General features: G+C 36.2%; 5 protein-coding genes, 1 long non-coding RNA gene and 1 other non-coding gene across 9 annotated transcripts; 3 read left to right on the plus strand and 4 right to left on the minus strand.

Annotated features, from left to right (window-relative positions):
- The first annotated feature begins 18,754 nt into the window (after positions 1 to 18,754).
- On the plus strand, positions 18,755 to 23,028 carry LOC132267131 (vesicle transport v-SNARE 12-like). Of its 3 annotated transcripts, none has more exons than XM_059768195.1 (6): positions 18,755 to 18,896; positions 19,290 to 19,391; positions 20,227 to 20,285; positions 20,379 to 20,567; positions 21,544 to 21,714; positions 22,681 to 23,028. In XM_059768195.1, the coding sequence occupies exons 2-6, from the start codon at positions 19,295 to 19,297 to the stop codon at positions 22,828 to 22,830; spliced, it is 666 nt and encodes a 221-aa protein (XP_059624178.1). In that variant the 5' UTR covers positions 18,755 to 18,896; positions 19,290 to 19,294; the 3' UTR covers positions 22,831 to 23,028. The 3 variants fall into 3 exon arrangements, with proteins under 3 accessions (XP_059624178.1, XP_059624177.1, XP_059624179.1); XM_059768194.1 differs by having other exon boundaries at positions 18,767 to 18,944; XM_059768196.1 differs by having other exon boundaries at positions 18,772 to 18,841.
- Positions 23,029 to 24,079: 1,051 nt separating this feature from the next.
- On the minus strand, positions 24,080 to 28,513 carry LOC132267133 (protein CURVATURE THYLAKOID 1D, chloroplastic). The gene is made up of 5 exons (XM_059768197.1): positions 28,324 to 28,513; positions 27,415 to 27,611; positions 24,614 to 24,718; positions 24,428 to 24,499; positions 24,080 to 24,340 (listed from the first exon to the last, which is right to left on the minus strand). The coding sequence occupies exons 1-5, from the start codon at positions 28,454 to 28,456 to the stop codon at positions 24,269 to 24,271; spliced, it is 579 nt and encodes a 192-aa protein (XP_059624180.1). The 5' UTR covers positions 28,457 to 28,513; the 3' UTR covers positions 24,080 to 24,268.
- Positions 26,850 to 26,938, minus strand: LOC132268059 (small nucleolar RNA snoR128). Its single transcript, XR_009469200.1, has one exon. It is a non-coding gene; the product is annotated as a small nucleolar RNA snoR128 (small nucleolar RNA).
- Positions 28,514 to 37,125: 8,612 nt separating the features above from the next.
- On the minus strand, positions 37,126 to 67,478 carry LOC132267134 (mannosyl-oligosaccharide glucosidase GCS1-like). Its single transcript, XM_059768198.1, has 22 exons — positions 67,076 to 67,478; positions 66,901 to 66,974; positions 61,598 to 61,849; positions 58,074 to 58,248; positions 57,247 to 57,333; positions 56,978 to 57,046; positions 56,747 to 56,843; positions 56,275 to 56,357; positions 54,332 to 54,439; positions 52,776 to 52,897; positions 52,456 to 52,563; positions 52,280 to 52,353; positions 49,512 to 49,640; positions 44,319 to 44,386; positions 40,087 to 40,236; positions 39,956 to 40,006; positions 39,628 to 39,684; positions 38,308 to 38,457; positions 38,022 to 38,113; positions 37,747 to 37,856; positions 37,612 to 37,675; positions 37,126 to 37,513 (listed from the first exon to the last, which is right to left on the minus strand). The coding sequence occupies exons 1-22, from the start codon at positions 67,364 to 67,366 to the stop codon at positions 37,372 to 37,374; spliced, it is 2,553 nt and encodes an 850-aa protein (XP_059624181.1). The 5' UTR covers positions 67,367 to 67,478; the 3' UTR covers positions 37,126 to 37,371.
- A 3,363-nt stretch (positions 67,479 to 70,841) lies between these two features.
- Positions 70,842 to 88,919, plus strand: LOC132267135 (14-3-3-like protein G-BOX factor 14 kappa). Its single transcript, XM_059768199.1, has 4 exons — positions 70,842 to 71,430; positions 86,734 to 86,856; positions 87,759 to 87,875; positions 88,688 to 88,919. Exons 1-4 carry the CDS (start codon positions 70,930 to 70,932, stop codon positions 88,706 to 88,708), a joined length of 762 nt encoding a protein of 253 aa, XP_059624182.1. The 5' UTR covers positions 70,842 to 70,929; the 3' UTR covers positions 88,709 to 88,919.
- Positions 88,920 to 90,847: 1,928 nt separating this feature from the next.
- LOC132267659 (uncharacterized) lies at positions 90,848 to 91,694 on the minus strand. The gene is made up of 2 exons (XR_009469041.1): positions 91,276 to 91,694; positions 90,848 to 91,140 (listed from the first exon to the last, which is right to left on the minus strand). It is a non-coding gene; the product is annotated as an uncharacterized LOC132267659 (long non-coding RNA).
- A 28,076-nt stretch (positions 91,695 to 119,770) lies between these two features.
- On the plus strand, positions 119,771 to 120,352 carry LOC132316662 (uncharacterized). Its single transcript, XM_059815134.1, has one exon. It carries the CDS (start codon positions 119,771 to 119,773, stop codon positions 120,350 to 120,352), a length of 582 nt encoding a protein of 193 aa, XP_059671117.1.
- Positions 120,353 to 144,179: the final 23,827 nt, after the last annotated feature.

The raw sequence follows: 144,179 nt of genomic DNA on the forward strand, positions 1-144,179 counted from the left end.
TCCCATTTTCATTTCAAGACAAATTCTCCCATTTCATGCATCCCAATGACATGTGCATGGATGTATATATGTTCCATACATTCAATGTCATGGCATTTAAAATTCTACACCATAAAATTAAACATTCAACATGTTCAACATCTCCCAAGTAATTATTAACACATTAAGATACAACAAAATACATTTAAGCATGCTTTACACATAAAACAACTCACATTCATACACATGAATTTCTCTAGACAACATTTAAAATAATCATTGATACAATTAACTTCTAATTAAGCATGCTTGGCATAACAAAGGAGTATAACTCACAATGGAACAAGAAGGTAGTGGATTAAGGTGTCCCTACCTCAAAATGAGCAAAATCCCTAGAAATGGGTTCTTAAATTCGAGCTCCCAAAGAGGACCAAAAGCTGGAATTTCTGGTACTAGCACGTAGAGCTCGTCATGCTCGTCGTTTTGCCTCCAACGGCACCTAAATCCGCCAAGAATTGAGAGAGAAATCAAGGATTGAAGTTGAAAAAGAAAAAAAGAAAAGGAAAAGACAGAAGCAGCGAGAGAGAGAGACTTAAGCTGTCCGAGAGAGAAAGCAAATTGGAAACTAAATGGGTCTGTAATGACCCTTATATCACAGGTGGGCCCCACAGTGGAAAAGTCATTGTTTACTAATAATATATATAGATAAAGTCAAAAACTTTACACAGTATTGCTTACAGATTCACAAAAGAGGCACACATGACAGACTGCTATAACAGCCTCTTTATAGTGTCCTCATTGCAACCCTACTATGGATAAGACCTTGTCACCTTTTGCCAATGAATTGTGAATATAGTACTCTCTATGAAGGACCACAGTACACATGTCAGAGGTATAATCATGCCGCACATTTGTACACAAACTTCCACAAATACCCCTTTAGCCGACACTTGTTGCACACCAGAAAATGCTAACCTTTATCATACAAACCTAGACCATTTGATACAATGCACCTTCTGTAGAGTGCTTCACATTGTCTCAGAAATATAGATTGACCAAGATATCCTCGAGAATATGGGCATGCTAACTGAAATACCCTTCAATGGTACACATGTCACACACATCAGCAAACTGTCTGTACCAACATATATGTGACTGAATGAAACTGAAACATGAGTGTTGAACCAACAACTTGAGCTTCATTAGCCCGTGGTTAACCTTGGCAGCACAATATGTCCTCTGAATTGATAATGCTGAGAATGTAGTGTACTTGAACTAAAATGGCATGGTGAGGTAATGACTGTAATACCCTTAAGTCTGACATACAACATATGACATTTAAAGTGCAAAACACCTTGATCAAACATGGGATCAACAGTACCAGAATGATCAATTGACACACCATTCTCACGAGATTCAATAAGATGCTTTTGATGGGAAGTTCCACTTAGTTTCCATTCCAAACATTGCAGCATTCTAAAAGTGTCCAAAGAAAGTTCAGCAAACTTGACCTGAAATGACAATGCAAAAGCAAGAGAGTTTTTTTGCAAGTCATTTTTTGAATCAAGTACCAAACAGTGTCATACCGATAGCCAGTCATTAAAACTAATTACCTATCCCTGGTGATAGCTTTGTCAGCATGTAGCGCGAAATTTTAGAACCTTCTTTGCATTGAAACGAGTCACGTATGGGAGAAAAGATGGATATATAAGAATCATACACAGGACAATGCCGCAAAGGCTGAATATTCATTGAGGATATATCAGCTTTCATAAACCGGACGATTTCTTGCAGCAGTTGTTGCCACTATTTGAAGTTGGTTTTCTAAGAAGAAATCATTCAAATATCAAGCAGGCAATATAAAATCTGGATACAGAGTTCTCTTCTGACAAGAGGTGGTGAATAACACTGTTAAGAAGCTCAGTACATTTTGCAACTAACTTACTGCATCAATATCAGAAAACGTGAGGCCAACCAACCGGTAAAATGCCTGATACTGCATCAATATCAGAAAACGTGAGGCCAACCAACCGGTAAAATGCCTGAAGAGTGATTCCAGAGAGCGAAGATGTCTCATTTCTCAAGGGAAATGTCACAGAAAAACTGATTTTCAAAAGCAAATACTACAAAGCTGTTTTTGCAACGCAACACAAATGGTACTTACTCACCTTCCGAAATAGAAGGGAAAAAAAATATAATATATATATAGTTCTAGATGATTCTCTCCAAGTAAACCTGCAATATATCCTATAACAATAGTGGCTTTGCAACTCATTCTTCCTTGTATTGATCTGAGATACCTCATTTGGGAAAGGAACGCTACATCTATACTCAGCATGAATTATGAACATAATGGAAGCGCCCTTGGAAAAAGTTTGGTAGAACATGAAAAATCCCTTTAACAACATTTAAAATGTACAAAATAAAAATATTCTGAGTCCTTAAATTTTTTTTTTTTTTTCCCCCTGAATTCTGAGATCTTAGTCAGTATTAACATTATAACTTATCAATTAAATGTGAAAATACGGAGGAAAGAAAAAGAGAAAAGGGAAGTATAAATGTGACTTTCTATTTTTCTATCCGTTAAGTTCCACACTCAAAATTTTATGAATTTCCTGGTTACTTCCCCTTTCAGGGACAAATTTTTTTTCCAAAGTCAATCATGTAGCATAGACATGGAAGGAATTATATTATCATTTCATGTGCCCAAATCAATAACATGGGTTAGAAACTTATAATTTATTGTTCTACTTCTATGAGTCTATCTTCGAATTAATGAGAAGTAGTGCATCAACTGGCAAGTCATGCAAAATTTTTGACAAACCGTTGGTCATTTAGATTTTCATTTCTAAGGTTAATTCATCAATAAAATACTTTGGTCATTTAGATTTTCCATTGAGCTGCATGGAGCTCCCATCAGTTCATACACCGTTTGACATGTTACATTGTCCGGGATGCTGAGAGCTAATGCGTTGTACTGTCATGTGAATTGTTCGTGGGGAGTTTAAGCTCATTAATCTAATTGATTTCTGACAGTAGGAGATTTTGGAGGGATTAATATGAAATCCGGAGTGCAACTCTCATTTCATAGTGAAATCTCTACATATTGGGAAGATAATGGATGCCACAACATGAAGAGTGCAGCTCTTACTTTCCTTGAGAAATTTATTGACTCTGATTTCCTAATTGTATTCCAGTCTTGTCATTGTGATTCGAAAAATAGTATTGCAAGGAAGCCACAACTGTTGGTTTTCTAAAATATTTACGAAATCACAAGGTTCATTTTCTAAATAATTATATAAATTGCCATCCCCATTGTACTTCTGAATCTGCTTTCATTTTGTTATTTGAAGTCTTGATTAGTTGAGATTGGTAATCACCTGCTACCCTTCCCCAAACCCTAGGCATCCCAAGTAATTTCTGAACCCAAATTAATCCTAACTCTGATTTTTTTTTTTTTTTTTTTTTTCAGTTATAATTTTGCAATTTTCTTGATATCTAATATAGTTTCCTAAAGAATATATTGTAAAAGTTACCTGAGAATAAGCCGCCATAAAAATGGATCAGATAAAATCTGGGTCCAAACTAGGTGCAGGCTGGTTGAGCTACAAATTATTACTTCTCACTCTGAGAATCCAGTGGAGAGCATGTTGTCAGCATCACTCTAAACATCCTCACAGCAGAGCCTCATGAATGAATAAGATCATCTAGGCTAGTATGACACCATCAAGAAGCTCAGTAAATTTTGCAACTCACTCACCGCATCAATATCAGAAGACGCAAGGCCAACCAAGAGGCAAAATGCCTGAAGAAGACTAGTCAAGAACATAGTAAACTGACTTCCATTTTGTTTCGGATCACTGAAAGTTGGACTCTTGAATGCTGCCCTCAAAGGGGAAAAGAAGTAGCGCGGCTGTTTCCTCCCTTTATTCACCATGTAGAACCTGCAAAGCGATTCACATATAAACAATATGCAGAGAGAGAAGATTTTCACAGAAAAACTGACTTTCAAAAGCAAATACTAGAACATGAAAAATCCCTTTAAAAACAACATTTTCTATGTACGACATCCCTTGGGAAATTTTTTCATAGAACAAGAAAAATCCCTTTAAAAACAACATTTTCTGTGTATAAAATAAAATATAGAAGAGACATTAATATTTATTCAGATAGTTGAATTATTTATATCAATAAGCAACAGTAAGTAGTAATGTTGTAACTTATCAAATAAATATGACAGTAAGGAGGAAAGAAACTTATAAAATAAAAGTGTAAATAATGTATGTCACTTTTAATTATTCTATCTGATACGTTCCACTCTCAAAATTTTATGAATTTCCTGGCGACTTCCGACCTTTTCAGGGACAAAACTTACTCCAAAGTCGATCAATCATGTAGCATAGACATGGAAGGAATTATATTAGAATTTCATGTGCCCAAAGCAATGACATGGTTAGAATCTATTGTTTTACTTCTATGACTCTATCTCAGAATTAATGAGAATTGGTGTCGATTGGCAAGTCATGCAAAAGTTTTGACAAACCTGCCTTGAATGCATGGCTATCATCACTTAAAAAAAAAAAAAAGAAAAAAAAAAAGAAGAAGAAGCGGTCTTCTGGTAAAACGAATTATATCACCAGGGTAGAGGTTATTTGAGCCTGAAAATTCGAAAGAAGTACTTTTAAGGGTGCATAAAATGATAATATGAAGGGCTTAGCATAGGGGTATTTCATCCTCCTCCCAGAGGTTGAGGGTTCAAGTCCTAATAGGCGCATTAGTGGGTATGTGAATGTGCTAGGTGCGTGTGCTTTTACCTATAAAAAGAAAAGAAAAAATGATATTATAATGACCCTTCCGACTAAACACCGGACACAGGTTGAGTCAAATATTGGTTGCTTACCTCCATTTCTACTAGGACCTAGACACAAATAATTCTCAATCTGTGACTAGAGTCTCCATTGTCATTAGCATGATTTTCAGGCACGAAGCCGTTCTGTGCATGAGAAGGGTGCGAAACAAATTTGATTTTTGAAGATTTCCTTCCAGCAACAAAACATTACTTTGACCAGGCTTCCTGCATTTAGATCACTGGTGTAAGTTATCCAAGATTGTAAGGCGATGATCAGTTCACTTTTAAGATAACAATAAAAACAAAAGCAAATGCACAGACCGGCAGAATATAAATCTGGAGAGACATTAAATAAGAACATTTTTCAATCAGTTGGACACTATAAAAAAACATTTAAATTAGAGTTGTCTTCATGCTACATAATTCATCAATAAACTACTTTGGTCATTTAGATTTTCCATTGAACCGCATGGAGCTCCCATCAGATCATACACCAATTGAAATGTTACATTGTGTCATTGTCCCGGATGCAGGGAGCTAGTTTGTCGTACTGTCATGTGAATTGTTCGTGGGGAGTTTGAGCTAATTAATCTAATTGATTTTGGACAGGAGGATATTTTGGAGGGATTAATATTAAAGCCAGAGTGCGACTCTCATTTCCTAATGAAATCTCTACATATTGGGAATATAATGGACTAATATGAAGAGTGTAGTTCTTACTTTCCTCAGAGCTCTCTCGACAAAAGAATGAAGGTGTCAACACACCAAATACAGTTTACTTAAGCTGTTACACAATATAAGAATGGATACACAGCTCTAAGTACACAATAGAAGAAACCCTAGTTCTCACTTCTCTGCAATCAATAGAATAGACCTGACCACACACAATGCAGCTTCACTTGATGATCAAACTGGGTTCCCACAGCCTTGTTTCAGCCTGATACACTTGCTTGAATGAAGTACTCAATTAGATAAGTAAGGTAACACAAGAACAGCTCTCAATAGGCTTAAACCCTAACTTCAAGGGTAAAAGAGTCACTTCACAATGCAGCCTCAAGAATGACCTGCAATAGCCTTCCACAGCACTATATAGCTAAGATACACTTGCTTAAGAGATGAACTCAGTGAAACCAGCAAGGTAACTCAATATAACCACACAAAAGGCTGAACCTTAATAAACCCTAGCCTTCAAGCTATTGCTTGTTTAATTGTGTGAAATATCTTGTAAATTATTTATTAGTTTTAAATAATTAATTGTTTAATTTTAATTTTAATTTTAAAAAAGAGTTGGATTTGGATAGTAATAATGGACTACCCAATGGGACACATGGAGTACTTGGATAAAAGGCTAAATGGGTATCGATAATTACCCATTGATGGTTGTGTGTGTGTGTGTGTGTGTGTGTATATATATGAGTGTATATATACAAGGATAGTTTAATTATTATTATTAGTGTTTATTTTTTACTAATAGTAAAATTATGATAGTTAGTGAAATATATATATATATATATATATATAGTTATGATTATATATTGTATATGCATATACAATATATTTATCAGACTTGTTATAGTAAATCTGTAATGTAGTCTCAGGGACAACCCAAACTTCACTCCCCCAGTCTTCAATAGGTAAGATACACTTGCTCACATATCTATCACATTAAATATGGCAAGGTATAACATTGCAGATACACACCAGCCTTGAAAACAGCCACAACCAAAGTTTTAGGCTCAGAAGGGTAAAACTATAAATCCACTAGAATGTTGAACACAACAGGATTCCCACAGACATAATCAAGCTAACCAATCTTGCTCAGATGATGTTTTACAGTAGAACAGCAAGGTATCAACATTGGATGCACACAACAGCAACTTTAGGGTTAAATCTTAAAACCCTAGTTTTCAGCATATGCCAAACACAGCCTTAAGATAATTCAAATTCTCATCAACCAAAGGCTCACTCAGATTGACATTGATGGATTACACTTGGTCTGAAGCTTGGACAAGGTACACCAACAAGGACTCAACAATGTAGCTCATAAAGCATCAAAATAATAGCTCACAGCTGGTGTATTTTGCTGCTACTGTAACATTCTGGTTTAAGGGTCAGTTCTGTAAATCCATGACTGGACCTCCTTGAATTTAGTTCTCACAACTTTCTTTCATCATATTACACTCAATCAAACCACTACTTCTCAGTCTATAGAAAGATAATTTCAATTTGCCACTCAATATCAGCCACAAAACAGTTTTCTGCAATAGTGCTGTTCTTAGGGACAGAAATGTAATTCTGCAGCATCACAACTCAGTTCATGCTTCTCCCATTCTTATATGATCAAGGCGAATCTTTGGAGGTAAAATTTGTTTCCTAGCCTGAGAAAGAGTTTAATAGGGATGAAATCTACAACAGTTTTCCGTTTGGCCGTTCAATGTGCTTAGACTAATTTGGTTTTTTTGTGTCTTGCAATTCTATTAATTACTCGTGAATTTTTCCTTACAATAACCTCTAAAAACTTCTAAAATAGCCTACTAATTTCTCCTTCTTGCAGTAAGAAAGCAGTATAATTTGCGAAGTTTAATAAAACCTCAATATACTCTTGATTAATACTGTGAAACTAGCAACCTGACTCATAATTCTTAGGTAATAATGATGTGCTGCTCTTGTCGATTTTCCACATGAAAGCATCAAAATGGACTATTAAATAAAATGCCTACTGAGATTTAGGGAAAGCATTGAACAGCAAAGATAGAACAGATGATGGAGATAAGCCTGTTGAAGCTATGATGTGTTTGCTAGTTTCTCAGTATTAACTGGATTACAAAGTCTGAATGCAGGGGTGCCCCCACTTTGGTCACTGGCAGTCTTTCACAGAGTCAAAATGCATCAGTGACTCAAGGAGAGTTGGTGGTCTCTCACACAGTCCAGAAAGCACACTCTTCACTCAACCATATTTTCTTCGCAGATGACTTATTGATATCTTGCAGGGCTTCTACCTCCAAAGCTAGAATGCTTTTCTGTTCACTCAAGCACTTTGAAGACATAACTGGATTATAAATTAACAGACAGAAAAGCTGCATTGTCTTTTCGAGAGCTGTAAGGAGGAAACATGCAATCCTTCAAATCATCCAATGTAAGGAAGAGAAGATGCCCCTCAAATACCTTGGCCTTCCTCTTTGTCCTAATGGCCTAAAAAGAACAAACTGGACTGGCCTAGTTGACCAATAACTTTCTATCTGTGGCTGGGAAGGTGGAGCTTCTGAAACCAGTGATTACCCTGTGATTCTGTACTAGTGTAATATCTTCCATTTACCTGTATCAGTCATCAACCACATTCAAAAGCTATGCAGAGACTTTCTATGGGGCAGCAAGGAAAATGCCAAGAAGCTGCACTTACTCAGATGGGATCTCATTACTAAAACCAAAGCTGAAGGTTAGGGACTGTGCTCAACAAAATGTCACTTTATCTTATAGGTAATGGACAGCAAATCAACTTATTCCTTGATCCTTGCTGTAATGGCCAAACTGTAGCCCAGAAATTTGGCCATAGGGTAGCACGGAAAATATATCTACCTAAAGATGCAAAGCTACAAAACCTCTTGACAGAAGGTTCATGGAACATCCACATGCTGCTCGATGATTCCCTTGCTACTTTTAGAAACTTTGTGCTTAGCTGCCCTATCAAAGCTGGTAATAACAGAATGAGATGGGATGGTGATAACTTCTCCTTCAAGAAGCCTTGGAACTCATGTAGAACTACCTATGAGAGGGTGGATTGGCATGACATGTGCTGGGGTAAGAGTTGGCCAAGGTGGTCTGTAAATGCTACCCTAGGAAGCACGGACACTCCAAAATGGGCGAAGAATCCATGTCCGACACGTGTCGGACACGGACACGCGTCGGACACACCCCGACACGTGTCGGACACGCCAAAAAACGTATCTGGAATTTTTTTATTTTTTTTATTTTCGGACACGGCTCGGACATGGCACGGACACGGCTCAGACAGCTCGGACACGGCTCAGACACGGCTAGGACACACTTTTCTGGAATTTTTTTTTTTTTTTAAATTTTTAATGCTGATATGTTAATTTTTAAAAAAAAATTTTTTTTTTTTAATGCTGATATGTTCTATTTTTTGTTTTGTACTACCCTAAAGATGCTAATATATATATATACTAACCTAAAGATGCCACAATTCGCCGTGTCCATGTCCTAAAGATGCTGACATATATATATACTAACATATCAGTGATATATATATATATTCCAACCTAAACATATCAGTGTTTTTTTTTAAAAATTATTAATGCTGATATATATATATATATATAATATTCGCCGTGTCCGTGTCCTAATTTTTTTGGATTTGCCGTGTCGCCGTGTCCGTGTCGTGTCGTATCCGTGTCCCGTATCCGTGTCCGTGCTTCTTAGATGCTACCTTTGTGATGTTGGATAGGCTCCCAACCATGGTGAATTTGCAAAAAAGAAATGTTATACTTGCAGCCAGATGTTCTTTATGTCTTCATGAGAGGATACTACAGACCATATTTTCTTCTCTTGTCCATTTGCTCAACAAGTGTGGCATTGGGTTACCTCCTTGCTGAACTTGGAAATGTCCACTTTTGAAGGAGGAACTCAATTAGGAGAATGGTACTCCTGGTTTCGACAGCAACATCAATCCAAGATATTTCGTAGCTATTTTGTGGATATGCTATGGGTATATGGCAAGAGAGAAATGCAAGACTACATGGGACTGCTGTTTCATCCCCAGAAGTGGTGGCACGAAATATGTTGTTCGAAGTTTTAGATGTTCATCACATATCTCTACATAATTTCCTGGTCTAGACAGCTCTTGTTTGCATGTTCTTACTGGAAGTGGGCTTTCTCAATATGTTCTGTTTGACTGGGGGAATGCCCCCTGTGCACCTGTACTGCTTTGTTTTGTTAATACACCACCATTTAAGAAGAAAAAAAAGTAGTCCTAGATGATGTTCTCCAAGTAAATCACTACAATATATTCTAGATCACTAGTGGCATTGCAGCTCATTCTTCCTTGAATTAACCTCGGAAACCTCCTTTGGGAAAGGTATGCTACATCTATACTCAGTACAAACTATGAACATACTGGAAGACATCCCTAAGAAAATTTTTGGTAGAACATGAAAAATCCCTATAACATTCTATGTACAAAATAAAATGTGAAATAAGCAATGCCTTAATATTTATTCAGATAGTTGTGTCATTTAATATCAATATGAAACAGTCAGTATTAACATTACAACTTATCAATTAAATGTGAAAGTAAGGAGGAAAGAAAAAGAGAAAAGAATACCGTATATATGTGACTTTTTATTTTTCTATCTGATAAGTTCCACAAAGTTATCAACTAAAATTTTCATGAATTTCCTGGTCACTTCCCCTTTCAAGGACAAAACTTTCTCCATAGTCATCATGTAGCATAGACATGAAAGGGTTTACATTAGCATTTCATGTGGCCAAAGCAAAACCATGGGTTAGAATCTATTGTTCTACTTCTATGAGTCTATCTTAGAATTAATGAGAAGTATTGTAGAAACTGGCAAGCTAGTCATTCAAAAGTTTTGACAAACCTGCCTTGAATGCACGTCTATTGTCACTATCAATGATCAAGAAAAGCGGTCTTCGGGTAAAAGGAATTACATCACAGGGGTAAAGGTTATTTGAACCTGAAAATTCAAAAGAAGTACTTTCAAGGGTGCATAAAATGGAATTATAATACGAAAGGCTCAGCCTAGTAGTATTTCATCCTCCTCCCAGACGTTGAGGGTTCAAGTCCACATTGCAGCATTAGTGGGTGTGTGAATGTGTGTGGTGCATGAGCTTTTACCTATCAATAGAAAAAAAAAAAAAAAAAAAAAAATGAGGAGAGATTATAATGACTGAACCCTGCAGAATAAGCACCATACCGGACACAGGATAAGTCAAATATTGGTTGCTTAACTCCATTTCTGCTAGGACCTAGACAAATAATTTTCAAAACAGTGAGTTGAGTCTCCTTTGTTATTAGCATGATTTTCAGGCATGAAGCCGTTCTGCGCATGAGAAGTGTGAGAAACAATTTTGATCTCTGAAGATTTCCTTGAACCTCTGAAGCCTTCCAACAGCAAAACATTACTTTGACCCTGCTTCCCTGCATTTTAAATCACCGGTTTAAGTTATCCAGGATTCTAAGGCAATGATCAGTTCACATTTAAGATAACAATAAAAATGAAAGTGACCTGAGGCTGATATATATTAGCACTACACTTCGTGGAGGGAGCTCCTCACAGATTGTAGCAATAACCAGGCCATAGAAGAGCAACGAAACATATTGCATATAAGTTAGATATCCAAAAAAGAAAGTGTTCATGCTCTCAAGAGTAAATCTGTAATGTAGCCTCAGGGACAACCCAAACTTCACTCCCCCAGTCTTCAATAGGTAAGATACACTTGCTCACATATCTATCACATTAAACATGGCAAGGTATAATATTGCAGATACACACCAGCCTTGAAAACAGCCACAACTAAAGTTTTAGGTTCAGAAGGGTAAAACTGTAAATCCACTAGAATCTTGAACACAACAGGATTCCCATAGACATAATACAGCTAACCAATCTTGCTCAGATGATGGTTTACATTAGAACAGAAAGGTATCAACATTGGATGCACACAACAGCAACTTTAGGGTTAAGACCCTAGTTTTCAGCATATGCCAAACATAGCCTTAAGATAATTCAAATTCTCATCAACCAAAGGCTCCCTCAGCTTGAAATTAATGGATTACACTTGGTCCAAAGATTGGAAAAGGTACACCAACAAGGACTCAACAATGTAGCTCATAAAGCATCAAAATAATAGCTCACAGCATGTGTATTTTGCTGCTACTGTAACATTCTGGTTTAAGGGGCAGTTCTGTAAATCTGTGACTGGAGCTCCTTGAATTTAGTTCTCACAACTTTCTTTCATCATGTTACACTCAATCAAACCACCACTTCTCAGTATATAGCAAGATAATTTCAATTTGCCACTCAATATCAGCCACAAAACAGTTTTCTGCAATAGCTCTGTTCTTAGGGACAGAAATGTAATTCTGTAGCAGCACAGCTCAGTTCATGCTTCTCCCATTCATATATGGTCAATTTACATATGCTCATATGAAAGTCACAGCAATATCTTGGTGGTATTGTACTCACAGTACACATAGCATGCTGGTAAACATTAGTAAACCCTAACTAATGAGGTGTACCATACCAAAAACTGAAATGGTCATTTTCTTGACCTTGTCTCCACTTAATTAGCTTTAAATCACCAAATTAAACATGCTCAGAAGATTGAAAATCAATGAATAGCTCAAGTCTAACAAGTTAAGCTCAGATTTAAAGTACTTAAACCAGAAAATCAATTCATACTAGAGGTTTGAGATATGAAAATTCATACCAGCCTCAATGTGTTGTTTTAGGCACCTTATGCAGTTGTAAACCAGCTAGATATACATGCTCAAACCTTGTTCTAGCTCCAGAAGTGAATCCGCAGCATTGGTCCTCCTCAACCTCCCTTTTCACCAGAAAATCAGCACCAAAGAACCTTCTTGATCTTCAACACTTTTGTGCTCTCTTTTAGTGGAATTTTGAGATCCATTGTAGCTCAAATCATCAAGCAAACTTTTGTAAAACCTTCTTCATTTTTCAGCCCTTGAGCAGCTCATTGTAAACATCCTGAAAGCAATTCTGCTAGAAGCTCGTGAATGAATATAATCAATGTTGTCAGCATCATTGTAAACATCCTGAAAGCAGAGCCTCGTGAATGAATATAATCAATATGCTAGAAGCTCAGTACATTTTGCAACTAACTCACAGCATCAATATCTGAAGACGTGAGACCAACCAACCGGCAAAATGCCTGAAGAGGATTAGTCAAGAACATTTGGTAAAACTGACTACCATTTTGTTTTGGTTCAGTGCACGTTGGTCTCTTGAATGCTGGCCTAAAAGGGGAAAGAAGTAGCGCGTCTATTTCCCCCCTTTTCTTCACCATGTAGAACCTGAAAAGCAATTCCAGAGAGAGAAGATTTCTCATTTCTCAAGGGAAATGTCATAGAAAAACCTACTTTCAAAAGCAAATGCTACAAAGCTATTTTTGCAACGCAACACAAATGGTACTTACTCACCTTCCGAAATAGAAGGGAAAAAAAATTATATACTTATAGTTCTAGGTGATGTTCTCCAAGTAAACCTGCAATATATCCTAGAACATTAGTGGCATTGCAACTCATTCTTCCTTGAATTGATCTGAGATACCTCATTTGGGAAAGGTACACTACATCTATACTTAGTATGAACTATGAACATAATGGAAGCATCCCTTGGAAAAATTTTGGTTGAACATGAAAAATCCCTTTAACAACATTTAAAATGTACAATATAAAAAGATTCCGAGATTTTAAATTTTTTTTTTTTTTCCTGAATTCTAAGACCTCAGTCGGTATTAACATTATAACTTATCAATTAAATGTGAAATTAAGGAGGAAAGAAAAAGAGAAAAGGGAAGTATAAATGTGACTTTTTATTTTTCTATCCAATAAGTTCTACACTTAAACATTTTATGAATTTCCTGGCTACTTCCCCTTTTAGGGACAAAACTTACTCCAAAGTCAATCATGTAGCATAGACATGGAAAGAATTATATTAGCATTTCATTTGCCCAAATCAATAACACGGGTTAGAAACTTAGAATTTATTGTTCTACTTCTATGAGTCTATCCTAGAATTAATGAGAAGTAGTGCATCAACTGGCAAGTCATGCAAAAATTTTGACAAACCTTTGGTCATTTTGATTTTTATTTCTAACGTTAATTTATCAATAAAATGCTGTCATATTACATTGTTAGTAGATTTTTAGAGCTCTTGAATGCGGCAGTTTCCTCCCTTTCTTCACCATGTAGAACTTGAAAAGCGATTCACATATAAACAATATACAGAGAGAGAAGATTTTCACAGAAAAAAACTGACTTTCAAAAGCAAAAACTAGAAAGGTGTTTTTGGAATGTAATACAATGTCCGAGTGGATTCTCATTATACTTTGAGAGACATTTACAATAGTAAGTTAATAAACGCCGCCTCTAGAGTTAATACAACAAAACATTACTAGTTTCCAAACAGGAAGAAGCGGCAACAAACGGACGCCCGTTCTTTCCCTTTTTGTCCATTGATCTTCACTTTTCTCCACTGCGCAAAGAATCGATGAAGAAGAAGAAGATGGTGTTGAGCGACATACGCCTTGAAGATGTAGTTGAGATCAATCCCAGTTGGAGTCCATTCGATTGCTTGATGGAAGTTTGCAGAATTGCCAGGGACAAATATGGCACAGAAAACCATCGCCTCTCTCTGCTTCTCCCATGGCCAGTCAAGAAACAGAGATCACCATCTCTCAAGAAGCCCGTGAATCATCATCAGATTCAGACACCCACTAATCATTTTTCAACTCCCAAGAAGCCCATCAAGAAACTGCCCCTCCGATCACCCATGAAGAAACAGAGAAAGAAACCCATCATCAATAATCTGTTTCTTGACAATTTGGCCACTGATCATCAATGGTGAGAAGAAGAAGACGAAGAAGTATAATGGACCCAACCAATCACCGGACATGCCTATATGGATGAGCAATCGAATCGGCCAGATTGGCGGTTCTAACATCCAGCTGCTGATACAGAAGGCCTTGTTTGCTACTGATCTTAGCATTGATCACAACCGGTTGTCCATGCCGGTGAACGATGTGAGAAGCCAATTTCTGACCGATGATGAAAAGGGACGGTTGAAGATGACAGTAGGAAAGAAACGGGTGGGAATAGACGCTTTACTGATTGATCCAGGATTGAATGAATTTAGGACACAGTTGAAAATGTGGGAAATGAATAGCCAGTATGCCCTTGGTTAAGCCTTGGAAATTAATTGCCAAAGCCAATCAGTTTGTTGAAGATGACATTCTTCAAGTTTGGTCATTCCTAACGCCCGAATCGCAACTTTGCTTTGCACTTGTTAAACTCCCAACTCAGGCAGAGGATGCTGCCAATTAAAGAGATGGCTTCTCATCTTCAACAATAGGATTAATGTAATTCAAATTAATGATTTTTTTCTGCATATATATATTTTTTCCACAAAATATTTGTATTGCTCCTAACTTCTGTAACTTTAATTGAATAGAAAATAGCAATGTTTTGAAGCTAGCAATGAAAAAAACAATTAACACACCTTGTTCCTCTTCAATTGCTCTGATCTTTGATGTCATGATCTCCTCTGTTGTTAGGAAGGTTTTTAGTTTTCACCTGGCATCAAAAACTTGACTGTGCTGTATTAGTAGACTCATTCAACATAGCAAACCAGATTTGGTAAACAAGAAAAGCCAAAAGATCAAAACCCATTTGAATCTGTAGTCTTGGTCCTTTCCTCAGTACAGCAATATTGCAACTCGATCAAAATCATTACAGTCCAATATAAGCAGTGTGGAGTGAATCAAATTAACAACAGATATTTTGACGATAGTATACCAACAAGAGCAAGATATATATATGTATAAAATTAAGGTTTCAAAGCCCACTGACACCTGCAGAGAGAGACTCCTCTAGTGGGCATTTTATCAAATAATTACCATGCTACTACCACCATAAACCTTTCTTCGCCCAATTTTTCTCTGAAACTCTTGGAAACCCTAACAATAAACCCTACCCACCTTAATAGAGCAACAAACAAAAGGGAAAGTTAAAATCACTAACTAAACGATGGATAGAGTTAATAATTACCAGCACCATTAAACCCTAATATGATCACTCGGTGTTCTTCAGCTTGAATTTGCTTGTACTCTGAGAGAGAGAACTTTTGTTCTTCGTAGCTCTAACGGCTAGTTTTTTTAATTTTCAGTTCATTTGTTTTGTCGGTTGGTAGCAGCTTTTTTATTCCAATAAAAACACGAGTATGTTATGATAAATGAACTGCATTCTACATATGAATATAAATAATTATTATTTAAAATACAAAATAAAAAGAATTTGATAACTAAAATCGAGTCCTCCTTAGTTTGTTCTAATTTAAATATGAATATAAATAATAATAATTATTATTATTAATAATTCATCATTTTACTATTTATTTGTTAAAAATTAATATAAATAATTAAGTATAAAGATGATTCATCTAACACAAAATTAATTTATTTTTAAGTATTTGAAATCATGAGGGTAGTTTTGGTAAGTAAATCATTTTCTTTTCTTTTTCATGCTATCCAAACTAGCAAAATAATATTTTCCAACAACTTTCAAGAAATTTTTTTCTACGAACCAAATGTATGCTGGAAACTTGATTTTTCTTTTTTTCACTTCACTTTCTTTCACTTTCACTTCCCATCATACATTTCTGTCTAACCAAACGGACCCGGAAGGAAAAAATAAATAAGGAAAGGAAAGGAAAAGAAAGAAACCCCTACTAGCTGAACTACCAAACAAAATGAAATGTTGTCAGCATTGCTTTTTTTTTCCCCTTATTATTATTAGTATTATTATTTCTAGTTTCAGTGACTTAAAAAACACAAACGAAATCATAGAAGTAAATCAAGGAGTGGTATTATTTGTTGGTAATGTACTTATTAGTTGTATTATAACCTGGTACTTCAAAATTTATCAGAGGCACTAATCCACTGGGCTATCGAAACATTTGCATTAGTTGTTTTATTTAGTAGTTTAAACTTCCAACAATAACTAGCGTAAAAGTAAAAAATTGGACAAAAAGGAGAGAAAATTGATGGAGGAGAGAGATATTCCCATGGAAATGATGGTATCATTTCTTTATTTGTTTGATTGGGTGGAAGATAGTAGAAAGAGATAACACCTTATTTTGTTTGTTAAAGGCTTATTTGGTACACGTTTTGTTTTTGACGTTTTATTTTAACTTGATAACTTAAAACAAAACAAGTATTTTGTTACAAAGTTTTTTGAATAGTAATCAAAAGAATATTTGACAACGTTTATTTGTTACAAGATTTTTAAAAATAAAAATATAAAAACATGTTTAGTAAAAAAATATTGTAAGTTTGAAAATGGTTGATTTAAAAATGTCATTTAAGAGTTTTTTTTTTAAAAAAAATTATTGGTCATTGCTACAGTACCAAACGTTTCAGTGCGAACACACATAAAATCACCAAATTGGTGTTTTAATTTTTGGCCACTATTCAAGAAATGTTTCTGCACTGTGCAAAATAAAATAGTTTTTACCTATTTTTTATTATCCACTGTCACAACAGGACCAAAAAAAAAAAAAAACAATTTGAACAAAACACATATATTCTTTTCTCTTCCCTCCTTATCTTCTATTTACCAAACGATTTTTTTTTTTTAGTAGGCAAACATAGGATTAGTCTACAAAATCAACTACAATCATTATTCCTACTCTTCCTTGGTCCAAAATTTCCTCATACAATCTACACACAAGCACACAACATATTTTTTTGTCAAACATGTTGTCAAATGGTTTTTTACTGAGTTTATTTATTTTATTTTGAAAAAAAAAAAACTTGGGTTCGGTTTCAAGCCTCGGTGGTTTCAATTCCAATTCTAATTTCTTTGAAATCCTCGGAATTAATTCATTATGATTTAACCTGAAATCCTATCAAACTTGATCATTTGCATCATTACTCATCTTATTTGTCTATTTTAAATGAAGGGTAAAGTACAGCCACCTCTTTGAGGTTTGTCAAAAGGATACATAGATGAAACTTACCAGTATTTTGGACAAAATCACCCCTTATACTTTTTCTTTTTTTTTTTTTTTTTTTTGTCATTGCAGGCTGTGTTTTGGTTAATTGTTTCGAAATTAATCAGGGAAGAGCAGAGGGCAATGGCCGTGGCCGTTGTCCAGACCATCACCACCACCGTCTGGTCCATTGAGAGAGAGAAGGTATTAGGTATTAGGTATTAAGGAAGAAGAGAATGCTTCTTTTTTTTTTTTTAATGCATAAATTGTTCATGAGGGTAAATTGGTCCAATTTATTAAATTGTAAAGTTATAAATGCTTCCTAAATGATCAAATGGTAATTTGGTTAATTTCTCATGTCAATGGGGTGTCTTTATCCATTTTGTAAACTTCAATAAGTGTCTTTATCTAAAAAAATAAGTAAGTTTTACCTGTGTGATCTTTTGACAAACTTAAAAAGTGTTATTGTACTTTATCCTTAAATAAAATAACATGGAATAAGTATTGTTCAAAAGTGGGATTTGATAATAATTAAATATCCATGGAATAAATGAGTTGGGTCCTCACTAATTGTCTTAATTTGTTTGGTTGAGTTTTGTGGTCACATTTGATTATGTCTATTGAATGATTCAGATTCTCATATTAAAATATAAATTTAATTTTTTTTTTTTAATTCACTTTATTTTAATTTTTTATAGATTGGAGTCCACATGTGTCCCGGAGTAAAGCCTGTGCCCAATTATAAAATATAGTTTTATTTTTATATTATTTGTACATTTATAAGAAAAAATCTATATAATGTCCTCATAAAAATTTTAAAATCTAAAATTATCTCTTTTTTTTTTTTTTCCTCTTTTATTAATTTCTTTGATTTCCTTTTAAAAAAAAAGTTAATTTCTTTTTCTTCAATTAAAGTCTATTTTTTTTAACTTTTAGATTCTCAATTTTGTTTCCTTTTCCTCCTCCTTTTTTTTTTTTTTTTCTCTGTCTACTTCTTAAAATTCTTCTTTTTACACTTACAAATAATGTGTATAATATAATTTTCCTTCATGTATTACTATAATTTATGAAGTAAAATAATAAAAAAAGAGTGAATTGTTAAAAAGATTTTTAAAAGAAAAAAAATGCGTGCGAAATAGTGAAATTAATAAAAGAAAATCTAGGCGTCCGACACATCCGCCTATTCCAAAGTTTCCGAAATTACAATACGTTACGGTTGACATCTCCACCTTCCGAGCAATTTCTCAGGGTTTGTCTATATCGACATATATATATATATATATAGATATACAAATTGTCAAATTGTAAGTCCATAGATTCATCTCTGATCATCATCACTGCTTTGCTTTCTGGTACCGTATTTGCTCCGTTTAACTTCATTTCCTTAACGAATCTGTATCTAATATCTATATAGAATCGAATGCTGTGCTATGTCCGTATATATGTGCGTTTCTTTTGTCAGATCATTCAATTGTTAACAAATCTTTGATTTCTTGGAGCTTAACATGTAGTAGAAACAATTATTGGGCAGTCTCTTTTCTGGTTCTGATTGGGATCGATCAAGAACTAGGGTTTTGCAATTTGATGATTTATAGTGTTTAATGATATGGGTTTATGAAAATTCTGTAGATTAATTCCTAAAATTGTATTGAATTGATATAACCCTTTAACTTATTGATCAACAATGAGATTTGTAGGAGAAATGAGTGAGGTCTACGAAGGGTACGAGCGGCAGTACTGCGAGCTTTCTGCCAATTTATCCAGAAAGTGCAGTTCAGCTGGGCTTCTTCCTGATGGAGGTATGAAGAGAACCTTTCATTGCTGTTTACAAGTTCAATTGTTTCAAATGCACTTTACTACTTCACTTCTGTGTATTTTGGAAAAAATTTCGAGCTCATTTCGTTACGCTTTAGCATTTAATGGTAGTAAGTAGGTCATTTTTGTATAGCATATGCACTGGCTTAATGATTTATCTACTGAAGTTTTCTTGGAAATTTGGAATAAGTAGCATATCATTTGACTTCCATTATGTAATGAAGTAGGATATTAAACTAAAATATGTGAACTTTGATAGGTTATGGTAGGAAACACTCATTTTTGTGGTTACAGAATTTTTAACTTTGCAATCGATTCAGAATTATAATTAAAAATATATCTTTGGAAATTGCTCTTGAAAAAGGGTATACTTTATGTAGGATGTAAATCTTTTGTTTATGGGGTCACCTACAGACTGGTGTTTTGGTGAGAATTCGGCTGTGTTTTGCCTAAACATGGTATCCTGTTGAGGGCTACATGGAATGTGCTAATGACATTTCATTTACCAAAAGAGAACATAGCGCAGTGGACATGTTGATTGCACATACAAGCTCTACAGCTGAGTTTATTCATCCGTTCAGCTTTAGTAATCACTTCTAGTGTCTTATGGCAATATCATGAGACATTTGTGTAAATCCATTTGTAAGAACTTCCTTTTAATTCTTTTAAAAGGAAATATATGTGATGTGTTTATGCTGGGTGTTTATAAAGGTGTTTCTTGCTTCAGTAATGGTTTGGGCTTTGTGTGTGTGTGCATGATCATTTCACAGTCTTAATAATCTTGTGGACTGTGATTCATGTTGGAATTGTATTTTGCAGAGGACAAGAAGCAAAAGCTTTCTGAAATAAAAGTGGGACTGGATGATGCCGATGTTTTGGTATGTATTCCGTGGGATTTTTGTTTTCTTTTTTCATTGCTAAAATTTTTCTTAGTTCCACTTTGTTTTGAAATTCTGTCCCTGTTTTGCTAGATACGAAAAATGGACCTTGAGGCAAGAAGTTTGCAGCCAAGTTTAAAGGCCATGCTGCTTGCCAAGTTAAGGGAATACAAATCTGATCTGAATAAGTTGAAAAGGGAAGTTAAAAAGATTGGATCAGCTAACGTGAATCAGGCTGCCCACGAAGAGTTGTTGGAGTCTGGAATGGCAAATGCCCATGCGGTATGTCTGGATTGTACAATTTGGACATTTCCTTTTTATAAAATGTCAATGATATATGATGTGACTTCAAGAGAATTAGTATTGGAGGTCACATTTCATTCTGCTGAGTTAAAAAATTGGATTCAGTCCACTGATTTTTTTTATTTCTGTCATCATGTAGTGTCCAATGATTTGAGTTTGTTTCATGTTATTCCGAGAGGGACCTAGATTTGGAACCTTGTGCCTTTGTTGGTCTGGATTACTGATCTGAAGAGAACATTTGGAATAAAAATTGTTTCTTTGGCTCTTTGACGGGCATTCTCACATTTGCATGATCTATCCTATTTACTGATATCATATTTTATGTGTTTGACATTTTATTAAAAATTTTCTCCCAGAATTAGTCATTGGTTAAGTTCCTTGTGGTCAAACTTGATCGCTAACACCCAATGTTTTTCTGAGGTTAAGAGCCTTGTGGGAAAGAACATAATAACTTCCCTTAACAGGGCAGTTTAACAGTAGATTGCATATTCATCTGTCCTTTTTGTGATTGCTGCAAACAACTTTATGGTTTCGTATCCCGAACATTTCAGATCAGATACTGTGATTTTACTTCTCCATTCAAATATTGTTTATCTATGGCCATATCTTTAGGTATTTCATAACCAACATTCCTTTTTTCACTGCCTCTGTATGTAGTGTTGCCTTCCTTTTATTTTAATTGATATTGCATTTTCTTTTGATATTGCCGTGGTTAAAAATTCTAATGATTTGTCAAGCAGCCTATCTCCTGTCACATGGCTGCTTTATATGTGAAGCAGGTTTCAAGATTGAGCAGGTGTTTCTTTTTTGTAGAAGATAAACAGGAATTCTCTCTCTTTATGCCCGACCCTCTCACAGCGAATAATCCATGTTTTGTATTTGGTGCAGTGCGGATGGTTATACATTATATAATTGGCTGAGGAATACATTTTGTAACTGATGAATCATTCTACAGGCTTCTGCAGATCAAAGAGGAAGATTGACAATGCACACTGAGAGGCTAAACCAGTCAAGTGAAAGAATCAACGAGAGTAGAAGAGCTGCACTAGAGACGGAAGATCTTGGAGTCTCAATCCTTCAGGATTTGCATCAACAACGTGAAACTCTCCTGCATTCCCATAAAAAGGTATATCATGGATCCTATTATGTTTCTGTTTCATTTATCAGCATTTTATCTTGAGTTAATTATATTTCCATTGTTCCTAATCTTACGACCCTATGATTTTACGATCCAAAGGTATTGAATTGATCCCGATACCAATCCCACAAAAAATCCCATTACAGTATAACTCTTATGGAATCCCTATAGGATCTCAAGAATGTGGGATCCCTGTTTGACTCCTGATTCTACCAATCCTGTAATATGGCCATAGAATGCTACTCTTTTATTCCTTTTGCTAAAGCCTAAAGTTAGGAAGTTTGGACCCAATATCCGAAAACTATTAGGAAACAAATGTGAAGCTCAACTTAAATGTACGTAGTATAATAATTATGTCAATTTTTTTTCTTTATAAACAATACATGAAGTCATTGAGTTTGAGCTCTCTCTCTCTAAATCTCAATCTTTACTCCTTATTTGTATCTTTTTTCTCTTTGTCAAGACATTCTTATAGTATATCCTTGGACAAGTAACTCGATTATTAGATTATTTTGATATATTAACAAATTTCCATTCTATATTTTATTGTAAATACTATCATAGTTAGTTCCATATGAATTAAACATTTTTTTATTACTATTGATTTTTTATTATTACTCAAGAGGCTCAGAGCTGTGTTTCACATGCTTGTCTTAATTCTTGTATAGGTTTTTTCATGAGTTTTAGATATTTTGTGTGTATTTTTAAGAACTATTAATGCACAAATATTATTAGTTATTACCTTTCTCAACTCATTTTGTAAAATCCTATCCAACCCTACGATTTGATCCTGAAAACTTCAAACCGATCCAATTTAGGATCTCAAGTTTTATAACTTCGCTTCCATTTCTAACCAGTTCAATACTTGGTGAGCCACGCTTCAAAACTAATTACGTGCTCATATACGAGCAGTGGCTATTTTATGTTGATTGGCGATTTTTCTTCCTTTTGCAGCTTCATGGGATAGATGATGCCATTGACAAGAGTAAAAAGGTCTTAACATCCATGTCCCGCAGGTTTAGCAGGAACAAATGGATCATAGGCTCCGTTATAGCAGCTCTTGTCGTCGCAATCCTCTTTATCCTCTATTTTAAGCTTAGATAATTCATGTCATCATTAAGTGCCATGTGTCACGGAATGTCCTTGCCATGCAGACTATCCAATTCATGTCGGGGCGTGCCGCGACACACGGCTCCATTAGTGACTCTCTCTCTCTCTCTCTCTCTCTCGTTTGCATTTGTTAATGTTCTTGTATCGAATTACAGACTTGGCATGTATGTATATTACTATTTCAGTTGTACAGTTGGTGTATTTTTTACAGTCGGTCACAATCACAAAAGCTCATTTCCCTCAACTTTTCATATGAAAAAGAGGAGGAAATACCACTAAAGTTGGACCTTTAATATATATGTATATGTGTGTGTAATTTATGTGTGTGTTACTGCTAGAGTTATGTGAGTTACGTATATCCGTTATTTGTAAAACTCTAGCTGAAGTCTTGTCTACGTTTAGATATGTTTCAAGTATGTTTTAAATGGAAGCTAGGGTGTAGCTTTCTAATTTGTTAATTTAATTCTGTCAATCTTCAAATCAATCTGTATATAATATCAAATATAAACAACTAGAAATGTGCACAACTGGGATGAAATTACTATACTAAGAAATGGTTAACAAATTCTTGTTATCTCATCACACAACCCTCGGGCTCAATGGTTAGGTTGGACCTTGATCTCGTCGGACAATCAATGAAAGGGTGACATTCAATTACGAGGAAAATATTTTTAAATTTTTTTCTTTTATTATTATTATTATTATTATTTTTAGATAGATAATCGATTTTATATTGTCATCTGTTCCATGTATTTGGTTGATTAATGCTTTCTTTGATTGGAGGGATAAAAAAATGGATGATAGGAGAGATGAAATTAATGCTCCATTTGGTTGAAGGGATAAAAATATAAATGGAAAGGAGAGGAATAATCGGGAAGTATTTCCCTCACTTTTTGTTTTAGTAAAATTAATGGATAAGGTAACATTTTTTTATTGTTAAGTTGACAGAAAGAGAATGAGAGTTTTTATATATTTTTTTACTAATATAACCTTATTAGATACAATTATAAAAATCAGATATTTATTTCAAATTTATAGAAAGATTAAAAATAAGAATAACTTGATAATTGTTAGTTATCCCTTTTTTTTTTCTTCTTTCAATTAAACAAAATACGCATCCCTCTTTTCCTCCCTCTCTTGCCTTCCCTCCAACCAAACACGAAAACATTCTTCTATCTACCGTCATCCTTCCCTCAACAAGGTCCATTTGGGGTGGTCTTAAAGAAACAAGTTAGAGAACATATTTAAGTAAATATATATCATCGTCATGACTTTCATTTCTAAATGCAAAACAATAAAGCACTTCGCCTCTAAATTCTATTTATTCACAGATTGGCATGAAAACCTGCCAACAGCTCAACTAGAATAACATTTTATGATTTTGCATGGCTAACATCATATAGCCCAGATGGTAGTTCCATGAGTCCCGGCATCAATCGCCACTTGAACCAAGAACCTGCAGCTTAATCTCTTCAATCTTGGCAGCCAATTCCTCCCGATTCTCCTGCAAAGTTCAGACGAATAAATTTGTATTGTCCCGACATTAACGAGGAGTAATTGATCACAAAGCCACACACTATTAATAAACTACCTTGAAGATGAGATAGCGCGAGGTGAACCAGAGTGTGTAAGCAAGACCCACGACTTCCATCAACTTAGGGAACTGTTTTTATGGAGAGTAAACAGCAGCAAACAGTCAGTAAAGAAGACCATATACAAATTTCAAAACTCTTAAGAAACTTGTTCTCCTTAAACAAAAAAGAGCATTAGCGCGCACCACGGGTATAGAATCTATGGCACCAACAACGGCTGTCACTAACCACAGAGAAGCTAAGGCACCACCACCAAGTATTATATATGAATATGAATCTTTGGAGTCCAGCTGCAATTGATCAAGGAGTATGTCATCAAAATATGGCCAAGTAGTTGATAAATGTCAATCTATTACTCTTAGTGTGTCATCAGGCTGTGAACCACCCATGATCCATTATTTCGGATGCTATAAAATATATACCCAAGCTTAAGATCAATCATAAAAAGGTAGTATGCTACAAAAGAGAACCATCTTTTTGGATCTGACATTAAAAAAAAAAATTGTATCTACTTCACATAAAGTGCAAACAGTGTCATACCATTGCTATAAAGCTGCAAAGCTCAGACAGGCTTTTCAACACCAGATGCTACTAATCCGTTACATTCTCAGTTAGCAGGGGGAAAAAAGACCTATTCCTATATTGTCAACAAACTTCTTATTCTTCAATTATCAATTTGGCAGATTTGAATTTTTTTCCTTAGCGGGGGCCAAGTATGGATCAGCCCACATTGCCAAACATGCGCTAAATTCAGCTTGAAGCCGTCTCAGTGAAATTTTTATGTAATTGATCACCATCATTATAGTGAACTCAATGCTACCTACCAGGCAACTGACAATTTAGTTGTGATGGTATACGGCAGTGTAAATTATCATTCTTGCTTACAATACTATTCCCTAAGCAGCAGAAATCTGAAGATACCGAGGCTTTAGCTCAAGAGGTATCAAACTCCTCCCACATGGAAGGTTGAAAATTCAGGTCTCTAATGGGTTAACAGTGTGTGTGAGTTGGATCTGTGCAAGCAGTTACCTACCCAAAAGTGGAAAAATAATATCTGAAACTCGCGTATCAAAATAGGAAGAGAGGGGGGGGGGGGGGGGGGGGGGGGGGGGGGGGGGTTGGGGTGTTGAATAAATGCAAATTTATGTCCTAACAAAGGTGGTAGCAGTAGTAGCGAAGTTCAGATCCTTCTAAATAGCAACACAGGCATAAAGATTATGTTTTAAATTGTAAGTTATCACCACACAATTGAACACTCAAACCAGACTCTAATAATACATAAATTTGAAGGAAGCATCAAGCAAGAATATTTGAAACTAAATTATGAAAATGGCATTAACAGTAAACACCAAGAAGATACAACAAAAGCACATTAGAGTAATGCACTTCTTAAGGTCTAAGAATTCTTAAAACTTCTGACCAAATAAAAAAAAATACTTAATAGAGTGAGAATAAAAAGCAAACCAGAAATGAAAACTGACATCAAACATCAATAATGAGAATTTTCTTATAACTAAAAGGAAATGACAAAGTTCAACAATTTAATATGGAAAAATTCTGTAAAATATAAAATAAGAACAAAGTAAACAGAGTGAAACAAAAGCAAATTGTTTAAAAAACCAAAAGCAAATAAAAAAATTGATATGTATAACGCCTACTTGTTAACATGTCATCAAGCATTCAGAAAGATGCTTTCACTAACTTTCTCACAGCGGCGTATGTTCTGTATCAGCTATATACTTATTTATATTATGGAATAATAAAAAGAAAGAAAAAGTAAAAAGAATGAAAGAAGGGAAAAAAGTTCTTTACGTACAGTTCAATCATAGGTAAATTTCAATAAATAAACAAGATATCCAATAATTCAATAATAAATGAACTTCCAATAAAATGGTCGTTAACTTAACAGTTAACACACCCAATAACAAAAGAGAACCAAGAGAAAACAACACAGCCACTTAAAGAGAACATAATCCAAGTGGACTACCTAATCTAACTATCTAATCTAATATATAAAAATTGAATACACATCCACCCAAAAAAAAAAAAAAAAAAAAACGAAAAAAAACCGCACACACACAAATTTATAACAAGTGAGGTTTATAGTATTATATAATCCTTAGTTCCATAAGTAAGAAACTAGAGATTTGAAGTATCTAATTACCAATCAACAATACAGAAGCTAATGATCCTGTGAACTAGTTATTAAATCAACTAGACAATTTTATATCCTGAAGTATAGAAAACACAGAATGATTAAGAAAAGCATTCAGTTACATGAAAATATAAATTATTTAAAAAATGTCAAACCAATATAATTAGGTAATATAGACTAATCACTAAGCCTTTATACATATATATATATATTATATGGAGAGAGAGAGAGAGAGAGACTATCAACACAGGTAAAAAAAGATAAGGTTGCTCAGGTAACCGCTCAGGATCGACATGATTGTCGACATTTCATCAGGCATTAAGCTTTCAATAAGTTTTAGCATTCATCACAGCAACCAATTGGATTACATAAAGTATCAAGAAGTAAAATTATGAAGCTGCATGTTGTTTGCAGTAATGAACCAGTAGCACATCTAAAATCATTCAAAATCAATAAAGAAGAAATGAATTGAAAAATCATTGAAGCACCCAAGAATCAATAAAATAGATCAAAACAAACAATAACAATAACAATAATTGAAAGCCCCATTGAAGTCCGACTTCACAGCAAACTCAATCAAGCATGATCCATATCCGGACCCTTTATTACACAAGATTCAGAACGCAACCATTTAACTGAGCTCCAGAAAATTTATATTTTGACCATTTAATGGAGCTCCAGATAATTTATATTTTGTCGTAAAACACTCTTCCATGCTTAAATTACATGTCTACAATAAAGTTGATTTCTTCATGTATGCAAGTGAAGATAAATTCACACCAGCAGTAGAGTCTACCATGAAATGCAAGTTTTAGAGATACAAAAACAAACCTTTATATCAAGCTTATCTAAGAAGTCAAAGCTCAACGTTTGCCCATCCATGGGATAATCTTCTTTAGGTGCTTCCTTTTTCATTTCATCATATGCATTATTCTCAGTTGGTTCTATTTCAACATACTGGCTTGCTTCAGTTGATGTTTCTTCAGATGTTGTTGGTTTTAGAGATGACTTGGTATAATAAATCAATCCTGAACCCAGAACCAAAAAGAATTCACATGTATCATTTCTATGGTTCACATGTATACACACGTGTGAAACAAATACATAACCCATATATAAATGTATTCATTTATGTATTTAAGCATGGAACCAGTTACTAAACCCCTAATTATCCACTACCAGTTCAAATTTTAACACTTGCACTCCTTTCTCTGGTTCATATGTACACACACACACATAAATATATATTCATTTATGTATTTAAGCATGGAAATAGTTAATAAACATGCTCCACTACTAGTTCAAATTTTAACACTCTCTCTCCTCTAGTTCACATGTTCACACAAACATACGCGCTCACGCTCACGCGCACACTCATTTAAGTATTTAAGCATGGAAACAGTTGATAAATCCCTAATTGTCCACTACAAGTTCAAATATTTAACACTGACTCTAATTTCTCTGGTTCATACACACAGAAATGAATAAATATATATCATTTCAGCCCTACTTTTCCACTACTAGTTCAAATTTTAACACTTACATCTGGTTCGCATGTATACAAACACACACATAAATATATATATATATATATGTATTCATTTCTGTATTTAAGCATGGAAACAATTACTAAATCCCTACTTTTCCACTACTAGTTCAAAATTGAACACTTACTCCGAAACCTAACCAGTCTAAACTCTAGGGTTCTGTGAAAATGATGAAGAAAATACGAGTACAAACCTCGATTGATGGGAGGGATTGACGAATTCTTGTTGATAGGGAGAGAGGTTTTCCATCGGAGGCGAGTTTGGTTTGCAGAGAAGAGTGTGTGGCGTGGAAGATTCGAGAAGGTTCGAGCAGTACAGAGCTCCATTTTCGGGTACTACGCCGCAACTCTCGACAAGCTCAAGCTACGTCTCTCCTGTTTTCAGGGTCATTTATCGAAGAGGTATCGGGTCATCTAGGGCTCAACATCTCATGGGTGGATCCGATGTTGTCAAAATGGGGCACCCGACCCAGCCCGACTGTTCCCTGGGGTTGGGGGTTGAATGTGGAATTAAAATTCTCTAAAATAATGGTCCGGTTCTACCAAGTTTGGGAAGCATCTTACCAAAAAAAAATATATATATATAGTGATTTTTAATCAATTTCACAAACATATTTTTTTTGTAGAATAGGAATTGGAGAGGATTTTGTTTCAGGTGAATGTGTTTAGACGATTAATCTGATTTTAACTTATTAAAATGAAACTTTTCTGTCTGTGTGTAAAATTCAAGTTTAAACCAGATTTTTAGTCCATTTTTTAAAATCTCAGTTTGAGTTTAAAATTTTAAGCATTAATATAATTTGAGTTAAATATGACAACTCTTAAATGAGTGTGGATTGGATTGACTCTCAACTGTTGATTTGATCTCTAAATCGATTTGGATCAACTACACTTAGTCCATAACAGTCAAATCATGACAGTTGTTTTTATTATTTTCATTTGACATAGAAACTAATTTTTATACATTTTTAAGTCTTTTTCCTTTTTTTTAATTGCAAAATCTGTCAAAGATTTAAGAAAATGTAAACGCAGAGAGAAGCATATAGAGCCACATTCTCACTCAAATTGTTTTTCATCCAAAATGACATTGTTTCGGGGATTTCATGTGCATTTAATAAAGAAAGCGTGTTTGTGATTAGGGTAGTCAAAAAAGTTAGGTGTTTAGTAATAATATTTTTTAAAACATTCACATTGTTTTTGAAAAATATTTACCTAAAATATACAACTTCTACTAAAAAAAAATTCAGTGCCACACATCACTCACACACCTACTTTACCCCGTTTAACTTGAATTATCTACCTTCTACTTTGAAAGGTGAAGAAGTACTATTGGTTACAATGCCAATTTTAAAAGTTCAAAATTTTAGATTCTCAAAAACTCTACTAAACTAAATTTGATAACTATTAAAAATGCTTTTAATTATTACCAAAAAAAATCTATTTTTTTTTTATTAAAATAAAGGAAAAACTACATATAAGTAGACTTAGTACCTTTAAATAACAAAATAGTCTAAATTTAAAGTTTATTTTTTAATTTGATTAAATTAAACAAAACAATTACAAATACATCAACAATTATTGTTAAAGTCTAAAATACCCTTCAAACTCTTATTCTGAAATACTAAAATATCCGTATAATTTTATAAGAATTTGGGAGCCTATTTTGATCGCATGGACGCACTTACCTTCTTCTTCTTTTTTTCTTTCCAAAACGACGTTTCTTTCTCTCTTCAATTAGATTGGGTTCCCTCTCGTTTGGTTTTGATAACTTTTCTGAACAACCATGTTGATGAGGGAGACCGCCATGACCAGAGGATTATTATACAAACTTTAATTGGCTTGTCTTTCTCGTCTTCCTTAGATCTCTTGTACAGTGACTTAAAGTTTCATCTTTTTTATCTACAATGATTTCTTACCAAAAAAAACTAAAGGATAAACTAAAAATTTTGGTTCTTGGGTCAATTAATCTATACCCAGTATGATCACATATATAACTCAGAAAAATAAAAAAATTCAGAAAAATTTGAAATAAGACGGATCTAATTGAACAGAGAGAAAGTCTCATTGAATAGTGAAAATCTATCTGAAAATTAAGAACAAGTATCACAACTTGATCCCTAAACATCTATAGTTGATCCCAAATTTATCTGAAAATAGTGTTTTGTGTCTTCAAAAAAATGTTTTATTTCTTCAATTGAGTATTTAATCAAACAATTCATTTGCAACCTTCTACAATTTCTCCAGACATACGACAAATACATCTTAAAATATCATATTTATAAACAAAGCGTCTTTCTTACTTCAGAACAAGCAAATATTATTCCACCTATAAAAGGAAATTCAAAAGTATATGTATAAACATGTAAATAGTACATATAAAGAGGGAGAAAATGTCGTGTAAAATAAATTTGGATTTGTAAGATACTCCTTAAATCATTTGTCATGCTTGTTGCAATGGATTTGATTTTCTTCACTCAGGCTCCTTCCAAACACAGGATCCACAGTCAAGATTCGAAAGTTTCTTAATTGACTTTTGGTATTTGAAATTATATAACTCTAAGGATATTTTGGTATTTTAGAATAAGAGTTTGGAGGGTGTTTTGGACCTTAACAATACTTATTGATGTATTTGTAATTATTTTGTTTAATTCAATTAAATTGAAAAATGAACTTTAAAATTAGACTATTTTGTTATTTAAGGGCACTAAGTCTACTTATATGTTGTTTTCCCTAAAATAAAAGTATTTTTACAATGCTTAAAGGCAATTCCAAAAGAGCTCTTACTATATTTCTAAATTGGGAGACATGTTTTTTTGACACATCAATATCAATGATGTTTTGAAAGAGAGTTTGTACCCTAAAATTTAATTGGGGATCTAAAAAAAAATTCCGACACTCTCCTATCCATGATAGATGTGATGCTATAATTAACCTAACGACAAAAACTCTTACCTCACATCTTGAAAGTCATTAGTTCGAATTCCCTTCGAGCCACTTCAGATAATTTTCTTGTTAATTGCTTAATGCATGTAGGACGGGAGACAACATATGGCCCCATCTTGGAAGTCGACAGTTCAAATTCCCGTAGAGCTACTCCTAGAGAATTTTGTTAGTCGTTACCTAGTGCATGTGAGACGGGGAAAAACATGTACCCGGTGATAAATTATTAAGTGCTCTAAGAAGCCTGATACCATGATCGTGAACCAAAAAAATAAATAATATAAATAGGGTAAAGTGCAAGAAACCCCTATGAACTATTAGGGTATTGCAAGAAACCCTCCCGAATTACAAAAAACCTCCTTGAACTATATTTTTTTGCATTTTACCCAGCCAGCTCACCTTCCGGTACCAGAAAATTCAAAAGACCATGGTGCCCTTATAAAAAACGACACAGTTTCAAGGGTTTATAGACTGAACTTGCTGATTTGTAAAGTAAAATCTCAAAGGCCAATAAAATCGTGACAACTCAGTAGTAAAGATAAGGTTGTCTCTCTCCATATATACATACAATATACAAACAGCAGAATTTTTTTTTTTTTGTTTTTTTCCTCTCAAGTTAATGGATGGTAGTCCTCAAAAGCCACTATCATTGAACCACCACAATCCCTCTCAAAGCCCAACAATGAAACTGATCACTTATAGTTCCTATATTCACCTGTGCAATTCGTCCTAACCTTTTTGTTCTGTTTTCTTATAACAAAAAGGATTTTTGTGTTTTGAGAAGGATGTAACCAGAATATAAATTTAATCACAAAAACTGATTTTGGCATTGAACAATGTTTTCCTCTTACACAGTTACATGCTTGATTTGAACATGGGGCATGAAGAATGCTGGATGATATAGAGTGGCGGAAATTGGGTTAAGCTAAGTTTCATAGTTAATGTGTGTGTGTATATACAAATAGTGAGAGAGAGGTTCAGTGAGGACTGAGGAGATACGATATATATATGTGTGTGTGTGTGTGTGTAGATAAACAGTGAGAGTGTGAGAGACGACAAAGAGAAGAGACGTGGTGTTTGGTGTGTGGGTAGGTTACAAGGTGTTTGGATTGATCAGCATCAAGAATTTTGTATTAGGGAAATCCACTCTTCAGACGACATCCACCACTCCGATCCCAACAACAGATTCCTCTGCTTCATCATCGCTTCATCGTCCCTTTCAGTCAATCAATTCGCGCGGCCACAAGAGCTCCTATTCTTGCAACCCAAAACTTGAATGCCCTGTAATTGGACTCAATTAGAGTAATTGAATTTTATCATCGCTCGATCTCTCCGTTCTCTTTCTTCGATTGTTTGATTATTCCTCAGCAATCACAAGTATGTCCTATAAATATATATATATATATAGACAGGGAGAATGAGAGAGATGAGTGAGATGGATATATATATATATATATCTATTTACCCTATAAAAGTGTGTTGTATTTTTAATTTTTATATACACTTTTTTATAAGTATCGTCTCGGTTTTCACATTTTTTATTTTTTATTTTTAATGCGTTCGTTTCTATTTTCACACTTTCTATTTTAATTTTTAAAGTGTTGTTTCTATTTTATTTTTAACTTTTATATACACTTTTTTCAATATTTTATAAATATCGTATACACAGTTTTCCTCACATTACATACTTAGACATTGAGTCTATCTCTATTTTATAAGACTTCTTATTTAACAAAAATTCTTCTTGGACTTTATATTACTTGACTACTGATATTTATTCTTGTAACTCATGTAGAATTTATTCAAAGAGTCAGACTCTTACTCAAAATACTCTTTAAATATTTAATTGACCTCTTCTTTTTATAACATGTCTCTCCACTCCAATTGTATTATTTGTTTCCACCTTCCTTAACTCTAAACTAATAAATCTTTAAAAGTTATCTTCTAATGAATAATTGTGATTTTTTTTTTTTGTAAAATACTTATCATTTACTAATTATTTAATTTTAAATTAAAAAAGAATGTTCCTAACTGTTGCAACTTGTACCCAACAATATGCCGTTTGGAAAGACGATGTACTCATTTGCTGGTTGCGAAGAAGTTTGTGCTCTTAAAAAAATTGTAAATGGTAATATAATTATTTAGAAAAAATATATATTAAAGATAAATATATTTATTTTATACCATCAGTTTTAAATTTAGAATTTTAAAAAAACAAAACAGTTTTCCTTTACACTTTTTGGTAATAATAATAATATATACTTGATTTCAATATTTTATAAGCGTTGTTTCCATTTTAAAAAACGTATATGTTGTTTTCGATTTTTACAGTTTTCTTCGTACGTACGTTGCTTAAGACATTCTTTAAAAAAACAATAATAATAAATATTCCTTTTTTTCAATTGTTCAAACCGACACGTCTTCTTCTTTCATGTTTACTCGGCAGTTTTTTGTTTTTTCATCCCCTTCTTCTTTGAAAAAAAATTAAAAAAAATTCTTTTTTTTCCATTGTTTCGAAACAATATCAATCAAACTGACACGTCTTCTTCTTTCACGTCTACTCGGTTGTTAATTTATGAAGAACCTTATATATAATCAGCGGATTGGATCTTGCCTCTGTCATTCTACCTTTCTCGCTTCTTCTACCTATCTCTTCTTTCAACATTTTCTATCTAACTCTACTTCAAAAGTCAGTATTTGGTTGAAGCACATAACTCAAGGCCTATTTTGGCTTAAGGTATGTTTCAATCTGTATTTTGTGTTATTTATATTTTTGTTTTTGAGGATACAACGTTTGAATTTTATTTTCCTATTATGTTTCTTAATTATGTGAAGTTTGTTGACCATAATTCAGAATTATTCATGATGTTCTCATTCTTTTGGTTCATGTACATCAGATTACAACTCAAAACCCTTAATTTTTTTTTTTTTTTTTTAAAGGTATGTTTAAATTTGAAGTAAAAGAACAATTTATATATTTTATCTTTCTATCTAAATGATCACATGCCGACAGCTGCTCAACCTTACTATTTATTTATTTATTATTTATTTTTCCTGTGACTAAATGAATTTCAAAACGTTATGTTTTGTATTCTTTGAATTCTTCAACTGTTTTTGTTGGGCACATTTTTGACACTAGAAAGGTGTGCATTCATGGTTAGTGGTTAGCTTTGTGAAATTTGTGGCACTAATGGTACTGTCATGATGCTGTCACTGACATTTGTCGTACATTGAAGTACATTTTATATGTGATGCGTAAGTTACCTAACAAAGATGTTCCTGGGCTGAAAATTCATTTTCAGAGGAATAATATTTCATGCAAAGTTAGTGTTCAATGGATTTTGAGAGCAAACTACAAATCTTAAAGTTTGCATCTTGTCTAAACTACATTTTGATTCATCCTTTTCACATTGGTTCACTCACCACCATCCTAGCCACCACGTAACCATTGTGCTGCCACCAATATTCTTTTGTTGCAATTGCCGCCACAATCACCTTCCCCCATAGTCTCCGCCTGTAAGAGTTGCTGCTTCCAGTAACACAATGTTTTCACCAATGCCAATACTATCAACACTGCCATGTTACCGACACGTCTTCTTCTTTCATGTTTACTCAGTATTTTATTTTATTTATTTTATTTTTATCCCCTTCTTCTTTGAAAAAAAATTAAAAAAATTCCTTTTTTTTTCCATTGTTTCGAAACAATATCAATGAAATCGACACATCTTCTTCTTTCATGTCTACTCGGTTGTTGGTGTCTGAAGAACCTTATATATAATCGGCGGATTAGATCTTGCCTCTCTCATTCTACCTTTCTCGCTTCTTCTACCCCTCTTGCTTCTTCTACCTATCTCTTCTTTCAACATTTACTATCTAACTCTACTTCAAAAGTCAGTATTTGGTTGAAGCGCATAAGTCAAGGCCAATTTTGGCTTAAGGTATGTTTCAATCTGTATTTTGTGTTATTTATATTTTTGTTTTTGAGGATACAATGTTTGAATTTTATTTTCCTATTATGTTTCTTAATTATGTGAAGTTTGTTGACCATAATTCAGAATTATTCATGATGTTCTCATTCTTTTGGTTTATGTACATCAGATTACAACTCAAAACCCTTAAAAAAAATTTTTTAAAGGTATGTTTAAATTTGAATTAAAGAACAATTTATATATTTTGTCTTTCTATGTAATCATATATATATATTTATATTGTTTCATACATAATTATTACATGAGGAGTTATTATATTTTATAAATAAAATAAAAAAAAACTCTTTCATTTTATGTTCTTCTCTACAAAAACTTTTTCTCCAACATTGTAAGTGCACTACAAATAAATAAGTGCATCTTATACCTTTTATGAATTTAGAAACACTTTTAATAGCAAACACTTTTACAGAAACGAGACGGTTGACAGTTATAGATTCTATGTACGAATAAATCGTAATACTTAGTCTATATAATATCTTTCATTTATTTTTAACCTTTCATTTATCTTTCATATATTCTTTCTTTTTACATAAATCTACTACCCTCTTACATACGTACTCTCGATGAATTTTAATGGTTTGCAAAAATAAATTTCAACTTTGTTTGAACAACTATATAGGTCTCTATATACATAATATGTTATCATGTATATTGTATTTTATTCAGTCATATATGAAAAAAAAACAAAATAGATATACGACATATAGGTATAATTATTAAATTTTTATTGCAAGTAATGTTTGGTCATGATGTAGTGTTTTTAAACGTTATTGTTATATTCAAATACATCATATGATTTTATATAATAAATTTCTTGTAGAGTTGATTCAATAGTTTTTTTCATTGCTTTGCGAAATAAAATTATATTCTTTAATTGTTCGATAATAAATACCGCAAGAATATTGGGGTTTGTATAAAATTTTGCATAAAGAGATTTTGAAGATGATGAAAAGTATGAAGAGGATTGAATTAGTGAGTTTTAAATCCTTATTTATCTTTGAGATTAATAATCACATATTACTCGAACGAATGATTCAATGATAACTTAAAATTTTGAATAAACCAAATTAATTTACTACTTTTATTGAATTATTTTAATCCCATTATAGACTTTTCTACTATTTTACTATATCTCAAAATATGATTAAGTTATAATCATGTGCATCGCACGTGGTTCTATCTATATATACACATATATGGGTTCAGTTTGGCCAACAAGGTTAAATTTGACTGTAGCAAGATTTTATTTTATTTTATTTTATATTTATTTATTTATTTATTTTCTAATTTATATCAGGAAGATGATGAACAACATATATATATATATATATATATATATATATATATATATATATATATATCCCTCTCTCTCTCTCTATATATATATAGATGGAAGGATAAGGTTGTGCTTGGATGTAACAAAGTTAAAGAGAGGTTTGAGTGTTGTGGTGGGGGTAATAGAGTCTTTTCGTCTTCATAAGGGTATTATAGTCATAGTATATTGTGTGTCACCTAAAATTTTAACAATGAGATTCAACCGGTTTTTTCCCGGATGGGGCTACCTGCACAAAAATGTATAGTTTAGGGGGTTTCTTGTAACTTTTGTAATTCGGGGGATTTGTTGTATATTAGCCAATAATTCAGAAAGATTTTTTGCCTTTTACCCTAATAAATAAATAAAAGATGGAAACCATTGCGGATTCCGATTCAAGAATTGGATGTCTAATCAAATCAATTCAACATGCATTCTTTTCTATATAACCGGTCTGCACAATCCACTTCAATTGGTCGTAAACCCATAACATGAAATGAAAAACATAAATGGTTCTCCAAATTATTTTATTTTTAATAAAAATAAATAAATTTGACCTTGTTATGTTAGAGTGAGTGTATATGAATCAACTATAAAGATTTATCCGCTTGTTTAAATGGCAATTTAGTGATGTTAAATATGTTGTATATGAATTAACTATAATTAAATGGCTTTTCTTCTCACCGTTCTTCAGGAAAACAGAATGGGAGTGACCGAGTGAGAATTCAATCCTCTGCAAAATAACTAGCAGAAAATTAACAAAGTCATGCATGCCCCATCCCTTTTCTTATGAACCATCATAAGTACATTTCGGAGATTGTTTACGTCCCGTACCGGGGTGCTGTTCCTGCTTTTATTCTCTTTACAAATTTTCATAATCCCCGAATAAATCCGAAAAATGGGGGAACCCCAGCTACACCAATAACATGAATTTGACAAATAAATGATACAGCATTCCTATTGAGGTAGGTAAATACAAAATTCACATGCCCTCCGAGCACTCATTCACTATAAGCTTCGGCCATGATTAACAACACAAGCGATGTCCAACCGGTAAATGAGCGCGTACCTTTTCCTTTCCCCCTTTTCTGATCATACTGTTCCCAGAAAAACCCGGTTTGATTATAGTTACGAACCACGTTTCTGCCACAATAGAATTGTTTGAGTTTACTTGAGAGTTCCGTGTGAGAGTTAGGCACTATTTGATCAGCTATAATTGTAAACAGATACATGAATAATACCTTATCAAATTACTCCTCAGATCATTGTAGATGATCCTGGCTTTATCTTTATATGGTCCCTCTTCTGCAGGAATTGACGCGGGTTTAAACATCATATAAAGCATGGTATTCTCCAGGAGATATCTGTCAACGTACCTTTAGAGTAATGGTGGAGTGAAGAGAGAATCATGTAATTCATGTTCATCCATATTGGACCTCTCCAATATGGTGCGTCATGCTCTGTGTTGTGCTTCATGTATATTGAGCTGCAGTGTACAATAATACATTATACATACGATTACTTGCAGAATAAACCACCACACACACACACACACACACACACACACACACACACACACACACACACACATGGAGTATGCATAAGTATAATTGAGCAACTGTATTATATGCAAGAAAAGTACTTTCATCACCTTGATTTGGAAAGGGAGCGGATCCCATAGTCAGTCCATAAAATGCTCCGGTTCGAAATCAGATTAAGCTGTTTTTCTAGAATCCAAGATTCCTACATGTAAATTAACAAATGTTAAGGATCTGATATGAACTGTGACAAGTTGAAAATAACTTGAAAAGGGGAGGCGGTGAGAATTAGAAAAGGAACTTTATACAACCATGGTGTGAGGGTTACAAACACAAAAGCACAGATGAATAAATAAAAAAAAGATTCCTTCAATAATAAGGATCTTAAATGCAACTTACAGGTGGAATGATCTTTCCCATAAATGGGAAAAGGCTAACATATCCAATATGAGGAACCAGCCTCAGCTTTGGCTTTTCTAGAACTTCTCGAACAAGCTCTCTACTTGGATAATTGTTGTTTCCCTTTACTGCTTGCCAACTCAAACGAACCTGAGAGGATTAAATAATTTTTTTGAATACTAATATTACAAGCAAATGCAAGAAGACTGTTCCTTAATGCTTGACAGACATCTAATGTTTTGGGCAATCAAGCAAAATGTGAATGCTCTCTATGGACTCATCTGAATACCACTACCTAGAGAAATCGCAGTACAGGTTCTAGATGACCAAAAAGAATGAAAACTAAAATAACGGTGAACAGATAAAACTGCAAACAATAAAGAGTCCCAAAGCAGCAGCAGACACCCATGAACTTATATAATTTGCGATAGAACTACCTAACTAGGAGTGATAATGACATTTGTTCGATCATTATTTCTAAAATTCTCAAGATTAGTTCGAATATGTAGTCATTGAAGAACACAATCATTTCATTCATCAAACCGAGGTCAATAATGTTCATTGAGCTCTATCCGGAGAATATTAGGTGACAACCAAGACATTCTTCTCCGTATCCTAGCTGTTAATCTTCCTAAACACTGAAATGACCTTTTTGACCACCCTCCCGTCTTCACTTTACAATGGACTCACCTTTTCTTAATTTCCGTACCCATTCATCCTACTATAATAAAAATGTGATGAGAACATGATAATTTTTGTGGTACATATATATATAATATATATTTTTTATAATTTCTTTCTTTTGGCAATAGCATGCTTTTCATTTATTTATTATTATTATTATTTTTAAAAATCTAATCCTAATGAAAAGCTTCTATGAATCATTAGAGGAAAGTGAAGCACGAAGTATATTTCCACAAATTCAGGGGAAAAAAGTGAAGCATGAAGTCTTACAATGACCTCTAAACGAAATGTAATCCCTCTAAGCTGAATATTACAAAAATAAAACACGCTGGACTGTTAGCTTGGGATTCAAACTCTCCTTAATATATCAGCAATCTACAAAGTTGCTTCTCAAAAGTTCAATAAGTACATGATCTTTGGCAATATCGGAACATACAGATGAGCCTGGTTTAAACTCTCACCAAATATATGAGCTAAATAAATTTTCAGTTCGGAATAAAAGTTATGATAGTATCAATTCCTTGAAATGGTAACAATGTACATCATAGGACAAGCATAAAGAAGATTTTGCTCAAATATACCGAGGAATTGTTTGTGCAATTTGTGTGGAGTACATCATAGGACAAGCAGTATTACCTTTTCTGTGTGATTTCCAAAATCAAAATAAGCTCCATACGAATCATCAAAGTGCATCTGGAGAAAAAATTAAGCACATCTGAGATAATATAGAACTACTTCATAGAAATGACTACCCGAGTGCTTAGTTGAACTTACAGAAACCTCAATCATATTTCCATATTGATATTACTTTTTCTGTTCTTTAATTTCTTTAGTTTTGGGAATGAAAAGTCATATAGCAGTGATGGCACTGGAGAATCATTCATATAATAACAAGCTACCAAAATATTACTAATCACAAAATAGAAACAATGAAAAGTTGAAACCATAATAATCTTGCACAAACCTGATTTAGAATTTCAAAATCCGATAGTTGCTTAGCTGTCAAACTGTACTCCTGCATTGGTTCAATTTCCAGGTATATTATTGAAATCGATTAGTCCTGATATGCAGAGATATCTTTTCTTAGTATCATACCTTCCCCACTTCATTTTCCTTCTTAAAAAGCTTTGAAATAGAATGCATGCAATCTGCTGCAAGAAGCATCCAACATCTAAGATCCAAGTGACGTTCTTCATCACTAGGGTGAGATGCACGTGGATAATCATCCAACCCGGAGGACAGTGTCTGGAAATCCCAATAACAATTTAAACAAAACAGCACAATCATTAGTTTGTTTGATGAATATATATTTTCCTAATCATAACATTGACAATGAGGGTGGGCCTTGGTGCAACAGTAAGGTTGCTCCATTGTGACCTAGAAGTCACATGTTCGAAACCGGAAACAACCTCCATGTGGAGGTACGGCTGCATACATATGACCCTCCCCAGACTGCAATGGCAGGAGCCTCATACACTGGGCTAGCCCTAGCCCTTTAACATTGACAATGGCAGTAAAAGAAAAATTGCAAAAACAAGTCAAAGTGTGTAAAAGGTGAAAAGTGAAAGAAAAAAAATGCTTCAGTTGCCTATCCCTTAATTTAATACATTAAATGATTAGGGGCTAACACGGAGCATACATGACAAGTTTTGAGTCGAGTTGAGCCTTATTTTACAATTTCTTTAGCATCATGCATGCCTTTCTCGAAATGGATGGGGTTGTCCAAATTAATTTTCATTCGAGTTTATTCTATTATACACCATGTCTCCTTTAATATTTAATTATTTTGAAGTCAGTTTTATTTACTTCATTCTATGTTAGTTTTTGAAGTCTCCTACCATCGATGCAATCTTCCCTTTCTTATGAGTGCATCAACGGGTCTACGTTCTCTATGTCCATACTGAATTTTTATGAGACACAATTTACGTCAATGGTATAAATTGCTGCTACATGTACCTCAACAAGAACCACGATAACAAACTCTTCGATTGGGAAAGGGAGTAGCGTATGAGGCTGCTTCACAGGTGTTGAAGTAGTTAAATAGTAAAGTTACTCCCTCTCCACATCTTAAGCTTTTAGAGTAGATGGTTGTTAACATGGTATCAGAGAAGGTAAGGTCCTAAGTTCAAAACTCACTGTCACCCTAATAATTAAAAAGTTAAACCCTCTCTAATAATGTAAGCTTTTAGAGTAGATGGTGGTTAACAGCAAGATTTGGTGAAGCTCCTCTTGTAATCTGCAAGAATTTCCTAGAAGACTTGGTTCGTTCAAGCGATAATTAATTTCCTATACAAATTATGAGAATTTATTAAGCTTTACAATTTACATAGTATTTGAACATATTACCTAAATAAATCCATTGGGAGACTCAATAGTATTCAGCTATAACAACCAAAATTGATTGGACCTGATATCTGAAATTGCTACGACAAACGCAGAGAACCTAAGCAACAATCATGAACCACGCCAGAAAGTAAACACACCACACACAAAGATTTAGCGTGGTTCCGCAAAACCTACATCCACGGTGAAGATCTGGCAAAAATTTTCACTATGTAAAAATCTAAAGATTACAAGTTTCAACTAGGGGTGGCAATTTATGCCCACACCCATTAAACTGCCCAAGCCCGCCCACTAAAATTAAATCATTTGGGCTCCCAAATTTAAGTGAGTGGGTCAGTAATGGGTAAAAAGAAAGTGGGTATACAATTCAAGGGTCAATGGCGGGTTAAGAGTGATATGCAACTGAAGCAAGTTCTTGCTAATGGTAAAAGGGGGGATTTGAATGTTGGGGCTATTCTAATTTTACCTGAGGGGTTTGAACTAGCGCCTCCCGATCATATTTCTCCTGAGATGAAAGAAAAGATAGGCAATCTATCTTTTCAGAGCTATCGCCCCAATAAAAAAAATATTCTTGTGATAGGCCCCATTCCTGGTCAGAAATATAGTGAAATCAGCTTTCCTATTCTTTCCCTAGACCCCGCTATGAAGAAAGATGCTCACTTTTTAAAATATCCTATATACGTAGGTGGAAACAGGGGCCCTTTCGGGATTTTATTTATTTATTTATTTATTTTATTTATTTATTTATTTTTCATCCCAATGATAACTCTCTTTGCCTCACTCTTCAACTTTCTATATATATAAATTTATATAAAAAATAAGGCACAGATACGGCAATGATACAACAATAATATAATTTTATTATATATATATATATATGAACATGTGCCATCCTCCACTCGTACGACCAGAATCTAGTGCTTGGCCTGTTAACAACTACTGAGGGCCAAACCCGGTTGAGATCCCCGCCCAAACTTTGAAACTGGGGATACATACATACACACACACACACACACACACACACATGGAAAAGTACTACTGGAGTTAGTTTTTTTTTTTTTTTTTTTTTTTTTTTTTCTGATAAGTAAAATAATTGGAATAAACTACTGGAGTTAGTTAGTTAGTTAAAAATAAGAAAAAAAAATAGAAAAGACAAACAAAACAAAACAAAACATTTCAGTAATATTGACATGACTCGTACATTTGAAGGTAAAAACTTACCACATTGATGCACAAGCTGAAAATGATCATAGAAAGAAACAATGATTTGAGAGAGAGAATGATTTGATATTTTATGCAACGAATGAAAATGTCTTTTTTTTAATTATTATTTCCTTTGGGCATGCTGGTGTGTGTGTTTTATTTATTTACTTTTTATTTTTATTTTTTTATATTTCAATTATTAATTGAGAAGTTAAAATTATGGCACAACTTTTTCATGTACATACATAGAAATTGAGGACACAATCATTCAATGCAATCTTTTTTAACATTTGACACAGACAAAACCGTACCCCTTTTTTCATTTCCATGGTAATGAGTTTTTAAAACCATTTATCGAATTAAGTTAATCTTTGTCTTTTTCAATTTAATATGGTAGTCAAAGAAACTTTGTTTGAGGATTAATAAAAACAGAAAGAAGTTTTGTTTGTCATTTTAAATTTGTTGACAGTTGAAGTCAATAGCAGAAGCTTGCCATCACAAAAGATCCAGTTTGCAGGAAAAACAAAAAAAAACAAAAAAACCGGGTTGACCCGTTTCTGACCCACCCATTTATGACCCACCATTGGCGGTTTGAGAATGGGTTACTGACCCATTCATACCCAACCCATTCAAAACCCGACCAAACCCACCCAATTGCCACCCCTAGTTTCAACGCCTAAACCCTAACTCTCGTTCCCACTCTCTTTTCTGCGATTTTCAATCTCTCAATATCCACTCCAAACCCTAAACGCTCTTATATATCGCGCTACGGGCTACAAGAGAAAACTAATTAGGATCCACGACTCACAAGCAAAAACGGGTCAAAACTTTTCCTCGGGGTAAGCCCCCGAAACCCCTGAGCATTGGTGGGCTTGGGTCCACACAAAGCTCATTCATTGTGACCCGGCTCCAAATTTGGGCAACATCACAGAAACCCCACATGCATTCATTACAAAAAAGTATGAAGGATTTGTTTAGAATGACTAATCTAAACAAAATAAAAAAGAAACATTATTCTTACAATTTTTCTTCAAGTTCATATCTTATTAGATGCCCCTGGTCCCAGTTCATTTTCCTTTAAAAACATTATCTAAGTGATGTACTAATTATGTGGTTGCACATTTCCATTGTGTACTTTCCATGGGAGCTGTTTTTCGCTTAATTTGCAAGATTTCACTATTGGGCAGGTCACAATTACCGACAATCCATCCTATCTTTATTGGCATCATACCCCATTGGACCTTCAATCCTTGAAACTAAGGATTTACAAATTACAGAAATATAAAACAAGCAAATTAAGCAATTAATTACAGCATATCAATCCAACCAACCATGCATAACTAAGCTCTGCTTGAACAGTCAAGTTATGGAGTTACTGGATTCTCATTCAGACCATTAAGGATGAGCTAAACTCTTAAACAGCCAAGCAGCAGTGGAAAACTGAAGTAACCTATATGAGATTCATCTCCATGTGGTATAGTACAGCACGATAAATTCTGAAGGCAAGCATATATTGACAGTCAAAGAAGGACATTTTAAACTTTATATCAAGAATAAAGACATGAATGCATCAGCGACACACTCAAAGCTTACAGTGTGTCTTGACTCTCGGTGCACAACTACCTAGCGTTTTGACTATATGACACTGCTTTGAAATTCATATTACACATGATGCCCAATATTAAAAATTACACCTTGCCTCTGCGGAAGCCTATCGTATAGGAATAAAGTAAAAAAATCCTTTTTAGTTTCAGGAAATTATTTCAGATGTGAAAAAGAACCTTTGGATTTAGTTCACGATTTGTTGTGTTGTCACGTCCATGCCAAAAATAGCTGCTAATATCCTTGCCTGTGAATCAAAACACTAAATTATTTGTAATACTCAATCAAAATCAGCATGTCAGCATATTAAAATACTCGAGCTTCTCCAAACTTTTAAAAAATAGGTTTTTAACTAGAAAATGCAATGCGAGTTACAGAATTTGTAAAAAGGTAATCCTATTTTGGCAACAGCTTTAGCGTTCCCTATAAAAAGGCTGACTCAACAAAGCCATCTTATCACTTCAACATGAATTTTAGCAAGTTTACTCGCATATTTGATATTCATGTTTACAGAAGACTGACTCAACAGTTTGTGTTAGCTGTCTACAATGTGCAATCAGATATACACGAGGTTTATCCAAGTTACAAAAAGGCTGGATAAGAGAAATAGCCGCCAAGAAACTTTTACTGGAATACTTGATTTTTCAACTATAATTTAGTAATGTTATAAAATTATTGGCATAACAAGACAGTGAAAGTATGCTGGAACAGAACCAGGCCTAGAATTAATTTCACTACTTTTATTGTCCTGCATAATAAGCACCCCTCTTTTGTTAATTTTCAGAAGAGAGGTTTGTCTACTGCAGCAGCATGTCATAACTGCTTCCAAAATGATGAAAGCAATCAACACCTGTTCTTTGAATGTATGCATGCTATTACTATTTGGAAGTGGTTTGATTCTTGCTATGGGTGGAATATGAATTGTCAAACATTTGATGAGTTTATTCAGTGGAGTATTCAGAAGGCATATTCATAGTTGTTGGTAATAATGTCACTAACCTTATGAATTCGACATGTAGATATGTTAAAAAAATATTGTCCATGAAAGTATTTCTTATACTCAGCTTACAATGCAACAGAGACTACTCATATTCCATTTTCTTTATTATAATCTGATTGATTTTCAGGTTATGCTTGCAATTTTTTTAGAACTAATATCCCTCTTATATTTGTGTTATTTTCTGAATTCTTCTAGGTTTCAGACTATCTTATATCAGGGTCAACAGTACTGGTTTTTATCTGCATTTAAAGAAGAGTGCAAGCAGATGATTCTACAAATACTTCATTGATGAACATTCAATCACCTTGCCAAGGTCCATGATCATTTGCATGTTAGCTAATGGTTTTTTTTGGTCCCCAGTGTTCTGAAGGAGTCTTCAAGAAGGGAGCAGGATATGGTGGATCATTTGCTGGAAGTCTAGAACCATGGTTAGACAAACTTGTGAAAAAAATTAGCTTGGTATCCTCAAGATCCAGTTTTTATCCATAGAATTAAACCAAATTGTGGACTGTACCCTAACACCTGATCCAATTGTGGAAATTTTGGTTTTTATCCATACATTATATATTGCTTAATCTAATTGTGATTTTTTCTGAGCACTTCCAAACACTGTTAGAGAGTTTCTTATATTGACAGAGGAAGAGTCTCCAAAGGTTGGTCTGCAGAAACTTGTTGAACTATGTCCTGCCTAAGGTTTGCTATATATTTTTTTTCCTAGTTGGTATTCACACACACGTCTCTTTTGAGACTTGAACCTCTCACCTCCCTTTGGGAAGTAAGAGGCTGATACCGCTAGGGGACTGGCCCGTTGGTTAGGTTTGCTATTTTAATGTCAAATCAACAGAAATTCAATTTTGACTGAATTAACCAGTGCTGAAATTTCAAATTCTTCTGTACTACTCTTACAGCCCTCAAAGGGCATATTTGTCCTTTTGCAGCATGTCAGGAGAATAATCGCCAACAGGAATTCTTCAAGAAAAATCATTGTCATCATTCTAAAAGTCCAGTTTGCCCTTGCAGCTTCTGCTTTAATTTTAAATTTATAAGGGCAGTCTAGTACAAGGGGCGGTTCTGTCATTTATGCTCTAATAGCTACTTTATATCTAACAGTTCATTGTACGTAATTGTACCATATAGGACACCACCTGGCATATTCTCTCTAACAGCGATATTCTCCTGAGACATCTTGTCTATATATGCTGTCATAAGCATTATGTGTGCAAATTCTACTGATGTGAGTTAAATCCAAGAGACAAAAGGCTGTATCAAAATCCGAGAGTGAGCTAAACTTCATTTTGAAATTATGCTGAGATTAATCCATTCGTATGAGCATAATCCATTCTAGCCTCACTTTCTGGTTCAAGCAGATATAGTGATCTGTTTGTGCAAGCAGCAGCCTACTAATATATTCCTACCAGCTACCTTGAAGCTTCATTGGTGTGTTCTGGAGCTGAAAAGAAGTTTCATTTGCTACACACTATCCAGAAAGAGCAGAATTAAGCACTTATTGAGCCTACTGCACAAACTGATTCTTGAAATTCAACTGCTGCTGTTTGCAGAACCAAGAAACTGCTCTACTGTTTCAAATTCTGTACACTCTAAGCATAATTCCTATACTTGTGTATTTTTTGTTTTGAATCCTATTGCATTCTTGTGAGTTGAGTGTTTGTGTTGTAATGGAAAGAAACTGTAATGAACAGGGAGAGGTTCACAATAAAGTGTGGTGAGTGCAGAGCGCGAGACACTGCTGAGACGTGCATTGTACTGATTTTTCAACATAGTGGATTGTTGATCGGGCTTAACAGCCTCGTGGATGCTTCCCCAGTTTCTTTGGGGTTTTACCACGGACATCCTGGTGTATGATCTTTGTGCATGTTGTACAAACATTTTGCTGTTTATTTAGTTTATCAAGTGTGTGACAGACTGAAAAAACAGTAAACAAGAACCAATTCACCCCTCCCCTCTTGGTTCTTCAAAACTCTCATTGGGTCTGTCTGGATGGAAAAATTCAAGTAGAAATTTGACTGTAAGGAGTCTAAAATGGTCATGGTTGCTAGGACAGTGGTTTCTTTCATTATTTCTTCAGCCTAGACAAGAAGTATTTTGGTGGACTTCGCATGGTATTCTGCACCATGATAACACCTGGTTCATGTCAGGGTGGTAGCATACATATTGTAGCAAAGACTAACTATATCTTGCACATCCTTACATAAATTTGAAATGCTCTTCTTCATCCACCAAATTGAGAGAAAAGTTGAAACCCAAAAAATCATAACGAATTATTTACTCTTATATAGGCTGGATGATCACATTGTTATGATGAGAATAATTACGACCTTGCCCAAGAAATTGGGATAGGACAAGCATAAGTAAAGAAGTGCTACCATAATGCTGTGTGATTGTTGATTACTAAAGATCAATGAATAAAAAGGATCAGCATCCGGGAAGTCTAATAAATACAAGAATATTCATGGAAGGGAAATAAAGAGAGAATGGAGAGTTAGTGTTAGGTCATTAGCACTTAATATTGGTGAATTTTTAAACAGAAGATGGAATTTGTACTGTTAGTTTTATTCTATTTATTTTTGAAATGTTATGTTAAGGTAGTTGTTACCACACCATCCAACGATTTTGACGATGAAAGTTTGTTGATCATAGTAAGAGTAAAAAGGTAAACTCTCAAATACCCAATCATGGTAAGAGTAAAAAGGCAACTCTCAAATACCCAACTAACTAATTAGGGTTGTATTTTAAGCATCCATATTTTTCATCATAACCAAATGATAATAAACAGTTTTTAAGATAAAAATTTTGTTTTTTGAAGGATCAAGGCCTCTGATCCTGATCCATCAATCATCCCATTCTATGTGAATTTAATCGATCGAACCTTGCGAAAAACAGTTTCCTACTTTGTTTTAAACATGTAAATGGTAAACCCTTATTGTTTCTGATCAAAAGCATAAATTAATACCATTAGGGGTCAAAAACAATATAGTAGAGAATACTACCATCCATATAGAGTCCATAGAGAGCATATCTGTAGTTTTTACTTCTCTCTGTGTGTATGTGTGTGTGTGATGTGAGTATTATTCATCAAACATAAAGAGCTATGAAGAAGATACACCAAAATCGCACAAACAAAGATCAAGGTTGTTGGACAGCTAAAAAAGGGAGATCAATCACAGAAGAAGCAGATCGTATGGGAAATGGATTCATAAATCGACATAAACAGAATATCTTTGTCTTTTGTGCGTGATTGTCATCGAAATGTGGAGTATTGTTTGTAGGTGTTCTAGGATGGTACATACACGATGCTCTGGAAGACTGAAGAAAATTGTAGTTGGTGGAGGAGAAGAGATAGTAGTACATATGCAAGTCCACATGTATGGCCTAGACACATGTGGGAAGCTCGAATAGAATCAGGACATGAGTACATTGCATTGTACTTCCAGTATCTGATAGAAGAGGCATGTTTCCAGCAATCTCTTTACCTGTCTCCTCAAAATCCACTACTTAGGAGTTAGAGCCAATAATGTCCACGGCAGTTCTATTATTTTATATTAGCATTGTTTTGCATGCTTTACTCTAACCAGCTGAAGCAGTCAGTCCCATGTCATCACTCTATAACCAGCACAATCTCTTGGTTCACCATATGACATCATTCTTAAGGCCCCTGGTTAGACAAGTCATGACACCGCATGGCATCTAAGAAAAGTCCATTTGTTGTTTAAGAAAAGTAATATATATAGGCAAGATCCATAACATGCGGAATAATATGCGAACAAGTCCAATACATTTTTCTTCCACAGAAGATAGTGATGTACCATGATCTCTTCAGCTCTATCTTCTTGGAACGTGGACCTACTAGCTAGGGACTAGAGCCAATAAAGTTCAAGAAGGTACTGTTGCTGATAATTGTCTTGTTTTGCATGTTTTACTGTGGTTAGCTAGAAACCCATCGCCTGATAACAACACTTCCCTCTTGAACCACCAAACATCAACTTCCTTGAAGCCACTTGGCATGACAAGTAATGACAGGTCGTGTGTCCGTCCACATGGTGCGTTTGTTGAACATTTCTATTTCCAATTATGTAGTAGGAACATGCGGGTTAATTGTCCATAAACACACTTGGAAATCAAATAAATACACGGGAATTCAGGGAAAGGAAAGATAAAGAAGACTCAAAACAACCTCTTTGGCCCTAATTGGATATAAGGTGTCCAAGAGAAACCAAATTGGAATTAACTAAATTTAAATTGCGAGTGCTGAAAATTAAGTTCATCAATACCATAACAACAAAAATCGGTGAGGCAAAACTGCAAACAAGCATCGGTGACTATATAAGTATACAACAATAAAATCCAAAATTACCTGATTGCGTAGTATTAAACCACTGAAACCACGCTTCAAGGCGACCAAAAGCCCGTTCTAAGAAGGAAGAGATCTCATTGCTTTCATCGGCTGCAAATGTGTTTCTTATTGTTACACTGTCAACAATATCTGGAAAAAAGAAAATTCTCACACTTCAATGCAAAAAAATACCAGTATACAGAACAAGAAAAAAATTTAACCAAAAACAGAAACGAAAAGAAGAAGAAGAAACTAAATATCACAAGATTTTTAACTCCGGCAATCATGCATACCAGAATATGAGAAAAGTAAACAAGGAATTTGGAAAGATAAAATTAACTCAACTCGCCAATCGGATTAAAAAGAAAAAACAAAAAAGCATTGGTAATAGAGATTATTTTCTGTAGGCGAGCTCTGTACACACTGTGTATACTTAGGTTACAGGCCTTTCTTTGGCCCTTCTAAATCGAAATTTACTTTATACATAAGAGGAGCTACCATTATTTTTGCATGCATAAACTTTGAAGGGATGTTTATGTCCCACTTGATTACAAAAAAAAGAAAAAGAAAAAAAAATGAAAAATGAAAAAAAGAAAAAAACCTAGTTAAATTGGAAGATGCTGTTAAATTGGTGTCGAAATCAACAACCTAGTTTCTTGCATATAGTATCTTCCTGCCCTCTCATTTAAATAGTCACTAAATTCCCAAGAGTTAAGATTTGATTCACCAGATGATTGTACCTTTATCCCAATAACACAAATCCTAATTTTAAAGCCTAATCAGGGGAATTCTATGATTTATAAACACAGAATGTCGCCTGAGTAACAACATGAAATACAACTTCATTTTTTGAAGGTTCTGTGAAAAATGGAGCCATGTGGAACTTTAGCCACCACTATGGCTGGTAAAAGCAAACCACTGTAGGATTGACAGTTAAAACTTTTGAGCATACTGATAATGAGATGTGCTACAGCCTAGTGGTACAGTAAAGAACTTGGTACTTTCTCAAAGATGTCGATAATGTAGGGCTCTACCAGAGACCTAGCGAAAAGAGGAGTCCAGCGATTCAGAGATACGCCCATTTCCAATCATACGATGCATATAAAAGGAGAGACTGCCACATATTTGACAATGAGGGATTTTGGTTGTATAGAATTTTAAAACAATATTCTTTGGCTATCATTCTTTTAGAGTTTCATGCTATAACTTATTTTCAGTGTCTTTCATCTTGGTCCCCATTAATATTTTATCTTAAGCTGAGTTGATTCACATGCATCTTTCTTTCTACTTTCCTTTTGAAATCTTTTATAAAAACACAACATATAATTACAAAATAAAAATTCTCTGCCTTTACATTAACCAAAGAGAATGACAAAATCACATTTGATAAAAAAAAAAAAGTAATTGTGATAAAAGAAAAAACACATCCACAAACCATCAACTTTACTTTGCAGGAAATCTCTCCAAATCATTATTTACCATATGGGAGTATGAAACCTTGTATTAAGCCAAAACCTTTTATTTTTTCAGACAGACTTTGACACATCCTAATATCATAGGCTTTTATCACGTATTTCTCAGTAGTCTTGTTTGGCATGGGCCAACAAGAATACATTATGGCAGCAGGTATATTTTAGTTTTAAGATTTATTCAGAATATTTTTTTAAGAAATATTGCTCTATTTTTATTTTATTTTTTAGATTTTCATAAGGTTAGAATTTGGGTTTGTAGTGCTTCCATATTGGGCAGAGTTAATTTAAAAATAATAATAATATGTTAATAGGATTCTTGAGGCCTATAAATAGACCTCTTATAGGGGAAAAAAAAAAAAACAAGATGCCCTTTGAGATGAATGAATATTTTGGTGGTCTTCAAAGATTCATCAATATTGTTGAACTTGAAGTAAATACCTTGCCAATCTTAAGAATCAAAATTCAAAATCAAGTTTTCTCCAACTAGATGCTTTGATTGTTTCTCTCTCTAAAAGCTTGTCTTATATGAGCCAATAAGAAAAAAATATGTTGACAGATATGCTAATTAGACTCTCGTTAGGAGACTTTTTAAGAAGATTTTGTCTATATTTGATTTTGTCTATATTTACATTCTTTGTTCTCTCTTCAATTATGTGAAGTGGAGCTTTTGTTCTTCTTCATATGATTTAATTACTTTTCTGGATTCTTTGGGGCCTTAGCTCCGGTTCCACTTTTGTAATTGGGACGCATTCTCCTTTTGAACGACTTTTTTAATATTATTTTTACTTATCAAAAAAAAAGATTTTGTCTATATTTGAAAGAATGTGATATATATTTTGCTCCCTCCGTCTCTCTCTCATCCCTCCCTAATCGAAATTGAGAGGCATGGGAGTCGCCTTCATACCTTCCTCACCGTTTCTCTTGTACTCTCATCTCTTCTTCCTCTTTCCTCACCATTTGTCTAGTACTCTCGTCTCTTCTTCCTCGTTCTCCTTTGTCCCCTGTGAACAAGAGGCTTAAGAGATTTGATGCATGCTCCCTTTCCTATCTTCTTTCTTCCATCACTTCAGATAAAAGAAAATCATTATGCTTTGCCACCCACTCCATTTCAACAAAATTCTCATGACAGCCAATACAACACTTGCAAAAATGTAAGCATCACCATCAACTCAATAGAGAAAGGATGCTCCATAGCGTGAAAGAAGCAGGCAAAATCCCTAAAATGCAATGATGAAAAGAGAAGTCTGTGCTTTGGGGGGGAGGGGGAGGGGGAGTCTGCCACACAAACAGCAAATTCTTTCAAGAAAAAATTCTTACCACGTAAAACCAAAAACAAAGTTGGGGGATTTCCATTTGTTGAATGTTGAAGAACAAATTCCTCTGGCACCTTACTGAAAATAAACCAAAATACATGTTACACAATAATCCAATGAAGGAAATCAGAATTCAAACTAACATTTATGGATGCTTGAAAAAAGATAACTCTATATCACCTTAGAGCTTCAGCACCCAAAATTTGTTCACGTGGAATCCAGCCATCAGCATTCATCAGATCTAACCAATGTCCAATGATATCCAAGCAAATATGCATATCCCAGCGCCTATCCAGTATTAAGAGAAAAACATATATAGATGTATGTACCAGCAACTAACAATAATAAATTAGACTCATAAAATTGGCAATTAGCTCCATATCACTCAAGCAGCTGCATACTTATTTTTCTCAAATATGCAAGTAAATAGGTAACTGAAAAATATGCACACAAGATAAATATAACCAGAACATAAATCTAATCTGCAACAGGCAACTAACCAGATCAGTAGTTGATGAAAACCTTCATCCCATAAAAATCCCCTGGGAAAGAAGGGTCGACTAGGAACAGCTGTATAAAGCTCGGCCGGCCAATACAAAATAAAATTATCACCACTTCTAAGCTGCAAGAGAAGATTGCCCACTGTATGACTTTGTCAGATATCCAAATAAATGATGATTAATTCATAAGTGCAAGCATAGCAGTTTTGTTAGTAAAGAGTAAGAAACACATATAGAGTAATCAAATGAAAAAATGGAACATGTGGTTGAACAGCTTAAGGTTTGTAAAGGTTATAAGTGAAGATAAGCAGGTATGAAATGAGAAGGAAAAAAAAGTGAAGCAATCATCGAGTTTCAAAATTCTAGAAAATAATTATGTAGTATAAATCATGTCCTCTTTAAAGGGATTCTTCTGATTTCTTTGCTCTTATTCCAACTCTTCTTACCTTTATAAACATCCAAGCTACAAAGAATATGAAAAACCAAAAGTGAACAGCACAAAGTGAAAGCTAAAACTTCAGCCGTTTATACTCTGTCATTCTTCAGTAAAGATGCCGAACTTATATAATCTCATTAAATTCAAGATGTAGAGTATCCAGTATATAACAAAAACAGAGGAAATCCTTTTCAATTTATGAAACAAAGAAAAACAAGGCATGACACAATTTATAGCAAGTATTTTATTCCTTTACAAAGAAGAAGTCAAAATATGGATTATAGATATTTTAATTATGTAACTGATAAGTTGAAATTCTAAAAAAAAGTAAACTTCTTTTATTTTTATTTTTTATTTTTGACAAGTACTGCAAAAAGTAAACTTCAATATTTAAACATATATGAGTATGTTAAATGTATCTGTATATCTGTCTACTCTGATCAGTATAAAAGCTTTTATGTGTGCACTTATATCTTACAAGCTTATGTTTTCTGTTTCTTAGAATGGGTCATGTGCATAAGTTTGATAAGACTTGAAGAACCGCCTATTTGATTCCATATAGAAGTAAGAACTTAATTCTATCTGTGATTATAACAAGAGAACATTCATTTTTCCATACTCCACTAATTCCATGATACAAGCCATAAACTTTACTTTCCAAAAAAAAAAGCCATAAACTTTTCTCATTTCATGATTTGTCTCAACAACCATAGTAAGACTGCAAAATGAAAATTTAATAGATGATATATCACCTCTATAAATGAATAATGAAGAAGCTTGGCCAATGTCTATGAAACTATTTCCAAGTTTCTTATTTTTGGCAAGTATTATTTCCATGTTTCAAATTTATGAACTGTTATGTATGAAATTATTGATGCACACATGACAAGATTCCACCTGGGAGTTCTTGCAAGTTATTATTCAAGTTGACAAAATAACCAAGTTAACCGATCAAGAATTAATGAATGAAGATGTGCAATTTGGACTGTGTATTAACATTACAAAACCAGGATAACTTGTACAGTACTGAAAGGACATAGCTTATTTTCAAATGAATTCTGATCATAGATGACCAATTTAAATTGATTAAGAACATGAATTCCAAATTTACATAACTCACATTAGAGTTTCCTGGAAGTGAGATTTTTGACTGGCCATAGAAGTAGCCAATGCCTCCCAACAAATTTCCAATAGCAGCCTTACCAACGGCAATGGATTCAGAATCAAGCTGAAAACACCATAAGTTAATGTCAAAAATCTTAAATTACATGCAAAATGAAAGATGAGTGTATTTCTATGTGCTGTAGAATACCACAGAAGTATGCAACTTGGCCAAAGAATGGCAGCTGATGCTCACTAGTATATCTTAAATGCTTTGACGTGGCAGTTGTTTTCTATTTTTAATATTAATTGATCAAAAACATCAGATTGAATTTGTAAACCTTTTATTTTGCAATGTGCAGACACCAACGTAGCACAAAAAATCATAGAATCTTTAATTGTGCTTCTGAAACATAAAGAGTAAATTTGTTCAATATACAGAGTTCGGTATAACAGATGCCAGAATCTTGAAAGAATAGGGGACAATTTTGTTTTATCTGACAAAAACATTAATTTAAGGATCCGATTTGAGGAAAATCAGTAAGGTGAAAACACCAGGATCAGAAAAATACTATTTTCAATATCACTAAGATAAACCTTAATAATTCCTGCTTCAAAAAGTAATAAGATCAAGAGTGACATACAGCCAAATTATATGGTGAGTGGGTCTTATGATCACCAATAGGGCTACATGCTGACTTTAATGCTCTGTTTGTTTGGAAGGAAGGATTGAGGAGGGATGGAAGAGGCTTGCTTTGTTTGGTTGGAAGGAAGGGAAGGGAGGGGGGAAGCAAGGAGGGATGAAGCGTCCCTCCTAACCGCTCCTATCAGCTAATTTCTTATACGCTTGGGCGGACAAGAGGAAGGAAAGAATGAGCGATTAGCCTATAAATTTGTTATACCTACTTTAACCTTCATTTAATTACAAAATGATTTATTTTAACCTTCATCAATTTTGTTTTGTTGTAATTGTGATATTGTACTTCTCGTTATTTGGTTAAGTGCTCTATATTATCTACTGGATAATGCTGCTGCAGATTATTTTTATTCTTGCCTTGAGAATGATTCCATAAAATGATGTGTCAAATCCAACAACTGCGTCCACCCTATTTGACCCATTCATTGGCCATGGACTCGTTTTTTATTCTTGACGCATTTTGGCTAGAAATCATGGACTCATGGTTAAAAGCATGATCAGTCATCAATCAATCTGATTAATGAGGGTCAAAAATACGTGGCACATTCACTTATCGAAAAAAAAAAAAGAAAAAAAGAAAAACGTGGTACATGGACAATGCAAATCAATTTAATTAATGAGGGTACATTGGTAAAAGAATATAAAAACTCTGCTTTCCATCCTTCCAACCGAAAAAAAAAATAAATTTGTCACTCAATCAATCATTTCTGCTACACCATCCCTTCAATTCAACCAAACAGAAAGTGAAGGAGTCACTTTCCCTTCCCTAGGGATGCCTCGTCCATCCCTCCCCCCCTCCCTCCTATCCAAATGTCCATCCCTCCAACCAAACGGAGCATTAGTGGCCATGAGAAGCCATTCTTCCTCCAAAACACACCCTAAGCATTTATTTTTGCTCTCTTCTCAGATAAAATCACACATGTATAGTATAAGCAAAGGACAACATGTGATAAATTTACTCCCCAGTCCATGAAGTCAACAGGGACATATTTTTCACCAAGTTCAAATGAGTTTACGAGTACATTCACTATTTTTGCATAAATCATAACAAGGAGTTCTATTAAACTCCTGCAGTCACCAGTTTGACCAACACTTAAACGTTAAATTACACTGGCTATAGGACAATCAAATGCTCGGCAATTAAAAAAAAAAAAAAAAAAATTTATAACTCAGCATGATTCTACATATCCTCATACATGCATTTTTTTTTTTTTTTCCTCAAAAATGATGAAGCAGAATGGAAGGAAGTTTACATGAATCAATACCTTATCAGTCAAATTAAAGCACCTTTTGAATTTCTCATCAAATTCATTTTGCTTCTCAAATAGTTGACTAGTCAGTAAGGTACCTAAAATGATGAAGGAAATATCGCAAGTAGTTATGAAGGTGAAACAATGAACTTCTATTTAGAAATTAACAAATAAAACATTACACATATTCAGGAAAAGAAGTCAATGTATCTGCATAAAAATTAATATAGAAGTGCCCTGCTTAGGGTGTCGTGAAGGTGAAACACTGAAGAACTGGTTTTGATAACCTAAAAGTGCCCTGCTTTGTTTTGCTTCTTATACACCTACATAAGGAAGTCTCATTAAAAAGAGGATGTCATGACAGCAATTTATGAATCCATGGTGTTCTGAAAACTTATCAACATGAAAAAATATTCGATTTCAAACCCCCCCAGCCCCCAACAAAAAACAAAAAAACAAACACAAAAGCCAACCATACAGAAGATACCTGTGAGGCTTCTGACACGTTCTTTAACTCCTGAACCTTCCAAATCAGTTCCAGATACAAAAGCAAAATCCATCTTGAAAGGAATGCTACCAGAGATCTACATATAATCAGAAGAGCATAGGAGAAGGTATATAAGAATTAAAAACCTGAGATGAATATTATAGTTCTAGTTTAATAAAGAAAGCCTTGCATGTCAAGAAACAGGTAAATGCTGAATCCTTGACCAGATACCTGAAAAACTAAAATGTTTGGAGAATCATCCGATGTGTCTGAGAGCTGCAAGCGGCCAAACTTTGTTGCCTATAATACATATGAGAACACATGCACATTCAAACAACATCAAGGAAAGAACCGCACTGGAAAACAGAATGATGCAACATAAATAAGAATGTAGCATTGAGAAAAATGCAACTGAGTCTATTGACATGAAAATGTCAGAAATATACGGGTAGGTGTAACATGAAACAGATGGACAACAGAAACATAAATATCTTACATACTTGGGATCCAAGATCTTGCTGGACAAGATCAGATAAATTGTGAATGTGAGGTGACTTGAAACCAGAATAATGGACTTCTAGATCATCCTGCAAAGCACTGGGCTGAGATCAAACTCTGAAACAAGAATATAATGTGTGCAACCACATGCATAACAATAAAGACACAGCAATGCATCGGTTAAAAAGTGATAGTCTGGAAGAGGTGAATTCTTAAATATATTATTATTATTATACAACATATAATAATAATCATCAACATCGTACACAAGCAATATCGGTACCATTTGAATCCAGTTTATGCAATTTATTATGGAGTGCATCAAGATGTGCAAATGTTTTAAGCATTACTGCAGAAATAACGGGAAACCTTCAAACAAGTGGAAAAGCTTTAAATGACATGAGTCACATGACAGGGCCATCCAGAAAATAACTTCAAGAGATGATATCTTAAAGCAGTATATCCAGTGATGAATGTAGGAAATGTCCAAATTTATTAAAGATTCCGAAGTTGTATGAAAATATAGTCATCATAAAAATTAAGAAGTTCCTCAGATGATACTTAAGGCACGTGATTTTCCAAATGAAAGCTAGATGACAAACTGTTCTTTGAAATTGGTGACAGATCTTTTCGAAGAAGGAATGTTTAGCATGTCTATTAACTATTTAAGAATATGATTTTAAAATGGAGCACGTAATCAATGTTGATCACAATATTGCTAGAGTGTTGAATATTACTGCAATGATAATCACAATATTACTACATCAAATAGGAAGAAGTTATTTACTTTTTCACTATAAAAATCAGATGTCTATGGTTGATAGCATACCATTGATTCTAAATGTAGATGCCAGCCTCCAATATCTTTTCGTGATCCAAAAGCCAGGAGAGAATTCTCACGAATGTCCAAAGCATCTCTACTCAAGCTTAAAGCATTTGCATCTTCATCAGCAAGATAGAAGAAAAGGTGCCCCATTGTCTGCATTTCCTCATCTAATCTAGATCTGGTAACAAACCACAATAGCAACAATGAATATCCTACAACATGAACAATAATCTATTATAGCCATCCCACTTCCATCAGGTCTCGTGCACAGCACTTTTAAAAGTTGAAGATACAAAATTTATTTAGAGACATTTATTATAAGAAGTAAATATAAATGTAATAACGAATATAGTTAGAGCATGCAAAGTTTATATACTAAACAGTATAAACATCATATGTAATTGAATTTATGTCAGGTTCTATGATGGTCATTTGCTTAATAAGACGACTAATGAAAGATTAGAGAACTTAAAAATACACATATATAATTAATATATACTTTAAAGGCTTAAGAAGGCATATGATAGAGAGTCAAGAGATACAATGACAAAGAATGTTGTTAAAGTTACCAAAAAAGATGTATAGGAACATGAAGACAAGGGTTCGTACTATTTGTGGAGATACTAACGATTTTCCTATAATATAAAATATTTTTTTTTTCTGATAAGAATTGATTGAAGGTTGCCTTAAAGGGGGACGCGGCCCAGAACAACTACACACACAAACTATAGCTTCAATTACACAAACTATAGCCTCAGGTTACCCACAAAAGACAAAAGAATCTCCATAGGTTTACAATTAGAGCCCTGAACCCAAAAGAAGAAGGAACTAAGAACAGAAAATCTAACTACCCCCCAAGAAGATTCCAAACCATCAAAGGATCTCCTATTCCTTTCCTTCCAAAGAGCCCACTAGAAGCATAAGGGGGCAGTCCTCCACACACATCTGACTTGGTGACTTACACGACCACCTCCCCAAGCATCAATTAAGCTCACTGTGAACTTGGGCATGACTCACTGGATCCCAAAAACGGCACAAAGCAAATCCCAGCCATACCTAGCTCTAGGACAATGCAGAAGCAAATCCCAACAATTTTGGATGAAATACTGAACAAAAAGTGATAATCTAAATATACAAATTCAATACGAATGAATACTCAAAAGAACCAAAAATTTGCAATACCACACCCCAAAATGTTTGCAAGCCCACGAATGCTATCAACCTCTCCCACCGGAACAATCTCACTCTTGTCTATTTTTATTTTTGTACCTTGGAAACAAATCAACACATATCTCATAGATCTCAACTGATATTCATTCACATCACATAATACAATAGTATCATCAGCGAATAGGATATGAGGCAGTTCAAAACTGAGTGCCTACAAGACTCCCCACCTCAAACCCCTAAATGTGAATATTAGCAACTGCCCTCCTCACCATTCTACTAAAAAGCCTCCATTACCGTGATAAACAAAAGGGAGACAACAAATCTCCATATCTCATCCCCAAGAACTGCTGAAGAATCCGGTCAGAGATCCCTTCACCAAGTTCACCAACATAACACTTCATCAAAGAAATGCAAAAATATATCCATCTTTTCCACCTGTCTCCAAAGCCCATCCTCAACATCATATAAATCAAAAAAATCCCACCAGACATGATCGTATGCCTTAACAATATCCAATTTACACAGAATCCGTGGCACACCACTACATAATCAAGAATCAACACACTCTGGGAATCAAAACCGTATCCAGAATCTGACAACCTCCCACAAAAGAATTTAGGGACTCCAAAATCACCCTATCAATTTCAAGGCAAGGACTTTGGCGATGATCTTGTACACACTACCCACCAAACTGATACGTCTAAAATCTTTAGCTTCTATAGCTCCACCTTTTTCAGAATCAAGGCTATGAAGGAGGCATTCAAACTTTTCTGAAACTGCACATGCTCATAGAAGTAGTATAATGTCTCCATCACCTACTTCCTGACCACCTCCTGTTTGCATTGGAAAAATGCCATGGTAAAACCATCCGGGCCTAGCGCCTTATCACCATTGCAACTCCTACGCGCCCTTTCCACCTCCTCACCTACAAGCGGGCTTTCCAACCACTCCCCATCCTCCTTAGAAATGGCAGCAAAATCCAAACCATCTAATTGAGGTCTCCATAATACAGCTGCTGATAGAAGACACCAAACCTTTCTGAATATCCTCCTCTGTAAACAACATCTCTCCATCAATGCACATCCCACCGATATGATTACCCCTTCTATGCACATTATCTAGATTTTTGCCTCCATGACACTTCTTCTGAACTGGCAATCTCCCCAACTTTGCTTTAAACTCCTCCCTTCTACTCCTTCCTACATCATATAGGCCACCCTCTCCTTCTATGCGATTGATTTCTCCTCCACTCCAAATTACCAAATATTTGCCAAAACTTAGCTAGGATTTCCTAGGACCCGGTACTCCCTCCACCAACAATGCACCCTATCTCCAAAATCCTCTACACTAAGCCACATATTTTCAAATCTGAAAGGATAGTTCCCCTGCCGCAGCCATCCACAATCCAACAAAATAGGAATATGATCCGATGTTGGTCTAACCATGGCTAATTGCGTAACATCTGAGAATTTCTCTTCCCAACTTCCAGACACCAAATATCTATCCAATTTGGACCAAATGAGCACCTCTCTATCACTAGACCAAATGAAATGAGCACCCTCCATGGGCAAGTCAATCAACTGGTGATCTTCGATGAACTGAAAACTCCTTCCCTAGCTCCCCCACAAAAGGCCCCACCTCCACTTTGGAAATCCACCACTTGTCCTATATCATCAAAATCCCACGCAAGGTACCTACCGACAACCTTCAGATTCTAAGGTATCACTACATTTCAAGCATTCAGTTCTTACATTCAATAAATTGTTTGCAATTGTCAAATTATAATGTAAAGCAACCAAATATACTTTGGCGATCATATCATTTTTCCCTTTGCACATTTAGCCTGGAAATTCTAAAAAAATTATACCAAGAAATATTTGCTAATGTTTAACTTTATCCATCAATACTTCATTCACAATTTTTTTCCCATACAAATTTGTTTCTCGCACCACATATAAATACCAATATAACATGGATATATGACACCAATACAAATACATATTTATCAAGACATGCAAACCCATTTTCCCCAAGATATTGCCATGTATTTCTCTAAAACATTTAACAACTTAACCTGGGGAGGAAAAAAAAAAAAAAAAGAGCTAGAAATTAGAAAGAAAATTCTCAACTCTTTTAAAAATGTCAAATGAGGATTTGGTCGATCTAATTCATACAAAGTACTACACAGATTCATTGTTCGCATTTCCACTATGTTCATCATCTTCCACCACCGATTCACATGAAAATTTCTTATAAAAGGACATCACTTTGAAAATTCATCCAGCTTGGGGTTACACCATGTGAAAAGCAAGCTCAATATTAAAGGCTTTATTAGGATAATAGGTCAAGATATTTACTTTTCACTTTGCATGTCAATTCGAACTGCCCAGTCCCCTCCATAGCCACTTCCATCAGCTTTGGATTTCAAAAAACTTGTTGTCAACATTATATCTTGGTCAACCAGCACCTGGCGTCCATAATCCCGTCCATTATGATGCACCCAACCATATTTCTTGAGCTCATCTGTATTTTGGCAAACATGCCGCATGAAATATCTTCCATCCTTTACACCAATCCACATCAATCCAGCAATCAAAGACCTTGGAGTCCTGCCAATTAAATCTGTTAATAATGGTCATCATTATAAAGGCTCAAGCACAATAAATAATTATACAATATCAACTTATCAACTGATTATAATTCAGCACATAAATCACAACACAGAAATGAAAGTTTTAATCTACATCTTTTTTGTATATCAGTTATAAACAGAACACTGAACTGGAGAAAAAGGTCTTAAACCTTTTCAAAATCACTGCTCATAATGAAGGTGGGGTTTCTGGTAACTAACTTTAATTTTGAGTGTACACTTTCCAATCATAAACGGTAGTTTCTCTTTGTTGTTGAAAATAGTACATTGTCTCAGCAATCTGTAATTTTATATCTAACAAGTACGCTGCTTCTGATGTAAAATTTCCAATATGCTGACACAGTACAATAACAATGTGTCCGTTAATGGCATTTTATATTTCTACTTATCACAAAAAAAAAAATGGCATTTTATATTTCTGAAAGTTTATGAAATTATGCTTTTCTACTGATCTAGATGATAGAGTGCAATTACTAGGAGAATGCATGTTCAAGTCTTACAACAGCCCACTTTGAGCAAAATGATGCACATGTTAAGTTTGTCTCTTGATTTTCCTCTTCCAGGACCCTATCGCATATGCTGGTTAATGACCTGTATTCGAATCTTGAACTCACCCATTGGTACCAAAAATAAACAAAAAGAAAGAAAAAATAAAGGAGAAAAATAATGTATAGGGAATTAATTCTTTTAATAAATTTTATGTTATTGAGTTATTTGTTGGTAAATTTATACTCAATACTTGGAATTTGATGTGTCAAATACCATGAATAGTTTATCTACAATTGAAAAATGGTGGAAATGAAGATCAGCGAAGAACAAACCAAAAATCTCTCACACTCAATCACAAATCTAAGTTAAGGAAAGTTGAGACCATTTATGACCTAGGTATGATATGATCTTTAAAAGGCTCAAATTAAAGTTCTAATATTTTCTTCCAAGATTAGGGTTTTGATCCTAAGAGTTGTCAAAGAATTCAAATGAGTTTTTGAAACAAGCAATGTTTGCAAAAGAGTAAGGTTCAATCGAAGTCTTTATTGATCGACAATTTCCTAAAAGATTTTTATTGAAGTCAAGAATGTCCTGCGCAAAAGTTTTTGACTGAATGCTCGTTGAAGCAAAGCCAGTGAGATTCAAATGGAGGCTCAATCGATCAACAGACCATCGTTCTAGAAACTCTCTCGAAATAAATTTTTAACAGGATTTTGATTCTTATTTTACATGGGACTCCTACATTGACTATAAATATAGGGTTAAAGTCAGTTTGGGGCATTTTTGAATATCTCTACAAGTTTCTAACACAAAGTAAAGATTTTCTATATTTTTAGAGAGAGAGCTTTGAGATTGAACATTTGAACCTAAGATTTTTTATTGATTATCCAATATATGTGATTTAGAGATTGAAATCAAGGAGTACATAAAAAAGAATCAAACTAGAACAATCAACCGAAGATTAAGGATTGATCAACCATGGAGAAGCAGATCATGTTAGGAACAAATATGTTGACAGACAACAACATGAGCTTGAGTGGAGAGTCTATCGCATGTCTGAATTAAGAGGTAACTAGGGGATTCAAGGGGTTAAAAATCGGCCTGGTCGTAAATTTATTTCCCATAGTGAATTTAACATGACTGAACAAGGCCACATAATTTTTTCCTTTCTACTGTTTTTCACGTAAAAACTCTTGTGTCTCTACTCTATTTTATTTATTGTTTTATGAGTTTTTGTGATTAGAATTGAGACATGAATTTTAACTAATAAACTAAATTTTAGATAAGGATTAAATAAAATTTGAAAAGTGAGTTAGTTACAAATTGATATCCATAAGAACTATTCACACCCCTCTAGAGTCTAGGGTAACGCTCCTCAGATCCCTCAAGTGGTATCAGAGCATATCAATTGTAGATTTCTCAATAAATGCTTTTGCAACTGATTTAAGTTTACCTTTAAATTTTGGACTCGGATATGCAAGGCAATAAAACAAGTAGTGAAACTTAAAACAATGAGGCAAACTTGTACAACATGTACTTTCTTTTCTTATATGTAAAACAATTAAACATTAAGCTCATGAATCTATAAAATTTCTAGTACTGTCTTGAACTATTGCTCATGTGTCACTAAGAATTGTCTACTATTGGATGGTGCAAGTCTCACAATGGCATTCACCTCAGTGAAACATGAACAATCTCCCCATAGTGTGTGGATATGTGTCCTTAACATTTCACAAATAATACTTGTATGATACTTTCTTACTAGCCTACAAGGTAATGAGCGCTGACACTGCGGAGCAAGACCAATCATATATCATCTAACTTTATAGGCCAATGGTAAATGTCATTTATCAATGTCAAGGTGGTTGTGATGTTTCAATTCTTTCGTGTTTCTATAGCGGTAGAAATTACATGGAAGGCTTGAGCTGAGTACGACTTCTAATGGGTTTGCCTTAGGTACAATGAACCATGTGTCTTCATAAAAAAGAAAACAACATTAATTCATCTTAAATAAGACATCTCTTTAAGAATACCCACAGTTTACATAATTTTTAATCATAACAATTTTTACTTTTCCAATTAAGAATCAAACCATCCCGACATGATTCAAAATTTTAAATGAAAAGAGGTTTTGGATGATTAAAAAGTTAAAGCTCAATGATACCTACAACTTTTTTCCTTTTACTTTTTTTTTTTTCTTTTATAAGTGAAGTACAATGATACCTATATCAATCTTAGAGTTATACCAAAAGAAACAATTTGACTTGTTTTAGTAATTCTGGTAACTTGTCATGATCCAAAGTAGTTGATTTTAAGGCTTTGTTGAGTTGAGAGTAACTTTAGTAGCTTTAGAACATGAATTTGGGGGACCAAACCACCCAACTACAGAATATGTATGTTTGCAGGTGTGAAGCTCAGCAATTTACGAAATGCTCTACGTTTTGAGTGCCATACATTGTCTATTTGAATTTTATTATTACGGTTCCAAGCAGACACTAGCTGGCCCCAAGTAGTTGGGAAAAAGGCGTGTTGTGGTTGTTGTTGTGTTTCGAGCAAACACCGGTAACTGCCTGTTCAACCAGAGTATGAAGCATATTTCTAAAAGATGCTGATGTTATTTGATTCCTTATTGCCAAAATAATTTCTAAAAGGAAGTAAAATTCAAATCCAGCAATGGTAACATTAAGAAAGAGAGGCAACATCATTGTTAATTGGTGTTGTTTATGCAAAGATGATAGTGAATCCGTGAATCACATTCTTTTGCATTGTCCTGTGGCGTTTGGTTGTTGGAGTTTTATTTTCAGCATATTCGGCATTTTTTGGGTAATGCCTAAGCACTCCTCTCAATTGATTAACGCTTGGAAAAGCTGTCCTGTTAAGAAACAAGCTTGTGCTTATTGGAAGATTGTTCCTCATTGTGTCTAGTGGTGTTTGTGGCGTGAGAGAAATAACAGATCCTTTGAAGGAAAAGAATCGTCCTTAGCTAATTTAAAAATTCATATTCTTCTTTCTTTATTCTTTTATGTTAGAGGAAGTACATGCTCCTCGATTGATGATTTCTTTGATCTCTTGGATTCTATTGGTCCTTAGATCTTTTCTCTTGTATTAGGGATGCGTTCCCCTTTTGAACGTTTTTCTAATATATTTTTACTTATCAAAAAAAAAAAAAAATAACTTAAGCTTACGCAATTGCAATACACATAAAAATTTAGTGAAGGGGAAAAGCACCAGCACATTAATGTAGGATGTAGAATCTGGCATGCCAACCTAATAGATGTAGCTCTAATTAATATTAGGGTAATCACTTATCAAAAAAATAAAATAAAATATTAGGGTAACCAATATTAGGATTTATTACACTTACCTCCCCAGTATTTTGGATAATCACAGTTACCTCCCTTTTAGTTACATGGGTGTGACGAACCGACCCCGCCGTCAGTTTCACTAATGGTCAAAGATGGTCAATGCTAATGTGACAAGTTTTTTACCTTCATATGACAAATTTGCCCTTCAAATTCCTGTGAAGATGTAACTAGAGGGGAGGTAAGTGTAACTTCCCCTTAATATTATTGCATCTTGACTTGTTTAATTGGTAAATTACACTGACCTCCCCTGAGATTTGCGCAAATTACATGTTGGTGGACCGTTAAGTGTTTATTACTTTGACCTCCCCCAAACCTGTTCACCTCGAAAGTTACTTTTGAGTGTGAAAAGTTAGTAATGCCCTCGTATTATACTAATATATTATATTACATATATTTATTAATATGAAAATCCACGTGACCCGCGTGTAATTTATCCAAACCTCCTAGGAGGGCAGTGTAATTTACTCTATTGTCTTTTCATATAAGGGAAGGGCAAATTTGTCATTTTATAAAATTTGGTCAACAATTTTACCAGAAAAAAAAAAAAAAATAAATGATAGGGGTGTCATTAAACACACTTAAAACTCAAAAGAGGTCAAAGTAATAAATACAAAACGATCTACCCATGTATAATTTGCCCATACCTCAAGGGAGGTCATTGGAATTTACCCTGGTTGAAATACTTAAAGTATTCATCATTTCACCAGAAAGATAATCTAAGCCACGTTATTACAAAATTTCTACACCAGAAATTTATTTTGTGCTTCCCAAACAGGAGACGAGAACAATTACCACACTACCAAAACATGGAACTCGTGTAGAATGCGTATTCAAATACTTGATTCATATAATTGTTGATTTTACATGGTAATGCATCTCTAGTCCTCAACCCTCTATCAAACATTTCAATTATAGAATTCTAGATCTTTGTTAAAACTGACATATGTAAAACTATGGAAGTGTTGCCATTAACAGGAGGAATTCAATCAGAATTGTAACAGAAAAATATTAATAAAAACAAAAGTAGAGGAAAATTTTAGATCCTCTTCTTCAACAATGATAACAACCATCAATGCAATTACCATAAAAATGAAAAACGCCATTGTCAATTGTATAACAACAAAAGAGAAAAACTTCCAAGTAGGCAAAGGAGTACCTCGCGCGAATTCCAAAATAAACATGCGGCCGATAAGTTCCCCAGTACAAACTCTCCTTGTGCTCACCTTGAAACTGCAACATTTGATTTATACATATACAGATAAACAATATATATTATACGTGTAAAATACATACATATATATATAAGATTAAACGATATATGTGAGTTTCACCTGAGGAAGATCCATGAGTTTTGGCCCAGGGAAAGGCGTGATCACCCTGGGTTTCTGAGCTTCCTCGGCCGGTTGTATGAGATGATAAATCAGAAATACTGCGATCAAGAATGCGATGACACCAAACCCTAGCAAGGCTTTGAGATTTACATTTAGGATGTTGATAAAACTGTCGTCTCTGCTTCTGTTTCTTCGGAGTTTCGGATTGGGCTGACGGAGGGTACGATCTTCATCGACGCCGGAGGTGGATTTGATTCTGCTTCGAGCACTTGTTCGGCCACTTCCGGCCATTGTCAGATTAGTGTTTATCGGTTCATTCACCAACTCAAATTTACTCTGTCAGTGTGGAGAGAGCTTGAGGATGAGACGAGAAGGCAGAGTCAAGACTCAAGAGTGACAATGGAGACCGAGACTGAAATGAGGATGGCTATATGGTAGGCCTGGGCCGCCGAGGGATTGACCTTGGGCCTGGCCTCGAGTAATGGGCCTTGGGAATGAAGAACCTTGCAATACGATGGTGAGGCGTGCATTCTTATAGTGGAGCTAGAAACCACGGGCACGGATACAGATATAGGGTGTAGATACGAACACGGCGATGGGGTAAATATTAAAAAAAGTGGAATACATGTGATATGGCAAAAAAATATTAATAATAAATATATTTTTATGTAATTTTTTTTTAATATCAATTTTCTTTAATATTATGAATCTAATTATTAATATAACCTAAGAGTTTGTTTCAAAACATATAAAATAAACATTTATAGTCACTACTTAATAAATTTTCTTAACCACTATACTAGTTTATTATTGTTAGAAAAATCACATTTTAATATTCAAAACTTGTTAAAAATGTGTTATGAGGTATCTGAGAAGTATTTGATACGCAATCGAAATATCTAAGGAGTATCGGATTCGCGTTAGAAATTAAAATATATATTTAAAATTATGGATACTTTTAAGAAGTATCGGACACATATTAATGAGTATTTGAAGAGTATCGATATTTGACTTGTATCTGATAGAAGTATGTCGCTCTTATAGAAGTATCCGTAGTGACGGTTAAGACCGAAAGAAGATGACCATTATATATGGTGGACCTGGGCAGCCATGGGATTCAGTTTGGGCCTGGCCTTAATGAGTCGTGGGAATGAAATACCTTGCAATGTGATGGTGGTTGTTTACACATTTTTTTATTTTATTTCTTAGAACACTTGTATTGATCTCATAACACACGCACTATTTTAATAAAAAATATTGTTAAAAAATGAGACGTTAAGAACTTACTCCCTACTAACACTGCAATGCCCATTGAGGCATGTTGGTTGTCTAATTTACTTAGGTGCATTTTTACTGGTTAAATGCATATTATGAGCCTCATCTAGGTTGGGCTTTCTCAAATATTTGGTACACAAACTACAGGTTTGGGCTCAATACATTAAAAGTTCAAATATCTTGACAAGCCGTCAACCAGAACTGACCGGGGACAGCAGTGTGGTCCTAGTGGAATCTGACTCATCCCTCATGCTTCATAACTTCTACCCGCCGATAACTATACACCAATCCACACAAGAAATCTTTCACTCTACTCGCTCGAGTATTCAAATTTTTGTACTCGCCGCTTTTCGTAACTCTATTTGCATTGTTGACATTGGTGTAATTCGTTTATAAACGCGTCCAAATTAGTCTTCACTTCTGTCAAGCGATGATGATGCCGTATCATTATGAGGTGTGGTGGACTATGCATGACTCTTGCTTCATGAATCATGCAAGTCAAAATTTTCATAATGAAGGTAAAAAAGTGAGTTTATGGGTGTTGAAATAATGTGTAATATTATTATTTTGAGAGAGAAAATTCGGAGAAATTGTGTATCATCAAAATTTGAAGAGAAAAAGTTGTCTATGTGACTTTTGAAAAAAATTAATGCGACTAATTTAGAAAATAAAATTAAGGAGAGACTGCTACAAGTAGCCTCGCGGAGTAATATTATACACTTTAACATTGAGTTACTTAAATAGAAGTGGTGTGAGTTGCGGAAATCATTAACATGGATGAATTTGCCCCCTACATGCGTAAGGTTTTTTTAGCTATTATTTTTGTTTGACAAAATCAAGCACGCAGTGCACGTATTTAGATGGGATCTATACCATTTTTTTTTTGTTTTTTTTTTGGATAAGTAGACTGATCCTATATCACTAGCCTAATGCACAAGGAGCGTTACATATAGTCAATTTGACTGCTTGTTTGGTTAATACTTTTGTTTTGTATTTTTTGTTTTTGTTATTATTGTAACGAAGTAAAAATACGAAGTATGTTTAGTAATAGTTGTTATACTTTTGAATAATATTAAAACACTTTTAAAATTGAGATCAAAATTGAAAGCATCAAAATGATGTTTTTGTTTGCTTTTGCACAGTAACAAAACACACTAAAAAAAAAATTAATAATAATTTAAAATAACATTTTTAACTAACCATTCAAATTTTCAAACTTGTAACATTTTTTACCAAACATGCTTTCATGTTTTTATTTTTAAAAATCTTGTAACAAATTTACGTTACCAAATAAGTTTTTAAATAATGTTGAACATATTCTAAAAATATAAACATTGCTTCTGTTTCGGGTTAAAGCACAAAACAACTTTCACCATTAGTAGAAAAACCCCTTGAACTTTTATTTTCTACAAAATGCCCCTTTTATTATTCAAAAAAATAATAATAAAAAAATATAACTGATGCAATAATGACAAAAATATATATATAATTTGTCGTCAAGAGTTCTTTGTCATCTTACATCTATTGTTTTTTCAAATTTTTTTTTTTCCACTTTAATATGTGTAATTTTTAATAAAATGCCAAACCACCCCTCATGTGAATTAAACTTGTTTTTTTGTTTTGGTTTTATAACTCAACAATTCGGTCCCAGTTTCAAAAATTATGTAATCGTTAGGAACAATTTAGTTCATGAATTAGAGGTCTAAAAAATTGAACCAAATTATCCGTAATATCCAATCACATATATTTGGTTTCAAACTTTTTTTTTTTTTTTTTTTTTTGGGTAAATGAGGGCTAAGGTTCAAAAAATGAGTACATAGGAGAAAATAATTTCTTGAATAATATTGAAATTTTTTATTTAGGTTCAAATAGAAGTTGAACAAGGCATGGTTTAGACTAAGAGTGTTAGACTACTATGTATAATTTTTTTGTTTGGCTTGTGTTTTGTTTGTGTTGTTTTTATTTTTGGGTTGCTACATTGTCTATTTTGGCAACAAAAGCATTATTTGGTGCTATTTTATTTTACATACTGCAAAAATTTTGATAACTGTTCATGATCCAAAACTATATTTTACATATTTCTGTTTCCGACATTTACACAGCAAATATCGTTCCCAAACGTGTTTCTAATTTTTTTTCAAAATATTCTTACACCAAAAATACTGTTTCTATTTTAGTCAAAAATAAAACACCTAAAATGTATCTATTTGAATTGGATCTACTCAATTGTTGTGTCAATTTAATTATCTTCTTTAAAATGTATTTTAATTTTAGAAAAATGATAAGTATACATTCAATTTATTACTATTACACCATTATTATTTTATGTATTTGTTTTTAAAAAATAATGTTTGAATTTATCTGAAATTACTAAGCTAGCCTGGCGAGTTGTCAGAGTTTGACACACACTTGCAAGTAGGCATATGACTTTCCAAGACAAGTACTTTAGGACGAAAATATCAAAAAGCCAATAAATACCTCGTAATATAAGCCATTTTCCGAGCTGTTCAAACTTCAATCAAATCTTCTTCCTCTCTCTACTCTGTACTCTCTCTCTCTACACTTTCTCTCTCCTCCAAATGACGTCGGCGGTGCCGGAGAACCTGACCAGAGAGCAGTACGTCTACATGGCGAAGCTCTCCGAACAAGCCGAGCGGTACGAGGAGATGGTGAAGTTCATGGAGAAGCTCGTCGTAGGCACCACCTCCGCCGGCGGCGAGCTCACCGTCGAGGAGCGCAACCTCCTCTCCGTCGCCTACAAGAACGTGATCGGATCCCTCCGCGCGGCGTGGCGGATCGTGTCATCGATCGAGCAGAAGGAGGAGTCCCGCAAGAACGAGGAGCACGTGGTGCTGGTGAAGGACTACAGATCCAAGGTCGAGACGGAGCTCACGGAGGTCTGCGCCGGAATTCTGAGGCTGTTGGATGCGCATCTGATTCCGACGTCGTTGGCGAGCGAGTCCAAGGTGTTCTATTTGAAGATGAAGGGGGATTACCATCGGTACCTTGCCGAATTCAAGGTTGGGGCTGAGAGAAAGGAGGCTGCTGAGGACACTATGCTCGCCTATAAGGCTGCTCAGGTATATCTATATATATATATATACATATCTGGATTTTAAATTTTGAATTACACACATGGAATCGGTCTAGTGTACAAGCGTAAAGGTTTAAATTGTTAATTATTTGATATGACTTCAAAGAATTTAAAAAAAAATAGAAAATTATTTTGAATTATTTTGAAGGCCCTATGTGTTAATTTCTAAATCTTTCTGCAAATTATGGCTATAGACACAAGGGTGGATGAGGAATCTTTTCCGCTATTGGAAATGTTTTATATTTTACTTTAATTAATTATAATACATGAAAAGGAAATAAAACAAAGATTTTGACTTATTAACCATAAAGTGTAAGTTGTGTGGAATACTGTTTAAGAGAGGCAAAAAGTAATGATGTTTCCATGTACTAAGTTGATAAGAGTGAAGAAATAAAATTGTGAAGGAAACCGAATTTACAAACCAAAAGATCCGTGTCGACTGTTACCTGATTTGTTCCTACCCTTGTGGTGGACTAGGAGGCTGGACTAGATATGTACAATAGACATGCTCTATTGCATTATTTTTGCTTGGAGTGCTGCACTCGCATTCAAATCTATGTTTTCACACCTCACCACTGCACCAAACAGTGGGCCCATGCTTACTTGAATAACACTTGATCTATAATTCACACAAATTCTCTTTCCATTATTTAAATGCTCAATGACTACAAATAAAACAACACCATGAAAGTGTAAAGGCTGCGTAAAATCATGAATGATACTCTACAAGAACTAGATGGTAGTCTCTTGATACCAATTTTTCGTTAGAGAAGGAATCTCCAACCAACGTGCATCCAAGAAAACTTTATGCTACCCATTATTGTCCTTGGCATCCAAGAAGACTCTATGCTACACCATAAACTTGATCTCCAAGAATACATTTTTTAGAACCATCTTCTCTAACTTGGGCACTAAATAAACCTATGCAAATGGGTATCTAACATAGCATGGATAACCACCCAAACTGCCGGGAAAAGACCCAAAAAGTTGCTGCACAAGGGCAGTGACTGTTCCGTCCCGTCCGGCAGCGACATGGTCGCTGCATGGTGGTGATCCTTGGGTTTCCTCTGGGTCGACTTGGGCCTCTCCTCCCCCGTTGAGTTGACTCGAACTGGTCTCTCCAACAATCTTTGCATAGATCTTTGAGTCTTCAAACACTCTCAAAGTGGGCCTTCTTCGTTATAGGAGATTGATATACAATTTCCAAAACACAATTACATGGAATGACAATATTCATTCAAAATTATACATCAAAATAAACGATGTAGGCTTAGAGTAAGGGGAATTTGAAGATAATTGCCCTTTACAATTGCCTCACACATGAATAATATACAATAAAAAATACAACAATGAGACTCAATTATTCTAGGTTTGCCACATATCTTGGTCCTCAATCTTTTACAGAAAACTTTTGAGGACCAAGACATGTGGTAAGCCTAGAATATTTGGTTCTCATCCATGCGCATATGCTTTATAATTATTTTTCATGTAAGTGTGATGGATGGTATATATTCATGCATATTGATCCATGAAAAATAAAGTGTTATAATTTACAGTTGATAAACTATGATGAGAGAGATTGTTGGAAATGACATTTCTAACAAGTTTGACTTTCTATCTGAATTGGAGTTCTATTTCTTAATTTTTTCCAAGTAGAGAATTATTATTAAAAGAGTTTCCTAAAAATCTCTTTAAAGAGTTTTAAGCATTTTTTAAATTCTCTATGGATGGAAAAATGGATGTTTTTTTTTTTTGAAAAATCTATCCAAAGGAAATGTAGAAAGTCTTGTGGGTCAAACTTGTCTCTAAATTCAACAATGGATTAAGTCATAACACATGCAGTAATGTATGTGATGCCATAAAACCCTCAAGCTTAAATATCAAGTGGGACAGGGGTTCTCTATGGTATTCATTATCAAACCATAGTAATTTGTTTAGAATAGAAATCTTTCTCTTTTGAAAGTAAATACTCCATCTTTTGTTAGTTAAGAAAAAATCTTTGAGTTTTACAAAGGAATGTTGGAGTCCGAATTTGTGCTATTTTTTTGTTTGTTTGTTTCTTTATTTATTTTTTTTAATTTTTATTTTTTAAATGTAAGCTTATGCCAGAAATTTGCTAATTGGATTTAATTTCTCTCAAATTAATAAAATATATGAAAAAACCTATGGATGAAATACTTTTAAGTGTTTAGAGAATTGATATTCACACATCACAAAGAATCTAGCATTTCACTTTTTTTTTTTTTTTTTTAAAAAAAAAAAAAAAAAAGGAAAAAAGGGGGACATGATAGAGTTGTCTCTCATAAAAGCTTTCAAATTCCACACATTTGACATATACATTTTTAGTTTTTTGAAGTGCTTCAAAATTATAAAAAATTAATATAAAGTAATGATAATTTATTTAATTAATTAATTTTTTTTTTTTAACTTGTCAAAAAAAAATTTATTTATTTAAAAAAATGGTTGTTAAATAATAAACTAAAAATGAAAAATGGGAAATACTAAATAAATTCTAATGAGATCTGAGATGGTTTGATACAAGTTATAATTTAAGCAAAAACTTATAAATAATACATTTATAATAAAGCAAGTTTGAAAAAAAATAAAAACTTTATGTCAAAAGTGCAGAGTTTGAAAACTTGTATGAGAGATAACTGTTTCTTTTTAAAAAATTTTAATCTTTATATATTTTTTAAAACTTACTATATTATATTAATTTTGAGAGGGACTAAATCCTAATGAGTAAATTTCACGTTCAAACTTACATTAAAAAATATGAATTCTACTCCAACATTCTTTTGCAAGGTTATCGGCATTAATAGTAAGTTTTGTGAAACTAAAGGCTTTTCTTAACCAGCAAGAGATGAGCATTTATTGTGGAGAGAGATTCCTTTTTGAATAGCAAATCCTTGTGTAGAAAAAAATGAGAGGTTTGGGCCTCCTATTTGGCCCCAAGCCTTCGGCAAGAGTATCATTATTCTTAGAATATTTCTCCCTCCAAGTTTATTTTAAACACGGAATTACAAGTATGGGTTCTTATGATGAATGAATAAATATATTTTTTCCTCGCCCGACAGATAATATTTTGATTATTTAATCATTCAAGAGAGATAATGGTGTACACTTGAATAAAAAATTAATAATATTTTTCCCGTCCGATGGATAATTCTTAAAAAATGGAATTTTGGAGGTTTACTGGCAAAATGATGGAGTCAAAGTCAAACCTTTTTAAAATGATGGAATTTTATGAAAGTGTCTTGATTCCCAAATTGCTCCTCAACTGTGTTGAGAAATAACCCTATTACCCTCCACCAATTTAACTAATTTACCTACCCTTTCTCTCTCTTTATTTCTCTTTTGGGAAAATAATTACAACCCCTTTGTATCTTGAAATCAAGAAGTAGCAGTGAACTTTGTGGACGGCAAGCAAAGATGTGCTCAGTGTGCACTCACGGTGGTTTTTTCTTTTGACCGGCAAGGATGTGGATGGCGGTGACGAACAAGAATGAACCACACCGACGACACAAGGATGGCGCTAGTGGCGATGCATGATCTCAGCGGCGAGACAGACCAACGGTGAAGAACTGACATAACGGCGAGCAACTGGCAGTGATGATCAAACCCAATAGCGAGCTCCAAGCTACCAGACCGAAGCTTTCTTCCTTATCCAAATGTGACTCAACTGAAGAAGTTACAAACATGGCCAACCAGTCTGCCCAAACAGTTTAGGCGAGCTTCACTCTAGTCCGACCAATCGAACCAAGCTTCAAAACGCCGAACACTGTCCGGTGTAGTTCAGTTTAGAGGATCAATGAGCTCAACTCCAATGGTGACGGTGAAGCTCCAGTAAAACTCCGGTGACCAAAGTAGTGATGAATGCCGGTGAACTCCATAACCAACAGCGGGTTCCACGACCTTCATGCTTAGATGATGGCGAGCGAACTTAGGAGCTATCTTAAACCCACGGTGACTAAACTGTGTCGGGAAACGTGCTAGTTTTAAAAACTTTTCAAGGGATTTAAATTCATAGATCTTGATTCATTACATAGAGACAAGTTTTATGCAAAAATAAAACATGATGTATCATTCAATTAAAAGATTGAATACTTACATCAAGGTTTGAGTAAACCTTAGATCTCTCTTCTAAAGTGAATGTTCTCACTTATTGTAGATCCCTTAGCAAGATGCATTCTCTTGGATTTCCATCTTCTTGTTAATTGTTTTGCCTTTAGGAATCACTCATATGCCTCCATGAATGACCTTGGAAAATTAGGCTTGTGGGAGCCTCCATTAGATGAGAACATAAACCCTAATTTTCTAGAGAGAGAAAATATATTCCTTTTTCCTTCTACTAAAAATCACACCTAAAATATACATTGACCATGTATATTTATAGGCAACATAAAGGTAAAGAAAAGGAAACAACTAATCCTTCTTAATCTCTAATTCACATGTCTCAAATCTAATATGATTCCAATATCAAGTTGGGTTATGAGTGAGAATCCATTGGGCCTATTATTTTATTGGCTACAATGAATTAATAATTGGCCCGGTTCATGGACCCAATTCAATTAATTCATAAATTAATTTTTACTCCACTAAAAGAAATTAATTGAACTCCAATTAAATAATAAATAACCTCTAAGTCAATATTGCACTTTGACCCCTCTATGCATAATTAGTTATCGGATAAATAAAGCCATCAATCCGACTACTTAATTAATATATTTATTTTGGTACCTTTGATTATTTCTAGCTCGATCACAATAAAACATTTGTTTGACAAAAATAATAATTTAAATAAATAAATATATAATAAATCATTTTGTCTAAAAATACACGAAGGCCTTCGAATTTACTTTGTGATCAACCATAATCAATACAAAATAAATACAAGTAGCAATGATGCAAATATTGAAAATATAACCCTCTAACTATTAATTACATAACTACCCAAAAAGTCTGTCTAAGGATCCCGAAGAATCCGCCGAACAAATCAAAGTAATTATTAATTAATAAAAAAGTTTATAATTTTCTCATACTTAAGAGTCAAATGCTATGACGGTGATAGGGAGCAATTACATACGACGGCTCTCGCAATATATCTCAACCTAACGCGAATCCAGTTCAAATCTTAATTAATTATGAGTCCATCCATAATTACCGACTATGAACCATTTATGATTACTATTTATATATCATGCATTGATTGCCATCACAAACATATATATAAATATCTCTTGTAATTAAATGGACACTATCAATTCTATAATGAATCGAAATATAATACATTGAATTCACCAATTGTATCAAACATAAATATTTCATAAACGTCAGGAACATATGTCACTTTAATCCAAACAGGAATTTGCTATGCCAGGGCATATAAATCCCAACATCTCCCACTTGCCCTCATAGCCAATTCAAATTGCACCTAACTCCAATGTTATCCAGATGATGATCAAAATTATTGATCAATAACACCTTTGATAATGGATCAACAAAGTTGTGTTCTAATGTAATGTTCTAGCCATAAGTACATTTTCCTCATAGCCAATTCAAATTGCATCTAACTCCAATGTTATCCAGGTGTTGATCAAAACTATTGATCGACGACACCTTTGTTAATGGATCAACAAAGTTATGTTCCAATGCAATGTTCTAGCCACAAGTACATTTTCTTGCCGGACAATATCATGTAGAACATGATACTTCCTATCAGTGTATTTTGTTCATCTATGGAACCTTGGGTTATTGGTTTGGACTACTTCTGCACTATTATCGCAATATAGCTCGATAGGTAAACTAGTATGTTCCACAACCTCTAAATCAGTGAGATCAAACCAATAGGCTTCTTTTGCCGCCTTTAAGGCTGCAATATATTCCACCTGCAGGTTTGAGTCAGCAGTTGAAATCTGCTTAACAATCTACCAACTGATTTCCCTTCCATTAAGTGAACATATACTAAGTCATGAACCTCATAGTATCTACTTCTGATTGAAAATCAGAACTAGCATACCTGACTAGGACCATATCATCACATCTATAAATGAGTATGATATCATTGATTCTCCTTAGGTACTTAATGATATTTTTCACAACAGACTAGTTGTCAAGTCCAGTATTGGACTGATCTTTACTGACTATCCCTACTATGTAGCGGATGTCTTGTTTGGTATAGACCATGGCATATATGAGACTCTCATATGCCGAAGCATATTGTTCCAGTCTCATTTGCTCAATCTCCTTTGATAGTCTTGAAAAACTACTTACTAGAGAGAGCAATCCATATCAATAAAGCAAGAACTCATTCTTTGATTTATGCATACCAAACCTGGTCAAAACTTTATCAATGTAGGATTATTAAGATAAGCCTATTTTCCTTTTAACCTGATCTTGCAAAAGCTTGATCCTAAGAATATAGCTTACATCTTGAAAATCCTTCATTTAAAAGTAATTGAACAACTACTTTTTTATTGATGACAAAACTTTCACGTCATTATAAATGAGCAGGATGTCATCAATATATAGAATTAAGAAAAATAATGACATTCCCTTGTACACTCATGATTTATTCACTAAGAAATCTTCTGGTATCTTTTTGTAGATTAACTTGCCTTCCATAGGTATCACCCTACTAGAAAGTTCTACAAGATCCCAGAATTTATTAGAATACATAGATTCCAACTCTGATTTCATAGTAACTCGCCAAAACGATCTGTATCCATATCGGTTCACGCTTCCGTGTAGCTTACTGGGTCCAACTCATGTTTAACAGGGATGTCCATAATGGTCTCACCTAAAAATATGATTCTGTCGGTTGGATGATAATCCTCCCACTACATTAAAGTACCGATGCAGGAATTTGTGTACTAAATGATGCTGACGCATCAATAGAGAATTCATATATTATTCTCAATCTCTATAATAAGTGTGTTCACATGTTGTACATCTGGTACTCATACCATATTCTCTAACATTATGTTACTAGGTGTGTGGTTCATAATATGATTCTCCTATAGATAAACAGTGAGTGTAAGCAATCAATTTTTATCTTTGAGATCATAAAATAATCCATCCAAGTGACTTAAGAGTAGCTATCAAATCTAGCATGCCTATGATCTGCTTCCAACTTACTTGTCCATATCAAACGCACATGTGCAAGACTACCCCATACGTGCATGTGATTCAAACTAAGATTTAGTCAAAAACACAGCTCAGCGGTATCCTTGAGACAGACTAAGATGGAATGCAGTTCATAATGCGCATCGATGTCATTAACGCTAAACTCTTAAATGAAAGAGATAATGTGGCATAACTGATCATAGATCTAACCATGTTAAATGGAATTCTGTTATTCCTATTTGACACCTAAATGCATTTAGCGTCAATTGCGGAAAACTGGTACATAATACCCTCATTAACCATGTAGTCTTTGCACTATCCTAAGAAATACTCATATCCTCGATCAGATCGCATTGTCTTGATAAGTTTACCTAATATGTGCTCCACATCAGTCTTAACCTTCTCAGAATATACCAAGAGTTCAAGACTTGTGTTGCATCAGATAAACTTATCCAAAACGTGAGTAATCTTGCTTGGATGTTCATAAGACCACACGTGTCAGTGTGTACCGACTCCAATTGTCCTTTATGTCTATTTCATCTGGCTGATTAAGCCCTAAGAGTTATCTATCCTTCAAAACAGGGTTCACAAGTTTGGTTTAGGCTCCCCTGCCTCACTAGGTAATTAACCTTCTTTGACCAATCTTTGAATCTTATTTTGATTGATAACAACCCAAAAATAGACATTAAAAATACAATGAGTCAGGAATAACAATTTTTCTCTTAACATTCGATCTAGAAGATGCAACATTAGTTTTTACATCCTGCAAATCTTAAGAGTTTGTGATTGTAGTATATTAACCATCTTTCAATGCACCAGAAGCAATAGCATATCTATTCAATTTTATAAAACCAGTTTTACAAAATAACAACACAGTTTTTATAAACCACAAGTGAAACAAAAATTAGATTGCGTCTAACTTCTGTGCATAAAGATAGTTCTCTAATACTAATATCCTCATACTCTCTAATTTCAGATGTAATACTCCCACTGACCTAACTACAACCTTGGCATCAGGTCAAAAGATAAATATATATCCATATCATCAAAGCTTTTGGATTCCTGAAATCCTTACGATGAATTGCAAACATGTTTAGTGGCTCCAGAATCTATCAATCAGGAATTAATAGATGCAACCACATAACATGGCTCAATGATTAAATATATATTTTCCTATGCCACGTCATTGCTTAGACAGTTCGTCCTATAGTGTTTTAGTTAACGGCAAAAGAAACAGTTTCATTCGCCCTCAACATACACTGCCTTATTCCCTTTAACCTTTTAGATACATTTGTTTTGTGCTAGCCTAGTCCTATTATCATCCTTCTTCTTTGCTTTGCCCGTCCACTTGGGCCTAGAAGAAGATGGTATAGACTAGGTTAGATTGATAGGAACGCCCAAACTCTTGATTATCCCTTCATCTGTTACCAATTCTATAAGAATATCAGCGAGTGTGAACTCAAACTGATTCCTTATTTAGTTCACTCTAACAGAGTCGAACGAGTTTGGTAACAAGGCAATAATCATGACAACTTGAAACTTACCACCCAAGTCAGCCCTATTGATCTCCAGCTAATTTTAAATAATAAACAATCATTTTCCAAAATGCGATTTTATACTGGAGTTCCTTAGGCTATCTTGATGCTATTCAAGTCTGATATAGTACTTTAGCATACTCTCTATCTAATCTCACCAAAACATCTTATTGACATTTAACATGATGCTTAAAGAAAATAAAATAATGTAAATGTTAACTTTGGAGCGTATTCGAGGTAAACTCTAGAATATTGCACCAATTCATCTCATTTGCCTTATTTCACTTATTCAAAGTATTAATGTTCTCTTGGGTATTTTAAAGTAAAAGGATTAGGTTTTAGGAGTAGTAAATACATTTGTACCACCACGTGTGAATAAAATATCTAAATTCCTTTTCTAGTCATTATAAATGAAGTCCACATACATTGAAATTAGCAAGCAGATAAAATGGATTAGGCATAATTAGTTTGAATATAAATACATTCATACAATATGCAAGGTGAATTATTAATACTGTCATGCATATTTAAAATTAAAATGAGTTTGTTTACCACATAATATAATAAATCTCAATCGAACAAGAGATCATTATCATTATTGGTGAACAATCCCTTTTAATTAATGTGGGTCCCTCAACTCTGTAGCATAATAAATCAACCAATCAATATGTCAATAACTTATCCTGTTGGAGGAGTTCATTATTACTATTGTAGAGATTCATTTGTTATTAGGTGAGTATTTCCATTAAAATAATATGTGGGTCCCTTAACCACTGCATGAAAAATCGGATAACCAATACACCAATAACTTATTCGGTTGGTGAAGTTCATTATTGTTATTGGCGGGCAAATCCCATCATCTCCATATTTCTTAAGACAATGTCTTGTCTATCTATATGAAATGATTCCCGATTATGTTTAGCCTTTCTAAAATCACCTAGTGTAGACCACTCCGTTGGGGAGCTAACACTATTGATTTTAGATTGAGTGTATAACGTTATTAAATCTCTAATGAAAAATAAAATATTAAATATCTTGTCATTATAATCTAGACTCTTTAAATCATGCGTAGGGCCTTATTTTTAAAGATTTAATTACAATGAACATTTAATATTATTATTTTCATGAGATAACCATTCTTGTAATATTAAGACTCTTCAAATCATGCGTGGGGCCTTATTTTTGAAGATCTAATTACAATGGTGTTAATAACAAAGGCCATGGGGTAATGTATAAAAATCCCCGCTCCCACTTAATTTTTAATCATTCATAATTAGGGTTTTCATTTTATTCATTTACATGATATAATGCATGCAAAACGTCTTAATTTTAATCCAATTAAATTTAGAAAATATTTGGACTTTAAACGATTCACTAATATTTAATTTGAGGCACACTTTAAAAATAATTTACAAAAATAATTTTTCGTTTCTCAATAAGTGCTCTCAAATTAATTAGTAATCAAATCCAATTAATTTTCATAATTTAATTAATATAAATCAAGTCATTTAATTAAATATCATGGATCCAATGCATGAATAATAATAATAAACAATTAATTATTCCATGCATTAGTTAAATAAATAAATAACAGACAGAAGCAATTTAAATGGCCAATGGATTCAGCTTTTAACATTTATATGCTCTAAGTAATGCGCGAGGGTCATCATTAGCCGCGTCACATGGGATTATTTCCCATCAATCCCTTTTGATCTCCGGCCAAAACCTTGCCGCCGACAACTCTCCGGTTGCCGGAAAATTGCCGAAAAATTCCAGAAATTAAATTAGGCCTTAAAAAATTCCGGAAAAATTCCGAAAAATTTCTAAAAAATCCCAGAAAATTCCTGAAGCCTAATTTAACCCTCTTGGACCTTTTTGAAGCTTCATAGCATCCTTTGACGAAGATTACATGGCTTTAAAAATATTTACAATTTGAAATACAATGGAAAAAATTAAATTATATCATTGAACTTTCAAACGGCTAAATCAAAGTCTTAATTACATTCATCCAAAGATAAAATTACATTAATTTAACCTATAAGCTTCATCCATGGCCCAACCATATATCATTATTCATTCACAATTATTCATACATCATCATGTATCAATATATATCAACATATTAAATCATACATCAACATACATCAATAAAAATATATATGAATATAATTTTGGATCTATGAATGATGATTTTCATAAAATCATGTTCTCTAGTAATGAATCAAACCATGCTCTGATACCACTGTCGGGAAACGTGCTAGTTTTAAAAACTTTTCGAGGGATTTAAATTCATAGATCTTGATTCATTACATAGAGACAAGTTTTATGCAAAAATAAAACATGATGTATCATTCAATTAAAAGATTGAATACTTACATCAAGGTTTGAGTAAACCTTAGATCTCTCCTCTAAAGTGAATGTTCTCACTTATTGTAGATCCCTTAGCAAGATGCATTCTCTTGGATTTCCATCTTCTTGTTAATTGTTTTGTCTTTAGGAATCACTCATATGCCTCCATGAATGACTTTGGAAAATTAGGCTTGTGGGAGCCTCCATTAGATGAGAACATAAACCCTAATTTTCTAGAGAGAGAAAATATATTCCTTTTTTCTTCTACTAAAAATCACACCTAAAATATACATAGACCATGTATATTTATAGGCAACATAAAGGTAAAGAAAAGGAAACAACTAATCCTTCTCAATCTCTAATTCACATGTCTCAAATCTAATATGATTCCAATATCAAGTTGGGTTATGAGTGAGAATCCATTGAGCCTATTATTTTATTGGCTACAATGAATTAATAATTGGCCCGGTCCATGGACCCAATTCAATTAATTCATAAATTAATTTTTACTCCACTAAAAGAAATTAATTGAACTCCAATTAAATAATAAATAACCTCTAAGTCAATATTGCACTTTGACCCCTCTATGCATAATTAGTTATCGGATAAATAAAGCCATCAATCCGACTACTTAATTAATATATTTATTTTGGTACCTTTGATTATTTCTAGTTCGATCACAATAAAACATTTGTTTGACAAAAATAATAATTTAAATAAATAAATATATAATAAATCATTTTGTCTAAAAATACACGAAGGCCTTCGAATTTACTTTGTGATCGACCATAATCAATACAAAATAAATACAAGTAGCAATGATGCAAATATTGAAAATATAACCCTCTAATTATTAATTACATAACTACCCAAAAAGTCGGTCTAAGGATCCCGAAGAATCCGCCGAACAAATCAAAGTAATTATTAATTAATAAAAAAGTCTATAATTTTCTCATACTTAAGAGTCAAATGCTATGACGGTGATAGGGAGCAATTGCATACGACGGCTCTCGCAATATATCTCAACCTAACGCGGATCCAATTCAAATCTTAATTAATTATGAGTCCATCCATAATTACCGACTATGAACCATTTATGATTACTATTTATATATCATGCATTGATTGGCATCACAAACATATATATAAATATCTCTTGTAATCAAATGAACACTATCAATTCTATAATGAATCGAAATATAATACATTGAATTCACCAATTGTATAAAACATAAATATTTCATAAACGTCAGGAACATATGTCACTTTAATCCAAACAGGAATTTGCTATGCCAGGGCATATAAATCCCAACAAACTGAACCGAGAGCTCAACTTCGAGCTTTAGCGTTGGCGTGCAACAGTTCCGGTGAGTCTTGGATGACCCATTTTGGGTGTGCTCAAAGCCGAGATGATGGAGTTTTGGAGCTGAGACAGTAAATTTTCAAAGGGGCAGTTTGGGAATCAAAATACAATCTACAGTAGATTTCCATGTTCACTTTTGATAAAACTCCATCACTTTGGAAAGAGTGGACTTTGACTTCATCATTTTGGCATGGCAGTAAACCTTGAAAACTCCATTTTTTAGGAATTATCCCTTATTTATATTTGGCAGTAGATGCCTAGACAATATCAAATAATGGGGTTATCCTGCTAATAGTGATAATATATATTCCCCGCCGGAGTTATATTATCACAGTATTAGTATTCGGATTTGTCATGCTATGTGGTTTGAGGGATCCACGAAGTTTATAAATGCATGAATATATTAATTCACCATGTATGTATGGATGCATTTTTTAGATTCATCATGTTAAATCCATTCAACCCACTTGCAATCATTCTCAAGGAGAATAAATGAACTATACTTGGATTGAAAACGTAACTTGGACATTATACGTACTGCTGAAGGGCACAAGTCAGTGCTTACCATAGACTGTCTTGATGTTCCTGAGTATGGTGCAACTAAAGAGGATGTTGAGTATTACAAGAAGTGGGTTAAATCTGATGAGATGGCTATATGTTATATTTTGGAATCTATGTCAAATGTTCTTCAGCACCAACATCAGTCTTACCCCACTACTTGTGAGATCATGGTTTGTGTTACCTGGACTCTCCGGTTCAGGCGAGGGTGTCCGTGTCGACACGACACAACGCCGACACAGAAACAGGATACGGGTTGGACACTTTGTTTTTGAATCGGACACGGCTGATTAGATGGCGATGAAGCTCTCTGTAGTCTTCGATTTGAAAATAGGATGAAACTCTCTGGTCTTCGATTTCAAAATAGGGTTAAGAAAGGTTGAAGGAGGAGTTGTGGAAAGAAGAGACATTTTTTTGTTTATCGTGCCTTGACTTTTTATTCTTTTAAATATATAGCTGATAGTTTTGCTTGAACAAGCCATGTGAACAATGTGAGAAGCTTTGGCCAGATAGCTGTTGCAAGTGGTCCCCAGTACCCACTTTACCAAAAAGAAAAGGACAAAAAAAGAAAGACGGCTGGTGCATTTGGTTCCTCAAATAAAAAGAAAAGACAGCTGGTGCATGGTGGTTAGCTTTTTGGCTATTAATGAAACCCAATACCAACTTTACCAAAAAGAAATACGTTGGGCTTGGCTTTTACCAAAATAGGCTAGATCATCATTTTAATAATAAAAACCTCATTATAATATTATATGTGAATTACATCACTGACCACACACAAATACGTTGGCTGGGCTTTTATTTGTGGTGTTTGGTTTTTAGTCAACTGTCAAATTTAGTTGTCCTGCCTTTGTGCCTATGTATTGTTTTCTCTCTGACGTTGGGCCTTGGCTTTCAGTCCCAAGCTGAATCCAGTTGTAATTACTTCATACTTCCATATTTATATGAAGTGTCCAAGTGCCCGTGTCTAAGCTTTGGACACTTTTATTCCGTGTCCCCGTGTCTTATAATTTGATACATAGATGGATTCGACCTCTAGACACGTACCCGTGTCCGACACCCGTACCCGAGTCTGGGTAACATAGATCATGGTAAACCTTAAGAAGATATTTGGGGAGATGAGCAGGCCTGCCTGAGAATTAGCCATGAAAAACTTGATGAACACCAAGATGGCTGAATGAACTCTAGTTAGGGAACATGTTTTGAAAATGATATCTTACTTAAATGAACATCATTGGAGCTGATCTGGATTGTGAGTCTCAAGCAGATATCAATCTTCAACCGTTGCCTGACTTGTTCAATTATTTTAAATTGAACTGTAACATAAACAAACTGGATTTTACTTGAGTCTAGCTCAACTCATGAATGAGCTTCGGAGGGTATGATGAAGGCTAAGAGCAGTGCTTAACTGACTCAGGCAGGGTCTTCGAGGACCAAGCCCAAGAGGAGGGCTAGGAAACAGAAGAGGGATCCTAAGGAGCCTGATCCAAACAAAGCGGCCAAGAAAGGTAAGGGAAATCAGGTAGATCGGTTGGGCTGCAAGGGAAAGTGTTACCCTTGTTTGGAGAGGGGGCATTGGAAGAGTAACTGTTCAAAGAATCTGACAAAGGAGAAAGGCAAAGGTATATTTGCCATTGAGGCATGTTTTTACAACACAGGTATCCTAGCATTTCCTAACAACAAACACTGTCGCATGGGATGTACATTTTAGTAGTAGGACTCTAGTACACGAACTGCTTAAGGTGTTTGACCATGGAGTTCTTAAGATTTCTAGACTACCAAAATAATGTGGAAATTAATAAAACTAAATTATGCTTCACCAATTTATTTGTTTTAAAATGAGATTTGACTTGTCAATACAAAAAATATTCTTTATTGTTTTATGTGGTTAATTTAGAAAATTCATGAGCTACTCTAGAAGTTCATGAGTTATACTTGAAGTTTATGGTGCCATGATTGTTTAGTGCATAAAGGTTTGCCATGTAAAAATAAAATTTATAGCCTTTCATTCATTAGGATCCTACAAATCTCACGCATTAGTATAACTTGGACGTGTGAGCACTGATAAGATAAAAACCGAATTTAGTGTAAGTACGAAATTTTTTCAATGCCTGACACCTATTTTTTATTTTTACTATTTTTATATATAGGGGAGCTTTATTCAACTCCATTACTGAAAGTCTCAATATTAAACGCACAGTATCACTGCTTAAAAATAGTTGAGTTTTTCATTTCTACAGCTTTAAACCAATTCATCCCTTATCCCTCTCTCTGTCTCACACGCATGCACAAAAAAAAAAAAAAAAAAAAAAAAAAAACTGATGCTGACAATTATTCTAATTTGCGTATTGGTTTGAAGGATATTGCTGTTGCTGATCTTGCGCCAACACACCCCATAAGGTTGGGACTTGCACTCAACTTCTCAGTGTTCTACTATGAGATCCTTAATGCATCAGAGAAAGCCTGTGCCATGGCAAAACAGGTTCGTTCCAGCATGCTTTAGTTTGTCTTGCCAATTGAGTTTTTATGTACATTGCAACAAAGAGATATTTCAATTATTTGGTGTCATTTATACACTTCATGAGATGCTCGGACATTGGTAACGATTAATGGCTTTGGTACCCATTCCAACAGTGTAATGACGATGTCTTCCTAACAACTCCAATAGTTGTATAACCTGTATACAGGAGGGGTCATTGCATGGGTGTATAGTACTAAAAGTTACTGTCAAGCATAATGAATGGATTTCAAGTCTAAGGCAGCCACTTTGTGTATATGATTGCAATGTTTATGTCTATATCTAGTCTGCCCCTTCAACATACTCAGCTGACATCAGTGGACCTTTAGTTTATGCACAGGGTCATTTTAATCTTTTGGCTATAACCATCCTCGCAGAAATGAGAGATTTTATGTGATCCAACAGTCATCCTTCTGTTATGCACAGAGGACTGGATATTTCTTCTGAGATCATGGAAAATTGAGAAATCATGGATCATTTATTTATGAAATGATGCGGCATTCATCATTCATTTTTTTTTTTTTTTTTGTTATCATTGTCTTATTGACGGTGTAATCCTATATACACATCCAATTTGGACATTAATCGAAATACACGTCAATATCATTGATTCAAAATCATCCATGTATAGCAGTGTCCTTGTCTCTAGATTTTGGGGTGATTTCTTGAACCTGACATTTATTATTACTTGTCAAAATAGAAGTGTATGTTAATGATGGGAGCAGTATATATTGCCATAAGGTTGAACAATAATGGCACATTTTAACTAATCGGGAAAGACATGAAACACAAAGTTGGTGTGGTGCTTGATTTGAAAATATATTACATTTACAATCACTGCATTCTTATATTATTTTTGTGTGCAGGCTTTTGAGGAAGCTATTGCTGAGCTCGACACGCTGGGTGAGGAGTCCTACAAGGACAGCACTCTCATCATGCAACTCCTCAGGGACAATCTCACTCTTTGGACTTCGGATATGCAGGTAAGTGCAGACTATTGGTAGATGACATTTTTTTTTAGTGATAGAAAGTGATCCAAAGGAAATAACCTATATAAAACAAACAAGTCCTGGTCTGACCTGCTCATAGAATCTTCATTTACTGTCCAAAAGTTCTCTCCTGGGAAAAGGTTCCATTTATTTGATTTTTGTTCATGATTATATAATTACCCAAATGACCTGCAACTTTCTTTCGCTTCCATAAATAAGGCAAAATTTACAGGGACCAAAATTTACTTGTTCTAGAAGATTTTTACATGTCAATGGCATTAATAATACTCCGACTATCTCAACATGAATGTCAGCAAACATACTCATTCATATTGGAACATCATATAGCATCAGAAAGCACAAATTCACTCTACTCCGAAATCTTAAAAATAAAATCATTACCCAGGAAGTGAAAATCTGAAGTAACAGGAGCATCACCAAAGGAGTGCAAGGATCGGACATGTCCTTCCCCTAAAATTTAGTAATGCCAATGTTTTGGTCTCGACATAAATGAGTTGAAAATAAAACTAAAGAAAAGAAAAAGAAAAAGAAAAAGAAAAAGATAAAGATAAAATTAAAAGGAAGACTTTCCAAGTACCTGTTTCCGATATGTATGAAGGAATCAAATTGATTCCTACTTCAGTCATTGAATTTCTTGTGTTAATTAAGCTCATTTCATGAACCATTTTACTTAACTGATTATAATATGTCTATGGGGATTCCTCTGGCTTGTGAATACTTTTGACATCGGAGGTTCTAAAATTTCGTTTCTCAAGTCTAAGACGCAATCTGTTTGGTTTATGCAGGAGCAAATAGATGAGGTTTGAGCTGACGACCAATCCGCTCCTTGAGGGGGAGGTGGGCTTGAATGTCATAATTCGTATGTAATCTGCATATATTTACCGAACATGTTTTCATATTTTATAGGCTTGTATCTCTGAACGTATTCTGATTCAAACTTTGACTTGGTTTCCGAATACTGATGATTTCAGTGGCTTCCTTGCGGCCTTCAATTAGTATGCAAAAGTTCTATTCAAATTCTAAGGATTAAAAGGAAAAAAGAAAATAAAAACCTAATGTGTGGAATCAACTTTTAAGAGGAATGACTCTACTAAAGTAGATCATTTCACCACCCCTATGCTCTAATCAACTGGAACAATGGTGAAATTATTTTTAGATTGCTTGTTAATTGTTCAACTATGACGCTAGGGGTGGTAATTTTTTAAATTTTAGTATTATTGTTATTATTTTATCCTTTCATGGTATCTGTGTCCTGACACGAGTATCTTGCAGAGTGGCCTGTGGGTGTTTTGTAATTGTCTTTCTCACACGAGAGACTTAGGTTTGAATGACGGATTTGGATCTTCTCCAGTGGAATAGTGCATCCTGTTCCGTTCAGTTTGGAATGCACGTTACAAAAAGGTTGGGATGTTTGTCCCAATCTTTTTGTAAGATGCATTCTACATTCGACGGAATAGGACGCATGATAAGATTTTTTTTCCAGAATGAGTCTCAATGGTGAATTAATTTTTGTTTATTTATTTATGAGAATTGATGATACAAATTCAATTCAACAAAGAGTTGAACAATTTCAATTTCCGAGTAAGGGATGTTTTTAATGACGTTATAATGACGTCATTATATAGATTTGAATGTTACTCCATGATAATGTAAATTATGTAAATTGATATTGCATGATAATTGACCCCTACACATTTCCAGGTTTACATTTCTAGTGTACGGCTTTATTTCATTTTCTTTGTATTTCACTTCTTTTCCTTTTTCTATTTTCAAGTTTCTAATAGGGGCAGGATGGGTAATCTATTATTTTTATTTTTAAGTCCATAATTTTTTTGTTATAAAAAAAATCAGTAAGTTTTTATATTAATCTCCGGTAAGTTTTCAACTCTTGTCACGAGGGTGCTCTTGTAAGAGTAAATACTTTTTTTTTTGTATGTTAATATTTTGGAGGAAATTAATTTCCTAAAAATTTGTCTCTATTTTTTTGAAACTTGCATTAAGTTTTTAAATTTTTTATTCCTAGAATTAATTTAATCTGAAACTAATAGAAGATTACATTAATTTTAGATGTGAAAATTGGCAATAAGGGCAATCTGAAATAACCCGATTTTAAAAATCGCAAAATCTCAATCCAAGTTCTAAGCCAGAGTAAAAAATTTTAAAAATCATTCGAGTTAGTAGTTAGGATTAGAGGTCAGGTTAGGTTTGGATTAGAGTTCAATATTTTATATGTCGAATTGAACGTGAATTCTACCTCAAACCTGCCTAAGTTGTAACCTTATACAGCACCACTTGCTGGGCCTCTCAAGTGCAATGTGACGCAGCCTTCTTCCCACGCGATGCTGTGGTTGTGAGGCGCCATTCGTCCTGAGAAATAATTTTCGCCAAGTAAAACCAGAATAATAAAATTTTTAGATGTTTAGTTGGTTTGATTAATAATTTTATATATTTGCCATGAAAAATAAATAAATAATAAGACACATTCAACCCCTTCAAGTATACAGAAACATCAGATTACACTAAATTAACTAGCCACTTTCACATGACGCAGCACACAAATTTAACTTGAAAGTGTTTTTTGCTTACAACAGTTTGCAGTTATCAGAATAAAAGTCAGTTGCACTCCTACATTTGAGCTAACTTCAAACTTGAGAATCCCGGAACGAGGAAAACACACGTGTAGCTGAGTTTGTACGTATGCACAACCAAATGGTGGGACCAGGTCTACATCGTAAGGGCATGTTGAGCACAATGGCCATATAACAACAAGGGTAGTGCACTCCCAAATAAGCTGATCCCAGATCATGAATAGTAGAGTCTATCATAAAGTTAGTCCCGAACTACCTCTCAGACTAATCAAATACAGAGTAATATCCATCAATAGTTAGTTAAGTGAAATAAAATAAGATACACTCATCATTCAGATAGTTCAACACAACTAAGTAAAATAAGATATAACTAATGATTCTGAACATAAGAATTACAGTCAATAGTGTTTAAAGCATCCATGGTAGATTACAAAACAAAGCACAATATCAACTGCTGAAAGCATACTGCCTCAGCTACTGTATTTCAGTTTCAGGAAGCAAATTCTTTCCAAAAGCATGAAATTGAATATCCTCCACCATGACTGAAATTGATACGGGCGTACAAAAAAAATCACGAACACTTTGTAGAGTTTATATGTTAGTTATATACCTATGAGGTTTTGAACTCAGTGATTTTACACAATGGTTACCTGCAAGGAAAAATTGATGTATATATGAGTGTGTGTATATCTACACACATATATATTGATTATATTAGACACATATACATGTTAAATTGACAACCCCAAATGCAAAAATAAGCTAGGGTTTGGGAAATCAATCACCTGAAGAAGGAAGAAATCGACTTAGTGAGCACTTGAATACTTCATTTGAGTAAATCACCGGGGGAAGAGCCTATCGGAGAAGATTGCTTCAAAATCTCTTTCCTTCCACTTGCACAAATTACATTGAAGCCATGTTTGCAAGCTGAATATGGCGTTTCCAAACAGAGTTTCCGCACAACTTCCAAACACAGTGGGGGACAATTTGTGTGTGTGAAATCGTTTTAAATATATTTGTCCATAGGTTAAATGATTTAGTGGTGGAAAAGAAAAGAAAAGAAATAAATAACAATAGTTATAAGTGAAAATAAAAGAGAAATAAAGACAGTGAATATCATTTAAGTATGGACAGTTGCTTTCTAATTGGTTAAAAAATTAACCACAAAATTATAAATAATATATCTTTTTTATTTGGGCAAAGTACATAACCCCCAGATTTGTAACTTTTTCCAATAAATCATTCTCGTCTAATTTTTTACCAAACAATCCTCCTCGACTTGTAACCCTTTCCAATAAATCTTCCTTGTCCAATTTTTTTACCAAATAAACCCCCCTTCAAATATCTAAAGGGTGTAAAAAGAGTTGATATTTGGATCAAAATGTCCTTTTATTTAAATCTTAATTTTTCTGAACTTCAAAAATTCATATCTCACAAATTGCACATCCAAATATTGCAAGTAATATATGCACGGAAAGCTTATAACACAAAGATTCTAGGAATATAAGATTTGTTTAACAAAACTTCATAACCAGAGAGAAATAGACAATCTAAAAATCTATTGCAATAATTTTATTTTATTTTATTTTTTATAAAATCCTCGGGTTATTTGAAAGAAAATTTTCAAAATTATTCACTTTCATATGGAGCATAACATATAAAAAAAATTAGCCCCAATAGAGACCGAATATTCATTTTTATATTTTTTTAAATGGCGAGTCTACAAAAGAATGAAAATACTTTGACGCAAAATATGATATCTCATGAAATTGATCTCTGTTGGAGTTAAATTTTTTATTTATTCGGCTCCATATGTAAATGAATAATTCTGAAAATTTTCTTCCAAATATCTCCAGTATTTTATTTATTAAAAATAAAATAAGATTATTGGAGTAGAATTTTAGATTTCCTATTTTTCTCTAGTTATGAAGGTTTGTTGTACAAATCTTATATTTTTGGAATCCTTATTTATAAGCTTTCTGTACATATATTATTTATAATTTTTAAATGTACCGGTTTGTGAGATATGAATTTTTGAAGTTCGGGAGAATTAATATTTAAATAAAAGGGCATTTTGGTCCAATTATCAACTCTTTTACCCCCTTCAGATAGTTGAGGGGGGTTCTTTGGTAAAAAATTAGACAAGGGGGATTTATTGGAAAAAAGATACAAGTTGATGGGGTTCTTTGGTAAAAAAATAGATAAGGGAGGTTTACTGAAAAAGGCTACAAGTCGAAGGGGGGTTTTTTGTACTTTGCCCTTTTTATTTTTATGAGATTTTACAACTTAACTTTTTATGACCAAATTACTCTTGAGTACGATAATATGGTTATAAAAAGTTAAATATATCGGTTTCAAAATATCACAATAGTTTTCAGCGTAGAAATTGATCATAAGGTAACCCGAATTAATGCTATTTTTATCCCGAAATCTTAGTTCGAGTTGCAAACCTAAGTTTAAAAATTTAATGATCTATTGGGTTCGGTTACGTAGTTAGGGTTGGAGGCGGGTTAGGGCTGAATTAAGATTAAACCTTTCATATGTTGAATCGAATCCGAGTTGTACCTCAAACTATCCCGAGTTATAGTTCTGTGCAACGGTACTTGTTGGGTCTCTTAAGTGGAGCAAAATCATCTCCTGTGCTACAAGAGAGCCGGTCCTATCCAGTGAGTTAAAATGATAAAGGTTAAAAATTAAAAAAGCAAGACTTTTGTATGTACATACACACATACATACGGACCAAATCAAAACCAGACCAACTTCTAAATCCTTTTTTCTCTCTCTACACTCCTCTTTACACAAACTTTAAAGAAGAGTGATTTCAGAGTATACTCATCAATCTAAAGCAAAATCAGAGCTCTTCCAACCTTCATGACATACGCAACACAAGTATATTGACAGTAAAGAGTGATGCAACTTACGACGTGAATAGATTATAGATACTTTGGGATGTACGTTAGGAAAATAAAATGTTGGGATAGTAGATATGTTCCAATCGGTGAAGATATTTTAGGATGTACATTAGGAAAATGTTGGAATATACGTTAAGAAAATATTGGGATACATGTTATGAAAATGTTGGGATACTGATGAGGAGAAAGTTGGAATGTACATTAGGAAAATGTTGTGATACAAGGCTAACATCCTAACATTTTCTTAACATGTATTCCAAAAAAGAGAAAGAGATGAATAGTGGACCGTGTTCCAATCGGTGAGATGTTTTGGGATGTATGTTAGGAAAATATTGGGATACACGTTAAGAAAATGTTGGGATGCTGGTAAGGAGAAAGTTGGGATATATGTTAGGAAAATATTATGATGCAAGGCCAACGTCCTAACTTTTTCCTAACATGTATCCCAAACAAGAGAAAGAGATGAATAGTGAATATTGGTACAAACTGATATATATATGTATAAAAGGTTTTGTCATGCACGATAAAATTTTTTTACTTAAGATTTGTCATTTTTGTTCCCAGTGATGTGGTACAAGGAGGAACACATATTCCTCACCTAATGGAACTGTCTCTCCTGTAGCGTAAGAGAAGATTTTGTCCCCTCTTAAGTGCAATGTGGACACTGCTTTCTTCCCACATGATGGTTGGGTTGTGGATAAATTCGTTATGAGAAATAATTGTGGCATTTTGGTTCGAGCAACGATATGTGAACTAGAATATATATTTTTGAGCCGTCCATAGGTTATGTTATATTTAAAGAATCGTTGTACTCCACTTAAAAATTTTAGAAGTGTTTTGCATTTCAGAATGTGATTCTCACATCAAACTTATGTAAGAATTATGAGAGGAATGCTCAAGGAATCTTTTTCTCTCTCTACAATCCTCTTTAAATTAGGAAAATATTGTGATGCAAGGCTAACATCCCAACATTTTCTTAACATGTATCCCAAACAAGAGAAAGAGATGAATAGCGGACCGTGTTCCAGCCGCTGAGATACTTTGGGATACACGTTAGGAAAATGTTGGGATGCTGTTAAGGAGAAAATTGGGATATATGTTAGGAAAATATTGTGATGCAAGGCTAACGTTCCAACTTTTTCCTAACATGTATCTCAAACAAGAGAAAGAGATTAATAGTGAATATTAGTACAAATTGATATATATACATCAATACGTGTTTATGTGTGTGTGTATATATATATATATATATGTATGTATGTATGTATAAAATGTTTTGTCATGCACGGTAAAATTTTTTAACTTAAGATTTGTCATTTTTGTTCCCAGTGATGTGGCACAAGGAGGAACACATGTTCCTCAACTAAAGGAACCGGCTCTCCTGTAGCGCAGGAGAAGATTTTGTCCCTTCTTAAGTGCAATGTGGACACAGCCTTCTTCCCACATGATGGTCAGGTTGTGGATAAATTCGTTATGAGAAATAATTGTGGCATTGTGGTTCGAGCAACGACATGTGAGCCGTCCATAGGTTATGTTATATTTAAAGAATTGTTGTACTCTACTTAAAAGTTTTAGAAGTGTTTTGCATTTCAAAATGTGATTCTCACATCCAACTTATGTAAGAATTGTGAGAGGAATGCTCAAGGAATCTTTTTCTCTCGTTACAATCCTCTTTACATCAGAAAAATGTTGTGATGCAAGGCTAATATCCCAACATTTTCTTAACATGTATCCCAAACAAGAGAAAGAGATGAATAGTGGACCATGTTCCAGCCGGTGGGATACTTGGGAATGTATGTTAGGAAAATATTGGGATACATACTAGGAAAATTTTGGGATTGTGGTAAGGAGAGAGTTGGGATATATGTTAAAGAGATGAAAAGTAAATATTGGTACAAACTGATACATATACATCAATATGTGTTTATGTGTGTGTGTGTGTATATATATATATGTATAAAAGGTTTTGTCATGCACGGTTTTTTTAACTTAAGATTTGTCATTTTTGTTCCCAGTGATGTGGCACAAGGAGGAACACATGTTCCTCACCTAATGGAACCGGCTCTCCTGTAGCGCAAGAGAAGATTTTGTTCCCTCTTAAGTGCAATGTGGACACTGCCTTCTTCCCACATGATTGTCGGGTTGTGGATAAATTCGTTATGAGAAATAATTATGGCATTGTGGTTCGAGCGACGACATGTGAACTGGAATTAATATTTTTGAGCCGTTCATAGGTTATGTTATATCTAAAGAATTGTTGTACCCTGCTTAAAAGCTCTAGAAGTAAATGTGATTCTCACATCAAACTTACGTTAGAATTGTGAGAGGAATGCTCAAGGAATCTATAATTTGCGAAAATAAGATATTATTAATGTTTCCGAACAAAAGAATTACAGACTATAGTGTTTAAAGCATTCATGGCCCTCAATGGAAGATTAGAAAACAAAGCACAATATCAACTGTCGCTCAGCATTTGAGGTTCTGGAAGCAAACTGAAATGCAGAACATAATTTGACCCCCACACTTATTTCAAGCTGGTCATGACATCCTTTGCAAAACTCTTGCGCCTATTGCAATCAAATCAAGTCACCCCAAGTCGGCAAGTCTTCGATCCCTTATGTAGCCCCAACAATGTATTGCAAATCTCTGACTGTTGATCCCTAACGGAATGTATTACGAATCTCTTCAAAACATTAGCATTCTTCAAGCAATACCCTACCATTTTCAGTTCGTCATTCGTCCCATAAAAGTTCCTAATTTCAATTACCTTGAGGTGAAACAACAAACAAGATGGCACAATACTTGGTGTATGCCAGCCAAAATGGTGAAGAAGCATCAAAATAAAGCCGCTGAACTTTGGATATTCCTTCAAGAAGTTTCTCTACATTAACTTTTTTCTACAAATCTATCACTGTCTTCTCTTCCTAACAGCAATTCGATGTCCGCTTTGACCAGAGAATTGAAGTTATACATGGAATACCCTCCTGCTGCTACGTAGTCAACGTATTTCAGATATTGAAGATTTGGCGTATTAAACACAACCTTGTAGTTGCAATGAAGGGTACAATCCTCACCAACATCGCCATCAAAAGTCAAACTCTTGAGTGCAAGAGCAGAAATGTTAAGAACATTAATATTTTCCCAACAACATCCCATTATTGCCAAATCCTCAAGCACAGGGCAGCTTGAAACAAGCCTCTCAGTTGAGTAATAATCTGAAAACTCAATTTGTTTAAGATGGAGGATTTTAAGGCTCGGGAGATGGATCAAACTTGGAACATTGAGACCAAAAACACCACCTAGTTTTAGTACAAGCCCAGAGCTCACGAGGCAGCAGCTAAGGAGTTTAATATCAAATTCATAATTGCAATAGAAACCCGATGCGAATTATCACGTGTTAATACACCTCAGATGGAATTTAAGCATATCTGAAACACTTAGTAGCAGCACTCGATTGAAAAAATTTATGAAACTTTTGACGGGTTGATCACAATTTATGAAACTTTTGACTGACCGATCATCAAAGTAAAAATTAGTGATTGATGCCGAACATGACGCAATATTGCAATAGAAATCCATTGATTAAAATGCGAACTATCACATTTTTTACCACACCTCAGATGGAATTTATGCATATTTGAAACACTTTGTAGCAGCACTCGATAGACAAAATTTATGTAACTTTTGACTGACTGATCACAAGTATTCCTTCTCATTCTAAATACAAATGGATCATCAAAGTAGAAATTAGTGATTGATGTCCAATGATACTTCCATTTGGTTGATACTTCCATTTGGTTGGAAGTAAGGAAAGGATATGCCCAATTAGACAGTTTGGTAAACTGCTAATCCTGTCTTCTTCTTCACTTCTCATAATTTCTGTGATATCAACAAAGTATATGAAATGATAAAATAAATTTGTTCACAATTTGAACAGTCTATATACTAGTTATATAGCTGCAAGGAACATTGATGTATATATGTAACACTGTAATGGGTTTGCTTCTTTAATATAATTCAAAAATAAATAAATGAATAGTGATGTATATAAATGAGTGCTTGTGTGTAAATTACAGATTAAATTAACAGTCCCCAGATGGAGTGAAGGAATAAAACGACTAACTAAATTAATATTGGTGGACATATGAGTGCGTGTACATATAAATATATATATATATATATATTAGACACATAATACATATTAAATTAACAGAGTCCCAAATACAAAAATAAACTAGGGTTTAGGAAATCAGTCACCTGAAGAAGGAAGAATTACTTCAATACTTCATTGGGTTAAATCACCGGACACATAGCAATTTTTGCTTCTTCTCTCTCTATCTTTCCTTGTTCCAGAACGCCATTATATATGGCTATGTCCCGTGTCTTGAGATCTTTTCATTTTGAAACTCTTCAATTTCTCTGTGGTTTTGTGTATTTTCGAATTGCCCATTTCACTGCCCAGGACAATTTAGTGCAATGATAGTATATCGATGCCAGGTTTGGCAAGCTAAAAATGGTGTTTCCATAACAGAGTTTAAGCACAACTTCCAAGGGGCAATGCACTGGTACTAGTAATATAAATACTCATATTGGGTAAATTGCAAAATTAATTCATCAACTTTTCCACTTTTGTTGCTCTAACATTAGAATTTTTTAATTTTTTTTTAATTTTTTGGGTTATTTTATACCTTTAAAAGTATTTCAAAAATCACTCCCCCTACACTTTACCAATCATTACAAAATGGATGGAATTGGTCGACTTTAAATTGTACTACAATTCCTTAAGTTACATAATTCTTCGGTCGCTCTCACGTTCCAATGCGAATTGATGTTGCGAATTGATGTTATAGGAACAAATCCTTCTTCAATTTGCCTATTTAATTTTGTCAATCTTGAAATTCAATCCGTAAATCCTCGAATTCATAAAGACTTCTCATTGGATGAAGTGCAGAAAACACCCCTAATGTATACTCCACATAGCACTTTCACCCCTATTTGAAAAAAAATGTGCAAATGACTCACTTATTCTTTTAACATTGTGCGAAAACACTCTTTAAATAGAAATATGACATAAAGTAATATTATAATGTCCGTTTTACCATTTTACTCTTCCAAAAATGCCTAAAGGAATGTATATGTTAATAATCTTATGGGATTCCCGAGTTGTATTTTATTGGAGTATTTATGGAGTTGTATAAATTATGGAATTTATTTATTAATTAGAATTTCATTCCCACTTATTATTTCTTTTATTATTTATCATTTTGTATTCCGTGCTTGCTTAAATATCAATTGCTTTTGATACCTAGATTTTCGGGTGTGGGCTTGACCAACCTACACGTAAGACTATGTTGTTTAGTTGTACTTACCCAATTCAGCAACACACTGATGGATTTCTAACACATGCCATGCACGTGATAACCCATATTTCTCTAAATAACCATGGAACCCTTATGAAATGTAGAAGACCATAATGACCTTTAAAGACAATTGGACCCAATTAGTATCCAAAACAAACCCTAACTTCTATCTTCCACATCGATATGTGGTCACCTAACTCACTCACTGTCTTTCTTCCTTATCGACTTGTGGCATTCCTCCTTCAATATCATAGTATCACACATGTACTGACGTGTTGTATGATTTGTAGAGAATGAGTTACTCTGTATGTGCCTATATATGTATGCATCGTTTAATGGAACCTGTCTATATATATATAGATCGTGTGCACATTCTCCCCCCCCCCCCCAACCAAAATTTTACTATATGAAATTTGTTTCCTTTAAAATTCTAGTAGTTTACATAAGTGAATTACATATATGCAAGCACTCCTCCTTCTAACATGATTCATGCCATCATACTAGTCCAGGCCTACCTTGTGATGCTGGGCTTTACTTTATGGTGAGTCATCTAGGCCTGTTCTTCATTGGGCTTTGACTTTGGGACTTAATTTTGTGATTCATGGCCTCTTTTATCAATTGGTCCATGTGGCATGTTTGCTAGTGGCTCTTGTATGATGATATGTCACACTCTTATTGGAAGAGGTGACAGGCTTGCAAGAGGTCGCTTCACAAGGTCAATATGAATGTGGTTTTGGAAGCTTTGAAAATCAATTTTACATTTATAAAACCACTACTACTATATAGTATATTGAGTAGGGATCGTCCATAGCGACCAGCGGCTTGATTCAATTTATAATTAGTGAGTAATTGATTCAATAGAAAAGAGAGTTTGTTTAAAATCCTAATTAACAACTAACTAAACTAAAGTAATGTAAATAAAACGAAAAGATAAATGGATAACGGAATGGAGATAGAGATACTTAGGTCATGGACTCCACCTTTAGCCTTGTAATTGTGTCATTGTAATCAAATTAGGGAAAATACTTGTACAATAATAGAATTGTGGCTATAAGCACACACTAATGGTCAAAAGAATATGTAAATTGTATCAACAAGCATAACTCATCAAAGCTAAGAATAAATTGTTTACCTACCTACTTCTATACTAGTGTTGTAGTACAATCCATCAAAACTAAGCATGAACTATCAAGTCAAGCGAAAATACATCAAATAAGCACCACTGTTTAACCATCACCCACACAACTATAAAAAGTGAAGATGTTAAGATCAATTAACCACAATCAATGCATAAGACAATGTAAAGATCATAAAAAGACTAATGGAAGAATTAAGCACACAACAAATCTTGTTACAACCAAGTATAATTCTCAAGGTTAAATAATCTACACAAATAATCTCCAAATTTAAGACAAATAATACAATACTTGGCTTAGGGCTTCATCCAAGCCTTAAGAGAAGAAATAACTAGCCACGAAGATGACGAGGATGAACATTAATGCTCCAGTCTCCATCTCCAAGAATAGCCAAAGATCTTCAATGGTTGAGAAAGGGCTTCTAGAGAGAGAAAGTATTCAAATCTTGGCTTCTCATCAACTCCAATCTGTATCCTCCTCCAAATGAGGTTTCATCCTCTACATATGCTCGAATTTGTAGCTCTAAGATGGTTAGAACTCAGCCTAAGGATCTTATAATTCACGCACCGCCAGAGTTGGTTCGAAAAGAGCTTCAAATCTGATTTTGTATAGCTTCTACAGCGAACTCGATCAATCGAGTTAAATGCTCGATCGATCGAGTTAAAACTTGATCAATCGAGCTCAAATAGTGCTCGATCGATTGAGCTGAACAGTGAACTCTGCACTTCAGCCTTCTTTTGCTCCCACTCCTCGCCAAGACTCTATTTGACCTTCCCAAAGGCTTTAAGGCATTGGATTTATCTCGTTTAAGCCTTATGAATCTGAAATCAGAAATAAAACTAATTAAGACTAAAATGGAAAAATAAAGATAGATCAAGGTTCTAATATATCCAAAGTTAAGGGCTGAAATGTGCATATTTCAGCACTTATCAGGAGAAATTTTCCCTCCACAGTTTGCCCCCAATTCCCTTCTAAATTGGGCAACGATCTCTATTTTGAAGGGAATTTAAGTGAGTTTGGGAGTTCGTGCGGTTTGTTGTGCTATCCGTCTCTTGCCTAGTCCATCCTCTGATTATTGCTACGTTGGAGAATTAATTCATGAGCTAACGAGCTTTAAGTTTGATCATGACGACTTTGGGTAGCCGAGATTGTACCTTTTGATTAACTTTTCCCATTTGGGCTTGCATCTTATTACTATTTTCAATAATTTGTGCCTGTTTGCCATCAATTCTTCGTATAATGGCCACAAACATCTGTGCTAAAGGAACATCAGATGGTAAAGCTGATTCAGCCACAGTTGATCCACTTAGGCCGATCAGATGGTTCTCATCTTCGATATCATCTTCCATTATAATGACAACCTTCTAATTCTATGGCCTGGGAGGCATTACAACTCACTCAACCAGTGGGTCCCACAGGGCGTGCCAAGAATGTTGACTTTAAGATCAGCTGGCAAAGACGATTCAGAAATTTGGTGATGCAGACATGCCAAAACCAACAATTTGATTCAAATGGGTGTAGTCAACCTTAGTCGCTTTGAGAAAATTGACTATCAGGTGATTGGAGAAGAAATAGAACATAAAAATCCCCTGTGAGTTCAATTTGCCTTAGTGAAAGGACTTTAATAATGAATGAATCGTAATGATCGTGACAATAGAATAAGAAAGGAAGGAAAGAGAAAGGTATAAAAGAAAGAGATAGAGAGAGAAAGAAGACAAAAAGAGAGATTGAGAATAAAAAGATTACTAAAGAGAGAAAGTTGAATTAGAGAGGGAGAGCTTGAGAAAACATAATTACATTAAAATAAAGATTCTGAGGGTACTGGACCTTTTACAACACTTTTACTTCATTTATTTATAGGGTCCTAAAATAACTAATTACATATAAAAAGATAGAAAATAATTCCTAAACAAATTCTATTAGATAAGCCATATCATATCTAAGGTGCCATATGACTTTTGAAGAAATTAAACATTCTGATAAAATCTGTAAGGTTCCTGAATTTTGTCATTTTCTAATTTCTGGAATTTTCTAATTTTCAGGGGTATTTTTGTCTTTTTTTCGTTTTGCGTGTCGGACATCGTGGGGTGTGCCGGCTATGTTCGAGAGTTGGATGGGACATTTCCTTGAGTTCAGGACTCTTGGAAATGCACCGGTTGTCATTTCGACTTTTCTCCGTTTTTCGGGTCGGATAGTCTCGGGTGAGACCCGCTATCGGAATCGTTGTGTACGAGAATTTTATTTTGGGTTCATTACATTCCATACGTAATTATTTTGTGCATATTTAATGTGGTTGTGTGCCATTTTGTATAGTTATATGCACATATGTGTGTGTAGTGGGAAATAGAAGGAAAAAGAATAGTCAAAAAGAAAATTTTGTAGTGGGGCCCACTATTAGAGATTTTGTGACCAAGGGACCAACATTGGCCTCATTCTCCTTCTCTCACCCGGCACTAGCTCTCTCTCCCTCTTTCCTCCTCATTTTTCTTTTCTTTTTGGCTTCAAGCTTCAATCTTTAATTATTTTTTCGTCTTTTGGAAATTTTGGGTGCCGTTTGCGGAAAATCGAAGAGCTCGGCGAGATCTTCAAGTTGATGTAAGCAATTGCAACTTTGGTGCATCCTAGGAATTTCAAAAATTAGGGCTTTGATTTGGAGTTTTGAGGGTTTTCATCTCCGTTGAGGTAAGGGTGTTCTAATGCACGATTTCTTGTACTTTTGTGAGTTTATAACTTGAATTGATGTCTAGCATGTTCAATTAGTATAAATTCTTATAAAATTTGCTTAAATGATAGGTATGGACTATATGTGACTAATTTTTAGTAGTTTTATAGTATTTAAACATGCTTACATGAAGTTGAATTCATGTCTTATATGCTTGTTATACAAAGTTGACGTTAAATGAGAACTTTAGTTATGTAGATTAGAAAATTGCTTTATATAGCATGTGTGAGAGTTTTATAGTGGAACTGATGAATTGAAGTATGAAACATTCCATGCATTCATTGGGATAGAAAAAGGGGTAAAATGTCTTTAAAACAACTGAAATTGTTTTGGGAAAAGTTTTCTAAAAGTGTTTGCAAAAATCCGGACGCTTAGGAGGCGCCTAGTGGTCCGTGGTGTTAGTGTAGTCTAGAGGGGAGTATGGTTGAGCTAACCAGGCCAGATGCGACGCCTTGGAGCTGCCTTGTGGTCATGGATGGTTAGCCAATCCTCCTTTCATGACGCCTTGGAGGCGCCTTAGGTCGGATTACACTAACGGTTTGAAAATTGAAACGAAAATGTTTCGGATATGGGGAGCGACATTTGCATGACATTACACTTCATTAGAATATATGGTGTGTATGTGTTTGGGTAACCATTGTTATATACTTGTCACTGTAGTTATTGTCACGTACCCCTATGCTATGATCCCTTTTTCTGTTACCTATTCCTTACGTAGATTCACGGGGTCATAAGAAGTGTGTATTAGACATTTCTTACTGAGCGTTTAGCTCACCCCATTATTTTAATATTTTCAGGTTCAGGAAAAGAAGTGGCGGACGACCATTCACCACAGCTTTAGCTTGGATTAGGAGAACGTATATTTTGCTACCTTTTGTATTAGGCCTCATTTTGTAAGGTGTTGACTCAAATGTACCATTTTGCAGCATGTGAAATATTCAGGTTCATTTTGTATATGGCCATTACACTAAATCATTAGGGAAATGTAACGTGTTGTAAATTATGTTAATATTGTTCTTGTTGTTAATGTATAAGATGTTAAAATGTATTCAAATATGTATGTGGGTATGGTGTGTAGGGTGATTAGTTATCAATGTTGGTGTATCTCAGACAGTGAAATTTTTTGACTTTGGATGACCTAGAACTGGTCGACGTGAAATTCCCACACGTCAACCGGATGACCTGAACCAGTCAACGTGAAATTCCCACATGTCGACTGGTATCTTGGCAGTAGCCTTTTTACTGTACATGTCTTTAACCAGTCGACGTATAGCCTCCCACACGTTAACCGGTATCTTGGTAGTGAGTTTTCCACTGTGCACTTCCCAAACCAGTTGACGTGTGACTCCCCATACATCGACTGGTTCCTGTGTAGTAAACATTGTGACTTATTTTTCCCATTTTGCCCTTGACCACTCACTCAAGTGTATTCTTACACATTATAAGGTCCAGTAAAATACAATAATTATATTTTAACTATAGGAATGACTATATTGCCCCGGACTTTATATTATTTATTATGAGATTCAAGTAAATGACTATTTTGCCTCTTTGAATCTTAGACCATTAGAATTATGATAAATGACCATCTTATCCTCGTTGGAATTTAATATACAAATTTAATGTGAAAGGACTATATTACCCTTGGATGATTTTGGGTCGGGTAAGGACCCGTTTAATGATCCGAATCCAATGAATTTGGGTCGTTACAAAATTTGGTATCAGAGCGATGGTTCGAATACCATTTGGATGACGGGTAGAGGCTTACCTAGGGTTGCATGGGGAGTTAAGTGATTTGTTTACTTACTTAATTGCTTAGGTGATTGCATGCTTATATGCTTATGTGTTAAGGTGTTTAATCGTTTGAAAGGCATGCTTAATTATTTAACTGCTTATGTAATTACGTGTTAAGTGCTTAACGTTGTTGTATATTATTAGCATGGTCACACTTATCATTGGTGGGATTTCTTTTCAGGGAGTATGGAAAGTGTTTAAATGTTGTCATTTTTTGTCGAGTCAATTGTGTGAGGACTCCGTTTTTATACACGTGTAAGTGTCATTGTTTTGATCCATTTTCTCGTTTTATAGCATTATGCCATCAAGAAGGGATCCCGGGGAAAGTTCTAGCTCCAATCCCGTAGAAAGGGATCAGGAGCAAGTTGAAGACGATATATTGTTGCGTGATTTGGTCCCACCAAGAGGGGGACAAGCGAGGGAGACTGATAAGCGCCGAATAATGTATATTCAAGCGCCCTAAATTACATTAACAAAGTCCAGTTATTAATTATTTTATGTAGATTAACTCCAATTCTATGTTTTTATGCATTTTCAGGTTCATTGGCCAAAATGGAACAAGAATAAGGCCTTGTGGAATCTTGAGCAACAAAAGGTGCCAATGCTGAATTCTGGCAGCAGTAGAGCCTGGTCTTTGCTTGCCATTTTGACCTTCCAAACTCGAGAACTGGACTTCCCTCATAACATGAAAGACTTAGAGCTCTGAATCAGCTTTCCAAATCTTCAAGTGGTTCATCATTCGGAGTTCGGAGCAGAGAGTTATGATCTTCACAACAGAGGTGCGCAGAACTGCCTGGCAGCACTGATGTACTGCCTTTCTCCCCATTTTCGACCAACCAGACTTGAGATTTGGGTCTTCATCAAAACATGAAGTTTTTAAAGCACTAAATCAGCTCTCCAAAGCTTCAAACAGATCGTCATTCGGAGTTCGGGGCACAAAGTTATAGCAGTTTTCCCAAAATAGGTCAGCACTGAGCAAGAGGAGCATGTTGCACATTGCACTAAGTTAGAGCGCTCGAAGTCACCAAGCGTGTGCTCGAAAATCAGGCAGAATGCCCTTCGGAAATGGCTCATTTCAGCCCACTTGCACATTGGTTTCCTCAATGCCATCTTCCTTCTTTATGAAGTGGTTGGAGGTGTTCCTTGGAGGAGAGAGGGTATGGTTGGAGCATAAAAGGCTACCCAAAGGCCACATATATCATTAAGCTTTATCTTGAGCAAGAGAAAGGAGAGAGAAGAGAGCAAGGAGAAGGGTGTTCTTGAGTGCTACAGTAGGAGCTCGAAAATGGAGATGAGGATGATGCTTCTTCCTTCTTCTAGCTCACCAATGGGTAACTAAACCTCATCTAGGGAGGTGATGAAACCCCTCCCTTGTAAGCATGTGTTAGTATAGTTTATTTTTGGTGATTACAATGTATTTTTGATAGTCTTTCCATGGTCAAGAGCCTCATTTTTGTTGTAATGAATGTTGAATGTTTTAAATGATTATTGTGAGTTATTCATCTTGTCTTGGATGGTTGCTTTTCTTAATCATATTGCTTGCACTTCCATGGTGACAATGGAAGTTAGATCATGGAATGGTTTTAATGGCATGGAGTTGGAGAACCTAGATAGTTCATGGCTTAGGGTTTCCTTTTGATGGGCTATACTTGATTCTTAGCTTTATGTGCATTCACCATTTAAATTAGGGCTTGATAGTCCTTGGCTTAGTAAGCATGTTCTAAGCTACATTTTAGTTTAGGTAGTTGATCATGTGAACCTTTGATGGTTTATTCTCGCCTTTCTAATTAAATGAACTTCTTAAGGATATTATAGCAACCTAGTATTGTTATGTATCATGACTATCATATATGTTGTTTTCCCCTTAAATTAATCTTAACCTAGCATGTGTATAGGGATGGAGGTGGATTCATTTCCCTAGCCTTCTTTACTTGTACTTCATTTCCTTGAATTCTTGCAATTTATTGTTTTATGCACTTTTAATTTCCTAGCTTAAGTGACATCCAACAAAACCTCTATACACCCTTTATCATTCTAAGAATGATTCTAGACATTTAGGTTGTATTAGACTAGCGTAGTCCCTGTGGTTCGACTTACCCGACCAATAGCCCTATTTTACAATGATTCGTGCTATTGCGAAGGTTGATGTTTAATTGACCAACCGATCAATTTTTGGCGCCGTTGCCGGGGACTTGCATACGGTTTAGCAACCAAAGTCTAGGGTTAAATTTAGTTTGATTGTGAATATTGTGTCTTGTGAATATTCCTTGTGTGTTTTGACCACCTTTGTGTTTTAAGTGTTGTAAGATTCTAGGGACTCGAAGCTCGCCGTGGGAATGCTAGCAAATTGTAAGTCCAGAGGACCCCAGGTAAGTCTCGTGACTTCTAGTTTCGAGTTGTGAATATTGTGCATGTGTTAAATTTAGTTTTAGTTTAGTTGTGACGCCCTTGTTGAGGCTCTTATCCTGTTTAAATTTTGTGTTAAAGCATCGGTCCTTGTCGTGGCCATTTACATTTTCCGTCTTGATAATTGAGGAGAAAGGGAACATCGTATGTGGAGTTGTGGTTGATGAATTGCTTTGTTGAGTATATGCTTTATTGTTGATGTTCGGTCGTAGGTCACTTTCCTTACCCACAATCGATTCGCCCATTGATATCAATTCTCTTGAAAGAACTCTTAGACGGAACCTTAGGGAACCCACTCTTACAAGGGACCTTGAAACTGAATTCAATATAATGGGGGATAACGTAGGAAATCCGGGGAATGAAAGGGCTGAAATTCCTAATATCGAGCCAATGACTCTTAGAGATCATTTCATCCCTACCACCTATGCTTCTCCATCTTGCATAGTGATGCCAAACATCGATGCAGCTCAATATGAGATCAAGTCTAGTACCATTCAAATGCTTCCATCATTTCATGGCTTTGATAATGAAGATCCATACAAGCATCTTGATGAGTTCCTTGAAATCTGTTCAACCATCCGGTTGAGAGGTTTTCCGGACAATGCACTTCATCTCCATCTCTTCCCATTCTCCCTAAAAGATAGGGCAAAATATTGGTTGAACTCCCTCGCTCCCAACTCTATTACTTCTTGGGCTCAATTGCAACAAGAATTTCTTAAGAAGTATTATCCGGTGAGTAAAACCAACCAAATGAGGCGTTCCATTCTAAGCTTTTCTCAAGTTGATGGAGAACAACTCCACGAGACTTGGGAAAGGTTACAAGATCTTCTTCGGAAGTGTCCTCATCATTTGATCCCAAAATGGCAATTAGTGCAAGCTTTCTATGCCGGCTTGACCGAAACCCATAGATTCATGGTTGATTCTTCTTGTGGTGGGATGTTCATGTCCAAGAATGCGGATGAGGCTTGGACCTTACTTGAGAATTTGAGTGAAAATTCACTTCAACACAATTCTCGTAGGGCTCCGACCACAACCACTCCAAACAACACCAACCCCTGTCAACCAAAGTCAATAAGGGAGGAATCATCTCAAGTGGATGCCATCGCTCATAAATTCTATCAATTGATGGCACCACATCTTCCTCCTTCATTGTCTCAAAATTCGGCAAGTTCAGTTTGTGCTTCATGTACTAGTCCATTCCATCTCTCGGAAGATTGCCCCACAACGGAGCAATTTCCTAGTCCCAACCAAGAGCAAGCTAATGCCATGTTCTCGCGGCCCGGGAACAATCCATATTCCAACACCTACAATCCGGGTTGGCGTGATCATCCGAATTTCTCATGGCGGCAACAAGCCCCACAGAATTCCCAATTCCAAAACCAAGGACGGCAAAATCAGCCCTCTTCTCAATATCAAGGTAGACCTTTCCAAGCCTCTTTAAGCTACCGTCCTCCTTACAATCCAAATGTCTCCAATCAACCTCCTGTGTGTCCAACTGACGAGATAGTAGCTGCAAACAAGCAAATGATGGAATCATTAAATATGCAAATAATGGATGCCAACAAGCAACTCTTGACATCCTTGCAGCCTACTCTCCAAATGGTTCACTCTCATACTCAATCCATAGCTAATCTCGAAAATCAAGTGGGCCAAATAGCTAACTCGGTGAATCAATTGCTTCAAAAGGACAAGGGCAAGCTTCCCTCTCAACCTTTTGAAAATCCTAGAGGAATGCATGTGATTGACGAAACCCCTCCTCCGAGTGGGCCGACTCATGAACAAGTTCAAGCTATCACCACCCTTCGGAGTGGTAAAGTGGTGGACAACAAGGTCGATGGAGACAAAAGTGAAGAAGTTTCGCCGTTGAAAAATCCAAATTCAAGCTCTTCTAATCCAAATTCTTGTCCCAATACCATTCACGGATATCCCACACATGTCTCCCCAAATGTGGAAACTACTTATGAGCCAAAAGCTCCGTTTCCTCAACGTCTTCAAGAGTCGACACACTTTGGGAACAAGAATTGTAAAATTCAAGACATGTGGGAAGTCTTCAAGCAAGTGAAGATTAACTTGCCCCTGTTGGATGCTATCAAGCAAATCCCCCCCTATGCAAAATTTCTCAAAGATTTGTGCACTCAAAAGCGCACTTCTAAAAATCATTTGCCAAAAAAAGTGAGGTTGACTGAAAATGTTAGTGCTATTATTCAGCACAGCACTCCCCCGAAGTATAAGGATCCGGGTGCCCCCACAATCTCTTGCGTCATTGGTGACAGCAAAATCGAGAGGGCCCTCCTTGACTTAGGAGCTAGTGTGAATTTAATTCCATACTCGGTCTACCTACAACTTGGTTTGGGCGATCTTAAGCCGACTTCCGTGGTTTTGCAACTTGCCGATAGATCGGTCAAGCATCCACGAGGTATTCTTGAGGACGTCATCATCAAAGTGGACAAATTCTACTTCCTGGTAGATTTTGTGGTTCTTGATACGGAACCAGTCCATGACCCAAAAAAGCACATTCCCGTGATCCTTGGTAGACCATTTTTAGCTACGGCTAATGCATCAATTAATTGCCGAACCGGGGTGATGGACATTGCTTTTGGAAACATGCAAGTCAAACTCCACATCTTTCATGCAACTCAACATCCCTCCAATGAGGATGATTGTTTTCTTGTGGATGTCATTGATGAAGTGGTCGAAGAATCTCTCCCCTTCATCCTAAGCAAAGATCCCCTTGAAACTTGCATGTCTCATTTTGACTTCTCAAACTTTGATGTTGATCAAGCCATTCAAGAAGTCAATTCCTTGCTTGATATTAATGCTATCATGGATGTACCTCCTTGGAAAATTCCAAAAGAACCACTTCCCCAACTTTCCACCACTCCTCCGGTCCCATCATTGTTATCTCCGCCACAACTTGAGCTTAAGCCGCTCCCGGCCCATCTCAAGTATGTGTTCCTTGGTCCAAAGCAAACCCTTCCGGTCATTATTGCCTCGGACCTTCAAAAAGACCAAGAGACCAACCTTTTAGCGGTGCTCCAAGAGCATAAAGAAGCTATTGGTTGGACAGTGGCAGATTTGAAAGGAATTGACCCCTCCATTTGTATGCACCGCATTCATATGGAGGATGACGCAAAGCCTACTAGAGAGGTCCAGCGCCGGTTAAATCCAAACATGAAGGAAGTGGTCATGAAAGAGGTGATCAAATTGCTAGATGTGGGAATCATCTATCCTATCTCTGATAGCAAGTGGGTGAGCCCCACACAAGTTGTCCCCAAGAAATCCGGGCTCACCGTTGTTGAAAATTCAGCGGGCGAGCTCGTGCCACAACGAACCACCACCGGGTGGCGTGTGTGCATTGACTATCGTAAACTCAACTCATCAACTAGGAAGGATCATTTCCCGCTCCCATTTATTGATCAAATCCTAGAAAGGTTAGCCGGCCAAAGCTTCTATTGTTTTCTTGATGGTTATTCCGGCTATAACCAAGTGGCCATCGCCCCCCAAGATCAAGAGAAAACAACATTCACATGTCCCTTTGGTACTTTTGCCTATCGACGCATGCCTTTTGGTCTATGCAATGCACCGGCAACGTTCCAAAGGTGCATGATGTCCATATTCTCCGATATGGTTGAAAGGTTCTTGGAAGTTTTCATGGATGACTTTTCCGTATTTGGCTCCTCCTTTGACTCGTGTCTCAAAAATTTATCTCTTATGCTCCAAAGATGCAAAGAGACGAATCTCATTCTAAGTTGGGAGAAAAGCCACTTTATGGTCCAAGAAGGCATTGTTTTAGGACATGTCATTTCTAAGCGGGGAATCGAGGTAGACAAGGCAAAAGTTGAGTTAATCTCTAATCTTCCTCCTCCGAATTCCGTCCGTCAAATCCGTTCTTTTCTTGGCCATGCCGGATTCTATCGTCGCTTCATCAAAGATTTTAGCAAAATCTCACGGCCCTTGTGTAATCTCTTAGCCAAGGATGTTCCGTTCAATTTTGATGACGCTTGCATGGAAGCTTTCATCAAACTTCGCATTTTCCTCTCCTCTGCCCCGATCATGAAACCCCCTAATTGGTCTCTTCCCTTTGAGATCATGTGTGATGCATCCGACTATGCATTAGGGGCGGTTTTGGGCCAACGTGTGGATAAACTTCCGCATGTCATTTATTATGCTAGCAAAACTCTCTGCGATGCCCAATTGAACTACACCACCATTGAAAAAGAATTGCTAGCTGTGGTGTACGCCTTGGATAAATTTCGCTCCTATCTTCTTGGCTCCAAGGTCATCGTCTTTTCAGATCATGCCGCCCTTAGGCATTTGTTAGCGAAAAAAGAGACAAAACCCCGCTTAATTCGATGGATCCTCTTACTTCAAGAGTTTGACATTGACATCCGGGACAAAAAAGGGACCAACAATGTTGTCGCCGATCATCTCTCTCGCTTACTTATTGAGAAATCTTCAGAATTTGCAGCCATCCGTGATTCCTTTCCGGATGAGCAACTTCTTCAAGTTTCACATTCTACTCTTCCGTGGTTTGCGGATATTGTCAATTATCTTGCGGTTGGCAAAATTCCAGCTCATTGGTCCAAACAAGAGAGGGACCGGTTTTTCTCCCAAGTCAAGCATTTCTTTTGGGAAGATCCGGAATTATTCAAGTATTGCCCGGACCAAATCATCCGGCGATGTATTCCTGAAACCGAGGCCACAAGCATTTTAAATTTTTGCCATACTCTTGCTTGTGGAGGCCATTTCAGTGCCAAAAAGACCGCTAACAAAATCCTTCAAAGCGGATTCTTTTGGCCTACCTTGTTCCGGGATGCATACAATTTTTGCAAATCGTGTGAACGATGTCAAAAACTTGGATCCATGTCCCGAAGAGACATGATGCCTCTCACCAACATTTTAATTGTTGAAATTTTTGATGTGTGGGGGATTGACTTCATGGGACCATTTCCATCTTCTTATGGCTATGAGTACATCCTTGTAGCGGTGGATTATGTGTCTAAATGGGTTGAAGCCGCGGCTACCAAAACCGATGATCATAAAGTCGTGATCCATTTCATTCAATCTCACATCTTTAGTCGTTTTGGTACACCCCGAGCAATCATTAGTGATGGCGGATCTCATTTCCGAAATCGTTATCTCAAATCCGTCCTTGCTAAGTATTCAGTCATTCATAAGGTTGCTACACCTTACCACCCTCAAACGAGTGGTCAAGTAGAGATTTCTAACCGGGAGATTAAGCACATTCTAGAAAAAACGGTTAGACCGGATCGCAAAGATTGGTCATTACGGCTAAACGATGCACTTTGGGCTTACCGGACAGCTTATAAGACACCCATTGGCATGTCACCATATCGACTTGTCTTTGGCAAAGCATGTCATCTCCCGGTAGAATTAGAGCACCGTGCTTATTGGGCCGTAAAAAGGTTCAATTTTGATCTCAAACAAGCCGGCTCTAATCGTGCGTTGCAATTGAATGAACTTGAGGAATTGCGTAATGACGCGTATGAAAATGCAAAAATTTACAAGGCAAAGACTAAAGCTTTCCATGACAAACACATCGTCAAAAAGTCTTTTGCCCCGGGACAAAAGGTCTGGCTTTTCAATTCCCGCTTGAAACTCTTTCCCGGTAAACTCCGGTCAAGATGGGATGGTCCATACATTGTCACTACCGTCTTTCCTCATGGAGCAATCGAACTTCATGATCCTGCAAGTGGATCTCTCTTCAAGGTAAATGGCCAAAGGCTTAAGCCTTGCATTGACAGCACAAGTTGAGGAAGTCCCCTTGACGGATCCCATTTATGAGGAATAGTGCCTGCTCTAGCTTGGTCTAGCTATCGACATTAAATTTAGCAAAGCAAGGGAAGAAATTCTTTCGATGTTCCAAGCTTCCCTACCTTCTCAAATTGCTCGTGCCTTGAAATTTTCTGGGAAATGGTTTCGAAAAGCCAAAAATTTGATTTTTCTGAAATGGTCTTCAGTTGTGTTCCGCAATTTTAGACCGGATTCTTAGACCTTCTCAACTCTTGTTTTCATTCCCGAAAGTTTCCGGCTCTATCAGGCAATTTTCTCGGACTTTCAACATGGCACTCACATGCATAACCTCTCATCTTCAATGCATTGTTGAAATGTTCTTAATCTCATCCATGCATTGAAGAGATGTTCCAAAGTTTGAAAATTTTCTCAAAATCATCCATGCATTGTGTGAGGTTGCAAAAGTTAGGAAATCTTCTTGAAATCATCCATGCACTCATTGAAAAAAATTTGCACAATTTCAAAATTTTTCTAAATTTTCCATGCATTGCAATGAAGTGTAGAGTTTGACAATTTTCCCTCCTTGCATTAGAATGGATTGAAGTTCAAAAGTTTGAAAATTGTCCATGCATTAGAACGAAGTTGAAAAGTTTTCAAAATTTTCCACCCATGCATTAGAATGGATTGAATTCGAAATTTTAAAAAAAAAAAAAAAATTTTCCATGCTGTAAAAAAAAATTTGCACAGTTTGAAGCATTTTCCAAATTTTCCATGCATGGCATGAAGTTGCCAAGTTCTTGATTTCCATCCATGCATTGGTTTGGAAAAATGCATCCAAGGTCTGAAAATCCATCTATGTATTGCTTGGCCTCAGGTGCAGCAGTTGCAAAAATTTTTCCATCTAATTTGCATAATGTTGCTCACATTGCAAATTCCATCTCCATGTTGCCTAATGAGCTCACTGCCTCATTTTCGAGCCCTCTCAAGTTCCTTTGGAGTGCTCGCAGCCACCTCCCAGCCAACCCTCACTCTCTGCCACAATATCGAGCACTCGAAAAGGCCATTTCGAGTGCTCCAACTCCCATCCTCGCAGCCAACTCCCCATCCACACACCAAACCCACCTCCCTCACCACCCAGCTCACCCCACTGCATGCATGCCAAACCCACCACTCAGCAATCACCTTCCATCTATCAACCCTCCTCCCATGCATGCATGAACGCCCATGCATGCATGCAATCCCTCCACTCTCTCTCACCACCCAAACTCCACCTTCTCTCTCTCAACCTCCCAATCCACTCACTCATCTCCATGCAGTTGGCAACTCGAGCCCAACACACCATCACCACCTTACCCTTCCCACGCCATAACCCACCCACAATCCATGCAAGCCACCCTGCATGCCCCTCTCGGCAACATCCTCCATCACCCTCCTGCATGCATGCATGCACTCCCATGCATGCATGCCAAACCACTCCATGCAACCCCCACTCTCGGTTTCTCTCTCTTCCATACACGACCCCTAATCAACTTGCATGCAACACCTCACTCCACCTCTCCATGCATGCATGCAGCCACCTCACTCCCTCACCACTCAGCTCACCACCCTCCTACCAACCATCACAACCAACCTCACCACCCCTCCACCCACTGCTCAAATTTCGAGCACTCGAAGACCCAGCTTCGAGTGCTCGAACTCCCCTTCCCACACCCTAGCCCCTCACCCAACTCTCTGCCAAAATTTCGAGCACTCGAAGTGGGCCTTCGAGTGCTCGAACCAAGCTCTCACTCTCTCTCTTTTAAACCTCGAAGCTCCCACCACCTCACTCTCATCCCCCTCTCTTGGCTCCAACTTCCCCACCTTCATTGCACCCACTTTTCACCTCTCTCTCTCTCTACCTTCCCCAACCACCTGCTCGACCCTCTCACACACCACACCAGCTTTTCTCTCTCTCCCACTCACAACCAAGTGCACAACCACCAGCATGCACCACACCTTGCCTGCATGAACATCCAACACCCATCACCCTCTCGGCACTCCTCCACCCACCACCTTCAGCATCCACTTGCATAACCAACCCACCTCCATACCTCCCCACCCCATCCTCTCACCTCCTTCTTCCTGCCTTCCTTCTTGCTCTCGGATACCCTGACATTCAGGTTTGTGTCCTCCTCCTTAGTTTTTCTTTTCCTTTGTTCATTCATGGTGTTTTACATGGAGGATGGGCTAGTAATGTTGGAGTTTGGTTTTGTTGGTGATTTGTTGTTGCTTTGTCAATGCTAGAGCTTGTTTCTTTGTTAAAAATTTTGGGTTTGCTCCTCCATCCCACTCACTTCCATCTTCTCCTTTTTGTGGTGCACGCCAGGTGTTCGCTGAAATTCCTCAACCAAGTCCACCTCTCTAAATGTCTCGTGCCGGTCCTTCTCGCCCTCCTCGACCCTCTTCAGGTGCCCGTGCTGTCACTCGTGAGCGACCACGTGATCCTTGGGATCGCAAACAACTCAACTACGAACTCTCATTTCCGCTCACGGATGCCTTTGACATTCTACCCACAACTTCGTGGGCTGTCGCCGAATTGACTAACCGGCGTCTGCAACACATTTGCGCACCCCTTGCCAGGGTTGCCTACCCCCGTGTAGTGCGCCTCTTCTACCAGAATCTCCAGTGCCCTGAAGAGCCACCCATTTCTCTCACTACATCCATTGATGGCACCGCCTATGCTTTCACTATGACCGACATCATTCAGGTTTCTGGTTGCCCCATTGAGTGCCCCGATGACATTGTCAATCGTGAGAATCTCCCTTTATATGAGGAGCCGGATACATTAACTGTGGCGCAGATTGCCGCTGCCATTTGCCCTATTGACGATCCTACTCGGCCCCGGTCTTTTATCCGCAAGACCAATCTTCCGGAACGCCTATGGTTCATTGACACTGTCTTCAAGCACAATGTTTGCCCTTTGGTGCACAGCACCGAGCGTCGGGGCCTCTTTCTGCAAGCCTTATATGCCATGGACCAAGGCCAATGGTTCTCCATCCCAGAGCTCATTTGGTCCACCTTTATGAAGTTCTGGCATGATGCTCATAATGCACGGGCTCCGCGAGTTGAAAATCGGAAATTGCCTTTGCCGTTTTTCATCACTCGACTCCTTCAGCACAAGGGTTTCGTTGTTCCTCCCCACGAACCAAAAGGCGACAAAATTAAAATTTTTACCCAGCGCCGGTGGATCAATGTTCTGTGCCATTCTAGTACCCCTCCGCCTCCGCCCCCCCTGTTCATCCACGCTCCACCTCCTCCTCCTTCAGAGGCAGTTTCCACCGCCGCAGCCACTGCGCGGGTAGAGCCTTCGGTCGACTCTCACCAGGACCAGGCTTTCATCCGGGCTTCCATTGCCGGTATTCATGCGCGACTCGATCGTTTTGAGCATTCTTTGTCCGCATGCACTCAGGCTCTGTGTGAGTCTTTTTCACGTGCTGAAGAAGATCGTCGTCTTGCTGCTGAAGACCGCCGTGTCACTGCTGAGGACCGTCGTTTGGCTTCCGCTGAACGGCGTAAGACTCAATCTCTCCTCCATTCCATCCTCGCCCGTTTACCTTCTGGCCAGTAGCTTGTTGCGCGTGTGGACCTTCTCTTTTGTTTCATCTGTAACTATTTCTCTTGTATATTTTGTTTTCCTTTTAAACTGTAAAAATTTGCTATGTATAGGTTGCTCTGGTCGACATGATCCCTGTACAGTTCTTTTTGTCATCATGTAAACTCTTTTTTGCAATGCAAGTTCTTTATATTGCTGGAAACTCTTTTTGCAATGCAATACATTCGTTTTCTGTCTTTATGCTTGTGCTATTAATGTGTTTGTGGTTGTTTCTTTTGGTTCTTCATATTGCTTTCCAGGTTGCGCAGTCCAGTTCAAGTTTGGGGGTTTTTGTCTCAAAATGCCGTTCCCTCCCCCTGGGTATTGTTGTTCCTTTTATCCTCGTTGTCATTTTTGTCTCTAACTTGCATCCATGTCCCACATTGAGGACACTGTGTCGTTTAAGTTTGGGGGTGCATCAAGCATTCTTGGCATTTTTTTTTTGGTTCCATAATTTTTGCTAAGCAATGATAGTATAACTTGACACTTGTCGGAGATGAAACATATGTTTAATACCTTGTGTATAGAGGCAATTGAAAAATTTTGAAAATAAAGAAAAATTTGAGTTGAAATGATCATGTAAATACAATGTAGTCTGTATAAATGCCTCAATTAGATTCTTGCTGGATTTACACTCTTATAAGCTTCACAATGCACAGATGCACATTGGAAACTTAACTGTGAGGCATGCAACTTGATTGACCTTGACCTTGGCCTAGTTAATCTGATTTGATGAACCTGATAGATGGATACCTTTGGCATGTATATTCAAAAAAAAAAAAAAAAAAAAAATAATGACCAGTTGACGTTCGTAGCCTTTCCAACTCGAGCTATTAAGCCCTAGGAGTGTCTCTACACTTAGCACCCTAAAGCCATCTGGTTTGGGAGTTGTTGGCCTAACGCTTGCTACAAGGGTTGGTTAGAAAGCTTAAGGGACTTAAACATTGCACGGTCATTCAAAAAAATTTAAACTAGTAATAAACATGGTTCGTTGGAGTTCGTAGCCTTTCCAACTTGAGCTATTAAGCCCTATGGAGTGTCTCTACACTTAGCACCCTAAAGCCATCTGGTTTGGGAGTTGTTGGCCTAACGCTTGCTACAAGGGTTGGTTAGAAAGCTTAAGGGACTTCAGCATTGCACAACCATTCTATGTTTCGCTTATGTGTTGAAATAAATTGTTAACAAGCAACAAAAGTTGTCTTGAAAATAAAATCATGCCTTAGGAACTTCATGTAAAAGGGAATTCATTGACTTGAAAACTTGTGCCTTAGAATTGGAAAAGAAAGTAAAAGCCGCATGTTGAGAATCCAATTCACTTTCACTGAAGCTAGAGTTGATTTCCATTCAAGAGATGATAATTGAGTTATTTATATAGACTTTGATGTTGATGCATGTATGTAGAAAAGTATTTAGCCAATTTTTGTATCAATGCTTCATATATGCAAGGTAGTTTTCCCAATGACCCCATCTCCAGTTTTTGTCTGTTTCAAGTTGTATTTGAGCTATGTTTCTATCTCATTTTACCATGGAGGATATTTTTGTAGTAGCATGCCCATGGTTGTCTTTTCTTTATGTTTTTCATTGTAGTTTTGCTAAGGGACTAGCAAAATGTAAGTTTGGGGGTGTGATAAGCGCCGAATAATGTATATTCAAGCGCCCTAAATTACATTAACAAAGTCCAGTTATTAATTATTTTATGTAGATTAACTCCAATTCTATGTTTTTATGCATTTTCAGGTTCATTGGCCAAAATGGAACAAGAATAAGGCCTTGTGGAATCTTGAGCAACAAAAGGTGCCAATGCTGAATTCTGGCAGCAGTAGAGCCTGGTCTTTGCTTGCCATTTTGACCTTCTAAACTCGAGAACTGGACTTCCCTCATAACATGAAAGATTTAGAGCTCTGAATCAGCTTTCCAAATCTTCAAGTGGTTCATCATTCGGAGTTCAGAGCAGAGAGTTATGATCTTCACAACAGAGGTGCGCAGAACTGCCTGGCAGCACTGATGTACTGCCTTTCTCCCCATTTTCGACCAACCAGACTTGAGATTTGGGTCTTCATCAAAACATGAAGTTTTTAAAGCACTGAATCAGCTCTCCAAAGCTTCAAACAGATCATCATTCGGAGTTCGGGGCACAAAGTTATAGCAGTTTTCCCAAAATAGGTCAGCACTGAGCAAGAGGAGCATGTTGCACATTGCACTAAGTTAGAGCGCTCGAAGTCACCAAGCGTGTGCTCGAAAATCAGGCAGAATGCCCTTCGGAAATGGCTCATTTCAGCCCACTTGCACATTGGTTTCCTCAATGCCATCTTCCTTCTTTATGAAGTGGTTGGAGGTGTTCCTTGGAGGAGAGAGGGTATGGTTGGAGCATAAAAGGCTACCCAAAGGCCACATATATCATTAAGCTTTATCTTGAGCAAGAGAAAGGAGAGAGAAGAGAGCAAGGAGAAGGGTGTTCTTGAGTGCTACAGTAGGAGCTCGAAAATGGAGATGAGGATGATGCTTCTTCCTTCTTCTAGCTCACCAATGGGTAACTAAACCTCATCTAGGGAGGTGATGAAACCCCTCCCTTGTAAGCATGTGTTAGTATAGTTTATTTTTGGGGATTACAATGTATTTTTGATAGTCTTTCCATGGTCAAGAGCCTCATTTTTGTTGTAATGAATGTTGAATGTTTTAAATGATTATTGTGAGTTATTCATCTTGTCTTGGATGGTTGCTTTTCTTAATCATATTGCTTGCACTTCCATGGTGACAATGGAAGTTAGATCATGGAATGGTTTTAATGGCATGGAGTTGGAGAACCTAGATAGTTCATGGCTTAGGGTTTCCCTTTGATGGGCTATACTTGATTCTTAGCTTTATGTGCATTCACCATTTAAATTAGGGCTTGATAGTCCTTGGCTTAGTAAGCATGTTCTAAGCTACATTTTAGTTTAGGTAGTTGATCATGTGAACCTTTGATGGTTTATTCTCGCCTTTCTAATTAAATGAACTTCTTAAGGATATTATAGCAACCTAGTATTGTTATGTATCATGACTATCATATATGTTGTTTTCCCCTTAAATTAATCTTAACCTAGCATGTGTATAGGGATGGAGGTGGATTCATTTCCCTAGCCTTCTTTACTTGTACTTCACTTCCTTGAATTCTTGCAATTTATTGTTTTATGCACTTTTAATTTCCTAGCTTAAGTGACATCCAACAAAACCTCTATACACCCTTCATCATTCTAAGAATGATTCTAGACATTTAGGTTGTATTAGACTAGCGTAGTCCCTGTGGTTCGACTTACCCGACCAATAGCCCTATTTTACAATGATTCGTGCTATTGCGAAGGTTGATGTTTAATTGACCAACCGATCAGAGACCGTTGATCCACCTTTTCAGATAAATGAGGAACAGTTGCAGTTGGCTGTTCAGGCAGTTCTTTTCAAAGCATTTCGGCCGGCAGGAGCATCATCGTCATAGTTTGTGCCACCACCGGCACCACCACCACCACCACCTCCAAAGACAAATGAGTTAGATGATACTCTTTATCACATTGCCAAGTTCGTGAAGTTGATGCCAACCTTGTTTGAAGGCGGTCCAGATCCGCTTGTTACAGATAGTTTCATGGATAGGGTGGAGAAGTATATCAACGCCATAAATTTAGTGATAGATAAGTTGAAGATTATATTAACAACTTATAACTTTGTTGGGGATGCTGAGATTTGGTGGAAGACCGTTTCTCACACCCATAATTTGGACACCATAACATATGACACGTTCAAGAAGTTGTACTATGAAAAGTATTTTTCGGCACCTAAACGGAGAGAGCTAAAGAAAGAGTTTGATGGGTTGAGGCAAGGGAACATGACAGTCACTGAATATGAAAACATTTTTACATCGCTTTTGAGGTTTACACCGGGGATTGCCAATGATGAGGAAGGGAAAATAGAGAAGTTTGTTGATGGCCTCGATCTTACCATCAGGCCAATTGTGGCCGCTTCAGAACCGACAGATTATGCGAAAGCCATGCGAAAGGCCTTAGTGGTTGAAGTTGAAAGCAAGGATAGCAAAGCTATTAGAGAGTCCTATAGGCACAACAAGAGTACGGGTGTTTTCTCCGAGGGTCAATCAAGTAAGAAGCAGAATTATGAGTAGTCAGGGTTCAGGGGACAACAGTCAACCAGATCTGCACCCATAGGTTCTGTGTCTATAGGGTCTTCTAGACCAAATGTCACTTGTTTCAGATGTGGACAGCCAAGGCATTTCAAATCCCAGTGCACTCAGACTCAGGTAGCTTAGATAGTTTGTTTCAAGTGTGGGCAATCAGGGCACCACAAGTCTTAGTGTACTCAGATCCAGGTAGCGTCTGGTGGATGTTTTGGGTGTGGCCAGCAGGGCCATAGGGTGAAAGATTGTCCACAGCAGGGCAGTGGATTGGGCAGAGGTAGAGGTTCACAGTAGAGGCAGATGCAGTCTGCCACAGTTCAATCAAGGTTTCGGTCACCGCCACCACCTCAGCCGTCTCAGCCAACCATGTCAGCCCAGAGTTCTCGACTGGGTAGGGGAGCTTCTTCGAGTGCACCCACTCAACAGTCTAGTTATCAGGTAGGCGGTTCTCAGGGATAGAGGACCCAGGGTCGCGTGTTTGCACTTACTCCAGCCGAGCCATTATCCAGCCCTTCAGTTGTCAGGGGTATGTTTCTTGTGTCCCATTCTTGGGTTCGTGTATTGTTTGATTCTGGTGCTTCCTATTCATTCATTGCTTCATCATTTACATGGGCATTGGGTATGGAGGTCAGTCAGTTAGATAGACCGCTTTGTGTTGACACATCTATCGGGGGTTCAATTACTCTTAGTAGAGTTTGTAGGGGTTGTTCCATCACGATTGCCGGGTGTGTTCTTGAGTTTGATCTCATCCTTCTCGAGATGACAGGGTTTGATGTCATTCTTGGGATGGATTGGTTGTCATTTTTCAGAGTCGTTATTAATTGTTTCAGGGGCAGAGTGTCGGTGTGTACCCCGAATGGGGATTGTTTCTGTTTTGTGGGAGATCGGTGTAATCCCCTCACTCGTTCATTCTATGGTGTTAGGGGTCGGGATCGGTAGACGTTCTTCTTGGCTAGCTTTTTCACCGATGATGATGTTGAGTTTTGTGGGGTTGATTATCCGAAGGTTGTGCGTGATTTTTTGGATGTGTTTCCGGAGGACTTGATGGAGTTGCCTCCACACCAAGAGGTAGAGTTTGCTATTGATTTGATGCCTGGTACCGTGCCAATCTCTATGGTACCGTATCGTATGGCACCAATTAAATTAGAAGAATTGAAGAAGCAGCTTGATGATTTGAGGGTGAAAGGTTTCATCCGACCGAGTGTGTCACCGTGGGGTGCACTGGTCTTGTTCGCTAAGAAGAAGGATGGTTCTTTGAGGTTGTGCATTATTGATTACCGAAAGTTGAGTCATGCCACCATCAAGAACAAGTATCCTTTGCCAAGGATAGATGATTTATTTGATCAGTTGAGAGGAGCCAGTTGTTTCTCGAAGATTGACTTGAGGTCTGGCTATTATCAATTGCGAGTGAGGTATGTGGATATCCCGAAAACAGCGTTCCGCACGCGGTATAGACACTACGAGTTCCTTGCTATGCCATTTGGCTTGACTAATGCGCCAGCGGCATTCGTGGACTTAATGAACCGCGTCTTCCACGATTACTTGGACTAGTTTGTGGTAGTTTTCGTGGATGACATCCTTGTATAATCAAGAACTCGGGAGGAGCACGAGGTCCATTTGAGGACTATATTACAGATTTTGCGGGAGCACCGTTTGTACGCCAAATATGAGAAGTGTGAATTTTGGCTGCAAGAGGTGAAGTTTTTGGGACATGTTGTCTCAGAGGGTGGAGTGTCAGTTGATCCATCAAAGATCTAAGCAGTTCTGAATTGGGAGTGATCGGTCATCGACTATCATAATAATAATCAACCCTTTGCAATAGCACAAATCATTGTAAAATAGGGCTATTGGTCGGGTAAGTTAAACCACTTGGACTACTAGTTTATGGCAACTAAGATATCTAGAATCATTTTTAGAATGACGAAAGGGTATATAGAGTTTTGTTGGTTTGTCACTAAAATTAAGAATTGAACAATGCATAAAACAATATTGTGCTAGGAATTTAAAGAGATAAAAGCAATTAAGAAGGGACTAGGGAAATGAATCCACTACCCATCAATAAGTATGCTAGGACATGATTTACTTGGGGGAACACATATATATATAACCGTGGAATGCAACAACACAACATTGATACATTATCTTCAAGAAGTATATAAAATTAAGATACAAGAATAACCTATCAAGGCACTACATGTTTTGGTTACCTAAACTAGTATGCAACTTTAGACATGATCACCAAGCCATAGATTATCAAGCACTTAATCTCATAATAAAAGCACATGAAATAGAAATCAAGAAGAATCTATCAAAGGAAAACCCTAAGCAATAGATTATCAAAATTCCTAAATATCATGCCAATAAAATCACTTCCATGAACTCATCTCCATTGTCACTATGAAAAATGTAGCAATATAATCATGAGAGCAAAACAATCTAAGACAAGATATTTAACTCAAAATGATCATTAAAAGACATTGAAGTTCTTTACATCAAATAAAGTGCTCTAGTTCATAGAAAGGTCACATATATACATTAAACCCCCAAATATAAATCAAAACAAAGCAATGTTTACAAAATGGAGCTTCATCACCTCCCTAGATAGGGAGTTAGTTACCCATGAATACAAGGAATGAAGAAGAAGATGAAGAATCCCTTTTCATTTTCGCACCTCAACCCTCTCAAACACAACCCTCACAAGCTCTCAATATTTCTCTCTCCCTCCTCCAAAATGTGTGATGATTCATAATACAAGCTTCCCCCTTTCTTTTGCAGACCAAAAATCGACGTCCATGTTCCCTAAAGGTCTTTCACCAACAACCCAAATAAGGAGGGAATCCAAATTAAAAGGTTCAAGGAGATAAGTGGGTCTGCAGTGTTTTTACGAGCACTCGTAGATCGCAGCACGAGTGCTCGTGGATGCCTTAGACAAAATCTTCTTGGATCGAGAACATGGACGAGCGCTCGAAGAAGGAGTTATGAGCGCTTGTAGCTGTTGAGATTTCTACTTCGAGATTTGGAGCGCTTGAAGGTGACTTAAGAGTGCTCGTAGGTGACTTGGAACATTCTGCTTGAAATTGGAGCGCTCGTAGGTCATACGAGCGCTCGTGTAACATGGTAGAAAACACTTGGATGCTCGTGTATACTGTACGAGCGCTCGAAAAAGGAGTTATGAGCGCTCGTGAATGTGACAGTTTGCATCTTTTCCTTATTCTGCTTTGGATTTCTCCTATATGGGATTAGCATTGGCCCATTTTGTTCTCTTTTTCATTGAAGAAGGCTTCCTGGACCTCCTTCAGCAGATTCTCCTCAGAAATCTCTGGACAAAATATATACAATTCAACCACAAATGGACTTAACTAATGCAAATAAGGGCGCCTGAATCTGCAATATTCGGCGCTTATCACACCCCCAAACTTACATTTTGCTAGTCCCGTAGCAAAACCAAAATTAAACACTCAATGAAATAACAACCATTGGAATGCTTCCCAAAAATATCAACCATGGAGCAATGAAATACATGCATAGCTCCAATATAACCCGAAACAGACAGAGAACTGGAGACGGAATCACTGGACAGACTACCTTGCATATATGAAGCCTTTGTACAAAAATAAATGGCTACACATGCTTCAACATCATAGTCTATATAAATAATTCAATTGTCATCTCTTGAGTAGAAATCAACTCTAACTTCAATGAAAGTGGATCGGATTCCCAACATGCGAATTTTACTTTCTCTTTCCAATTGCAAAACTTAAGTCTTCAAATCATTGAATTCCCTTTTAAATGAAGTCACTAAGGCATGGATTTATTTATAATATAACTTTGTTGCTTCCTGAAAATTTATTATAACTCAAATTGATACCTAATATGGTTGTGCAATGTCGAAGTCCCTTAAGCTTTCTAACCAACCCATGTAGCAAGCGTTAGGCCAACAACTCCCAAACCAGATGGCTTTAGGGTGCTAAGTGTAAAAACACTCCTAGGGCTTAATTGCTCGAACTGGTAAGGCTACGAACTCCAACGGACCATATTTATTATTATTTATTTATATTTTTTTTGAATGACCGTGCAATGTCTAAGTCTTTTAAGCTTTCTAACCAACCCATGTAGCAAGCGTTAGACCAACAACTCCCAAACCAAATGGCTTTAGGGTGCTAAGTGTAAAAACACTCCTAGGGCTTAATAACTTAAGTTGGAAAGGCTACAAACTCAAATCGGTCATTATCATTAATAGCTTTTTTTTTTTTTTTTTTTTGAACATGCCAAGGGTATTCATCCATTAGGTTCATCAATTCAAATCAACTAAGTCAAGGTTAAGGTCAATCAAGTTACATGCCTCACAGTTAAGTTTTCGGTGTGCATCTTTGTAATGCGAAGTATAAAAGAGTATAAAATCCAACGAGAATCTAATTGAAACATTTATACAGACTAATTCGAATTCACATGATCTTTTTAAATTTTTCTTTATTTTCAAAACTTAACAATTGCTTCTATACACAAGGTATTAAACATATGTTTCATCTCCAACAAGCTTCAAGATTACATTATCATTGCTTTACAAAAAATGATTTTATTACTTTACATGGACCAAGCTAAATTATGCAAGCAAAAATGTAGTACCAAAAATGCAATATTGCACCCCCAAACTTGAATGGCACATTGTCCTCAATGTGGGAAGACAACGAACGGTTACTGAAAATTAGAGAGGGTAACAAGAACAAAAATACCAAGAATAGGAGGAAATTGCATGGTGAGGTGACAAAATGCTCCCGTGTAAAGTCCAATAAAAACAGGCCCCCAAACTTGAATTGTATAACCTGCAAAGGGAACACTGAGGGAAACAGATGGAAAAAGATACAAAAGATAGAAATAATAATGAAAAATTAAAAAGAAGTAGTAGCAGACAAAGAGAGAGAGAATTTTCATTATAAAAAAGGTGGACATGGTTACAAAATGGAATGGAATTTCACATGTCTAACCAGATTGACTAGCACAAAAATAAATTCCCTATCATGAACAGTAGCATATCTACAAAAATAAATATATAGACTAGGTGAAACAAAAGACAAAACACAAACGGGCAAACTAGCTTTGGACCAGGTGGGAAACGGGCAAGGAGGGCATTGAGGAGGGATTGAGTTTCACGCCTTTCATCCTGCACCACTCGACGCTCCTCCGCCACAGCACAGCGGTCTTCTGCAGCAACAAGAGTAGTAGTTAAAGGCTCAATGTGCACAAAAGCGCAAATGCCTCCTGGAGCCTGAGGCGCGCGCCCAACTGAAGCAAGGCGCACGTTGAAAAAAAAAAAAAAACCCACCTAATAAAGTATTAAAGATGCAAAAGTATTAAAGATGCAATAGTATATATAAAGATGCAATAGTAAATGAATGAGTTACTCAGACTTCAACAGTGGAGAGAGAGAGAGACATAGTAATGTTATGTATATAACTATATAAGCATTTTGTTTCATGCATCAATTAATACCTAACATGCAACAATTCTCTTTTATATACATAGACACAGCCCTTACTCCATTTAACAACACTGCCCAATTTCCTTCATAAGGGTCACAACCCACAATTTCAAGTCCCAACAGTCAATATACAACTTCCACTTGTATCTCACATGCATCAATTAATTCTTTTATATATTATAGAGGACCAAACAAATAAAGGACCAAAAACAGAGAACCAAACAAATAGAGGACAAAAAACAGAGGACCAGCCTAAAAAAATAAAAAAAGAGCAGAGAGAGCCGAGAGAAGAAGAATAGAGAAAAAAAATAAAAAAATAAAAGAAGAGCAAGAGAGCCAAGAGAAGAAGAATAGAGAAAAAAAAAATAAAAAAAAATAAAAAATAAAAGAAGAGCCGAGACTTGGCTCAAAGAAGAATAAAATGAAAAAAATAAAATAAAAGAATAAAAAAAAGAGAGCTGAGAGAGCTGAGAGAAGAAGAATAGAGAAAAAAAAATAAAAAAATAAAAGAAGAGCAAGAGAGCCAAGAGAAGAAGAATAGAAGGAAAAAAATAAATAAATAAAAAAAGAGGTATCGGCTCAAAGAAGAAAAAAATAAAAAAATAAAAGAGACTAGGGAGTAGAGACTCGAGAGAGCTGAGAGAAGAAGAAGAACTGAAGAAAAGAAGAAGAAGAAAAGAGAAAAAAAAAATATATATATTGAGAAAAGATTCAAGAGAAGAAGAAAGAAGAAGGAGAGAAGAAGAAGAGAGGGAAGGAGAACTTACCAGGCTTCGGCACAGACGCAGATCCGGCAGATCCGAGAGTCGGAGTCCAGGCTTCGGCGCTTCGTACAGTCACACTTCTCTGTCTCTACTCTCTTCTCTGTCTCTGGAGTCTCTTTTTTCCTTTTGCTTTTTGATTTTTTTTTTTTCCTTTGTAACTTGCAAGTTGTATATAGGTTTTGTAATAGAAATAAACAAATAATAAAATATAAAAAAATAATAACAAAATATTTTTAAAAAAATTTATTTTTCAAACAGGGGCGCCTGCATCTCGCCTGTAGCCTAGCGCCTTATTCCAAAAGGCGTTCGCCTATATCAAGTCCTTCGCCTTAAGTCAATCAAGGCGCCAAGGTGGTGCCTGGAGGCACCTTGTGGCTCAGGTATGCGCCTCCGGCGCCTTTAACAACTATGTACAAGACGGTCTTCTGCGGCAGCAAAGTAATCTTCCCGCACGGTCCTATTATAGTCAGCTAGGGCGGTTTCAAAGTTGTCCATCCGAGCATGGAGACCAACAATGCTAGCCCAAAGAAAAGCATGGTCATGCTGAGGTGCAACAGGTGGCTCTTCCCAATCAAAATCTTTGGCCATTGGATCATCCTCTTGGATGGGAGGAGATGGTGAGCTTGGTGGAATAGCAGCAGCGGCTGGGTTAGGTTGTAGATGGCCAATCACATTATTCCATTGCTTGACAGAAAAAGGCTGAATCTTTTTGCCCTTTTCTTCATGGGGAGGAATGATGAAGCCTTTGTGTTTCAGGAGCTTGGTGATGAAGAATGGGAACGGCAAAGCCCAGGTTTGGGCTCGTTGATGCCTTAAATTTTTGCCTTCATCCCAAAACCTCATGAACTGAGTCCAAATCAACTCCAGAATATAAATCCAAAAGCCTTGGTCCAGGGCATAGAAAGCATTTAACATCAACCTGCGATGCTCAGTGTTGTGTACCAAATGGCACACATTATGCTTAAGAACCGAATCAAGAAACCAAACCTACTCGGGGAGAGTGGATTTGAGAGTGTAACTACGGGGCCGATGCGGGTCAGCAATATTGCAAATGGCGGTAACAACTTACTCCACAGTTAGATTATCAGCCTCCTCATACAAAGGAAGACCCTCACGATTCAAAATATCATCGGGGCACTCCAGAGGACAGCCGGATACAGCCACAATGTCAGCAAGAGTGAATGAATAGAGAGTGCCATCAATTAAAGTGGTGAGAGTATTTGGCGACTCTTCCGGGCAAGTGAGATTTTGGTAAAAGAGGCGCACCACGCGGGGGTAGGCAACCTTGGCAACCGGTTTGCAAATGCCCTGGAGGTGCCGGTTGGTTAATTCAGTGACAGCCCAAGAGGTCATAGGAAGAGCGGCAAAGACACCCTCAAGTTGGAAAAGGAGCTCGTAGTTGAGCGATTTAGTGAGCCAAAGAGCCCGTGGTTGCTCTCGGACAATAGGAGGAGCATCCGCAGAGGGCTTAGGATGGCGAGATGATTCCCCACAAGTCAGTTGGACATGGAGAAGTGGATGGGGACTTTCAGTGAACACCTGGTGTGCAGAAAGAAAATGAAAAGGTAAGAAGGGTATTAATGGAGGAGAAAACCCGAAAATTTGGTGCTAGAATAGACTCTAGCCAACCACCAACATCACAAATAGCATCCAACCCTCCAAAAAAATCAATGCCCAAACTCCTTGAAATGAAAAGAAAAAGAAAAAAAAGAAGAAGAAGAAGAAGAAGAAGAAATTGTGCTTACCTTGGGAGGAGAAGCAAATGATTGTTCAGGAATGAGAAGGGAGTGTTAGAAAGGGTGGGTATTTATAGGCGATAGGTACATGAATGAGGGAGAGGGAAGGTTAGGGAAGTTATGGAGCAGAAATGAATGGGAGCTGGTCGTGGGGAAAGGGGAATGAATGAGTGAAACTGAAAAAATGAGAGAGGGAAAAGTCGGTTTAAAAGGGAGATGAACAGAACGAGCGCTCGTAGATGTAATTCTGAGCGCTCGTGCACGGGACATAAGGGTATGGGGAGTTGGGTTTCAAGGTACGAGCGCTCGCTGGTATGGACGAGCGCTAGAAAATGGGCCAGTGAGGATTTTGGAAGCCACGAGCACTCGAAGACTGCCTCACGAGCTCTCGTGTGGCTTTGGATTGATGAGGAGGCCTGGATGTCAACACACGAGCGCTCGTTTTTCTAAACGAGCGCTTGAAAATGGGACAGTAGTAGAATTCGGATCAACGAGGGCTTGTAGAAGAGGTTACGAGCGCTCAAAAACTCGGTAGTGAACATTTTGGGACTTACGAGCGCTCGAAGGACACTCACGAGTGCTCGTGACTGCAGTGCAAAATTTTTTTGAGTCCTATGAGTACTTGGATTTCAATCTTTACTGAACGGCATCGGCAACAGGGTTAGAGAGTGCTAAAGCAGAACTTAAGTGTTCTTATAAGTCTGGAAGACCTCGAAGCACGGGCGCATTAAAAATAGAAGCTTATGCGCACGAGTGCCATTTCGAAGGTTCGAGAAAATTGCCGGATAAAGCTAGAAAACTTTCGAGAACAGAAGCAAGAGCTACAGAAGGCCTAAGAAAACCTACTATGAATTTTTGGAACGCAATTTACAATATTTCCAGAGAAGGTCAAATTTTTGCTTTCTTTAGCAAATTCCCAGAAAATTCAAGGCTCAGGCAATTGAAAATAGGGAAGCTTGGAAGTAGAAATAATTTCTTCCATTAAGTGCTAAATTTAAAGTCGATAGCTAGACGAAGCCCGATCATGCATTAGTCCTCGTAAATTGGGTCCGTCAGTAGGACTTTCTCAACTTTACGAATAGGGACTATGCCGTCAACATAAGGCTTAAGCCGTTGGCCATTAACCTTAAAAGAGATCCATCGGTAGGATCTTGGAGTTCAACTGCACCATAAGGAAAGACGGATGTGATGACATAAGGACTATCCCACCGTGAATGGAGTTTACCGGGAAAGAGTCTCAATCTAGAATTGAAAAGCCAAACTTTCTATCCGGGGGCAAAAGACTTTTTGACAATGTGCGTGTCATGAAAAGCTTTAGTTTTTGCCTTATAAATTTTGGTGCTTTCATACGCATCATTTCAAATTTCCTCAAGCTCATTGAGTTGCAATTTGCGAGTAGAGCCGGCTTGTTTGAGATCAAAGTTGAGCCTTTTTATGGCCCAATAAGCACGGTGCTCTAATTCGACTAGGAGATGACAAGCTTTCCCAAAGACAAGCTGATATGGCGATATGCCAATGGGCGTCTTGTAAGCTGTCCAGTAAGCCCAAAGCGCATCGTTTAGTCTTAATGACCAATCTTTGCGGTCCGGTCGAACCGTTTTTTCCAAGATATGCTTAATCTCCCAGTTAGATACCTCTATTTGACCACTCATTTGAGGGTGATAAGGTATGGCAACCTTGTGAATGACAGAGTATTTAGAGAGGACGGATTTAAGATAATGATTTCTGAAATGAGATCCACCATCACTGATGATTGCTCGGGGCGTACCGAAACGACTGAAAATGTTGGACTGAATGAATTGGATCACGACTTTATGATCATTGGTTTTGGTAGCCGTGGCTTCAACCAATTTGGACACATAATCCACCGCTACAAGGATGTACTCATAGCCATAAGAAGATGGAAATGGTCCCATGAAGTTGATCCCCCACACATAAAAAATTTCTATGATTAAGATAGGAGTGAGGGGCATCATGTCTCTCCGGGATATGGATCCGAGCCTTTGACATTGCTCACAAGATTTACCGAAATTGTAAGTATCCCGAAACAAGGAGGGCCAATAGAATCCGCTTTGAAGGACTTTGTCAGTGGTCTTTTTGGCACTAAAGTGGCCTCCACAAGCAAGAGTGTGGCAAAAATTTAGGACACTTGTACTTTCAGTTTCAGGAATGTATCGCCGGATGATTTGATCCGGGCAATATTTGAATAACTCCGGATCTTTCTAAAAGAAATGTTTGACTTGGGATAAGAACCGGTCTTTCTCTTGTTTGGACCAATTAGATGGAATTTTGCCTACCGCTAGATAGTTGACAATATCCGTAAACCAAGGGAGACTTGAATGGGAAATTTGAAAAAGTTGCTCATCCGGAAAGGAATCACGGACTGCAGCAAATTCAGAGGATTTCTCAATGAGTAAACGAGAGAGATGGTCTGTGACAACATTGTCGGTCCCTTTTTTGTCCCGGATTTCAATGTCAAACTCTTAAAGTAAAAGTATCCATCGAATTAGGCGGGGTTTGGTCTCTTTTTTAGCGAGCAAATGCCTAAGAGCGGCATGATTTGAGAAGACAATGACCTTGGATCCAAGAAGATAGGAATGGAATTTATCCAAGGCATACACCACAGCTAGCAATTCTTTCTCAGTGGTGGTATAATTTAACTGGGCATCGGAGAATGTCTTGCTAGCGTAATAGATAGCATGCGGAAGCTTGTCCACACGTTGGCCCAAAACCGTACCCAATGCATAATCGGATGCATCACACATGATCTCAAATGGAAGAGACCAATTGGGTGGTTTCATGATTGGGGCTGATGAGAAAAGAGAACGGAGCTTCTTGAAAGCTTCCAAACAGGCTTCATCAAAATTGAACGGAACATCCTTGGCAAGAAGATTACACAAGGGCCGAGAAATTTTGCTAAAATCCTTGATAAAGCGACGATAGAAACCGGCATGGCCAAGGAAGGAACGGATTTGACGGACTGAATTTGGAGGAGGAAGATTAGAAATTAACTCCACTTTAGCTTTGTCAACCTTAATTCCTCTTTTTGAAATGACATGTCCTAGGACAATGCCCTCTTGGACCATAAAGTGACTCTTCTCCCAACTTAGAATGAGATTCGTCTCCTTGCATCTTTGAAGTACAAGGGATAGATTGTGGAGACATGAATCAAAGGAAGATCCAAAGACGAAAAAATCGTCCATGAACACCTTTAAGAATTTTTCAACCATATCGGAAAATATGGACATCATACACCTTTGGAAGGTTGCCGGTGCATTGCATAGCCCAAAGGGCATGCGTCTATAGGCAAATGTTCCAAAGGGACATGTGAATGTGGTCTCTTCTTAATCTTGAGGATCAATTGCCACTTGGGTATAACCGGAATAACCATCAAGGAAACAATAGAAGCTTTGGCCGGCTAACCTCTCTAGGATTTTATTAATGAATGGAAGTGGGAAATGATCCTTCCTAGTGGTAGAGTTAAGTTTTCGGTAGTCAATGCACACACGCCACCTGGTAGTGCGTTGTGGCACGAGCTCTCCCATGGAATTTTCGACGACGGTGAGGCCGGATTTCTTGGGAACAACTTGAGTGGGACTCACCCACTTGCTATTAGAGAGGGGGTAGATGATTCCCGTATATGGATGCGATGCATACAAATAGAAGGGTCGATTCCTTTCAAATCAGCCATCGCCCAGCCAATAGCTTCTTTGTGCTCTTGTAGCACCGCTAGAAGGCTAGTTTCTTGATCATTTAAAAGGTCAGAAGCAATGATGACTGGAAGAGTTTTACTCTCACCAAGAAACATATACTTGAGGTGGGCCGGGAGCGGCTTTAACTTAAGTTGTGGTGGGGATTTTAAAGAAGGGACCGGAGGAGTAGTGGAAAGTTGAGGAAGTGGTTCTCTCGGTATTTTCCAAGGAGGACAATCCATGATAACATTAATGTCAAGCAAAGAATTTACTTCCTTGATGGATTGATCAATGTCAAAGCTTGAGAAGTCAAAGTGAGACATGCAAGTTTCAAGAGGATCCTTGCTTAGAATGAAGGGGAGAGATTCCTCGACCACTTCGTCTATCACATCAATAAGAAAACAATCATCCTCATCGGAAGGATGTTGAGTTGCATGGAAGATGTGGAGTTTGACTTGCATGTTTCCAAAGGCGATGTCCATCACCCTGGTTCGGCAATTAATTGAAGCATTAGCCGTAGCTAAGAATGGCCTACCTAGGATCACGGGAATATGCTTCTTTGGGTCATGGACCGGTTCTGTGTCAAGAACCACAAAGTTTACCGAGAAATAGAACTTGTCCACTTTGATAATGACATCCTCAAGAATGCCTCGTGGGTGCTTGACTGATCTATCGGCAAGCTGCAAGACCACGGAGGTTGGCTTTAGATCTCCTAACCCAAGCTGTAAGTAAACTGAATATAGAATCAAATTTACATTAGCTCCTAAGTTAAGGAGGGCCTTTTCTATCTTGTTGTCGCCAATGACACACAAGATAGTTGGGGCGCCCGGATCCTTATACTTTGGAGGAGCACTTTGTTGAATGATTGCACTCACATTTTCAGTTAATCTCACCTTCTTTGGCAAATGATTTTTAGAAGTGCGCTTTTGAGTGCACAAATCCTTGAGAAATTTTGCATTGGGAGGGATTTGCTTTATAGCATCTAAGAGAGGCAAGTTGATCTTTACTTATTTGAAAACTTCCCACATGTCTTGAATTTTGCAATTCTAGTTCCCAAAATGTGTTAACTCTTGGAGACATTGTGGAAATGGAGCCTTAGGCTCATAAGACGTCTCCACATTTAGGTTGACAAGCTTGGAATTTTCAGCATTAGACTTTAGATTTTTAGGAGTGAACTTTGGATTAGAAGAGAGGAGATTTGGATTTTTGTGAGGAAGAACTTTGTCATTGCTACTTCCATCAACCTTGTTATCCACAACTCAACCACTCCTAAGGGTGGTGATTGCTTGGACTTGTTCATGAGTTGGCCCACTCGGAGGAGGGGTTTCATTAATCACATGAATCCCTCTAGGATTTTCAAATGGTTGAGCGAGAAGCTTCCCCTTATCTCTTTGAAGGAGTTGGTTCATTGAAGTGGTTATTTGCCCCACTTGATTCTCAAGTTTAGCAATAGACTGAGTGTGGGAATGAACCATTTGGAGAGTGGGTTGCAAAGATGACAAGAGTTGCTTATTAGATTCCATCATTTGCTTATTTAGAGATTCCATCATTTGCTTATTTGCAGCCATAATCTTATCCATTGGGAACATAGGAGGTTGATTAGAGATATTTGGATTATACGGAGGACAGTAGCTTGATGAGGCTTGAAATGGCCTATTTTGAAATTGAAAAGGGGCTTGATTTTGATGCCCTTGATTCTGAAAGTTCGAATTTTGTGGGGCGGGTTGCCTCCACGAAAAATTCGGATGATCTCTCCATCCCGGATTGTAAGTATTGGAATATGGATTATTTTCGGGCCTTGAGAATATGGAATTTGCTTGCTCTTGATTGGGATTGGAAAATTGCTCTGGTATGGGACAATCTTCCGAAAGATGGAAAAGACTAGTGCATGATGCACACACTGCACTAGCTGAATTTTGAGACAAGGAAGGAGATAGGTGTGGTGCCATCAATTAATAGAATTTATGAGCTATGGCATCCACTTGAGATGATTCTTCCCTCATTGTCTTCGGTTGACAAGGGTTGGTGTTCTTTGTATTTGTTGAGGTTGGACCACTACGAGAATTATGCTGTAACGAGTTTTCACTCAAATTCTCAAGTAACGTCCATGCCTCATCCACACTTTTAGACATAAACATCCCTTCACAAGATGAGTCAACCATGAATCTATGTGGGTCGGTTAACCCAGCATAGAAAGCTTGCACCAATTGCCATTTTGGAATTAGGTGGTGCGAACATTTCCTTAAGAGGTCTTGAAGTCTCTCCCAAGTCTCATGGAGTTATTCCCCCTCGCCTTGGGAAAAGCTAAGAACGGAATGCCTCATTAGATTGGTTTTACTCAGTGGATAATATTTTTTTAAGAATTCTTATTGCAATTGAGCCTATGTAGTGATGGAATTTGTAGCAAGGGAGTTCAATCAATATTTTGCCCTATCTTTTAAGCCAAATTGGAAGAGATGCAAATGGAGAGCATTTTCAGGGAAGCCCCTAAGCTTGATGGTAGAGCAGATTTCAAGGAACTCATCAAGATGCTTATAGGGGTCCTCGTGTTCCAAGCTACGAAAGGAAGGAAGCATTTGAATTGTACTAGATTTGATTTCATATTGGGCTGTATCGATATTCAGCATCACTATGCAAGAGGGAGAGGCGTAGGTTGTAGGGATGAAGTGGTCCCGAAGAGTCATGGGAACCACATTTTGAATTTTGGCACTATCATTATTAATTCCCTCATTTCCGGCATCTCCAACATTTTCAGCCATTGTATTAAATTCAAGTTCGATTCCTTTTATATTTGCAGATTCCCTAAGGTTTCTTCTAAGAGTCTTTTCAAGTGAATTTATGTCAACTGGCGAGTCAAGAGTCAGTAAGGAAAGTGATCTATGGCCAAACATCAACAACTCACAACACAATCAAAACAACAATGCATCACCATAACCTCTACATACGATGTTCCCGTTCTCCTCAATTATCAAGACAGAAATGTAAATGGCCACGACAAGGACCGATGCTTGCAATTGAAAAGAACAATAAATAGCCTCAACAAGGGCTTCACAACTTAACTAAATCTAATCTAAACACATGCAAGATATTCACAACTTTGAAACTAGAGCTTCGAAAACTTACCTGAAGTCGTTTAGACTTACAAATTTGCTAGCTTCCCTCAGCAAGCCTTGAATACCTAGAATCTCACAAACACTTAAAATGTTACAATGATCAAAACCACACAAGAAAGTATTCACAAGACACAATATTAACAATCAAACCAAAGGTAATCCTAAAACCTCGGTTGCAAAACCGTTTGCAGTCCCCGGCAACGTCGCCAAAAATTGATCGGTCATTGACTATCATTATAATAATCAACCCTTTGCAATAGCATAAATCATTGTAAAATAGGGCTATTGGTTGGGTAAGTCGAACCACTGGGACTGCTAGTTTATGGCAACTAAGATATTTAGAATCACTTTTAGAATGACGAAAGGGTATATACAGTTTTGTTGGTTTGTCACTAAAATTAAGAATTGAAAAATGCATAAAACAATATTGTGCTAGGAATTTAAAGAGATAAAAGCAATTAAGAAGGGACTAGGGAAGTGAATCCACTACCCATCAATAAGTATGCTAGGATATGATTTACTTGGGGGAACACATATATATATAACCGTGGAATGCAACAACATAACATTGATACATTATCTTCAAGAAGTATATAAAATCAAGATACAAGAACAACCTATCAAGGCACTACATGTTTTGGTTACCTAAACTAGGATGCAACCTTAGACATAATCACCAAGCCATAGATTATCAAGCACTTAATCTCATAATAAAAGCACATGAAATAGAAATCAAGAAGAATCTATCAAAGGAAAACCCTAAGCAATAGATTATCAAAATTCCTAAATATCATGCCAATAAAATCACTTCCATGAACTCATCTCCATTGTCACTATGAAAAATGTAGCAATATAGTCATGAGAGCAAGACAATCTAAGATAAGATATTTAACTCAAAATGATCATTAAAAGACATTGAAGTTCTTTACGTCAAATAAAGTGCTCTAGTTCATGGAAAGGTCACATATATACATTAAACCCCCAAATATAAATCAAAACAAAGCAATGCTTACAAAATGGAGCTTCATCACCTCCCTAGATAGGAAGTTAGTTACCCATGAAGACAAGGAATGAAGAAGAAGATGAAGAATCCCTCTCTATTTTCGCACCTCAGCCCTCTCAAACACAACCCTCATAAGCTCTCAATATTTCTCTCTCCCTCCTCTAAAATGTGTGATGATCCATAATACAAGCTTCCCCCTTTCTTTTGTAGACAAGATGTCTACCAAACCACCCAAAAATTGAGGTCCATGTTCCCTAAAGGTCTTTCACCAACAACCCAATTAAGGAGGGAATCCAAATTGAAAGGTTCAAGGAGACAAGTGGGTCTGCAGTGTTTTTACGAGCGCTCGTAGATCGCAGCACGAGCGCTCGTGGATGCCTTAGACAAAATCTTCTTAGATCGAGAACATGGACGAGCGCTCGAAGAATGAGTTACGAGCACTCGTAGCTGCTGAGATTTTTACTTCGAGATTTAGAGCGCTCGAAGGTGACTTAGGAGTGCTTGTAGGTGACTTGGAACATTCTGCTTGAAATTGGAGCGCTCATAGGTCATACGAGCGCTCGTGTGACAAGGTAGAAAACACTTGGATGCTCATGTATGTTGTACGAGCGCTCGAAGAAGGAGCTACGAGCACTCGTGAATGTGACAGTTTGCATCTTTTCCTTCTCCTGCTTTGGACTTCTCTTATATGGGATTAACATTGGCCCATTTTATTCTCTTTTTCATTGAAGAAGGCTTCCTGGACCTCCTTTAGCAGATTCTACTCGGAAATCTCCGGATGTAACGGCCGAGAATGATTTGCTCTTCAACAAGCCTTTGAAAGCTGCCATTTTATTATCTTTTTGTAGACAAACCTGAAAATGCACAGAAACGCAGAACTGGAGAAAATATATACAATTAAACCACAAATGGACTTAACTAATGCAAATAAGGGCGCTTGAATATGTAATATTTAGCGCTTATCAAGGAGTAACCTAAAAATGTCTTTGAGATCCAGAGTTTCCTTGGCCTAGCGGGTTATTATCGGAGATTTGTGAAGGATTTTTCCCGTTTGGTAGCTCCTATGACCAGATTAACCCAGAAAGGAATTAAGTTTGCATAGAATGAGACCTGTGAGTCTACCTTTCAGGAGTTGAAAACAAGGTTGACCACGGCTCCAGTGTTGGTGATACCCGAGCGTGGCTTGGCTTATGTGATTTATTGCGATGCATCACGTGATGGATTGGGTTGTGTACTGATGCATGATGGTAGAGTAGTGGCTTATGGGTCTCAACAGTTAAAAACTCACTAGCTTAACTGCCCTACTCATGACTTGGAGTTAGCGGTAGTCGTCTTTGCTTTGAAGTGTTGGAGACATTATTTGTAAGAGATTTGAGGTTTTCTCGGACCACAAGAGTCTCAAGTACTTTTTCTCCCCAAAAGACTTGAACAACAGACAAAGGCTATGGGTTGAATTATTAGAAGACTACAACTTTGACTTGCAGTACCATCCGGGCAAGGCTAATGTGGAAGCTGATGCCTTAAGCCGAAAATCTCGTGGGACGTTGGCTGCATTAGCCATCTGGAAATGGAAGATGCTTGAGGATTTGGCAGAGATGGGATTGTATTGCCTTGACGATGATGTTTGCAGTGAATCAACATTCTTGTTTAGTCTTGTGGCTCAGCTTACTCTTGTCGGACGAGTGATTGAGTCACAGAGACAGGATTCCGATTTAGATGTTATTCACACTTTGATCTCGAGTGGTGAGACAGTGAAAGATTTGACCTTACATGCAGATGGAGGCCTACGGTTCAGGGGTTTGTTGGTTGTTCCCACAGTTTTCCGTGAGGACGTCTTATGGGAGTTTCATATTTCTCGTTTTGCAGTTCATCCAAATGCTACCAAGATGTATCAGAACTTGAGAACACAATATTGGTGGAGTGGGATGAAGAAAGATGTTGCACAGTTTGTGGCCAAATGCCTTACCTGTCAGCAGGTGAAATCGAGCACCAAAGACCAGCTGGTTTATTGCAGTCATTGCTGGTAGCGTAGTGGAAATGAGAGAAGATTGCAATGGATTTTGTGACAGGTCTTCCTAGGTCACAGAGGGGAAATGAAGCCATATGGGTCATTACTGATAGATTGACCAAGACGGCACACTTTTTACCTATTAAGGCAACAGATGACGCAGAGGCACTTGATGCACTTTATGTGAAAGAGATTGTGAGATTGCACGGAGTTCTAGTGGTTATTGTTTCAGATAAGGATGCCAAGTTTACTTTGAAGTTCTAAGAAGGACTTCAAGCAGCGTTTGGTTCATCGTCACTTCAGTACGGCATTCCATCCACAGACGGACGGCCAATCGGAGCACACCATTCAGATCTTGGAGTATATGCTTCGGGCTTGTGTTCTTGATTTGGGAGGTAGTTGGGAGGACCACCTTCCACTCATTGAGTTTACCTATAACAATAGTTATCAGGCGAGCATTCAGATGGCTCCATTTGAATAGTTGTACAGTAGGCCTTGCAGGTCTCCTGTTTGTTGGACTGAGGTAGGCGAGACAGCCGCCTTAGGACCCGACATCGTACTCGAGACTATAGAAAAGATTAAGCTGATTGGACAGAGGCTGCTCACGGCTCAGAGCTGACAAAAGAGTTATGCGGATAAACGGAGACGGCCACTATCCTTTGAGGTGGGAGACCACGTTTTTCTTCGGGTTTCTCCACGGAAGGGGTTGATGCGGTTCAGAAAGAGTGGTAAGTTATCGCCACGATTCATTGGACCATTTGAGATCTTAGACAGGGTAGGAGAGGTTGCCTACAGGCTTGCATTGCCACCACAGTTGGGCAGAGTCCACAACGTCTTTCACGTATCGATGTTGTGAAAATACGAGCCAGATCCATCCCATATTCTTGATTGGGTTGATGTGAACATTGATAAAGATGTTTCTTACAAGGAAGGGCCAATTCAGATCCTTGACACACGGCAGAAAGTATTAAGAGACAAAACGATACCGTCAGTAAAGGTTCTTTGGAGGCATCATAGGGTCGAGGAGGGTACTTGGGAGCTTGAACAGGAGGTTCGCTCCGAGTATCCAGAGTTGTTTTCTCCCTCAGGTATGGCTTGATTTCGGGGACAAAATCCTTTTAAGTTGGGGAGATTGTAAGGTTCCTGAATTTTGTCATTTTCCAATTTTTGGAATTTTCTAATTTTCGGGGGTATTTTTGTCTTTTTCTCATTTTGCCTGCCGGACATCGTGGGGTGTGCCGGTTGTGTTCGAGAGTTGGGTGGGACATTTCCTTGAGTTTAGGACTCTTGGAAATGCACCGTTTGTCATTTCGACTTTTTTCCGTTTTTCGGGTCGGATAGTCTCGGGTGGGACCCGCTACCAGAATCGTTGTGTACGGGAATTTTATTTTGGGATCATTGCACACCATACGTAATTATTTTATGTATATTTAATGTGGTTGTGTGCCATTTTGTATAGTTATATGCACATATGTGTGTGTAGTGGGAAATAGAAGGAAAAAGAATAGTCAAAAAGAAAATTTTGTAGTGGGACCCACCATTAGAGATTTTGTGATCAAGAGACCAACATTGGCCTCATTCTCCTTCTCTCACCCGGCACTAGCTCTCTCTCCCTCTTTCCTCTTCATTTTACTTTTCTTTTTGGCTTCAAACTTCAATCTTTAATTACTTTTTCGTCTTTTGGAAATTTTGGGTGCCGTTTGCGGTAAATCGAAGAGCTCAGCGAGATCTTCAAGTTGATGAAAGCAATTACAACTTTGGTGCATCCAAGGAATTTCAAAAATTAGGGCTTTGATTTGGAGGTTTGGGGGTTTTCATCTCCATTGAGGTAAGGGTGTTCTAATGCACAATTTTTTGTACTTGTGTGAGTTTATAACTTGAATTGATGTCTAGCATGTTCAATTAGTATAAATTCTTGTAAAATTTGCTTAAATGATAGGTATGAGCTATATGTGACTAATTGTTAGTTGTTTTATAGTATTTAAACATGCTTACATGAAGTTGAATTCATGTCTTATATGCTTGTTATGTAAAGTTGATGTTAAATGAGAACTTTAGTTATGTAGATTAGAAAATTGCTTTATATAGCATGTGTGAGAGTTTTATGGTGGAATTGATGAATTGAAGTATGAAACAATCCATGCATTCATTGGGATAGAAAAGGGGAAAAATGTCTTTAAAACAAGTGAAATTGTTTTGGGAAAAGTTTCTAAAAGTGTTTGCAAAAACCCGGATGCCTAGGAAGTGCCTAGTGGTCTGTGGTGTTAGTGTAGTTTAGAGGGGAATATGGTTGAGCTAACCAGGCCAGATGCGACGCCTTGGAGGTGCTTTGTGGTTGTGGATGGTTAGCCAATCCTCCTTTCGTGACGCCTTGGAGGTGCCTTGGGTCGGATTACACTAACGGTTTGAAAATTGAAAGGGAAATGTTTCGGACATGGGGAGCGACATTTGCATGACATTGCACTTCATTAGAATATATGGTGTGTATGTGTTTGGGTGACCATTGTTATATACTTGTCACTGTAGTTGTTGTCATGTACCCCTATGCTATGATCTCGTTCCTTTTACCTATTCATTACATGGATTCACGGGGTCATAAGAAGTGTGTATTAGACACTTCCTACTGAGCGTTTAGCTCACTCCACTTTTTTAATATTTTCAAGTTCCGAAAAAGAAGTGGCGGACGACCATCCATCACAGCTTTAGCTTAGATTAGGAGAATGTATATTTTGCTACCTTTTGTATTAGGCCTCATTTTGTAAGGTGTTGACCCAAATGTACCATTTTGTAGCATGTGAAATATTTAGGTTCATTTTGTATATGGCCATTGGGAAAATGTAATTATGCTTATTTACACTAAATCATTTAGCATATTTTATGTAATGTGTTGTAAATTATATTAATATTGTTGTTGTTGTTAATGTATTAGATGTTAAAATGTATTCAAATATGTACGTGGGTATGGTGTGTAAGGTGATTGGTTATCAATGTTGGTGTATCTCAGATAGTGAAAAATTTCGAGTTTGGATGACCTGGAACCGGTCGACGTGAAATTCCCACACGTCGATTGGATGACCTAAACTAGTCGACGTGAAATTCCCACACGTCGACCGGTATTTTGGCAGTAGCCTTTTCACTGTACATGTCTTTAACCAGTTGACTTATAGCCTCCCACACATCGACCGGTATCTTGGCAGTGAGTTTTCCACTGTGCACGTCCCAAACCAGTTGACGTGTGACTCCCCATACATCGACTGGTTCCTGTGTAGTAAACATTGTGACTTATTTTTCCCATTTTGCCCTTGACCACTCACTCAAGTGTATTCTTACACATTATAAGGTCTAGTAAAATATAATAATTATATTTTAACTATGGGAATGACTATATTGCCCCGGACTTTATATTATTTATTATGAGATTCAAGTAAATGACTATTTTGCCCCTTTGAATCTCAGACCATTAGAATTGTGATAAATGACCATTTTGTCCTCGTTGGAATTTAATATACAAATTTAATGTGAAAGGACCATATTACCCTTGGATGATTTTGGGTCGGGTAAGGACTCGTTTAATGATCCGAATCCAATGAATTTGGGTCGTTACAAAATCCTTGTGATATCACTTCGCTGTATGTAGATAAATCAACCTCATCACCTAAATACTCTCACTTTATCATTTAAATTTATCCTTTAAACTTTATCCCAACAAGTGCACTGTGTCGTTATCTATTGAAACTATTTCAATTTATATAACAAATAAGGACACTCTAACACCTTATTCTTTTCTTCAAAACATTCGACCATTTTATCACCTTACCCACGTGTCACATCATCACCAAAATTGGCTGCCACATTGTAAACACAAGATTTTGCCAAAATAGATGTCAACACCTATCAGTAAGGTGTTACCTCATTCCCTTCCATTCCATCCATCCAATCAAACAAATAAATAAATAACAACAACAACAATAACAACAACAACAACAACAATAATAATAATAAGATAAATGAAGGACATTATCTTTTTTTCTAAGCTTGTATAATTCATCCCTTTTTTTCTCTCATTTCTATCCAATTATCTTTTCTCCTGTTAAATGGATATTAAGAGAAGAAGAAAGATCACACTTCAAATATAGGTTGGATGCTATGTAATAATGTAAATAGATCCACATTGGAGGTTTGCATGATAAATGGCCCCTAGTCATTTGTATTCTTTTTATCTTTTCTTTTACGTTTTTTTTTCCATGTTTCTAAAAAGAGCATAGTATGGGTAATCAGTAATTTTAATTTTTAAGTCTATAATTTTCTTAATTAATAGACAAAAATCACTATTGATTTTCTAATGCAATTTATTCTTTCCAATAGAATTAGGTTCAATAGTAATATATGCTTATGATTTGCTTTGTACGCGGACAACTATTTTCGTTTATAGAAGGCCTTATGGCCCTGTGGTATCTCCTTTACCTCCCAGCCACTTTTGTACACGGACGACTATTTCCATTTACCAAGGGTTTTGTGGTCCAGTTGTATCTCCTCTAGTTCCCAAAGTGGATGGTGAGAGTTCGAATCTCTAAAGGAGCAAAATGGGTGTGTAAGTTGTGTGTGTGAGTTTTTTCAGGTGTTCGTCAGGTGTAGAGATGGTTCGTGCTGAGTTGAGATCAATCTACTTTACTCTTCTGATTCTACATAGGAGATTTATTTATGTTTCAGTATTCAGGTGTAGACAGTTATTGTTGTCACTTTTTCAGTTTAGATTTTCTAAGGATCCACATAGTATGGATTCCCAAGTCGTATTATTTTGGAGGATTGGTTGTATCAGAATAATTTATTTAATGGAAATTAATTTTGAGAATTTATATATTGGATTATCATTTTAGTTTTCATTTCAGTGTATTATTTATTCTTATTTATTCTTTTGTATTCTGTGTTATTTTATTGCCGTTTTGTTTTTGATATCCTCGGGTATTCGGGCGTTAGCCTAGCTAACCCGCATTCGAAAATCCGGGAGTATCACATAACCTTCCAAGTACAGAGAAAGTTTGGAAGGAAAGGATGGTTGTGGTTAGTGGCAATTAGAAGGTGCCATTATCTGACAAATTTCCTTTTCCCAATTTTATTCCCATAGGTATTGAATTTTAATTTCATGGTCATTATGCCCACGTCGAAGCATTGTATATGATAGTTATGCCTGTGTTAACCTTACTGATTGGTCGGTTAACGCTCATGCAGTGCTGGCGTCTTGAAGGAATGCTACCTGGTTGATCCTGCCAATAATCATATGATTGTCTCAAAGATTAAGCTATGTATGTGCAAGTACGAACTAATTCAGACATTGAAACTACAAATGGCTCATTAAATTAGTTATAGTTTGTTTGGTGGTATGTGCTACTCGGATAACCATAATAATTCTCGGATAACCACAATAATTCTAAAGCTAAAACGTGCAACAAACCCTGACTTCTGGAAGGGATACATTTATTAGATAAAAGGTCAATGCGGGTTTTGCCCGTTGCTATAATGATTCATGATAACTCAAAGGATCGCACAACCTTCGTGCCGGTAATGCATCATTCAAATTTATACCCTATCAACTTTCGATGGTAGGATAGTGGCCTACTGTAAGGCCCTTGATATTTGTCCAAGGCAAGACATAAGCATAAAGGGAAATGCCATGTCTTGGGATCATTTTAGCTTTTGTTAGAAACATGGGGTTTTGCCAAACAGAGGTTAGTAATACTTTTGATAGTCATGAGGTTGCTCAAGTGGGCTGTTAGTGTGCACTAAGGGTGCTCAGTGACATTTTTGTTATTATGCAGAAAATTAAAGTTTGGAGTTTGGACTCAGGAATTTAATAGGAAGTACTTTGAGACCTTAGAAGACTATTGATGAAGACGGAATTCAGTTTGAAAGTCCATAGAATTTAATATAGCCATTTTACCTCCTCAAACATAGCTTATGTTAGGTTTATGACTTTTACTTTAGCTTATATAGGGGGTATGGGAGTTGAAGACCCCCCAGCA

The sequence above is a fragment of the Cornus florida genome, unplaced genomic scaffold (genome assembly GCF_030987335.1).
Source record: "Cornus florida cultivar Cherokee Brave unplaced genomic scaffold, ASM3098733v1 CherokeeBrave_3.0.0_Hap2_Chr07, whole genome shotgun sequence".
NCBI classification, from domain to species: domain Eukaryota; kingdom Viridiplantae; phylum Streptophyta; class Magnoliopsida; order Cornales; family Cornaceae; genus Cornus; species Cornus florida.

Excerpts from the sequence above, each read along its gene's own strand:
- LOC132267131 (XM_059768195.1), top strand. The coding sequence starts at position 19,295 with ATGAGTGAGGTCTACGAAGGGTACGAGCGGCAGTACTGCGAGCTTTCT. Across the intron at positions 20,286-20,378 it reads TGGATGATGCCGATGTTTTG|ATACGAAAAATGGACCTTGA; the intron begins GTATGTATTCCG and ends CTGTTTTGCTAG. Across the intron at positions 21,715-22,680 it reads TCCTGCATTCCCATAAAAAG|CTTCATGGGATAGATGATGC; the intron begins GTATATCATGGA and ends TTCCTTTTGCAG.
- LOC132267133 (XM_059768197.1), bottom strand. The coding sequence starts at position 28,456 with ATGGAGCTCTGTACTGCTCGAACCTTCTCGAATCTTCCACGCCACACA. Across the intron at positions 27,612-28,323 it reads AATCCCTCCCATCAATCGAG|GATTGATTTATTATACCAAG; the intron begins GTTTGTACTCGT and ends TTCTGGGTTCAG. Across the intron at positions 24,719-27,414 it reads TAGATAAGCTTGATATAAAG|CTGGACTCCAAAGATTCATA; the intron begins GTTTGTTTTTGT and ends GATCAATTGCAG.
- LOC132267134 (XM_059768198.1), bottom strand. The coding sequence starts at position 67,366 with ATGGCCGGAAGTGGCCGAACAAGTGCTCGAAGCAGAATCAAATCCACC. Across the intron at positions 61,850-66,900 it reads TATTTTGGAATTCGCGCGAG|GACTCCAAGGTCTTTGATTG; the intron begins GTACTCCTTTGC and ends TTTAATTGGCAG. Across the intron at positions 40,237-44,318 it reads ATCGTGAACTAAATCCAAAG|ACACTGTCCTCCGGGTTGGA; the intron begins GTTCTTTTTCAC and ends TGGGATTTCCAG.
- LOC132267135 (XM_059768199.1), top strand. The coding sequence starts at position 70,930 with ATGACGTCGGCGGTGCCGGAGAACCTGACCAGAGAGCAGTACGTCTAC. Across the intron at positions 71,431-86,733 it reads TCGCCTATAAGGCTGCTCAG|GATATTGCTGTTGCTGATCT; the intron begins GTATATCTATAT and ends ATTGGTTTGAAG. Across the intron at positions 86,857-87,758 it reads CCTGTGCCATGGCAAAACAG|GCTTTTGAGGAAGCTATTGC; the intron begins GTTCGTTCCAGC and ends TTTTGTGTGCAG.
- LOC132316662 (XM_059815134.1), top strand. The coding sequence starts at position 119,771 with ATGCCAACCTTGTTTGAAGGCGGTCCAGATCCGCTTGTTACAGATAGT.